Source organism: Mustelus asterias, chromosome 14 (genome assembly GCF_964213995.1).
Source record: "Mustelus asterias chromosome 14, sMusAst1.hap1.1, whole genome shotgun sequence".
In the NCBI taxonomy this organism is placed as follows: domain Eukaryota; kingdom Metazoa; phylum Chordata; class Chondrichthyes; order Carcharhiniformes; family Triakidae; genus Mustelus; species Mustelus asterias.
This window is the reverse complement of record NC_135814.1, coordinates 41,678,875-41,823,053: the sequence shown is the minus strand read 5'-3', so window position 1 is coordinate 41,823,053 and position 144,179 is coordinate 41,678,875. Positions and strand designations below refer to the sequence as shown.

Below are 144,179 nucleotides of genomic sequence, written 5' to 3'. Positions count from 1 at the left end.
GTCATGAATAGCCCATCTGGTTCACTAACGTCCCTTAGGGCAGGAAATCTGTCACCTTTACCTGGTCTGGTCTACATGTGACTCCAGACTGACAGCAGTGTGGTTGACTCTTAAAATGCCCACAAGGATGGGCAATAAATGCTGGTTCAGTCAGTGATGCCCATATCCCATGAATAAGTAATAAAAAAATGGCTAAAGGAGGGAGAGGTATGGGAGATGTTGCGCTGCAGATGATAGAAGATGTTATGCTGCTGGAGATGGGATTGAAGGGGTGTTCTGGGATTGAGATTCTTGAGCATTTTTGGAGCTGCAGTGATCCAGGTAAGTGAAGAGTGGTTCCACCATGCTCTTGATTGATGCCTTATAGGTGGGGGACCATTGCAGAGTTGGGTAAGCCACTTGCTGTTAGATCCCCATCCTTTGATCTAAATATTATGGCATTGATGTGGTTGGTCCAGTTGAATCTTTGGTTGATGATTTTCTCAGGATATTGATTATGGTAATTTAGAAGGGTAGTCACATTGAATGTCAAGGGATATTGTCTCTTTTTTGGTGCATTACCTGAAATATGTAATGTGAATATTACTTGCCACCTGGACATTGTTCAGATTCTGTTGCTTGTGCCCATGGACTGCTTGAATATCTGAGGTGTTGGAAAAAGACTGCAATCATCAGTGAACAATCCTACTTCTGACCTCATGATAGAGGAAAGGTCATTGATTAAGCAGCTAAAGTTAGGATCTTATCATGAAGACATCAGATCGAAACAGTTGGCCTTTAAATAACCACAACCATTTTCTATGTCATGGTGAATGTGGTATTTGTTAAGAGTGATCTAATCTCTTTACATTAGGGCCCAAAGCTATAATGCGCTTGAAGCTAAAGGATTCCAAAATTATTGGAGCGACTGTTGGTACAGTTTCACCATCTAAGCTTCTGATCAATGGTTATTCCCCATTCCCCCCCTCCCCTCCAACCCCACCTTTCCCCCATTCCACCAAATATCGGTAATCAGCTGGAGTGGGGGTTTGGCTTGGCAGGAGGTTGGGGGGAGGTAGTGTTTTTTCTTGCTGGAGATGGTTGTTATTTGGAATTTATGTGATGTGAATGTTGACTGGCACTTTTCAGTCCAAGCCTAGCTGTGAGTCAGTATCAAAGATGTGACGATTGTGGGATGGATAGGAAGCTCCTCTGATGAACCATGGAAGTGATCCATAGGTTTGGATGGATAGATGCATTTCATTTGGGAGTGTGAAGTTGTTAGAAAGACTGGACACGGGCCTAGGTGATGCCTAGCCTGTAAGAAAATGTGTAAATGAAAATATTAACTTTTTTGGCCCTCTGCTTCAATTACCTGTAGCTGATGACAGGAAAGGTCAGCAAGGATGTTCATTATGGGAAGGCTGAAACAAAACAAGGGAATGAAGGAAAAGGTTTAAAGGCACGCAAGTCACTGAAAGTCACTGAAAAAACTTCCATCTCAATTTCCTTGCTAATAAAGGGTATTGTAGTATTGTTGCTGCACTGCCAATACACTAAAAACATTGAGGAAATTCACTCTGTGCACTCAGGTGAGCTGACATTTTGAAAATAAAACTTGAGACACACTGCAGACAGTCTTCTGAGTGTTGTTGTAAACCATTACATGGTATCAGACCTGGGATGAAAATGGAAAGTTTAAAGTTCCCAGATCATTGGAGACAAGATGAAAAAAAAGTAATAAAAATGTGGAAAAAATGGAAGTGGGATTTTAAATTCAATGCAGCAGGGACAGTCCATGGAGACAAAACAGAGTAGCGCAGGCCAGTATTTTTACTGCATACAACATGAGGAAGCAAGAGCTGGTAAAGAAGATAAATAGAACCTAAAGGTATTTATGCACGTTTGAGGAGTATTTGTACTTTAGAAGAATATTACATATGAAACACATGTTTTACTTTTTAAAGGGAACAAACTTTAGGTATACAGACTCAAAAGTTAACTGTGTCTCCCTCTCCACAGATGCTGCCAGACCTGCTGAGTTTTTCCAGCACTTTCTGCTTTAATTTATGACTGATGACAAAGGTGATCATATAGCTGTGCCCTTGGAACCTATGTTCCGATGACTTAAACAAGTCCAGAGGAGATGATAGTGATTTCAGCTTCTGAGAGACACAGTGGGGTTTAAAGGGGGCGAGAGAGAGCATACAAGACATTGGAGACACAGCAGGGATTAAAGAAGTGGGAGAGAGTGGGAGAGATCTCAGAAACACAATGGAGTTCTGGAGACACAGCAGGCCTTTAAATCCACAGAGGGGCTTCAGACACACAGAGGGGCTTCAGATACACAGAGGGGGGCTTCAGATACACAGAGGGGGGGCTTCAGATACACAGCGGGACTTCAAACACACAGAGGGGCTTCAGACATCGAGGGGCTTCAGATACACAGAGGGGGGGCTTCAGATACACAGAGGGGGGGCTTCAGATACACAGAGGGGGGGCTTCAGATACACAGAGGGGCTTCAGAAACACAGAGAGGTTTCAGAAACACAGAGGGCCTTCAGAAACACAGGGGGTATCAGACACACAGAGGGGCTTCAGATACACAGGGGGGCTTCAGATACACAGAGGGGCTTCAGATACACAGAGGGGCTTCAGAAACACAGGGGGTATCAGACACACAGAGGGGCTTCAGATACACAGAGGGGCTTCAGATACACAGAGGGGCTTCAGAAACACAGGGGGTATCAGACACACAGAGGGGCTTCAGATACAGAGAGGGGCTTCAGATACACAGACGGTTTCAGATACGCAGAAGGTTTCAGATACGCAGAGGGGCTTCAGAAAAACAGAGGGGTTTCAGACATCAAGGGGCTTCAGATACACAGAGGGGTTTCAGATACAGAGGGGCTTCAGATACACAGGGGGGCTTCAGATACACAGCAAGGTTTCAGATACACAGAGGTGCTTCAGATCTTGCATTTATTTTTCAATCAGATGAGCGATATGAGCAGCAAAAACCATCCTTGGAGCTGACGGCTTCAATGCCATTTTTTCCTGCCTGCTGCAACACTCTGCATATAGGTCTATTCACCATGCTAAATTGGCCCTTAGTGTTTCCCTCGGTGTGTAAGTTAGAATAATTAGCCATGGTAAATGTTTGGGGTTATGGGGATAGGGCGGGGAGAGGGTAAGATACTCTGTTGGAGGGTTGGTGCAGACTCGATGGGCTGAATGGCCTCCTTCTGCACTGTCGGGATTCTATGATTCTATGAATATAGAAGGTTCAGAGAGGAGGTGAAACAGCAAGCAAGAGAAGAAAGAGTGTGAAAAAGACTAGTAGCTAACATAAAAGGGAATCCAAAAATCTCTATAAGCATGTAAATAGTAAAAGAGTGCTAAATAGGAGTGGGGTAGATTATGGACTAAAAAGGAGAATTAAACATGGAAGTAGAAGGCATAGCTGAGGTATTAAATGAATACTTTGTATCTGTCTTCACCAAGGAAGAAGCTGCCACCCAGGCCATGGTGAAGTTGAAGGTGATTCAGACACGAGAAGAGTTAAATATTGATAAGGAAGAGGTATTGGATAGGCTGTCAATTTAAAACTGATAAGGCAAGAGGCCTGGCTGAGATACCTGCAAGGATATTGAGGGAAATGAGAGCGTAAATTATGAAATCACTGGCCATAATGTTTTACTCCTCCTTCGACACACGAATGGTGTCAGAGAACTGAAGAGTTGCAAATGTTACATTCTTGTTCACAAAAAGAGTTTAAAGATAAGCCCAGAAACTACAAGCCAGTCAGCTTATCTTCAGTGGTAGGAAAACTTCTCGAAACAATATTTTGGGACAAAATTCAGAGTCACATGGGCAAATGTGGGTTAATTAAGAAAAAGCAGCGAGGGAAAATCATGTTTAATTGACTTTCTGGAGTTTTTTGAAGAAGTAGCAGAGAAGGTCAATAAAGGCAATGCACATGGACTTCCAAAAGGCATTTCATAAAGTGTTGTCGTCAGATTTAGGATTGGTGAGTCAAAGATAGGTGGTCAAAAACTCATAACTGACTTTCAGGTAGTTAAATTTATTAAGAAGTAATAGTTTAGATATGATGCATCAGTTAAATAAACTGGAAAGGTAGACAATCCATGACAGATAAGAGTGGTTCATTGATTTCAGAGAACAAACAGACAGTTGGCATTGATTGTGTTGATCTCAGTAACTTGTGATGGCAGCATTCTACTCTCCAACCAAAATGTTAGGGATCTCTACCACCCCCCACAGTCTTCCTCCATCTTCCCTCGTCCATCTTCTCTAGCCCATCTTCCGTCCAAAGAAAATGGCAGCCAGACAAGGGCTGCCCCCTCTCTCTGACCACTCATTAACATACTTTGTTTCTACCGGCTGGTAATTTAACCTATGTCAATCACTCGTTTGAACCTTTCTGACCAATGAATACCGGGCAAGTTTTCAAGATGTCAGGATCATCACCTCCCCCTGTCAATCACTTCACTTTTAGGCCACTTTTTAGTTTACCTCATGCTGAGGGCCATTTGCTTTTCCTTACTAGACACTTGTATAGATAAAAGGGTACACAAGGTGCTACCCTATAGACTTAGGAATGTCAACGTAGAAACCTGAACAAAGAGACCTTGACATTTCTAGGGATTGTTTATGTGTTTTTCCAGAGAGAGAAAGAAAACTGTTTTCTTGCTGAGGTGGCTTTATGCTCTGCCTACCAATTCCATAAGAATTCTATACTTTTTCTGAAAAGTATCACTAAGGTCCCATCTCATACACTGTACAACAGACTTGTGAGAAAAGTGATCATACATGGAAGAAAAGGGACAAGTGCAATGTGGATATGAAATTGACTGAGTGACAGGAAGCAGAGAGTAGTGGTTAATGGATGTTTTACAGGTTGGAGGAAGGTTTGTACTGCAGTTTCCTAGGGGTCCATATTGGGATCCTTTGTTTTTCCTGATATATATTATCTAGATCTAGACCTTGATGTACAGGGCATAATATCAAAGTTTGTGGATTATATGAAACTTGGAAGCATAGTGAACTGAGAGTGCAGAACTTCAAAGGGGCATTGACAAGTTGACGGAGTGGGCAGACCGGTGACAGATGAAGTTCAATGCAGAGAAATGCGAAGTGATGCATTTTGGTAGGAAGAACATGGGGGGACAATATAAAATAAAGGGTACAACTCTAAAGGGGACACAGGAGCAGAGGCCATGGGTATATACGTGCATAAGTCATTGAAAGTGGTAGGATAGGTTGAGAGCCCAGTTAATTAAGCGTACAGTATCCTGGGCTTTTGTTCATCGGGACATAGAACACAGGGCTAAAGAGGTTGTGTTGAACTTGTTAAGGCAGTAGTTCAGCCTGAGCTGGAGTACTGCATCCAATTCTGGTCGCTATACTTTCAGAAAGATGCAAAGATATGGAGAAAGTGCTGAAAAGATCCATGAGAAAGGTTCCAGAGATGAGAAGCTTCAGTAATGAAGACAGATTGGAGAAGTTAGGACATTTTTCCTGAGGAAAAAGAAGGTTGAGAGAAGATTCGATAGAGGTATTCAAAATTATGAGGGATCTGGACACAGTAGATAGGAAGAAATTGTTCCCACTAATGAAAAGATCGAGAATGAGAGGGCACAGATTTAAAATAATTGGCAAAAGAAACAAAAAGAGTTCTGAGGAAAAGCTTTTTTCACGCAGTGAGTGGTTGGGGTCTGGAATTCACTGCCTGAGAGAGTGGTGGAGGCATGTTTAATCAAAGCACACAAAAGGGAATTAGACTGGTTTCCGAAAAGGAAGAAGGTGCAGGGTTACGGGGAGAAGGCAGGAGAATGCCACTAAGCGAATTGCCCATTCAGCAAGATAGTGCAAACGTGAAGGATTGAATGGACTCCTTCTGCGCTGCAACAACTCTGTGATCCTGTGAAAAGGATTTTCGGGTTTAGAATTTGAAGTAGATATCGTGTTACAACAGTATTGGGACTTCTGAGGTGAATTGATTGTGGAAGAAAGATTTCCCTTCACAAATTATAAGGTTCTAAAGCTGATGAGGCTGAGGAAACAAAAAATGGGAATGTGTATCAAATATCCCTTCCTCACCACACCCGCCCCTGCCCTCACACCCCCCTCCCCTCTGCACCCCCATCCCACCAAACCTTTCAACTATGCCCATAGAATAGCAAAATCCAGCAAATTATGCAGAGATAGCCACAATCAACATCCTGGGGATTGCCATTAACCAAAAACTTGATTTAACTGAGCCACTTAAATGCATAAAATAAGCAAAATACTGTGAAGGCTGGAATGTTGTGAGTTGTTTGTGAACAGAATTCCCACTCACCTGAAGAAGGGGCTAAGAGCTCCGAAAGCTTGTGTGGCTTTTGCTACCAAATAAACCTGTTGGACTTTAACCTGGTGTTGTTAAACTTCTATCTGAAACAAGAACAGAGGATGCTGAAAAAACTCAGCAAATCTGTCAGCATCTATCAGGAGAGAAAGAGAGATAACATTTTGAGTCATGGACCTTTCATTGGAACTGAAAGAAAGGAGAATATAAGAGTAAAATAAACTGCAACAAAAAGTAGCAACTTTAAGAACAAATGACAGATTGCCTGTTGTGAGAGAGGGAGGGGTTTCATTGAGGCAATACATGTGTGGAATATTTTAAAAAGAAAGTGGGGTTTAAGATGGAAGAGAAAGGGTAAAATTTAATGTTGCTGAACTCAACGTTGAGTCCTGAGGGCTGCAACATGCCCAACCGGAAGATGAGATGCTGCTCCCCCAGCTTGTACTGCGGTTGCTGCACTGGATGGAGCATTGCAGCAGACAAAGGATGGACACATGGGCATGAGAGCAAAGTGCTGAATTAAAATGGCAAGTGACGGGAAGATTGGGGGCCATGCTTGCAGACTGAGCGAAGGTGTTCCACGAAGCGGTCACCCAGTCTGCGTTTAGTCTCCCCTATGTAGAGGAGACTGCAGCAGCAAATACAATCAACCAAATTGAAGGAAGTGCAAGTGAAATGCTGCTTTAACCTGAAAGAAGTATGTGGGGCCTCGAACAGTGAGGAGGGAGGAGGTAACAGGGCAGGTATTACACATTCTGTGATTGCAAAGAAAGGTGCCATGGGATAGGGTTGGGGTGTTGTGCATGATAGAGGAGTGGATCAGAGTGTCCTGGAGGGAGCGGTCCATGCGGATTGCTGACTTAAATGTACCTGAAAGTGTGGTCTTCTGCAGTAACTCACCCGGGCCCAAAGTCTCCCTGCCTCTTATAAAGTAGAAGTCAGGAGTTTGAGAGGGTATGCTTCACTTGTCCGGATGGATGCAGCTGCAACAGTACAGAAGAAGCTCATCAACTGAAAGGGCAAAACTGTCCAGCTAATCCACCACTACAAACTTCTAATCTCTTCACCAGTGGAGCACCATGGCTGTGGAGAGTAACAGCTATAAGATGCATTGCACCAACTCACCAAGACTTCTTTGACAGCACCTCACAAACCAGTGACCTCCACCACTAGAAGGATAAATGAAGCCAGTACACCACCACCATCTGCCAGTTCTCCTCTAAGTCACATGCTATCCAGACTTAATATACCTATCACTGTTCCTTCACTGATGTTGGGTTAAAATTCTGGAAGTCACTAGCTAGCAACATTCTGTGACTATCTTCACTACACTGACTGCAGCAGTTCAAGAATGTAGCTCAATACCTCCTTTGCAAGGGATACTAGGATTCAGGCAATAAATGCTGTTCTTGCCAGTTGTGTATCTATCCCAATTTTTTTTTCAGGAATTTTGACCCCAATAAATATTCCATGCTCTTTCTGGAGAGTTTTAAATGTAAAATTGGGTTTAAGTGGCTCTTTTGCATTCAGCTAGCACAATCTTTCTTTGTGAATATCCTTGAGTGGTTGGGGTGCCCACTTGATTAGACCCTTTTAATATGCCTGTGAAGTTCCTATGATGTTGTTTGGACCTCATTTGCCATTTTCAGAGGGCACAGGGAGGAGCTTGAACACTAACACTCTGACATGTCTGAGCGGATGGCTCAGCAAGCCAGCAGCTCGCAGATTAGTTTTAAGTTATTTAATGGGATTGGAAAGATTAGAAATGTTCCTCCAGGCTCCACAAAGCCATCAGGGATTGTTGGTCCTCAGGTTTCCCCTCCTCTCAAGACTGGACCCACCCCAAATCTATCCGATTCTGATCCCAGAAGCACAATTCCTGCCACATCAACAGGAATTTCCAAACTTAAGGGCAGCACGGTGATACAGTGGTTAGCACTGCTGCCTCATAGCGCCAGGAACCTGGGTTCAATTCCGGCCTTGGGTGACTGTCTGTGTGGAGTTTGCACATTCCCCCAGTGTCTATGTGGGTTTCCTCTGGGCGTTCCGGTTTCCTCCCACACTCCAAAGATGTGCAAGTTAGGTCGTTTGGCCATGCAAAAATTGACCCTTAGTGTCAGTGGAGCTAGCAGGGTAAATACATGGGGTTATGGGGACAGGGCCTGGGTGGGATTGTTGTCTGTGCAGGCTTGATGGGCCGAATAGCCTCCTTCTGCCCTGTAGGGACTCTCTGATTCTCTCTCTGATTCTAAGTTTTTTTTTATTCATTCAAGGGACATGGGTGTTGCTGGCTGGCCAGCATTTATTGCCCATCACCTAGTTGCCCGAGGGCAGTTGAGAGTCAACCACATGTAGAGTCACACGTAGACCAGACTAGGTAAGGACAGCAGATTTCCTTCCCTAAATTACATTAGTGAACCAGAAGTCTGAAGAATTTTGCAATCCTGTCAAGGAATAAAACACACTTTGCGTTATGATCCTCCACATAATGATGCATTGATTATACAGTGATGCAACGCAGAGGTCACATACTTCCATGCCGGAATGATCTGAGTAGCACTTGAAATCACATTTCTACACAGTGAAGACACAGTAGCAATGGCCATGATATGGGAGCAGGTTACCTGACTGTTTTCCTGGTCTGTGCAAAATTGTGCTGTAAAGCTCAGGGAGTTGTTAGCAAGCTTAAGTGTTAGAAAATAGCATAATTAGATTTGTCCTCCATTATTAAACTCATTTATCACTTCGGGATATGAGAGGTGAAGATGCAGGAACAGGAAAAGAAGTCATCTCTAGCGCTGCCCGAGCTACAACCTGACATGAATACATTAAAAGATAGTATCACTGAGCTGGGAAACAGAAGAGCGGCATTGGAGGACGATATTATGGTCAGTCATGGAGAGAGCACAAGGCAGGATAATGCACCATGGTCATAGTCAGAGAGGATGCCATTTCTGATGTTGATTCGAGCTATTTCAGTGTTATATCCGGACAGGAACCCTTGAAGATTGGAACATGGAGGTTGCAGAAAGAATTGGCATATGTTTGGTGAAGGCATGTTAAAGGACGTTGGAAAGGAAACGGATATTGCTTGTGGGATGGTTGAATGAAAAGACTGATGGATCAAGAGTAGAGTTTTAGAGGGAAGGATGGCAGCAGTTTTATACAATCCCTGAGAACTTACAATGTCAGCCAGCACGGTGCCTAGGAAGGGAGTTTGGTGGGAATGGGATAAATAAAGCAGAATGTGGGAACTATGAATAGGCTCACTGACCTCTATAGTAAAACACTTAAAGGCCGATAATTTCCTGGTCAACCTCTTTCCCTTTCTTGGCATTATCACTCAATTCCTTGGCACCATTCCCAGCTCATGAAAGTTTGGAAAAAATTGAATTAGTGCCTCTGCAACCTCCTCATGATCTCTTTCCATTTCTGGAATGTTTAGAACCCAGATTATTTTTCACTTCCCAGCTGGAATTCTCTGGTCTTGCATGCCTCACCACCGCTGCCAAAGAGATCGGAGGATTTGGCGCTCAGCCAAATCTCCATTCACAGCAGCGGGACCGGAGAATCCCAGCCACAGACGAGGTCGGAGAATCCTGTCCCCAGTCTTGTTTAGTTTTGAATACTGCGTGAGTGCCATAAATTCTGTCTAAATTGGTAGAATGAGTCTTGGGCCAGTAACATTAGGTCTTTGAGTTGGAATGCCATGGCTTGCTCCCCACTCCAGACAACTCCAGCATTTGCGGGCCTAAGTTTAGGGGTCTGTATTCTGGATTGGCATCCAATGAGATACTCGAAGACGGTGAAATACTGCCAACTCCACCAACCCTCATCATATCTAACCAGAGGTTGCAAAACAGATTAATGATCTGCCCACATGTTACGGAAACAACCTTGAGGCGATCTGAAAACAGAAAATGCTGGAAAAACTGAGCAGGTCTGGCAGCATCTAAAACAGACTTAACATTGTAACTCTTCTTCAGAGCTTTTCATGCTACCTCAGAGCATGGTCTATGCATGTAAAAGCTGCTTAGAACCATGGAATGGTTGCAACACAGAAGGAGCCCATTTGGCCCATCAGTCACATGCTAGCTCTTTGCAAGAATAATTTAGCTAGTCTCATTCTCCCAACTTTTCCCATAGCCCTGAAACTGTTTTCCCATTCAGGTGCTTATTCAACTAAATCTGCCCCCACTACTCATCATTCAAGTACATTCCAGATTGTAACCATTGCTGCATAGTTTTTTTTCCTCATGTTACCTTTTTTTTGCCATACACTGTAAATCTGTGTGCTCTTGTTCTCAGCCTTCCTGCCAATCTCTCTACTCACTCTATCTTGACCTTTCATGGTTTTGAACACATCTATCAAATCTCCTCACAATTTTTCCTCAGGAGAAAAACTACACCTTCTCCAAACTGTCCAAGTTATCATTACTAGAATGGTTCTCTTAAATCTTTACTGCACCAAAGCCTTCACAACATTTCGCAAGACCGGTGCCCAGAACTACTTCAGGGGAGGCTGAACCAATGTTTTATGCAGCTTCATCATGACTTCCTTGCTTTTGTACTCTATGGCTGTGATCTAACGGTCCTGTTCATCATGGGCGCAAATCCCATAATGGCTGCTCAATCTTGCAAGTGACCAAAAACGGGATTTGCGTGGGCGAGATCTCAGTTTTGAGATCTTCCCCGCCCTGTACTGGTGATATAATCAGGTTCACATCCAGAAAGGATGTAAACCTGATTTCTATATATTTTAATAAATTTATATGTGATTACCGGGCTTGACGCTGAAGCATCCACCCACGACACATCCTCCCCCCACACCCACACTCCCACAGAAGTGAAAATCAGTCATGAGGACCATGCTGGAGATGCTGAGGAGCTTGTAGGCCCCGAGAGTTGAGGGATAAGGCTGGGCATATGCCCCTTTGGCACTCTGGCTGTGTCAAGGGGACACATGAAGAGGGAAATGCCAAGGGGGCTCTGGCAGGTGGGTTACTCTTCTCCATTGGGAGGCTCCTTTTATGTCTAGTGGGTGGAAGGGGGGAGAACCCCGATGCCTGTGAGGGGGAGGGGAGAGAAGAGAGCCCCGTGCCGGTGAGTGGGGGAGGGGTAATCTCTGTTTGGGGGTGGTGGGGAGTTCCTGATCTCTCTGGAGGAGGGGGAGAGCTTAATTTTAAATTTGAGATTGGGGCACCCTTTAAAAATGGCATCCTGATCTCAGAATTCCGGTGTTACCGGCGTGTTTAGGCCCCGCCCCTCCAGCTGGCTGTGTGATTTCACCAACTGTATGATAAATCAAGGCATCTGTGAAGCCAGTAGTTTCACACAGCTTTTCTTGACTGATCCAACACTCTGCGCAATTCAGGGTAAATTAAACCCTATGGGCATGATTTTCCCATCCCGCTCACCACGGAAATCAGAATGGGCGGGAGTGCAAAGGTCTGTTAACTCAGGTGGGATTTGCTGGTTTTGGGGTGAGCGCGGCCGGAACATCCCACCCTTTATATCTATTTGTGCCACCTAGCGTCTCATATCCCTTGATAGATTTCATTTTGATCCATAATTAGCTGTGCCCCTCTTCTTAGTACTACTCTTTCATTAGTTATATACCGATAGAAGACTTTTCAATTCCCTTTTCTGTCAGTTGCCGGATGATGAGCCTCAGGAGTTGACAATCAGGCAGCAGATGCTGAATGTCCAGTGTGATGCACGGGAAGATCTGTTAGAGATCCCTCAGGGTTTGCATGCCATGGTCTCAGTGTTGGAGGAGTCCATGTGGAGCGTGAGCATTGTGTTGACCCACAGTTCCGAGCGCACAGCTTTCTCCATAGAGAAAGTGGCGACATTCATGGAGAGGTAGCTCCAAAAACAGAATCAGGGCTTTCTTGGGGTTGTGTTTGGATCTGCATGCCCACACGCTGGTAGTGACCTCTGTAGGTCGCTGCTGGTGTGAGAGATGGATGAGGCACTTAGTCGCCCTGCTAAGGGCTCATCCAACAGTGGTGAGCAGGGAGGTTCAAACCCACTTTACGCTGGTGGGCAAGCTACAGCTCACATCTGTAGGCACCTCTCAAGGCATCTCTTCTGCCAGTAATCATCACATCTAATGGAAACATAGTGACTGAAGAGTGCCAAGCCTTGGCACTTGGATAGTGTCTGCACAGCCTCCACCAGTTAGAGGCCACCAAGGCTGACAGTACGTCACAGCCAATAGGCTGCCTCTGAAGCTGCTGCCAGTGAGCTGGGGAGGGGGCACCAAGGTACAGCACCCACAAGCTGAAGTATAAGGCACTTTGAACACAAGAGATATAAGTTTCACTGAGATGTCTATTTTATATAATTTGTGTTTCCAGGACCAACATACAAATATTTCATTATGTATCATGGCCTGAATGTTCTTCATGTTTTTCAGAGGTGATAGGCAGTGAAGTAGTGTGTGACACAGGGGAAAGCTGCAAATTTTATTCCAGAGGTCATAACTTGACATAAGGGTGACAGGGTGGTCACACCAGGATGGATCAGAAAAGTGGTAGCACCCTTCCCCTCACTCTTCAGCCATGCCTTGGATGCCTAGCTGAAAGAGCAGAGAATCCGTGGTCCCATCCGGTTACTCATTTCAGTGTCCACCTCCTCACCCTGGGGCTATACCAGCTTCTCCTCAGAGCCAGCACTTGAGCCTTCCTCTGTGGCCTGCAAAGCAGCATCATCCTCCACTGGGTCTCCCCTTGACAGAGCCAGATTGTGCAGAGCGCAGAAGAGAGCAATATAAATGATATGTGCTCTGGACAATATTGAAGTTCTCCCCCAGATCAGTCCAGGCAGCAGAACCTCACTGAGCAGGCCAATGGTCCTCTCAATTGGAGAGACGTGACTTTGAAATGATCTCTCCTCCGCTTCTGTTCTTGGGTGTCTGAGTGGTGTTGTGAACCATCCTTTAAGGGATGGCTCCCCCAGGAGCCAACCATCCAACTAATCTGGAACAACAAATAGCCTTGGCACCACGGGGTGTTGGAGTATGTACCCATCATGGCAGCTGCCAGGGTATTTGGCACAACCCTGCAATATTTGAGTCCTGTGGTCACAAACAAGCTGGTTCATGGAGTGGAACCCCTTTCTGTTGACAAAGGCATCCGGCTCACCCACTGACTCCTTTATGATCACATTCATGCAGTCTATGGCTCACTTGCCCCGGTTACTGTGGATGTTCCCTCCTACCATCAGTACCCAAGGATCCCACCATCGACTTAACTGACCCCACCATCTAAGGCACTCTCTTCCTTCCCCGGACCACCCCTCCTTCCCCAGAAAAACCCTTCCTTCCCCAGACAATCCCTCAACCTTCCCCTGTAAGCCTGCCTTCCCTGTCAGACCTTGGGGCTGCCTGTGATACATGCATCCAAATTGCAACCCTCTTAAAGGTAGGCAAAAGCAACATCTGTATAAGTCAAAGTCATTGATGAAATGAAGCTCGCCAGGTGCACGCCAGTCATATCCAGACTTGAAACCGAATATTCTAATTATCCACTGATGAGGCACTTCATTTTGAAGGGAACATGATTCCAGCAAGTTGGCCTTTTAATGAACATTCATGAGATGCAGATTCCCGACATAAATCAGCGGGAAAGTCATGTTGCTTTTAGTCCGCCGTCAAAGTCGGGAGAACAGAATTCCAAATTTATTCCCCGATGGTGGGAAACAGACTTTTGCCATCCCGCTAGGTTTTGTGCCCCACCCACCATGATTCCCACTACTGGTGGGAATGGAAAATTCTGCCCTTTATGTGGACACTGAATTTCACAACCATGTGACCCATGAAACCAAAAAGCTTGGCAAACCACTTTAAAGTGCTACTTACCTAAGTAATGACTGAGACAGTGAATGTCCTATAATGTTGGGGGGGGGGGGGGGGGTGGGGGGAGGGGGGAGGTGGATATCGGCCTAGTCCCGTTCCCTTTTTTGTTGAAATATTTCAGATTCAAAATAAATCAGCATCGTTAACTAAGATAATGACTCAATAATTATTTTTACATTCGGACAAAGGAGCACCTTGTGAACAAGTTTACTCTGTACACAAACAATGAAATAGACAACATGCCAGTACAAATCCAATAGCTTCAAAGGTAACTGCAATCTAGCAAAGAGGAGACTCGGAACATCTGGATCAGAGCTTTAAAGGTCTTGAAATGGAGCTGTACTATAACCTCTGTGCTAATGGCATGAGTCTGGAATTCATACCCATCAGTCTGTGCTGGAAGCCTTACTTTTAAAATTGTGTCCTTCACATAACGAGTTACATGCAAATATATTCATTGCAAATCGTAACAGGATGTTTAATAATTTACTGATTCCAATACTGCATCACCTACAATGCTTATGCATTGTAATTAATGTAGTATTAACTCCTTCTGTGCTTAAGAGGCTAAATGTAACCGACATTTGCTATTTGAACAGTAGGAAAGAGCAGCTGAGTTGAATCAATCCATACTAGTTTCTTCCTCCATATCTTTGTGACCTCTGTGTCCTGCTTAACAGCCATTGAGTTTGATGTGCCAACTTCATGTCTCTGAGATTCTCTCTTGTCTTTGTGTTTTCAAGATCCCTTAGGGAGTTGGGAAGTTTAAAATAGGAAGTAGAAATATTTAGAACATAGAACATAGAAAGCCACAGCACAAACAGGCCCTTCGGCCCACAAGTTGCGCCGATCACATCCCCACCTCTAGGCCTATCTATAGCCCTCAATCCCATTAAATCCCATGTACTCATCCAGAAGTCTCTTAAAAGACCCCAACGAGTTTGCCTCCACCACCACCGACGTCAGCCGATTCCACTCACCCACCACCCTCTGAGTGAAAAACTGACCCCTGACATCTCCTCTGTACCTACCCCCCAGCACCTTAAACCTGTGTCCTCTCGTAGCAACCATTTCAGCCCTTGGAAATAGCCTCTGAGAGTCTACCCTATCCAGACCTCTCAACATCTTGTAAACCTCTATCAGGTCACCTCTCATCCTTCGTCTCTCCAGGGAGAAGAGACCAAGCTCCCTCAACCTATCCTCATAAGGCATGCCCCCCAATCCAGGCAACATCCTTGTAAATCTCCTCTGCACCCTTTCAATGGCTTCAACATCTTTCCTGTAATGAGGTGACCAGAACTGCGCGCAGTACTCCAAGTGGGGTCTAACCAGGGTCCTATAAAGCTGCAGCATTATCTCCCGACTCCTAAACTCAATCCCTCGATTAATGAAGGCCAGTACGCCGTACGCCTTCTTGACCGCATCCTCCACCTGCGAGGCCGATTTAAGAGTCCTATGGACCCGGACCCCAAGGTCCTTCTGATCCTCTACACTGCTAAGAATGGTACCCTTCATATTATACTGCTGCTTCATCCCATTGGATCTGCCAAAATGGATCACCACACACTTATCCGGGTTGAAGTCCATCTGCCACTTCTCCGCCCAGTCTTGCATTCTATCTATGTCTCGCTGCAACTTCTGACATCCCTCCAAACTATCCACAACACCACCTACCTTGGTGTCGTCAGCAAACTTACCAACCCATCCCTCCACTTCCTCATCCAGGTCATTTATGAAAATGACAAACAGCAAGGGTCCCAGAACAGATGAAATTATCGTTATTCAGTAATGTCTACTTGAGTCATTTCCAAAACTATTCTATATATGTGGCAAAATGTCTTAAATGTTTTATAAACTAGCCCACTGTTTGTCATCTTTTTCTATCTCTATTTTGTCTGTTTACCAGGGATCAGCTTCCATTTCTTTCCCATCCAGTGCTACAACTCTCCAACACTCATTTTATGACACAGATTTCTCTTTTGTCTCCCAAAGATGTGACACTTGCAGGGGATCGGAGAATGGCTACGCACAGAAGGAGGCCATTCAGCCCACTGTTTTCATGATGGTTCTGTTAGTTCCATTCCCCTACACTATCACGATAACGCTGCAAATCATTACTCTTGGGACAGCACGGTGGCACAGTGGTTAGCACTGCACCAGGGACTCGGGTTCAATTCTGGCCTTGGGTCACTGTCTGTATGGAGTTTGCACATTCTCTCCAGGTGCTCCAAATTCCTCCCACACTCCAAAGATGTGCAGGCTAGGTTGATTGGCCATGTTAAATTGACCTTTAGTGTCAAGTGACTCACCTGAAGAAGAGGCAACACTCCAAAAGCTCGTGTTACCAAATAAGCCTGTTGGACTTTAACCTGGTGTTGTGAGACTACTTAATGTATCTTTCCCAAAACCTTGATTCCAGGAACATTTAGTGTCCTTTCTTGAGCCAGGCATCCATTATTGCCTAAACATTATATACCTAGTTCTATAGATGTTGGCACCTTTAATATTTTTAAGTGGTCATCCTTCATGTGTAGACCTGGGCAGCAAAATATTGGAAGAGTGGCTGAAAATCAATGGATAGAAATGATATCAGCTGGCCTCAGTTTTTTCCGATGTGTATCAGCTGCGTGCCAGGCTGATGGCAGAGCCACGTAAAATTTGTCTATATAATCTAATTATAAGTAGGGCTGGGGCTGATAATAATGCATCACTAAGGTACATACTGTCCACACCTGATCACCATGCTTAGGTATTTGCAGCGTAGATCACTGGTAGTAGTTCAGAACGGTCAGGGGTTTGGGGGAGGGAGGGGGCAGAATGGCAGATTTTGTCTTACATTGCTGAGAACAATTTTATCATCTCTCTCCATCTCTGCCATTATCTTTGTTACTGAGATCAATTAATTTGGTACATTTCAGAGATCAATTTTAATGCCTCACCCGCCCCAGAAAGGAGGCAGGCAAGGTTCACAGAACGGCATTCTCCGTTGCCCTCAGGCGGGATCTTATGACCCTCAGGCAGGTGAGGCAATAAAATTCCAGCACAAGTGTGGACTGATCAAGGTCTATATGGCGACATGGTGCAACTCCCCATTGAGACCTCGACAGATCCCTTTTTCTTTAATAACAGCTATAAAAAACCTTGATGCAGTGACATAGTCTTTTTGGAATATGTTTGGTAGATACAATTAAAATATGTGTGTGAAATATTTTTACAATATATTGATTCTTTGGTTATTGCAATTTAAATGTGTAATCTTGCATGTCCATATATGGAACTAAAACTCACATTCAAATAATTTCTTGTGGATAGAACAGGACAGTTTATGATTAAAACAATAGAATGAAAGAATTTCTCTTCAATTTGTTTTTCTAAAAATTTTGACCAAAATAGAGTAACAGTCTAGTTAATCTGAGTGCAAAAACGTTGCTGCAATCTTGAAAGGGTCAAGTATTCTTATTTTAGTATGTATAATGCATTGCAATGGCAATACAGGACTTTGCTCTGTTAAGTTGCCACAGGCTTACCACCTGTACACCTATTTCAACAGAGCATCCTCCAGTGCATCATGAGATGTTCCATTCTTTTGAGTGTTGTGATAAGGCTTCTTTGGGCAAGGCAACCACATCAGGTGTTGAACTAAAGTTAGGCTCGTACTGAGGCCCCAGGTTCATTGGAGAATGCTCTAATGTGACTGGCTCTACTACAGCTATCAAAGACAACAAACTTGCAAAGGTACTCCCAAAGTGCAGTCAGTCGTGAAAGCATCATAAGTTCCAAAGTACATGTATTTCGATATAACGCCCATTCTAATTCTTAACCAAGTTATGTGACATTGCATTGGTACCAAATTATCCTGTTACATAAGTAATCCCCTTATACTTAAAGGATTTTGAAATACACCAATATATTTCTACCCCAGATTTTACAGCAAGTGACTGATATTAGTGTCTGTGCAAGTACAGTCCCATGTGTTTGCGCTGAAAATTACTTCTTTAGCTTCAAATGTGATACACACTCCACTCTATAACAGTTGACCTGAGTACAGTAAGATAAATATGATATTTGAACAGTATAAATCCTATTGTTTAAGCAAGGTGAACTGACCTTTCTATCTTTTATGACATATTTATACATTTTTACAATGTTACGTTTGAAATGAAATTCCCAGCTGATAACATTTTGAATTCTTTAAGAATGACCAGGAGCACACATTTTCTGTTTGTTCATACTTTATTGCACAAAAACCACTGAGAATTCCACAAAATGCTATTTGATCTCCAAAGGTTTGTTAAATGATTGCAGATGACTGCAGTACCTAAAAACCACTCACAAAGAATTGAATCATTATTACTGTTCGTGGTTACCCACTGATATAAATTTTCCAAATGAATGAATTATGTATTTCATGTTTTCTGTTATCAGGCTAGATGTTCTCATTTTTAAATTTGTCTAGATTCCTATAGCACGGCAATAACTAGGCCATTTAAGCACTAATTATGCCTCCACTCTTTCTTAAAATGACTAAATCAGCATCTGTTCTATAATTATCATTAGTGAATGTGTATAGGTGCCATGTACCATGTAAGAAATGACTAAGTAGGAATATTTTAAATATGAAGGTCAATAAAAGTGTACCAGTATAATGTTAATGTAATCTTTAAACATTCTTAAGCTCTGATTGAAACATAAATGAATTGAGTTTAAATGCAAGAGGCTATTTTTATGAAGGTATGTTAGATTTCTGTTTGTTCGGTATTTGATTTTTAAGACGTAATACATCAAACAACAATAACTAAATAATGAAACCGCAATTTGTGCTGTATTAATGTCATATGTATTACATGTTATTGCCTGCAATAAAAACACAAATGTTCAATTCTGATCATTCTTTTGATTCTTCAATTTCAGGCAAAAATGTGTAAAATGTCTGTAAGGTGCTGTGGCTTGATATCTGGGTTTATTTTTAGAATAATTTTAGCAACAATCATGCAATGTAATTAGTTAGAGTGCAAGTAACCGTATTGTGTAATGGCTATTTTTTCTTCACTAATAATGGGTTCTTGTTGAAAATTGATGCTCCGTTCTTGATAAAGAGTGAAGTTTAATGTGATCATAATATTTTAATAAAAGCTAGCACGGAGAAGATATTGCTACTGATTGATCGAAAGCTGATGTCTTTCTCACTTTCTTATAAAGATTACAAAATATGAATGAAATAGAATCTTTTTGCAATAAAGATATTGTAAGTTCCACCACAAAGAATAACCAAGAATTTAACATTAACCTTGTATTTTGAAATTGGGGAAAGATGTCCAAAAATCTGTATTTATTTATTTTTTATTCTTTCAAGAGATGTGAGTATTTATGGTTAGGGCTGCATTTATTGCCCTAATTGTCCTTGAGAAGGTGGTGATGAGGTGAGTCACCTACTTTGACCATTGCAGTTCATGCGGTGTAGGTACACCCCCAATACTGTTAGGGAGGGAGTTGCAGGGTTTGACCCAACGATAGTGAAGGAATAGTGATATAGTTTGCAGTCAACGTAGTGTGTCTTGGATGGGAACCTGCACGTGGTAGTGTTTCCCTTGCATCTGCCGTCCTCGTATCTCTTGGTGGTAGAAGTCGTAGGTTTGGAATGTGCTGTTTAGGGAGCCTTGGTGAGTTGCTGCAGTGCAATATACACTCATAATGATGAACATACAAAACAAAAGCCTGTAAATTGCTGAACAGGGATTGGGATAGAGTGCACTGCCATATACAAAGCAGTTGACATTGATTTTTTTTTGTGACAGTGATAACTATAACTCACTTGGTAGCCCTCCCGCCAGGTGCGAGTTCAAGTCCCAATCCAGGGCTTGAGCACAAAAGTCAAGGCTGACATTTCAATACAGTACCAAAGGAGTACCGCATTGTTGGAGATGCACTATCTTTCAGATGAGACATCTGCCTGCTTGGATGGATGTAAAAGCTCCCATGAAACTATTTTGAAAAAAAGTAGGGGAGTTATTCCCAGTGTCCAGGCCAATATTTATCCCTCAATCAACATCACAAATAAAGATAATCTGATCAGTGTTAGTTTGTGGGAATTTGCTGTGAGCAATTTGGCTGCTGTGTTTCTTACATTACAACAGTACTTCATCGGCTGTAAAGTACATTGAGTCATGGAAAGTGCTATCTAAATGCAAGTCTTTTTTTCTTTCATGCAATACCCGAGATATGTGGTTTTACTAACGTGATAACATTTTTGCTGAATTTACAAAGATCCATGTCAATATGCTAAAGCCACAGATCGTAGCCGAGGACTTTGTTAGGTGTCTGACTGCTAAAATACATTAACTGCCCACTGCTGAAGGTGTTATGGCTCTTTTTGCCACAGGTTTCCAGGACCATTGGTGAGTTAGCTCATCCAACAACTTGTGGAAATCTCAGAAAATAAGCTGCCATTCTAATGACACTACCAGTTAAAGTTTAATAAAGTATCATTTGATTGGGATGGGTGGGGGGGGGGGTGGGGGGGGGGGGGTGGCGGGGAGCAGTGGAAGAGTTCCATTTAAGCTGGCAACCAGACCACTTTTTTATTCAGGTGATCATGAAAGAAAGAATGAAGAAATAATTGCCAAAGATAGAAAACAGTGGGCAAAATTAAGAAATATAGGTAGAAGTTTAACAATAGAAAATAAACATCACACAAATGAGGTAAGAGATAATTTAAAAAATGATAAAACAAATGATGGAGAAAAATAAGAAAGGGCAAATTGAAGAGAGTAATTAAAAAGAACAGGAAAGCTCAGATGACATTTTATTTAGGATTATAAAAGTGTGTATTCTATTAATGTTCCATTAATATTTAAGTAATAAAACCACTCCTTACATTGTCGTAACATTTCTATAGTGGTATCATGTGATTCTTCAACCTGGTTTTGGAATGTGAAGAAAGCAGTTTTAAGTTTTTTTTCAAGTTTATTAAATAGTGTCACAAGTAGGCTTACATTAACACTGCAGTGAAGTTACTGTGAAAATCCCCTAGTTTCCACCCAGGCGCCTGTTCAGGTACACTGAAGGAGAATTTATCATGGCCAATGCTCCTAACCAGCACGTCTTTCAGACTGTGGGAGGAAACCAGGGCACCCAGAGGAAACCCATGCAGACATGGGGAGAAAGTGCAGACTCTGCGCAGGCAGTGACCCAAGCCTGGAATCGAACCCGGGTCCCTGGTGCTGTGAGGTAACAGTGCTAACCACTGTGCCGCCCTTAAAAGAAAGCAGAAAATGCTGGAAATATTTAGCAGGTTAACCAGCAGCTCTAATGAGAAAAGACAAACTGTGACCTTTCAGATGTGTATTGTTGAGAACATAAATAGAAGGAATCAGGGTAAGGAATGGGGGAGTGAATTGTGAGGAGTGGGGGAGACAACTGACAGATAGGCGAATATTAGAGAGGGAGTTAATGTGTTAAACGATTTGTAAATTGCTTTGTAGAAACCAGTTAAGTGATATAAAAGTAAGATAACGTAGACAACTTTAACTTTGAACACCCAGACGAATGGGACAATACTGAACTTAGATAACTATGTTCAGATTAGTGCACCAATTCACCTTGGCATCACATTGCCCAGGACGTTCTGCTGGGTGCTCAAAGCAACCACCTGAGTCAAGTGGGAGCATCATTAATACAAATTGGTATCCGATAATATGTATGGGACTTCTGTGCAATTTAACTATCCATTTGGTGGAATAGCTACCATGAATGTCAGTAAACCTTAGCAAAACAGCAGAAGAGGCCTTTCTGGATAAACAGCAAAATTATATTTTGTGGATCCAGGAGGAGTGGGAGTGACAACCCAGGAGGAGTGGGAGTGCTCTCTCAGCTCCACAATAATAATGTGGCTCACCCTGGCTGGACCCTATCCCTCCCCTAAAGATTACAATATTCCTCTGCACAAGCCTGCCAACCAATCCTTTACCCAGCCTGGTTGGTCGCTAAGATTGCCCAGAGATTATTACATATTATTAGAGCTGTTGAGGTGCAACAGGATGTCCATTTGCCCCATGTCTTGACCCTCAATATGGCTCAAATCTCTATCTAGGACTGTCAGGTAGCTAGCTGGCATCTTTTGCTTAAAACCTACCATGTAGAAAGAACATAAGAATGTGAAAATACCAGGGTGTGGGTGAATAAAAAGAGTTTTTTTTATTAATTCATGGGACATGGGTGTCACTGGCCAGCATTTATTGCCCATCCCTAGTTGCCCTTGTTCAGAGGGCAGCTGAGAGTCAACCACATTGCTGTGACTCTGGAGTCAAATCTAGCCAGACCAGGTAAGGACAGCAGATTTCCTTCCCTAAAGGACATTACTGAGCCAGGTGGGTCTTTCTGACAATGGTTTCCTGATCATCAGTAGATTCTCAACTCCAGATGTTTTTTATTGAATTCAAATTTCACCAGCTGCCATGGAGGGATTTGAACGCAGGTTCCCAGAACATTAGTTGAGTTTCTGGATTAATAGTCTAGTGATAATACCATTAGGCCATCACCTCCCTCCTAGTGCTAAAAGAATGCAGAGTGTTCAGCGACATATGAGATATTGGTTGTGAAGCTTTCCCATTCTCATTCTGACCTCCATCTTTAACCTTTATAATGAAGCTCATTGCAAAGTTCAAGAACAGTGCCTCATCTATCTCTGGACATTCTGTATTAACACTGTCTTTACTAACTTCAGATCTTCACTCCCTGCTTCATTTTCTTCACAACAGTGTGTGCTTGAATCTGGGAGGGTCTGTCATTATGGAGGAAAATGGAACACGTCCTCTGTCTGATACAGCGTTGTCGGCCCACATTTTTATTTTTATTTGCTTACAATTGGTGGATGCACCCATGTTTATTAAATGTGTTTAAATGTCACATCTACCACCATTAAGGGTTTCTTTTCCACTCTCTTTATTTCCTAGGTTTTTCTTCTATATGGATTTTTCATTTGTCTTTTTAACCTATTCCATTATTTGAACATTCTTTTGTCCAATCTCTCTCAATCTTCTGCCTCACTCACTTTGTATTTTCAAAAAATCCAAAATGGTTATTTATTCCTTGGTCTTCAGTCTGAGGCAAGGTACACACCAAAGGTGTTAAACTTACTTTTACTCTTTAACAGATGCTTTTTGAACTGCTGCAGGTTTTCTTTTTCAGATTTCCAGTTTTTGCAGTTTTCCTTTTCATTTTAAAGTGTCCTTGCCCTGGGAGTGCGAAAGTCGAGGACTTAAATGTTACATTTTAAATAAAACTTTGCTTACTACAGTGCAAATGCAAACATTTCTCTGCACTTTCATGGTATAAATAATGCATCCTGTGTGACACTCAACTCATGAACTCAACTTGATGAAATACACCTATGAATTTGATGTCTGTGTTACTCAATCTGGCCCCGTTGATTAATGTACAATATACTATGAACTAAAGGGTATCTTGTATGGAACAATTACAGTTGCAATTTCAATCTAGCTGGGCTTTAATTGCACAGTTGACAATGGGTTTGTATGTTTTGTTTTTGAATTATATGGGGCTTGCTTCATTTTTCCTACAAACGTCTTGGTAAATTTTATAGGCACATTGTTGTAATTTTAAAAAAACTTTAAAAAGCTATGATAATTTATAATCTTTTAAATAACTTGTTGACTATGAAAATGCTCGAAATATATTATTTTCAACAACATTTTCTGTTCTTATTTCTGATTTAAAATATTAACAATTTTCTGTTTAATCTCCATAGTTACGATTTAATGTGATATATTACTTGTATTACAAATATTATATGAACGGAACCACCGGAGAAAAACTGGGGAAAGTTCAATTTTCTGGGCTCAACGGGGATTAGTAACCGTATAGTGTCTGTAGAATGATATTTTTGGTATTCGCCTAAGTGTTTGACTCTCCAGTCTTCACCTTCATTGTGGCATTCTTCCGGCTTCAGTGTATACAGAACATGTTGGAAATAATCATCAGGTCAGGCAGCAACTGTGGAGAGAGAAATAGGGTTAATTAACCTTCCAGGACAATAACCTTTCACCAACTTTGACTATTTCCGCTTCCAGCATATCCAATTTTTATGTTAGATTTCCAGCATCCGCAGTGTTTTTCTTCTGTTTTCATTTCTCTTTTATCAAAGGACGGGGAGGACAAGCGGATATGTTTCACGATTGTTATTCAAAATAAGACTTAAAGATATCTGTCAATGAAAATCTCACTCGATTCGAAACCTGAGCCACGTTAACGTGCCGGCAAGATGCAAAGTTGCATTGACAGACAGTACATTGCTTCAGCGATGTATTTAAATAAGATCGGTGCTTGTTTGTGTTTGTGCAGAGAGGGGATGAGCACCAACATTAAACAATGCGTGTTCAACAAGGTGAAAAGGGGGAAAATCTCAGTCATCATTAGGACTGATGTTTTGGGTTCAAGACCCACTCCAGAACTTGGGGCTGATACCCCTCTCTAAAGAGAAAGAAAGAAAGAGTTGGCATGCGAGACGTTGCAACAAAGGGATCTTGTTAAGAGGCAGCGACTCTCCCGCAGTTGATCAGAGTAAAATGCTGAATGAATGAATGAATGAATACCCTGTTGTTTCACTGTGTTGTTTGAAATTGCCTCTCCCACTCTGACGCATGCGTGTGTCTCTCTCCTCGGCCCCAGGCAGCTGTTTTTTGGGTCCGAATTCCAACATGGCAGTCTTCCGAGCGGAATGGTTTGAAAACTTGGAATGATTTCAAATCCTTGTCCAACCTCACTTCAGCCGAGCTCCCCCCGTTCACCGGTAAAAGAGCGGGCGATGCTTGCAACTTCCGCGGCCGCCCTCTGAGCAATCCCCCAGGTAAGGATCTGGTAATTCTAACAAACCGCCCCCCCCCCTCCACCCCCCTTCCCCTCCCCTCCCCTCCTCCCCCGGTTGGGGCAGCAACATTTCCATCTGTAATCCCGTAAAATCGAAGCGATCGCAGGGAGATTAGGGCATGGGAGAGATAGAGAGAGAGAGCGAGAGCTAACCCCAGCGCCTGACTCCCTCCCCCCTCTCCCCTCTCTCTCCTCCTCAATAGATCACTCTGCACACTGGGCAAAAACAAAGGGCAGGCAGACACTTTTTTCCCCCTTAAAAGTAAGCGGGTTAATTGCAGTAGTGAGAATTCAAGAGTTCACCACATCACTATAACCTCCCCCACCTCCCCCTCCTCTCTCTCCCCTCCCATGTGCATGTTCTGTTCCCCATTGGAGCTGAGTGGAGTTATTCTGCTGTCGAGCTTGGGCAGCATTGAGAGAGAGAGAGGGAAAAGCGCTTTGCTGCCTGCTTCGCTAAGGGCAACAACTTCTGAGCAGAGCAGGAGTAGTGTAAATAAGAAAAAAAGGGGGCAGACCTCCCCCTTTTTTTAAAACTTGGCGGCGGTGATTTTATTGTTTTTGTTGTTGGTGTTGTTGTGTCTTGTTAACATTTTCAAAAAAAGAGAGAAAAGGCAACCCCTCCCCCCCCCCCCCCCCCCCAAAGAAAAGAAAGAAGTGTCAGAGCCGAGGCTGAAGCAGCACTGCTGGGAGCTTGGAGGGATAAAGCCAGCACATCATCCTCTTCTGAGGCTCTGGAAGGAAGCATGGTGGGCGGATTGTGCTGTGGAACAGTGGAGCGAGAGAGCGAGATGTATAATCTAATGGTATATACAGTACAGTGATCCTATTACAGTCCTCCCCGGAGCTTCTTGTTAGTTTCCATGGAAGTGAGTGAAATTGACAGCGACTTGAATTCGTGATCATGTGTTTGTATTTTATGTTGTGTGTGTGTGGTGTGTGCGCTCTCTGTCTCTCCGCTCCTCTCTCATCCCTTTTTTTGTTGTTGATGTCTCTCTCTTCACCCCCAACCCCCCCCCCCCCCCCTTCCTAATTATATGCATGTAGGTTAAATGAATACCTGAGAAAGAGCCCACGTTTTGAGCTGTGAAATGTGATAGCTAAGAGCGGGTGGTGTGTGTGTGTGTGTGTTGGGGGGTGGGGGGGTAAGTGGCACATGAAAACCCAACCGTCGGAATTCTGAATGTGAATCCAATTGTGCGATTGCGAGAAATGATCAGTAGCGCGAGTGTTTATGGTATGTTTCTGTTGTTGTTACATTTTACAAAGCATCCCAGAGCCTATCTCCTCTCTTTCCACCCTCTCCTCCCCACCTCTTTTTAAAAAAATATATGTTGAATGTGGCACGGTTGATAATTTGGAGCTTCAAAGATTCTTTCCCAGCTCATTCCAGAGCTCTGTAATATATATTCATAGCGGATTTGGCAGCGCTGTGCCCAGGATGCGGTGGGGAGAGGCTATCGCGGTTTATAAATTTTAAATCGGGGGCACTTACAACTGATGAGAAAGCTGGTATTTGACGGGAATGCGATTTTTGTGTGTGTGTGTTGCGATTGGTATTCATTAGCAGGAAATTCACAGCGAGCGGCCGGCAGCGAACAGCAGGTTCGGGTTAGCCAGCGCTTGCTTGTACTTAACAATCATATGATTTAGGATTTATTTTAATACCGTCTGCGCCATTGATTTAAAAAAAAGCTATTGCCAACAAAAAATAACTTGAAGGCGTCAATCAGTGGCAGTTTATGAAACGGCGTGTGAGCTGAGTAGGGGCGACTACTTATTTTCCAAGGATTTTATGTGAATTTGGGATGTCATTTAATTTGTGGTGTGTGGATACAGATGTGTACACAGCCAGAGTGCTTTGAGTTAGACAGGGGACATAAAAATGTTCCGCCAGTTAATTGCTGGAAAGTCAGAAATGGAAGATGTGTTAGATGTGTGTAGTGAGATCTAATTTTTACGCTGAGTTTGTTTTAACGAGGCATTTAGAGAAATCCTTCTAATCAATAGCAATGTTGGTCGAAATGAGACGGTAAGAAAACTTCCCAATTTCGCTTGCTCCACCAATCTGTGTAAGGGTCATTTTGCTTTTTGTCTGGAGGTGGTCAGTGAATGGTAGTCCTCTAGTTACATCACGTAAACACCAGTGAAGTGCATTTCCACATATTGATGATGACAGTTGCCCACCCCACCCACCCGAGCCCCTTCCACATCCACATCCAGGACAGGGAGTCCTGGTAGCCACATGCAAAACGTGGCATTTAAATCAGTGGTGCTGGGAACTTTGCTAAAGTCTTTTGCGTGTCACTGCCGCGGTGCAAACACTCAGGAGTGTAGATGGACCAGCTGCAGACATGGCAGAATTATTCAAGCTCCCATATGTTTTAGACAACTAAATAAAACGCCGAATTAACACACAATTCATTTCAGAATAGGGACTAAAACTGAGCACAAGTATGTAGAAATTCCTAGTTAGCAAAGTTTGAATTTATGGAAATGTCAGTATCAGTAAGGATATTGCACCTTCTGGAACACTGACCACATTGTTTGTGCATCTCTGTGTGGAACAGGATAAATGAGCTTGCATCTAGACAGAAATATAAACAGTTGGCCACCCTTGTAACTGTCACCGCATCTTTGAATTTAATTATTTTGAACTTTGTTAAGAAATTGATTTTTTTAGGTGTGTGTGTATTTGATTATTTATTAGTTAAGTAGTAAAGATAATGAATATTTAAGTAGGTACGTTCCTATGCACTTGTTCTGTACTAGTTACAAGCCATAATGCATTTTACAGTATCTGTAAGTAAGACTGCTGGAGTAAAATACCATCAACCTCAGCTTGTCAGCTGTAAGCAAATATGTTAAGTGTTGTGTTTGTGCTTTAGATTAGAAAGAAGAGACCCAGGGGAGCTAGCATCATGCAAATATAACAAATCCCATTTCTAATATGCATTATGTTCACCCTTCCAGCAGCTGGATATGTTTTCTTTGTGTTGTTTCTGTGAGTGCTGACAATTTTTGCACAGATCTAGGTTGGGCTACATTATAAAGTGAAACCAGCTGTCTGTCGCTGCTCTGAGGGATGTGTTTGCTCTGCTGCAAAGATGAAGGACCACAAATCCTTGACACACTTCCCTGACATGATCAACATTCAGCTGCTGAGATTGTCTGCTTGGTCAATTTTTTTTTTGTTCTGACTGACAGCATGCAGCACAAACAAATTAAAGGAAAAAGTTTGAGCGCAAATACAGTGCTTTCCCTTTTTTTTCCTTCTGCAGAATCTCTGCGATTCTGTTTGAAGCATCAGCTCCGGCTGCTCAAAGTACATTTCACTAGTGAAGTATTCACTCTAGTGAGGGAGGAGGAAGCAGAAAGAAATTTCTTGCCAAATAATTAAGGCACCAGCATTGTGAAATAACATGGGAGATGGAAGCAGAATTTTGTATGTTGCCTATTAGTTGCTTACTTTACAGTTTTTTAAAAAAATGATCAATTCATGGCAGAGAGTGGGGTCTGGGTTGTTTGTGTGCAAATTGGGAATTGGCTAGAACAGCCAGTCCCCAATGGGGAAAAAAGGGAGGTTTAGTGGTAATGCTTTTAATCTGGACTTGTAGAGGATTCATGAGCATCCATAGATTTACACTAGTAATTATCATATCCCAAGTGGCACAGGAAGGCATTTGCCTAAAAACTGATGTCTTCATTACAGTGTTTACATTTTAATTGAACAGATTACAGTTTCTGGCAGAGTTACAGTGCGGATGAGGTGTAACTTGGTAAAATAATCAAGATAAAGTTCTCGGCAAAATAAAAACCTCAACTTCAGTTCTAACTTTATAACATAAATATTTAGTGGGAATAAGGGGGTATGAACTTTGGAAACACTTGCAAGTTCTTGTACCCAAGCAGTGTGATTTTCAGATTGTGTTGTTTATATTCCAACATTCTGCACAGTTCCATCTTTTTGCTGTCCACTGAATGCTTTATACATCCAGGCCCTGAAGCATTGTGTGGTTACGTACTTGGCAGTGTGCCAGACATTGACTGCAGGAGCCTTGGTACCTGAGAGCTTATCAGTTCTCTGGTCTGTAAAAATGTGATGAAAATGTTGGTAAACTGCCATGAAGGTTTAGGGGATGTCGGAAAAAGGTCCATGTAATCAGATTCTAACTCCAGCCTGAGACACCCTGCACTGGAAATAGCTGCCTATTGACCAGAAGTGTGCTTGTAGAAAGTCTGCTTGCTGACCAGTGCATTAGTACATCAATGATTTGTGGCGGTGACCACAGATTGCTTTGGTAACGCAGTCAGTATTTATGCGAATACTGTATACAATACTAACTTTTTTGAGATTTGGAAAGGTACGTGAAAGAATTGCAAAATAACGCTGATGCCACAGTGAAATAATGGGGCAATTACTTCAATAGCCAAATGCTAAGCCAGAACTGTTTTTGGCCACAACGATTCACTTCGGTATCAATCAACAAAGTGTGAATTCATTTGGTCCAAAAACATCAAAGTGGCAAATTCCTGTCTATTTAAATTAATTGCACTTCTTCTAGGATCCTTTACTTTCCTTAAATCCTGACAGTGATCCACAGATAAAGTTCAAAGTATGTTCAAATTCTGGACCCTGTATTTTATTTCCAGCTGAAGTGATTTTAGTTCAAGGTTACACTGTTATTGCATGATCATTTTTTTTTCTCTTCCAGTTCCTTTGCCATGTTCGATAACAAAAGCATTTAGGAATTTTATTGTCCGTCTGTTTTTAGAAACAAATTTGTCACTCCAGTATTTCATTACAAAAATTTGTTCTCTTTTAAAATTCATTGTTTTGCTGTCTGTGACAATAATGGGTGTTTAATTACTCAATAAGAGATTCCATTTTTACTGCAGGCTAGACAAACGGTATTGATTTTTTACTTTGCTGCAATATGAAACTGAAAAACACAATTACAATTCTTTGCCTTGTGAAGTGCATTAGTCCTGGTGAAAATCAGGTCGTCTAATTACAGAAATCTACCAGCTGAGACTGTAAAAACATTTATTTGCAGTACTTTCCTTGTGTGCATATTCACAAATGTTTTATGAAAATATTTGGCAATGATGGTTTTCCAACACTTGCATTTACTGATGAGAACCTTATCAAAATTGGTTTTAAATTCCGCCGTTCTGCATTGCAAATTCTTAAAAAATTTAATAGCTTTTATATTTTAATGATACCTCAACCGTTATTATACGAAGCACCCTTTCACTACATTTAGTTTGTGATTATGTTCCCACTGATTTCTCACTAATTTTCTCCATTACACACCTTTCCGGAAAGCATTGACTTTTGGTTGGAGTGTGTATGCACAGGCATCAGTTACCCTCCAGTACCCTACCAAGGTAGTGTTTATTAACATATGAGCCTTGACCGTATGTGTTGGTAGGCTTTTCGACATCCATATATGCACCCACTTTCAACAGGAGTCATTGGATCAAAAGATTGAACCATGGCTGCTTTATTCCCTCCCTAACCCTGAGGTGCTGTAGCCAATATAATGCTTTAGCACCTTTGGTGGGGAATTAATTTAGCATAGACTAGTATTGAACCCTGGATCATCCAGGTTGGCTTGGTTATTGCTCACTGGATTGGCTTATTAAATAATCAGGGAGGTCCGTTAACCTTTATCTTTTGTTTTGCTTAATTTTAGTAACAATTGATAGAACAATTTTTACTCTTAAAATTTGAGGATGCAGAATATAAAATAAAATTAGAGGAACAATGTGGTACACAGAGAAAGAACATGAGCAAAATTGGGTTAACATATAAACCTAATTTAAGTGAAATAAGTGCCTTGGATCATGCAAAGCTAAGTAGGGCAGAGCTTTATGATTTTAAATTGTGTTCAAATTTTAGATTTGAAATAGAAAAAATGCACAGGCAGTTTTAGCCATGAATAATTTCATTGAGTCACATTTGGATGGTGTAAAATTTTGATCACAGTTTTAATTTTTCTTCATTAGATTGGTAGTATAAAGTGGGATGCTTTACTCTGGATAAATGCAAGTAATAATAAGTGTGATGTGTTGCCAAATTCTATTTAATCACTGATAGAATTGAGCCATTTTATGTTTTTGTAACATGGTTTTATTACAATTGTAAATGGAAAATGTTCTGGTGGCCAATGTACAGCACATAAAAGCAATATGATTGTGGGTAAAGAGCTTAATGGCAGTACATCCTTTCATGAAAGTGTGTCCTATCACCGCTACTTTTTAGTAACTTTAATACTGTTTGCCTCCAGATTGTCTATGTTCTTCTTGGTCATAGCATTCATTAGTTGCCTCGTTCACCTTTGTTCACAGCAGACTTGTGAAATGACCTCTTATTTGAGTGACTGTCGATAACAAATTGCAGCATCTTCGCCATTCAGACGAAGAGTACTGTGGCTGCTAAAGACTTCTTCAGACCAATAAATGGCTGTAACATCCACTTAATTTTTTAATTAAACTTTAAAGCTTGGAAACTTAATTACTATTTAATACTAGGCAATTAAAGTGTGTGGTCAGGGCTGTCTATATAAAACGCATCAATTTGAACCTGCCATTTGATTAATAGCCTTGCCGATGTAGAAAGTGCACCACAAAAGAGAGCTGCAATAGGGTCATATCTTTAATAGCTGTATAAAGTGCATTTTAGCTGTTATTCTCTGCAACAATTGACTCAAAAATAATATATTACATAGGTTCCATTATCTGCTTTATAAGCGCATGCAGTTTTGTTTTGAATTCAGATTAATTTTAACACTAATTTATTTTATGGTTAATATATGCAGAGAGGTGTAGAATTTTTATACTACAAAAGCTTTAAGACATTCAAGGTAGTTATAAAAATCATTCGTTGATAACTCTGCACCGATTGGTTTCTTTGGACTGTTTATGTTTAAATAGCATCCTATTTGCATCAATTCTACATGTATTTGCTTGTAATAATCATTGTTTTTACAAGATCAAAGCAAACTTACACATCTGAAACCCGATCTATCTCAAATTCACAAACACAAAAATTAAACATTTTTATGTAAACAAGAAAGAAAGCATGAATGAACAATTTACAAACACAAAATCTGATAGGTTTTGCGTTAGTGCAATTGGTATTTTGAAGGATTAAAAGTTTGAGCTTATTTCACAACTGAAATATTTTTTCTACTTTTTAACATTTATTTGCATTTTATTCGTTTATTTATGTGACCATTATTACTAATGAGTGAGAAAAACTAAAATATTCTGCATATTTACCATTATGATATTCATTAACATACTGCATACTACTGTGATTGGTAGGTGTTATATGCATTTTCCAAAGAGAGCACTACAAAGTCACCAGTAGTCACGACTAGAAGATAAAACTTGGCTGGTATGTTTTACCATTGCAGTAGACCTAGAATGATTTAGTTCACACTATTTCATTAGCCACTGTTTACAGTGTATCAGGCCCATATTCACAAAGACAGCTGCTTGGATTTCCACTGCTCAACTGTCTTATGGTGGCAGTGGGAAACTCGATATACACACACTGTCATGAATAAGGGAATCCGATTCTTAAATATTGTAATATTGAAGCATGGATTAAACTGCAGAATTGTAAAGCAAATTTTATTTGCTCAACTACAGGAATAATTGGTTATTTTGGGATGTTATGACTTGTCATTTATTCAAGTGCAAATGTCGAGTTGTGACCCATCTGCTTTCCTCTTTACCATGGTGAGTTTAGGATTAGGGGACGACCCTCTTCTGTGTCGTTGTAAGCAGTGCTATTAATCACATCCAGTTTCTATACAGAAGATGCAGTCAAATCCTGTTACTCCTCTACTTCAGCAGCAGAAACCTTGATTCAGGTTTCAACAGAGTGTATGTTAGCCAGTATTGACCTGTGTTTCTGTTTAAACCAGGGTGTTATGATATGATCTTTTTATTGCTACAATAATCACTTAAAACCAACCAACATATACAGGATTGTGATTTGGTGGCATTCCATTAGTCCTGCCATTTAGAGAAAATGGGACTGTTTATGCATGGGTGAAATGGCCTTGTCACAGGTGTCATAACCACTTTTGCTGCCAGTTTATCCTGATTAGCAGAATTATTAAGGTTTAATATTTTCACAATAAGGAACATAGATTGCAGTGAACATGTGAGGTTTATATAATCTAATTCAGTGTATGGGGGTTGGGTAATGTGGTTGCATCCCCAGTTTGATTTATCTTTATTTTTTTTTTGTTCCGTCAGTGAAAGGTCACATCTGTATAAAATTAAGTTCAAAATATTCACCAGATGCAATTAATTGAGAATTTTAAACAGCAACATAAAATAGTTATCAGTAATTAATGAATGTACTTAGCAGTCAACATAATCCAATGACCAGTACTGAAATGTAAGCTTCTACTTTATCAAAAATGTTTGTGAAAGGGTTAACAGTGCTTAATTTAAACCATATGTGGCATTGAGGTGTGAAGCAAATTTTGAAACAAAAATTGCCCAACTTTCATTGAAACTGCAATATGGAATGCTGATTTGCATAGTTATTGAACACAAGAGTATTTTGTAATCAGAAGTTCAATTTTAAACTAGTGTTTGTAATCGCAGCTAGAATTTTAATGTGCTGAAATGAATAGCCACATAACAACCTAATAGTTGTATGGCAGAGGTGATATGACTGTGTAGTGTACCAATGTGATGTGCCATGGATGGCAAGGTTATGGTTCATGTCTGCTGTTCATTACAGGGCCAGTCCTGATCTTGACTGGATTACTGGGAAAAGCATTGGGTTGAGGCCAAAGGGTTTCATCTGGGTGATAAAGGGAAAGCTGGGGTGTGAGTCCCCTTGATCATTCCTGCACACAGTCCAATGGCCAGTTATGAAGCAAGATTAACAGATGTATTTAAATGGGTGACCTCCTTATTGGCTCAGTTGTGGATTCATGTGCATTGTATGAGGGGGGGAAGAAAACTAAAAAGTGACTGAGTTAAGGAAATGGAGCAAAACAGCTAACAATTGCTCCTTCTTATATTACATAGCTTTTCCTAAACTGTGCATCCTGTTTTGGCCCAAGGATAATCTGTTCACGTAGAATGTTGTGTTCCAAGGTAAATTTTACTCCATGTGGCATTTATCTTTTTATGTTTTTTCAAATGCCACAGAATAGCAGAAGGTATTATAGAAGAAAAGAATGATGCACATAGCTCTGCAGTTGGAAACCTAAGTCATTTTAGTTTTGATTCAGCTTTTAATATTGGCTGCCATTGGACTTCAACAAAAGTGAACACTGCAAGGACAAGTGTTGCAGAGCATGGCTGTGATAGGATTTCTTTTGAGGGTTGGAAAGGTAAGAAGCTCACAGAAAATGCATTACAGATCTGCCTGACATTGTAGATGTTGCATTTTTATATATGGTAGATCTGATTTATTTTCAGTGGCTTATGTTTCTGCCTCGACTGCATTCTAACATTTTCACTGTACCAAGGTCACCAGTTGCAGCTTTGATTCTTTCCTTATTGTTCAAGTTTCTGAACAGATCGAGGGAGATGACTAGCCTTACCTTTTTTTTTGACATAACTTTATCTCGCTTTATTTTCAAATCCCTGGACTTGGAATTTTCATCCCTACCCTTTTTCTTGCATTAGATTTACTGCTCTTTTTATTGCCTTTAAGTCAGAGTTAAGTTCACTCGTCAGTTTACCTAAAATATAAACAGCTGTAGGAGTCAGAACACATGAATGATATTTTCTTGTGGACTGGGAATTTATAAGATGTACTTGTCATTTGCAGTTTATTTATTTTAATCCACAGAACCCGTTGGGTATTTTGATTTAATCATTACTTTAAACTTATGTTCTAGTGGGACTCAAAGTAACCATAGCTTATAAGTTAGCACATTAAACATTTGTGTAATAAAACACATTTTTATTAGTTTCTGAATTCTGCTTATATCACCACCAGTAGAGCCATGTAATCTTCCACCGCTCTGATAAAAGCACTGTTCCACGAATTGACTGCCAATTTGCTTCCACGTTGCCTCTGCGTTGTTAATACTTGCAATCATGAGAAAAAAAACCCACGATAATCTTTCGATATACTGTTGTTAAATATATCCCATATTAAATCAGGTTGAAGGAATGAGTGCAGGACATAAGCAATCAGCAATTTCCTTGTGGGAAAATTTTAATTCTGTATTTTCCTGTTAGGTGTGACTTGAATTTTGCTGCAAACAACTTAACATTTAAGATCCTTTAAGTCCCACAGGCTGGACTTTAATCAGTGATCAGCTGCTTTAAGTTGGCGTATCTCATTCAGTTTCAAAGGGCTGTGCCAACTGAAGACAGCTGAACACTGATTAGAATTGAGCCTCTAGGACTTAACTTTGAAAATCCTAACAGGAACCTGAGCATGCCCACCTAATATATTAGAAGCATTCAGTTCAGGGCAATGTTCAGAGTCATTCCTTCTCAATTTTTTAAAAAAGAACTTCTTAAGGAAAACCTGATTCCACATTTAGACCTTTTTTTTGTTTAGAATGGCAGCGTTTGCCTTTTTGCACCACGCAGCAGTATGGGAAACCATTTCTTGCAATTCTGCCGATTTTAACCAAATATCGCAACATTATGTTGAAACTGGAAATTTAAAACATTGAAAGTACATTTGGATTTATCTCCGTAATTCAAGTTGAAAGGTGCACCATAGACAATGTATTTCTTAAATGATGTCGCTGGACGATATGGCTTCTAAAGTGCCTTATTTAAATTTATGACATAAATATTTGCTTTATCTTTAGCATACAATTGTATATCTAGTCCCCCACCAATTACTGATATTTTTCATTAAAATTTAAGTAAAATTCACTGATGAATGGCAGCAGATGAATGATCTTCTGCTCTTTGACATGTCGTTTAGTATTTACTCCAGTTGAGCTTTTGATAAAGCTTTGCTCTGTTTTCAGTTCTTATGCTTTATGGTTTTCTTTGTAAACATGCACATTTTAATTAAAAAAAGAACTCAATATTGAACTCCATGGTGTACATTTGAGTTGCTGAAATGAATAATACTTGTCCCAAGAAATATTAACAACAGCAAAAAAAATCTCTAAGCTATTTTGCTTTTGTGAAACTATTTAATTTCTGAAAATCATGATGCACCCAAAATATGGTCAAAATTTTCCTGTAAATCAACTTTTTATTTTCTTTTTCCAATCCCAGTATGTTTAATTTTTATTTCTTCTGGTACAAACAAATGAAAATTCATTTCCATATCTCTGTTGTGTGTGCGCACAGGAAAAATACCAATCAAAGATTAAAGGCAACATTTAAACTTCCAATTGTTACTCTGTCTTTTTCTCAGTCTCAATGAGTGAAATTGGTCTACACCAGTAGCATGTAATGAACTCATACTGAATTGGCAGCCTGTTTTGCATTGAAAAGGAAATCGGGCACAGAGTAAAACAGGTTGTCAATTTGCTATGAGTCTGTACCATGCTACGAGTGTGGACTGATTTCAATCCATTGTCTCTCTTCCATTTCACCCTGTAGCTAGTTTGCCTTCATTCTCTTCTCTTTATTTTCTCCTTATGCTCATTAATCATATTTATCCCTATCTTTAATCCTTTTTACTGTTTCTTCCTTTTTATCCTTCCCTTGCTTTCAGACACTGACTCATCAACTTTGAGAAATCATCAGCTATCCTTTTTAAACATTTCAGAATAACTCATGTTATGGTCGATAATAGTTCTGCTTAATTGCGCAATTTTCAAAAGGAATTCTGATGCAAGGGCAGGCTCTTTAAATTTAATTCAGCAAACTTTCATTTTTAAAGTCATAGCTTTCATTTCGGTCTGCTCATAGTCTAACCTGTCAAGCAAACCATCATTGCAGTGACACTGGGGGATTGGAACTACTATCTATTGTTTACTTTAAACTGAGTACAAGTCATGCATTTTAGATGTTGTCTTTGATTTCTGTGCAGTGGAGAGAGGAGAACGAAGGGTAATGTTGCATCCCTGCTCACCCCTTCTCCCCCCCCCCCCCCCCCCCCCCCCCCCCCCGCCATCCCATACAATTTAAATGTTTTCACATTTCTTTATTTTGTTTCTCTGGGACTATGGCTGTGACTTGGGGCGGCACAGTGGCATGGTAGCACAGTGCTGGGGACCCGGGTTCAATCCGACCTCGGTCGCTTTCTGTGTGGAGTTTGCACGTTCTCCCCGTGTCTGCGTGCGTTTCCTCTGGGTGCTTCAGTTTCCTCCCACAATCCAAAGATGTGCAGGTTAGGTGGATTGGCCATGCTAAATTGCCACTTAGTGTCAGGGGGATTAGCAGGATAAATGTGTGGGGTTATGGGAATAGGGCCTGGGTGGGATTGTTGTAGGTACAGACTCGATGAGCCGAACAGCCTCCTTCTGTGGTATAGGGATTCTATGATTTTAAAAAGAAGGAAGGCAGGTAAGCTGCTCCCATGTCCCTAATTTTCTTATGCCCTCTAATTTTCCATCATTCCTTTGTGGGGAAACACCTTTCTGGTCTACACCTCTCCTGGCAGCAATCCAGGATTGGAAACTCTCTTCTTGGGATCAATTGTCCAAACTCTTGTCCACTCTTCCCACACAGCCCATTAGAGCACTGATAGACAATGCAGCTATGACGGATAGTGATTGGACAGCTTTGATTCAAAGATATATATATAAAAAAAACTTGTGCTAACAATCTTACAGCAAAACTCTTGTCTTTCTGAAATACGTCTGTTTTTTCCAGCACCTTTGTTTAACATATAGGTGGAACTGTGTTTCAGGAAATTGTGAAGTATTAAATAAAATGAAGTTTGTATTTTGTGGGTTTGTTAGTGAAACAAATTTTACATAACTGTTGAATTTACTAAATCCTACAACATTCAGAATGCCTGTGTATGTGATATACTTGTTAACAGGCACCCACAGAGGCAAGTAAAATATCCCATATGGAAAATATATATATTAGCAAATCTTTTAACATTCATAAACAGCAATTCTAAATAGAATTTCATGTATTTATTTTAGTCCATATGAAATATGGATTCTTATGGATTTTTAAATTAGTTGACGATTCCGTCAGCAGTGCAGGCAAAGATGTTAATCAAGTCACTGTGTTAATATTGGCATATTGTTAATGTCTAAAATACTAAAACAGAGTCTTATAATTAAAAAATGGGATATTTATTTGTTGAGTATATTGCTTTGAAAGCTTATTTCTGTTGGCTTTATAGTGTAATTATCAAAAAGTGTGTTGGCAACAGACGTTTCTGAATGTCATGTTTCTAAGTTGCCAGTAGATGGACTGTATTAGATTAAAGATTACTAATGAATTTTCAGCTAATTTGCTATTGTTCTTGAAAAAGAAATGATCTTTATATATCTGTATAGTAGTCTATTGTACATTCCTGACAGATACCTACATAGCATTTCCCTGAGGTTTAATTTAAAATCTTTTTAGTCTTGCTGATCTGGTCAACAGCAATATGCGAATAAAGCAAATGTACTCCATGATGTAAATTATTATTCATAAATGGACGTTTTAGGCCAGTCTTGCCAAGTAATTATGGTTTTCTTTACATGAAAATGTCTACACTCCTGAAAGGGAACAGGCTAGAAATCTTTCAGTCACAGAAAGGAATTGCAGTAGAAATTTTTACTAATGCCGTTTCTCTGTCAAACAGCAATAGATGTGTCTTTGAGAATGACAAGGAGCACAGAAACAAGATACTAGTCATCTTTTGGATGCTCTGTTTTATAGAATAAGGAACACATTCATTTTCCCTCTCATAGTTAGGCCTGCGTAATTGCTTAGCATAGGAGAACACACATGTAGTGAACAGATCCTTTCGAAAAAAAAATACCCAGCTTTGTGGAATTTTCTGTTTAACAATAGATGAATTATGAGTACAGTACATTAAACAGGGGAGTGAATTATTCATAAATAAATTTCGATGTGTTTTCCCCATTTCAATTGTGATGTGTGTGTGCTGTGCTGTGACTTAACTGGAATAATGAGTTGCTTGATCTTAAATTTAAGTTATTGGCTTCAAAACCAAATTCCTCTGAAAACTGTTGGTTCAAAATAAAACAAAATCACTGATTTTCCCCTCTGTTTCAAACGCCCATTATATTCTGTAATCTCAAACTGTATCATGCTGACTGGATCTCGATGGAACATGACTTGAGAACAGGGGTATGTGGAAAATATACTAATTGGAGTCTGGACTTCATGCTCATGTGTGCCTACAAAGCATGTGAGTCATTCAATCTAGTGTCATTCATTAGTTGTCCATTTCCTAAAAAAAACCTCCCTGCTCTTTGTCATGTTTACTCTGAAGTATAAATCAATTTTTTAGTGGATAGCATAATTGCAGACTTGTTACATGCTCATACATTAATGTGGCCCACAATTTCCCAGTAGATATTACAGTTTGGCGTGTTTGATGCATGTTGAAAGGAAAGATAGTTCATGGCATTACCAATTTATATATTTCTCACTGTTAAATGACTTTTGTACAGTTTCATCTCCCATCAATTCATGATGCTTTCCTTTCAGAATCATTTTAGAAATCTTCACCTATCCAACACAAATGAACACACATTAAGTGTTTGTTAAATATCAGATTTGCTGCAGGAGTTCTTCAGTTTTAATTCTTGACATTTAATCTTTCTTGGACTGTCGGCCCTGTTTTCTTGTGGTATTCAAACCCTAATGGACTTTCAGTGATGTAATTGAAATTAGTGTTATTTTATAAAAACACTACGTTTATTTTGAAGTTTTGAATTTGATCCCATCCTGGGAAGAGATTGCAATGCCAAAAAGTACTTTGAATGCACGATTACATATCCCCTCAATTTTGGTGGTGGAAAGAATCTGACACAAAATAGCCCACATAAGGTCTGAACTATATCCATTTTACTGGAGCATTAAGCATCTGCAGCTTTCGAATGTGCCAGATCTATTTGTCACTCGCTGTGAAATGATTAAAATGGTAGTACTGATCAATTCAAAGCTCTGACATTTAAAGCAATATATGAGATCGAGAACAAACATTCAATTGTTTACCGTTAGCTGGTGCTAATTCCAATAGTGAATAGAAAATTGGATTGCATATTCATTTTTTTCAGACATAATTTTTTTTACATGTTTTGTACAACAATTCCAAAGTAATTCTGTTCCTGAATTATAAAGTAGCATTGATTTACAAACATCTCTGCAATATTTTGTTAAAGAAACATGTTATTTCCTGGTAGCTGCTGTTTATAAAAAAAGATCTGCGATTATTCCAGTTTAGCCATTGACAGCATATCCTGAGCGACAAAGTTTCATAATGTGTTCTCACATACTTGCCTTTTACCATTAGTTTTAATAACTGTATTCTAGTGCTATCAATTTAAATGATCTGCATTTGACATGAAAATTGCAGAAAGTTCCAAAAGGTGAAGTCTTATCATTGTGTGCAATCTCTGGAGAACTAGAACATTGACCAGATGACTTGCCTGCTATTTCCCCATCATCCTATTTACAGCACTGGAATGCACATGAACAAATCAGCTCATTGCAACAAGTTCCTCTTGTTGATGTGCTTCCAGTTCAACACTAAGGAAGAGTCAGGAACGCTTGCAGATGTTTGTGGAAATTCTTTTGGACTCTGGTGCTGTTTAGAGTTTTTGTGTGTGCATCACATCAGCTGTGAAAAGTTGCAGGGAAAATCTCAGCAAATGAAGAATAAGCTTCAGATCTGATTTTGAACTGAGCATGTTATAATCAATCACTGACAGAGCATTATTATTAAAGATGCTGGCATTCCATTTTGCTAAATTGTTTTGGCTACAGGTCAAAACTATAAAAAGTCCAACAGTGGCTTCTGTGTTTCTCTTACAAATGTCTTGTAAATTCGTGCGCAATTTTCCAGTAACCCGTTGCTGTTCATAATAAATCTAAATACAGGGGGTAGTACATTTTTATAGATTTTTAATGAATCTGCTTAGAATTTATGACAAGGCCTATGAAAACAATTAAAGATGTTGAATAGACCGACCGCTTAAAGGCACTTTAAAAAATATAATGCCGTATTGTCTTCTGTGATATTCCAAAGTTGTACCAAATAAGTGCAATTATGCAGTCCGCAGTATTATCTGGTCAATCAAAATATTTTAATTATTTAATATTTACAGTAATACTGTCAGTTTAGTTGCCATTTGCAGAGTGCCAGATGTGTGTTGTTAACGCTGAAGAACTGGGTAGGTGGGAAGTGTTGCAAGTTAACAAAGCTGAGTATTACATGCTGAATAGCTTGCTGATAGATGTAAGTTTGCAAATTTGTTCCAGCTTTCATTTCTTTGTCTCCCCTCCTCTTTTTTCTGAAGTGTGAAACTCATTCAATGTCAGTGATGAAATTACTTTCTATTGTGGTGCGGCTTTATTAAGTAACTGCTTTTTTTGCATATTGTTATTAATATATTTCATACGCGCCAAGGTATTTCGATACAGCAAACAGATGCAGATGAATTGGAATTACAAAATTTTATTGTACAACCTGCCCTTATAGCATAGTTTGATATTGATCATAATCCTGTGTTTGATCTGTTTAAAGTTCATACCAAGTTTCAGGTGCAAATAAAATCCCATTCTTATACACTAAAATGTGCGACCCATATTTGAATGAATTTAAGCTTCATTGAACATAGAATCTGTACAGTGCAGAAGCAGGCCATTCGGCCCATCGAGTCTGCACCGACTCATCTTCCCAGAGCCTATCCCCTTAACCCCACTTATTTATCCTGCTAATCCCCACATTTCTTGGGACATTAATGAGCAATTTTGGCATGGCCAATCAACCTACCCTGCCCATGTTTGGAGTGTAGGAGGAAACCAGAGCACCCAGAGGAAACCCACGCAGACACTGGAAGAAAGTGCAAATTCCACGCGGACAGTGACCCAAGGCTGAAATTGAACACAGGTCCCTGGTGCTGAGGCAACCGTGCTAACCGCTGTGCCACCATGCCACACACTTTTTCTATGGCAGACTCACAGTAGAATGGAATTAACATTGTTTTTGGCAGTCAACTTCTAATTCATAAGTGGGATATGTGTTCCTTTGTGATTTAAAAACCTTTTGAATGCTGGACAAAACCTCTATCGCCAAAGTTACAAAAATAAATACAAACTGAATTAAAAGTGAGTCAGTATTTATGTTAAAAGTAGAAATGGAAAGGAAATTATTTGCTTACACAACAACTTAACATACTTCTAGGAAACATTCCAAACAATCCCATTAAAGTACAATGACTGTTGCTACATAGGCAGTCACTTTGCACACAGAAAGATTCCACAACATAGATCATAGAATCATACACTCCCTATGGTGCAAAAGGACGTTATTCGGCTCATCGAGTCTGCACCAACTCTCTGACAGAGCATCCCATGCAGGCCCATCCTCTTGCCCTATCCCCATGACCCCACGTATTTACCTCACTAATCCCTGGAATCCACATATCTTTGGACACTAAGGGTCAATTTAGCACCTAACCCGCACAGCTTTGGACTGTGGGTGGAAACTGGAGCAACCAGAGGAAACCCATGTAGAGACAGGAAGAACGTGCAAACTCTCTACAATCATCCATGGCTGGAATCGAACCTGGGTCCCTGGCGCTGTGAGGCAGCAGTGCTAACCACTGTGCCACTATGCCACGTGAATGAGTAGTTCATCTGTTGTTTTGGTGCTGCTGGCTGAGGAACTAATGCTCTGACAGAACTCCTGAGGAATCATTTTAAATATTGGTGGATTGTCATCCATTGATTTGAATGGATAGGAAGATGATGCAGACTGTGAAACAGGTGGCTGAGCCCATTGTGTTCTATTGTCTGAAGTTAATATTGCTAAAACTGACAGCAGCAAGTAACAGCAGTCAAAGGTGAAGCCAGAACAGGCCAAAATGTGTACTTAAATTTTCCTTCTCTCCATTTACACTGCAAGGAATTCTTGGGCCTAGTATCTCCCTCTGAGCACTGGCATGGGCAGGTTCCCACTCCAGACAAACTTCTACATCCCCAGGGGTTCCACTTACTCCTTTGAGGTAGCAATTTAAAGGGTCTGGTGTTAAAATGTCCCAGGCCTCACACTAAAGTCTCCATGGGGGTTACTCCAGTCTGCACCCACCCTCTCCCAACATTCTCCAAGTTAAAATCGACCTTCATAGGTTGATTTTATCGAACTATTAGAGAATCACAGAATCCTGACAGTGCAGAAGGAGCCATTCGACCCATCAAACCTGTACCAACAACAATCTCCCACCCAGGCACTATCTCCGTAACCTGACATACTTACGCTGCTAATCCCCCTGACACTAAGGGTCAATTTAGCATGGCCAATCAACCGAAATGGCACATCTTTGAACTGTGGGAGGAAACCGGAGCTCCCGGAAGAAACCCACACAGACACGGGGAGAATGTGCAAACTCCACACAGACAGTGACCTAAGCCGGGAATCTAACCCGGGTCCCTGGCCCTGCGAGGCAGCAGTGTTGACCACTGTGCCGAAGATAGAAACATTGGAATCCGGTAATGAAGGGATTCCTATATGTCTGTAAAATACCTGAGATGAAACAGAGTAGTTGCATTTTACTTTATTAAAATATAAAGGGGTGCAGCAACAGACCAAATTTCCCCTAGTTTAAATGAAGCCAGTAACTTACTAACAAAGCTCCAACATTGTTGGTAAATGCTTTTAAGCTTCTGTAGAACATATTTTGTGCAGAGCTATGTGATGTATTTATGAAGCATTAACTTTTGCATAGACCTGCCGCAATCATTGTGACACTGATCTTTGCAGTTCAGAATCTGTAATCAGGAACAGAGCTGAGAAGCTCTTTAGCAAGGGAACTGTCTTTATCCAGGGAAGAAGCTTGGTATGACCTGCTGCGCAAACATTTGCCAATTACAGGGTTTTTGAAGCCACATGATATAGTAATTGACAGGCAGAGAAACAAATCATAAGTATATCAAAAGCATTGATGATTCCTAATTTTACGAAGCTAGCAATGAGCGCAGTGCAGTACGTGGAAAGATGAGGCTTGCTAAAGCCTGAAACAGTAATGCTGTTAGACTTTTGTCTCCATTCAACAGCTTGTGCAGTAACACAAATACAGTATATGTTTATACCATTAGCAGATTATGCCTTGTCACAATGTAATTCTGATTGATTGACAACACGACTAAACTAACCACAATTGCATACTGTTCTATATATTTTAATACATAGGCACTTTTCTTTGTTACTGATGCAGTCAGCCTCTTCAAAAAGATTTTGATTGACAATTTTTTTTGTAGAAAAAATAAGACCGATTAGGTGTAATCTAATCACAATAAAGGTATGAATTATCGCAGATTTGAGCACTTTTGGAAAGCTATTTAACCCTTTGTAGATTCTCGCATTCTGCAAGATATTTCATGCCTCTTCAGTTTATTGTATGGGGATGGATTTGCTTGGCATTGAAACAAATAAATCCTAACATGCACAATTTAATCAAATAGCCTGTATTGACTTTATGAAATGGCTATGGTTGAATGGGGAGGGGGTTGCTGGGGGTTAAAACACCATCCCCAATTATACCATTGTTCCTTCATTATCCTGCAAATAAAATTAGCACATAGTGTGTGGCCTCTATATCGCGTATAAGAACAGAATTGCTGGAAATGCTCAGCAGATCTGGCAGCATCTGTAGAGGAAGAAACATTGTTAGCCAACTGAGCTTCCATTCCAAGGTTCTGATCTGGGTTGAGAAGCCTAATGTAACTGTGGCGAGACACCAGCGGAGGTTTCTGAGGAGGTGGCCAAATAAAAGATTACCTCTGGAAATTCTGGGATTCCGATTATAGATGGCGGGCAGGTTGGGGGAGGGGGGCAGTGGGAGCCCTTGGGTGGCAGGCCCCCTCAGTGGATTAGTTGGGTGCTGCCACTGGAGACGGGGAACCTCAAGGTGGAAGTATCCTCTGAAGATTTGTAAATGATAAAAATTATATTATGCCCATTGTTGCCAGGCCATCATAGCAGGGAAGGCACCCCCTCCTCAGAAAGGCTTGCGGCCATGGCTTTGGTGTTCCCAGGCCTGCAGATCCATGCAGGGTGGCTTTCCAGATTGCGCCTCTGGCCCCTCGCCAACTCCGGCCTGCCATCAGGAGGCCATCACAATTCTATCTGCTAGTTTAGCCACACTGTTCGGGATGGGCCACCTGCCAGAAAATAGCTGGAGGTGGAGACATGTCAGCAAGCTGGTATACTGGCTAGTAGTGAGAAATTGTCAGCACATCTACCTCTAAACCTGCCTTCACCCCGGAATGAAAATTCTGTCCAACGATTCAGGACAATATTTGATTTGATTTAATTTATTATTGTCACATGTATTAACATACAGTGAAAAGTATTGTTTCTTGCGCACCATACAGACAAAACATACTGTTCATAGAGAAGGAAACGAGAAAGTGCAGAATGTAGTGTTACAGTCATAGCACGGGTGTAGAGAAAGATCAACTTAATGAAAGGTAAGTCCATTCAAAAATCTGACAGCAGCAGGGAAGAAGCTGTTCTTGAGTCGGTTGGTATGTGACCTCAGACTTTTGTATCTTTTTCCCGATGGAAGAAGGGGGAAGAGAGAATGTCCGGGGTGCGTGGGGTCCTTAATTATGCTGGCTGCTTTGCCAAGGTAGCAAGAAGTGTAGATAAGCTTTTATCCCATATATTGACTGTGCCCATATATTGGATACCCTTGTAAAAGCACATGCTCGCAGCCATTTTCATATCTCCCGCCTTAATTTTCTGTTGAAATAATTTTAAATGACATGTATGGGAAATGAAAATGGAATAACTTGTCAACATTTAGGAAGAGCAAAGGTTTTTCTATGGGAACACACAGTGCCAAAATTAGTTCTGTCTGTCTTGTCAAGGAGCAAATGCCAGCTGTCTTTGGCTGAAATTACAACAGCAAAAGTAGCTGTGAGTACATTTTGATGATGGATCCAGGCGTGGGGAAAAACAATCTCTCGTAGTCCAGCAGCGGTGGTTGAGGAAATGTACTGTTTTGAGTTGCTGACCTAATTGTTTCTGGGGAAGAGTGCGACGTCTATGTTCAGGACTTAATGGTAAGATACTGTCTGCATACAGTCCCTGGTAAATGTGAGTATGCATCTGTATTTCCTAGAGATTGACTAGAAATTTGGAGGGTATCTTATCTTCTCAAATGATTCGGGTAGTCGCATCTGTCAGCCTGTGGAATTCAGGTTAGTCTTCACAAACAAATGCTTGAATTTTACATACACTGCCCTGCCATAGAAAAGAAGGTTTCAACTTGAAGAAGGTGTTTCAACTTGAAGAAGGTTTCAACTTGAAGAAGGCCTTCATCAGTCAAGAGCATTGAGTATGGGAGCTGGGATGTTATGTCACAACTGTACAAGACATTGGTAAGGCCGCATTTGGAGCACTGCGTACAATTCTGGTTGCCCTGCTATAGGAAGGATGTGATTAAACTGGAAAGGGTGCAAAAAAGATTTACAAGAATATTACTGGGACTGGAAGGTTTAAATTATAGGAAGAGGCTGGATAGGCTGGAACTATTTTCCCTCAAGTGTAGGAAGATGAGGAATGACTTTATAGAGGTGAATAAAATCATGAGGGGCATAGATAAGGTGAATAACTTTTCCCCAGGGTAGGGGAGTCTAAAACTCGACATCAGTTGAAGGTGAGAGGAGAAAGATTCAAAAGGGACCCGAGGAACAATTTTTTCACACAGAGGGTGGTGCGTATATGGAATGAGCTGCCAGAGGAGGTGGTAGAGGTGGGTACAATTACAGTTAAAATACATTCGGACAGGTACACGGATGGGAAAGGTTTAGTGGGACATGAGCTAAACGCAGGCAAATGGGACTCGTTCAGTTTAAGAAACCTGGTCAGCGTGAGTGAGTTGGGCCGAAGGGCCTGCTTCCTTGCTGTATATCTCTCTCTCTTTCTCTCTCTCTAAACTTGGTCAGTAAGACTTTGGACAATATATTGCACAGGTGCACAGTATGACCAAAGAAAAAGTGATGAAAAATCATTGGCATCTCCCATTGCTCAGAACTCATGTTAAGCTACTGTTTTTATAGCCAGTTCTGGTTCATGACTCACTTCCAAATCAAACTGCATCCAGGGGAGATGAGTTTTATTGAATCCTGTTACGACTCTGGTAGCATTTACACAAGATTATTTACTCAGAAGCTAAATCCAGTCTGCAGCAAAACCCCTCTGGGAATATACCATTTAATAAAACAGAGCAGCGCTTTAAGAGTAACCTGTGTGCCAGTCCTTGACAGGTAGATTTCAGATTGAGACAGGTAATGTTCTCATTATACCTGTCCAAACAAATGGGTGATTTTCATTTAGAAATAGCCCGCCAATAGTTAATGGACAGATACATTTCAGAAAAAGCACCCAATCCTCAGCTGGTACCTGTCCAAACAGATATTAATCTCTACATTCTTTTAGCCGAGTAATATCTGTGGGATGTGGGGCTTTTGTCTTAGTTCTTTCATCTTGTGTTCTAGGTTGAATTTATTAATATTGAAAAGAGAGTCTGTTGCAGATCTAGATTGCATTTTGGGAATCCCATCTCATTTATTCATCTGTTTTCACTTAGTCACCTTCAATGTTTCCTAGATTTTGTGCTGGCAAGCTCAGAAGTGAACCAAGCAGAGATTGAAGGATAGATACAGATGCCAAAACAAAATCATGGAACAGGAAATAGGATAGTATTTATTCTTTGTTGCATGTCAAAATTTCAAGGTCAGCTGAATCGGAGGAGGATCATGCATGGACACTGTACAACCACTTAGTTTTTATAGTATATTTTCTGGAATTATATCATTATGTTTTTGATTTGATTTATTATTGTCACATTTATTAGTATACAGTGAAAAGTATTGTTTCTTGGGCACTATACAGACAAAGCATACCTTTCATAGAGAAGGAAAGAGAGAGTGCAGAGTGTAGTGTTACAGTCACAGCTAGGGTATAGAGAAAGATCAACTTAATGAGAGGTAGGTTCATTCAAAAGTCTGATGGCAGCAGGGAAGAAGCTGTTTTTGAGTCGGTTGGGACGTGATCTCAGACTTTTGTATCTTTTTGCTGACGGAAGAAGGTGGAAGAGAGTATGACCGGGGTCCTTGATTATGCTGGCTGCTTTGCCGAGGCAGCGGAAAGTGTAGACAGTGTCAATGGATGGGAGGCTGGTTTGAGTGATGGACTGGGCTTCATTCATGACCCTTTGTAGTTTCTTGCGGTCTTGGACAGAGCCAAAGCCATACCAAGCTGTGATAGCTTTAAAGCTTTATATTTCTCTGAACATTTCACCAAGCATTGGCCTAAGATTGCATGTCAGAATAAGTATTTTATTGATCCTACCCTTTCTCCACTTTTACAGTTGCCCTAAATCTTTATTTTTTAAATTGATTCATGGGATGTGGGTGTCGCTGGTTAGGCCAGCATTTAGTACCCATCGCTGGTTGCCCTTCAGACTGTTGTGGTGAGCTGCTGCCTTGAATTGCTGTAGTCGCTGACCTGTAGGTATAACCACAGTGCTGCTAGGGAGGGAATTCCAGGATTTCGAGTCAGGGTGGTGAATAAACTGGAGGGGAAGCACCAAGTGGTGGCATTCCTGGATATCTGCTGCTTTTGTCTTTCTAGATGGTTGTGGTCGTGGGTTTTGAAGGTGCTGCCCAAAAAACCTTGGTGAGTTCCTGCAGTTCATCTTGGAGATGGTACACATGGCTGCTACTGTTATTTCAGTGGTGAAGGGAGTGAATGTTTGTGGAAAGGGTAGCAATCAGGCAGGCTGCTTTGTCCTGAATGGTGTCAGGAATTTTGTGTGGTGTTGGTGCTGCACTCATGCAAGTGGAGAATATTGTGGACAGGCTTTGGGGAGTCAGGAGGTGAGTTACTTGCCGCGGAATTCCTAGCTTTTGACCTGCTCTGGTAGCCACAGTATTTATATGGCTAGTCCAGTTACGTTTCTGGTCAGTGGAAGTTGATAGTGGGGGATTCAGTGTGGTAATGCCATTGAATGTCAAGGGACAATGGTCTTTTGCTGGAGATGTTCATTGCCTGGCAGTTGTGTGATGTGAAGGTTACTTGCGATTTATCAGCCGATGTCTGGATATTGTCCAGGTTTGCTGTGTTTGAACACAGACAGCTTCAGTACCTGGGGAGCCGCGAATGTTACTGAACCTTGTGCAGTTATCAGCAAACATTCTCACTTTTGATCTTACAATAGAAGGAAGATAATTGATGAAGCAGCTCAAGATGGTCGGACCTAGGGCATTACCCTCAAGAACTCCTGCAGTGATATCCTGGAGCTGAGATGATTGTCCTCCAATCACCAAAGCCATCTTCCTTTGTGCCAAGCATGACTCCAACCAGCAGAGTGTTTTCCCCCGATTCCCATTGACTCTAGTTTTGTTAGGGCTCCTTGTCACACGGGACATACCCAGGAAAGGTGGTGGTAGTGTCTGGGACATTATCTGTAAGGTATGATTGCGTGAGTATGATTATGTCAGGCTTGATGTTGCTTCACTAGTCTGTGGCACAGCTCTCCCAATTTTAACATTAGCCTCCACACGTTAGTAAGGAGGGCTCTGCTGGGTTGACAGGGCTGGGTTTGGCATTGTCATTTCCGGTGCCTAGGTCGATGCCAGTTGGTCCGTTCTGATTTCATTCCTTTTTGTTCAGTTTGTAGCTGTTGAGTACAACTGACTGGTTTTCTAGGACATTTAAAAGTCAACCACATTGCTGTGAGTCTGGAGTTGTATGTAGGTTCCACCCCCAGATTAAGATGGCAGATGGGTTTAATGACAGTTGACAATGATTAGACTTTTAATTCCCAGTATTTTAGAGTTATGAAATTGCACCATCTGCTGTGGTGGAATTCAAACCCAGGTCCCCAGAGCATTACCCTGGGTTTCTGGATTACTAGTCAAGTGACAATACCACTGTGCCACTGTCTCCCCTATTTGAGGCGGGAATTGTTAGTAGGCCACTTGTTCTCACACCTCAGTCAGTGCTGCTCTGTATTTTGCTGTTGGAAGGTGTGTATAAACTCTCCTGTTGAGTTGTCCTCTTATTTTCACTCTCATCCAATAAGGAAGTACTTAATCTTCTCCATGAATCCCCCAAGACATAGACTAAGAATAAAGGCTGTACTTTTAACCCTGCTGGGGCTAGGAACAAAGCTGAATGGGCACAGAATTTTGCACTGTTGGCTGCATGCCAGTTCCCCGGCTCCATTGCGTCCCTTGCCACTGCTTGTGAATGGGTAGCCAATTGTCTCAGTGGAAGAGCCAGTAAGGCTTGTTGAAGAAAGGCTGACTGGGATTTTGCAGCTGGCCTCCAGGTCCCCGCAGGCAATGGGCAACAATATAGCTGCCTCGAGGTGGTCTCGCAGAAGCAGACTGGCGGTTCTTCAGGGAGGCTTAGAGGCCCTCCCTGCCTGCCTTGGTGTAGCAGAAGCCCCAGGCTGCCCTGCGGAGGGACTCTGCATCTCCATCTCTCCAGCTCCTGGCCACAATATTAACCTGGCTGCAAAGACCAATTGTTTTTCATTTTAAATGTTAAATTTTAAAAAGTTGAGGAGAAGGCTCCACCCTGAAGTGCCCCCCCTCTCTCTCTCTCTCTCTCTTTCTCACTTACCTGCTGCTTTCAAACTGGAGGACCTTTGATTGACCCTCTGGCTTCCAGAGCCTGCCCACCATCGTAACTGGATAACCAGCCCACTCTCTCTACGTCAGTTTGCTGTGCAGGGAAAAATCACAGTGACTGTTCCCCACATAGTGTGGGCTTCTGATTTTCAGCCTGACATGCAAGTTCAGAGCTGGTATGGAAAAGCCTGCCCCAGAACTCATTGTTGATGGAATGACCTGATTGGACATTTTATTTAAACAAATGAAACTCACAAATATTTTCTTACCTCATTTTCAGATTATTTTTACTGACTTGACTTATCGTTCTTAATAACAAAATTTGCCATGGTGTTTACAGTAAGATTTCTGATTTCCATGGTATTTTTTCTAAAATTCAGTTGTCCACCTCTTTAATTTCAGTAATTGACTTTATTATGTTTGATTTAATTCTGAAAACGTAAATTACTCTGATGCTAAATTTAATCGAATCTAATAACAAGTAATTCAAAACAGATTTGTGTCACAAATACAAGACTGAACTTTTTATCTTATTTATTGCCTCATATTTACAAAGTAACAGACTTGTTCCCATGACTCCTTCCTTCACCCCAAGTTATTTTAAGGCTTCACTAAAAAGCCATTTGCATTGTTGGTTCTTCGTTTTATAAAGTGATATGCTATTGGAAAGAAGGAAATGATGTGCATTTTTAAAATTACATGTTAACATTTTAACAAAATTGCAGCATTACAACAAAATTCTCAACTTGTGTTCAGATGATGCTTTGTTCAAAACATTATGAATCAATCCAACATCATGAAGCTCTGGTTAATTGCAGTACGGAATCTTCACAACTGGGGCCGGCTACGTTTGTACAATCGTAATTACCTGCATTGGAAGCAACAGTTTCACCAGAAGGAACATGTAGCCTCCATGGCAGCAGCTGCGTGTTCTGTGTGGCTTGTTACCTACAGCCGCAGTCTCAGCCTCACTGGAGGAGGCCCTCTACTTGTCCGCATATTTCTTTTGAGAAGGAGGATGGGGATTTAAAATGAAACCTAAATTGAGCTCCAGTGAGCTGTTTGAGATCCGTTATCTAGCACGGCCCTAAACCAGTGTCCAGCAATATATTTCGGTGAAACCAGTGAGACGAATCTGGCCTCCAGTTAAGGCAGGATCATACATTTTTAAGGGCTAAGTTCGGGATGTCAGGATGCCCTGAACACAATGAGGAAGTGTAGAATTTATTTTTTTTATTATTTGTGTCTTCATCATTTGGAGATGATTTGCTCAGTTTTCAGATAGCGAGAGCTGTTTAGCTGATGCTTGCTGATTTTCTCAACAGAAGAGAATCAGTCTCAAGACTGATCCACAATCCAAGAGGCTGCTATCCAACAGAGGTTATAAATTTAAAGTTTATTTATTAGTGTCACAAGTAGGCTTACATAAACACTGCAATGACGTTACAGTGAAAATCTCCTAGTTGCCACACTCTGGCGCCTGTTCGGGTACACTGAGGGAGAATTTAGCATAGCCAATGCACCTAACCAGCATGTCCTTTGGACTGTGGGAGGAAATTGGAGCACCCGGAGGAAATTCACGCAGACACAGGGAGAACGTGCAGACTCCGCACAGACAGTGACCCAAGCCGGGAATCGAACCCAGGTCCCTGGCACTGTGAGGCAGTACTGCTAACCGTGCCGCTCTTTACATCTTCAATTTATATTTTACATTGTATGAGTAAAGTCACAGGGTTGAATATTTCAAGTGTTGTGGAGGCTGGACCAGATGTGGACAGGCCTGCAATTTCCCAGCTCTGAACAGCTTGTTATTTTGCTGAAATGTCCCCCCCCACACTTCACCCCCTTCCAGGTTATTTTAGAAATGGATGTTTGGAGAGGTAGAGTGCGTAGTGACATTTACCCACCCACAAGCACTGGGTAGCCAGTTAGGAACAAAGTTGTCCCAATTCCACCACCGCCACTATGGGGCTGAACCCCAGATGATGATTGGAGGCAACATCTTGGGCCAACGCTCCACATAGCATTTTTAACCACCCCACCCTCACAGTATCATGCCTATGAGGTGGCCACCATTGCAGCCAGTTTTCTTTCTAAAGTAGTGATCTGGTAGCTGTGGCCAGTGTTGGTTTTTCCCTGTTCAAACAGCCTGAGAGGGCACCTCTATCATGAGGTGTGCTGTCTCACTTACCTATATCAGAAGCTCCCACATCTGGCTGCCACTGCTGGAAGGCTCAAGGGCCCATTCACTGTACTTAATTAGATGCCGGGCAAGTACCCTCACCACTGGCCAGTTGGTCAAAACACTCACTGGCCAAGAAAAGGAATAATTGAACTTGAAGTCTTATACTGCAAGGTAGAAGATTGTTCTTAGCAATTTTACATTTTTAATGACTTTCCTTGACTTCTCCTCTGTCTTTTTCCCTACTCTTAAATCAAATCTTTCTTTGCCTCTTCCTCAGTCCTTAAACTTGCGGCACAATGGCACCAGTGATTAGCACTGCTGTTTCACAGCACCAGGACCCGGGTTCGATTCTAGCCTTGGGTGACTGTGCAGAGTTTGCACATTTTCCCCATATCTGCGTGGGTTTCCTCTGGGTGCTCTGGATTCCTCCCACAACCCAAAGATGTGCAGGTTAGGTTGATTGGCCATGTTTAATTACTTCTTAGTGTCTGAGAGATTAGCAGGGTAAATACGTGGGGTTACGGGGATAGGGCTTGGGATTGTTGTTGGTGCAGACTCGATGGGCCAAATGCCTCCTTCTATACTGTAGGGATACTATGATTGATTAAGGAGATATTTGGTTCTGTTGTTCTTCACGAAGGTTCCAGATGTCCCATTGATCTCGCCACATTATCACACTTACAGCAATTCACGTGCAAAGAACCTTTTTGCCCTGAAAGATGAAGGAAGTCTTAACCACTGGGACAGCTGTGAGATGCTCCCCCACAGTGTACCATGAAGTACAATCCAGTTGTATGTAATAATGATAGTGATAATACCTGGACTGTTAGAAAATCAAATCTCCTAATCTGACCCTCAAGGCCAGTGTCCGATTCAGCTCATTGCTCTGGAATAACCTGGATGTTCTTCCACTGACTGGGGTCACAGATACACCTGACCACTCAGCTGCTAAAAAAGATGGTTTCATGCTCACTTCTACTTCAATAAAAATATTTCAAGGCAAATCAAAAGGACAATTTTCAAATGTGAGTCGTGAGAGAGAGATATTACTGTCTTCTGATTACACAACATAGGGGCAGGTATAGATCATTCAGCCCTTGAGCTAAGCCTGTTCCACCATTCAATAAGATTATCGGGTATATTTTATGAGGAGTGGGTGCGAATTACATGCCTCTGCCCCCCCTTCCACCGCCCCCATCTAAACGTTGGTCAGCATTTCACTGACGTAAAATCCAGCTGCCCCACAGTGATGTTATATTAGGAGTGGCCTTAAGAGTGGGAGCTCCCCCCCCCCCCCCCGCCCCCCGCCCCCCCCCCCAAAATCAGGAAAGAGGTCCCACCCTGGAGAGCTGCTGGCCAATCTGATTGGCCAGAAGCTCTGTAGTCCCAGCAGTGCCAGAAGAGAGCCGTGGCCACAGCTGGGAGAGTAACCAATCCCCACAAAAAAGTAAAGATGGATATGGGATTTAAGGTAAGTCTGGGGATTTTTGAGCATGATGTAGAGATGCCGGCGTTGGACTGGGGTGAACACAGTAAGAAGTCTCACAACACCAGGTTAAAGTCCAACAGGTTTATTTGGTAGCAAATTTTTGAGCATGCATGGCTGCAGACCCCAGCTGACAGCAACTCTCGGGGGAGTGCGGGGGAGGCGTGGATGAGGTGATTGGTGGGTAGTGCTATTAGGGATCATGCTAGATAGGACAAGGGAGATATGGGAGGGAGGGGGAGAAGGTGGTGTGTGGATGGTGCTATTAGGGATCATGTTAGATAGGACAAGGGGGGAGGTTTAAAGGTGGGGTACCATCTTGAGGTCAGGGGACCCCCCTTGAAGGAGGGAACCCCCTTCATGCCCGCCAGCCGACTGTGCAAACAAAGCTGCTGGGTTGCTCACTTGCCACCGCAGGCCAACAACATTGAGGAGGAGGCAGAAGCGGCAGCTAATTGACCACTTAAGGACCTCAAATAGGCCTAAGGGCAAGCTGGCTGCCTGATGCCTTACCTGCCCTTCCTTAATTCAGGGAACAGGTTGGGGGTGAGAGTGAATGCAGTGGGCTGGTCACCTACTTTATTCTATGTGCCACACCTGCCCCTACCTTCAACTATGCTGGTGGGGGTCCATAAACCTCAGCCACATGACTGATTGTGGCCTACTGTCATGCAACTATGGTAGCCTTTGTGTTTATAAACAAAAGTGAAAAAGATGAGTGAGATAGGAACTGGCGTCAGAGAAAGAAAGTCTCTATTAATTTAATGTTGCTTCAATCTTCAAAGCATTCAGAAGTTAAATATATGTCCTACCTGTATTTTATTGGCAATAAGGTCAATGTTAATTATGCACACCTTTTGAAACAGAGATTTGAATCTAATACCTGTGAGATCAAGATGAAGAGATGGAGAAAAGGGCATGAATAAAGTGGATGATAGTCCAGCAGCTTCTTTCCTCATTCTAAATGGATTTTTTTTAGTGTGTATGTGTAGCATGACAAGTTTACATCAGCACTTTCCATTTAAGATATGGAGAAAATGATTTATAATGGAAGTATAAAAATTGCGACGGAATGTATGACTTTTAAAATAGAGACTGGATTACAGCTGTGAGCCCTGGTACAGTTATGCCCCGACCTCTTAACCCGCTTCACCTGAAAACTGTACTTGGTTTTGACTTTCTATGTGCAATACCATGGGAGATCGCCCAGTGCATATAAAATACTTCTGTCAGTGTGGCTCTATCCACCCATTCACAATGACATTGCGAAGCTAACAGCAGGATTTTTTTTTTTAAATGGTAGAGGGGCTATATGGAAGGTTTGGTGTATCTGGATATTGCCATTTTTAAAGCAACATGTCAACATGAATACAAATAACCCAAATGGAGCAAAATGTGACTATTACTGTGCTCTGTTGAAATCGACCAATTTTGCACACTTATAACTCAGACTTCACACCAACTACCTAGAGTATGGATGTGCTTTTGCAGAAAAGTATTGCAAAGGAATAAGTATTTTTAATGGTTAAAAGATGTAGGAGGAAGAGATTAGAAGTTATGCGTATTTGATGACTATAAAACATTTTGGATTGTTTAGAGGTTTTTCGTGAGTTGGAATTTGAAGGATTTTAAAATTTTAAATTATTCCATTGCCATTTTTTGCTTTGTGAAATAACTGACTCATCCCCATTGACTGAAATATAAAATTGACAGGAAAATGTCAATCTTTCTGAAATAGGCAGTGCCCAAACTATTTATAATCCACTTTTGTGTTAATATCTGTAATTTCATCCTCTGAAGAAGGATCGAGAAACTATTGCACAGTAAAAAGCTATAATAGAATTTGTTTTATCAAAACTTGAAATATGTTGTTCAATTCGGGAGGGAGTTGCCCTGGGAGTCCTCGACATTGACTCCAGACCACAGGAAGTCTCTTGGCATCAGGTCAAACATGGGCAAGGAAACCTCCTGCTGATTACCATGTATCCTTCCCCCAGCAACTGAAGGATCAGTGCTCTTCCATGTTGAACACGACCTGGAAGAAGCACTGAGGCTGGCAAGGGCAAAGAATGTACTCGGGGTGGGAAAATTAATGTCCATCACTAAGAGTGACACAGTGGCACCACAACAGATCGACCTGGCCGAGTCCAAAAGGACATTGTTGCTGGACTGGGTCTAGGGCAGGTAGTGAAAGAACCAACAAGATGGAAAAGCTGGACCTCAAACTCACCAACCTGCCTGCTGCAGATGCATCTGTCCATGGTAGTATCAGTAGGAGTGACCACTGCACAGATCTTGTGGAGATGGAGTCCCATCTTCACATTGATACCCTCTATCGTGTTGTGTGGCTTTACCACTGCGCTAAATGGGATAGATTTTGAACAGATTAAGTAATTCAGGACTGGGCATCTCGGAGGCTCTGTGGGCCAGCAGCAGAATTGTACAATGTGTAACCTCATGGTCTGGCATATCCTCCACTTTTTCTCATTACCACCAAGCTAGGCGATCAACTGTGATTCAATGAGGACAGCAGGAGGGCAAGCCAGGAGCACCAGGTATATCTATAAATGAGGTGTCAACCTGGTGAAGCCACCTGATGAAGGACTATTTGCATGCCAAGCAACATAAGCAACAAGTAATAAACAGAGCTAAATGATTCCACAACCAATGGATCAGAACTCGGCTCTGCAGTCCTGCCACATCCAGTTATGAATGTTGGTGGACAATTAAACAACTCACTGGAGGAGGAGGCTCCACAAATATCCGCGTCCTCAATGATGGCAGAGCCCAGCACATCGGAGTGAAAGATAAGGCAGAGGCATTTGCGACTATCTATAGCCAGAAGTGCCAAGTGGATGATCCATCTCGGCCTCCTCCAGAGGGCCCCAGCATCACAGATGCTAGCCATCAGCCAATTTGATTCACTCCACAAGGGATATTAAGAAAGGGCTGAAGGTACTGGGTCACTACAAAGGTATGGGCTCTGACAATATTCTGGCTATAGTACTAAATAATTGTGCTCCAGAACTTGCTGTGCCAAGCTGTTCCTTCCAACTACAACACTGTTATCTACCAGCAATGTGGAAAATTGTCTAGCTATGTCCTGTAGATGTTTCCTGAAAAATACAACCTGCCCAATTACTGCCCCAGTTTACGGTCGATCATAAGTAAAGTGATAATACTGGAAGGGTTTATCGGTGGTGCTGTCAAGTGACACTTCTCAGCAATAACCTGCTCACGGATGCTCAGTTTGGGCTGCATGAGGACTGCTCAGTTCCTGACCTCACTATAACTTTAGTTCAAATATGGACAAAATATGCCAGAGGTGAGGTGAGAATGACTGCCCTTGACATGAAGACAGCATTTGACTCTCCACTGGTTGCATCATACCTAGCACAAAGGAAGATGGCTGTGGTTGTTGGAAGTCAATCATCTCAGTTCCAAGACATCACTACAAGAGTTCCTCGGGGTAGTGTCCAAATCCCAACCATCTTCAGCTGCTTCATCAAAGACCTTCCTTCCATCAGAAGGTCAGAAGTTCCTTCACTGTTGCTGGGTCAAACCCTGGAATTCCCTTCATGACAGCACTGTGGGTGTACCTACACCACATGGACTGCAGCAGCTCAAGGAGGCAGCTCACCATCACTTTCTCGAGGGCAATGAGGGATGGACAATAAATGCTGGCCCTGCCAGTGATGCTACATCTAGTGAATGAATGAAAAATTATTAACAAAACTTTCTGGGTCTAATTTCATACAGTGCCATTGTTCCATTTATTTCCATTTGTAACTGGTTGCCCATGTAATTGTTGACATATAACAAAGTTTGAAAATGGACTGACAACAATATTTTTCAGGTAAACTTAGTGAAATTAAATCAGTCAATTAATTTGCACAGAGATCATCTGGAAAGATCATAGGCAATAACTTATTAGAATCTAGACTAGAATGTCTCAGAAAACGTCATCAAAATGGACACCAGTTACTCTGTCACTTGATGGTGACATGAAACCAACTTAGTGCAAACAGCTTTGAATCAGGGCTGTTTCCAAATATGTTTTCCTGCCATTGCTTTCATTCGTAAGAATTCAACTGTCACTTCCAAAGGTCCATCAGTATTTGTAATTTCAGTTGGTTTCCATGTGAATACAGAATTGTTTTTTTTATTTCTGTCTGAGCTCTTCATTAATATAATGAAATGTGATGAAAGGTTGTGGAAAGGTAAAGCGGCAGCCATTCCTACAGGAAACATCTGTGATTATTGAAATGGATTCATTTCAGCTGCTATAAGATGTAGGTGTCCATGTACAATAAAAGTCAAGTTTGAGGACTTATGGGTTTCTTCATCTAGGTGGACAATACCTGTTTCGACACCTCTGCTTCCACATTCCCTATTCACATCTCACCATATTTCCCAGCTCACCAAATTTCCCTCCAATTCTTATTTAACCTGCACCTGAATCCCCTCTCTCATTATTTACTCCCCGAACCCCCCATACTCTTAGAAGTCTCTCTAGCCCGTGAGATCTACCTCTTTCTCCCTTGACGCCATTCCCACTAAACCCATGACCTTTGAGCTTCTCTTTCTGGTCCACATGCTGGAGGACTTTGTAAATTGTACCCTCTCTTTCGATACAATTCCCCTCTATTTCAAAACTGCTGTCGACATTCCTCAACTCAAATTCAACCTTGACCCCTCTGTCCCTGCAAACTATCACCTCCTGTCCAACCGCGCACGGTAGCTTGGTGATTATGGTACTGGAATAGTAATCCAGAGGTCCTGATTCTGAATCCCACCATGGCAAGTTGTGAACTTGAGTCCAATAAACCTAGGTATTTCCAGAATAGCAGCAGGGAAAAAAAATATGAAAGCTGCCTGATTGTAATGAAGCCCAAGTGATTAATTAATGACCTTCGTGAAAGAAAACCAGTCCAACACACAGATTAGTCCAATGCCAATAAATACCGAATTGCCAATGTTACCCATATCCCAAAAGCAAATAAAATAATACACTGCCTTTCCGATTCAAAATCCGTGAATGTGTTGTTGGCTCTCACACCTGTATTCAACTCTTCAACAACTCCTTTAGCAACCTGTAGTCAGGTAGGTATCTGCCTTTTTCACAACGTGAAAATGGCCCGAATCAATGTCGCAAATATCATTCTCTGTGACTGTGACCATGGTGTAGTATTCCTTCTTGTCCTCCTCGGCCTCTCTGCAGCCTTTGACAGAATTGTCTACACCTCCAAAATCTTTCTCAAGAACAAATAAAAGTACAGCACGAGAACAGGCCCTTTGGCCCTCCAAGCTTGTGCCGATCATGATGGCCTCACTAAACTAAAAAATAACCTGCCCTTACTCGGTCCATATCCCTCTATTCCCTCCCTACTCATGTACTCATCCAGATGCCCCTTAAATGTTGCTAATGTGCCTGCTTCCACATTGTCCAATCTGTAGCAATTGGTTTGACAGAATACATGTATCACTGTTCCTCAATGATCCATTCTTCTCTCACACACACACACAATTCTTTCTCACTTATTTGGTGCTCTCTGGGAACATTGTTCATCCAGACACATGGAATCGGCTTCTATGTGTATGCAGATGATGTTCAGCCGTGCCTCTCCATTGCCAGGCTGCTCATCTGATCTGCTATTAGGGATGAGTTGTAATTTCTTCCAGCTAAACAGTAGAATCATAGAATCCCTACAGTGCAGAAGGAGGCCATTTGGCCCATCAAGTCTGCACCGACCACAATCCTACCCACGCCCTAACCCCGTAACCCTACATATTTACCCTGCTAATCCGCCCCCCCCTCCCCCCCCAAGACACTAGGATTAATTTAGCATGGCCAATCAACCTAACCCATACATCTTTGGACTGTGGGGGGAAACCGGAGCACCTGGGGGAAACCCACGGAGACATGGGGAGAGTGTGCAAACTCCACACAGACAGTGACCGGAGGCTGGAATCGAACCAGGGTTCCTGGCATTGTGAGGCAGCAGTGCTAACCGCTGTGCCACCGTGCCGCCCTTGGATGTGTTGTGTTTGGGCCCAGCCCAAACCCTTTTCACTTGCTCATACCTCCAACCATTCCCTGGCCACTGACTGAGCTTGTATCAGACTGCTTGTAATCTCAGGGCGGGATTCTCCAGCCCTTCCCGCTGGTGGGATCTTCCAATCTCGCCGAAGTTGACCCCAAACAGCGAGGAATGTAAATCCCCGAGATCCCACTAGTGGTGATGGTGAGCCACCTTCATGACAGGAAAACCCGCCACGGGGCATGGCCAGGGGGATGGAAAATTTTGTCCTCAGTCTCTGGGGTTGTGACCTTATATTCTCTTCATCATTAAGATCGCCCACTTGCTCGAACTGCCATCATCTCCACCCTTAATTCAATCCACTTGCTGCTGAAATCTTCATTCGTAACCTGGTACCATTCACTGCTCACTTGGCAGATCTCCCTTCCGATATCCTTCAGATCTTTTCTGCTCTTATCCCACCCTGTACCAAATCCCACTCACCCATCACCCTTGTCCTCAGTGGTCTACTCTGGTTCTGAGCCACCCTGACCCTTTCCATCCTTCTGTTGAAATCCTTCAGTGATTTTACTCTTGCCTCCAACTCAAAAATCGCCTCCAACTTGCACTCCTGTGACTCTCCAATCTTGTACATGACCCCTCCATTTGCCCTAGTGTTCAGTCATGCCTTCAAATGGCTAGCCCTTTCTCTCTAGATTTCCTTCCCTTAACATTACAACGTTTCTATATCACAGCAGTGACTACACTTCCAAAGTACTCCATTGGCTGTAAAATGTATTGAGACGTCCAACAGTCAGGAGAAGCGGTATACAAGAACAAGTCTGACCTTCTATCTTTCTTTAGCTCCTCTTGTCTCTCCAAATGGGAGAAAAATGCTACAGATACTGGAAATCTTAAATTTGAAAAAAAAAGCTTAAAAACACAGCTGGTGTGGAGAGAGAAGGTCGCTGACCTTTCACCAGAACAGGAAAGAGTTGAAGATTGGAAGGGAGGTCAGACCGGTGAGCAGTGGAAGTTCCAATTTTAAGGGTGAAGGTATCAGCAGCAAATAAGTGAGTTAAGGGTGGAGACAAGGGCAGGACAAAGAAGGAGGGAATCTTTACTCATGAAGAAAATAGACAGTCAGAGATTAGCCCCAGAGAGTCCGAGGATGGGATTTTCCGACTGTCCCCAAAGGCATGTTTACCAGCTGCGGAGGCGGCTTGCCATTGGTAGAATCTTCCAGCCATGCCAATGGCTACGATGTTTTGTGCGGCCTTGGGCAGGACCGGAAGATCCCACCGGCAGGAAGGGCCGGAAAATCCCACCCTGAGATGATAAACGGTCTGATACATCCTCAGTCAGTGACCAGGGAATGGATGGAGTCATGAACGAATGAAAGGAGGAGTTTGTGATGGTCAAAGACAACAGGTCCAATCTTTTGACTGTTTAGCTGGAGGAAATTGCCACTCATCCACAATGGCAGGTCAGGCCAGCCCAGAAGCTGCAGAGAGAGCTGGCTGAATGTCACCAGCATACCTGTGAAGCTTTTCCCACGTGGATGGACAATGTTCTCCAGGAGCAGCACCTAAGTGCGAAAGGGGAGGGAATGTCAAGGATGGATCGTTGGGCAGCACTGATACATATAGTCTGTCTGCAACTGGAGGTATGAAGCAGGTAGCAGGTAAAGTGGGGTGGGTTGGAAAGAACAAGAGGGAAGGTTCATGATGGGGTGAAAGGCAGGAGAGTTTTATCTATAAAAGGAATTATCATGTACGGCGATGGGAATGGGACAAGAAACAAAATGTCATCGAGAGGAGGCGCAAATGAGAAAAACAGAATCATTCCCAATGATTGCCATCCAATAAAAAGACAAAGAAACTATAAATTGCTGAACGGAGTCCGGAATGTTGTAAAGTGCCTCATCTAAAGATGAGGATCTGTTTCTTGAGCTTGCTTTGAGCTTCACTGGAGGCTGTGCACAGAGAGGTGAGATTGGAAGTGGTGTTGAGAATTAAAAGGACAGGCAGCTGGAAGCTAAGGGTCAGGCATGTGGACTGAATGAATATATTCCATAAAGTGATCGCCAAATCTGTCTTTAGTCCAGTGTAGAGGAGACTGCATTGTGAATTTTGTGTACGGCATACTAAATTGAAAGAAGTACAAATAAATCACAACTTCACCTGGAATGAGTGTTTAGGATCTTGGACAAAGGGAAGTAAGGAGATAAACGTAATTGGGAGATGATGGCATAATGGTAAGGTCACTGGACTAGTAATCCAGAGGTCATGCTAATGCTTTGGGTACAGGGGTTCAAATCCCACCATAGCAACTGGGGGAATTTGAATTCTGTTAATAAATCTGGAATATAAAGCTAGTCTCAGTAATGGTGACCATGTAACTATCATTGATTGTGGTAAAAGCCCATCAGGTTCACTAAAGCCCTTTAGGGAAGGAAATTTTACCCTGTCTGTCCGGCCTTTATGTGACTCCAGACCCAACACAACAATATGGTTGACTTTTAATTGACCTATGAAGAGGCCGAGCAAGCTGCTCAGTTCAAGGGCAATTGGCGGAGGGGCAACAAGGGCTGGCCCTGCTGGCAACACCCACATCCCGTGAAAAAAATCATTAAAAGTAAAAGGGTAGATGTGGCCTTCCCTGCACTGGTATGGAAAGGAAGGGGAGGGATGTTTAAGGATGACTGAATGGTCCTTTCAGAATGTTGAAGGCAAGGGGAAGATATATTTGCTAGTGGCATCACATTGGATGTGGCAGAGGATCCCTTTCATTACCTGAGAGGTTGGTGGCATGGGAGGTGAGGGCAAGAGAAATCGTAATATAGTTTTAAGATGGGTTGGGTGTAGACGTACAGAAGATAGAATGAACACTGACGAGGACCCTGTCAACCACAGTGGTGAGAAGACATACCTTAAGTACAGGTGTAGAGGTGGCATTGTCAAATCAGATTACAACATAGAAACTGGGAGGATGGAATAGAATTAGAAGTGAGTTGGAAGTTAGTGAGCTTATAGTGAAGAAATATTGATCATCAAGACCCTCTTCACCACCTGTCTCTTTGAACAAACTTTGGTCATCCTTTCTCATGTCTCCTGGTATATGCTAAGTTAGCTGATCTCAGCAGGGATGACATTAAGGTGCTGCAATTGGATTCAATATCCTTGGGCTAGAGAAGGAAAAATCAGCCAGTGTTCCTGATTGCTACTCAGGGATCCGTGCTGAAAAAATGTGCATGTGAGGACAGGATTAGGTTTAGCTGTGGGGCCTTTATGGTTGAATAGTTTGTGACATTTGCTGTTCACGCTCGCACATCAAGAATAACTGCTTGGGCAAAGCAGTAGATGTTGCTGACATCTATAAAACTGTATCCCAGTAGGAGTTACAATTTCCTGAGATAACGAATAAACATTCTTTAAGGCTCGTTATGCTGCGCCTCCTTGGATTATTATCACGTTCTTTCCTTTTCCTAATTCTGCTCAAACTATTGCCCTCCATCCACCATATTCATTCCTGTATTATTTTAATAATTGCAGATTTCACACTGCAGTGTAACTTGCGGTTTCAACACATCACAACATAATCTTTCTTTGATCTATGCTGCATGTCTCAAGGCAGCATGGGATGCCAGTGTGGTAACGTGAGGTCATCACACTGCTGTCTTCCCGAGTGCCTGTGACGGTGGATTTATTAGCAGGATCTAGCATGAGCCGTACCTACCAGAGTATCCAGTAGAAATATGATTCTATCTGTCTGTGCAATAAATACAGCGGCAATGTGCCAATGTTTTGTGAGAGTAAGTGATTATTTTGTTTCTTTTCATTTCTTCTTTTGTTCTAAGGGTTTGTCTGTTTTCTCTGCTTGCCTACTGGGCTCATTTGGATGTATTCAAAGTCTTACTGTACAAGAAGGCTACACATTTTGGGCCATTCCAGTTCCATCCAACAATGCACACAACAGAAATGCTTGTGAATCTGGACCTTGACCGAGTTTACATCTGACACAAAATCTCACAAAGTACAGTGAATTTGTGAATGTTTCTTTTTGGCAAAAGAGTGCTTAAGGATGGATGCAGGCTGTTCCCTCGTTAAGCTTGGATTAATCAGTCATTTTGATATTTTACCATGCTCAACGCACATTATTGAGACTGTGCTCAAAGTGGACAACTTGTGTTCAAGTAAATGAAGTGGAAGATGTCGAGCAAAATGCAGTGTTGTGTGGTTTTGATATTAATTGTGCCAGATTGACCAATAACTTCAATTTAATTGCTGCATTGGAGCCACTGTCATTTCTACCTCCACTCGTGAGAGACTCCACTTACAAGCCCCACAATCTAAAATACAAACTTCCCAACTGGTGGGAAAATGTGGCTGGAATATGACCGATGTCTGTCCTAGCTCGGTCAGATTGCACCTATTTATCTGCGCACTATCAATACTTGTGCAGAGAGTATAATTATTACTGTCTGCTTATAATATTTCCAGGATGGTGGTCACTTGGGGTGCTTATGCAGGCGGTGGCTAAGTTGGATATTGGTTTCAAACAGCAATATTGTATTTTCCTGTACGTACACAGTACATGTTATTTTAAATTTATCTATGCTGTAGTATATTTTAACTTGTTTGTAGTATTCTCAATTATCTCCACTTTTTAACTAACTGTGCTGATTCCATAATAAGTGTGGTTTAGCATTTAAAAGGTAAACCCAGAGAACGAAACTCCAGTTTTGTGACAGCATTGTTTTGTAATCTGTTGGTTACATAGCAGCTTAACATTTATAATCGTGGAGCAAATTGGTTGTTAAGAACTTGTTACATTTTTTTTTAGCATGGTGGTTTATTGGACATAGTTACTTAATAAGCATCTTTAGTATTGTAAATCGATGAGAACAGTAATGAGTCTGATGAGAATGAATTTCAATTACAGTGCTCCCCTAGCATAAAATTCTTTTTTGATGTGGTGGAATCCAGCTACAAGGCATCACGAGAACAGCCACCTCTGTGTTTCCTTTCAGCTGTTCCATAATGAATAGCGAATTGTGCAAACGGCAGTCCAATTTACGTGGTGGGAAATTGGATGGACATACTGGAGGCACAGTCATGTTTGCTTAAAAACAGCAAAGAATACAGAGATTAATAGTACTAAATAAGGTCAGCTTTGTGTTGTTTGCTCTCTGAGCCAGGGTGGTGAAAATATTACTCTCAGTTTGCAAGAAAGAGGCTTGTTAATCCTAGAAAATAATTCTAAACATTGCTTACTCAAATTCAGAAAATTCTTATCGTCCATCACAGTGAAAGGGCTAAAAAAAAAAGCTAACTTTACGTGGCTAATTTTTTTGCATGCTTTGCTGGAGATTGGCATATGCAAAGCATAAAGAATGTGCTGTAAAATGTTGTAGGTTTTTATCATTGTGCAGTAGGCTCGACCACCAAGCGCTGTTAAATTATACAAAAGTGCATTCTTTGTGACTCTTTTGAGGTGCTAATCAGTGGAATGTGAGCCGAGGCCCTCGAGCCAGTCAGAAACTATTTCATTATTGGGATGTTGCGTAATAAAACTGTGGCAAAAATGTTGCTGCAGACTTTCAGCACAGTTCTCTTGCAAACTAACAACTGAAATGTGATTTTTTTTGTTGTTGTTGTGTGCGCTCGTGTGTTTGATATTGCTGGTAATATGCTGTGAAAGGGACCTCAGTGGTTTTAGGCAGTAAGGACAAACAGCCTGCTTACTGTTGACTGGTGCACATGGAGGTGACAGTTTCTTTTTCAATGCAAGATCAGATGTTTCACTTGGACCTCCACTCACCCCCCCCCCCCCAATCTACCAATAACTAGGGTTCCCTTTCTGATAACGAACCTCAGATTTTTTTTCTCTGCTGCAGAATGAACTTTGCTCCTCCTGTGCAGAAGGCAGCACAACATGAGTAGTTAGTTTCTGGATTCTTTTACATGAGTTGAGAGGCTGCTCTAATGCTGCCAGAAGCTCAGAAATCAATTCTAACAGTTGACTGTCTTGGGATGATTTGGGAGTATGCACGCGACAAGAATAGAGTCTGACACTAAATTAATAATCCACCAGTGCCTCCACCACAGACCACTTGGCTACCCCTTTATTTGTTTAAATGTTTATAGTCACACTGATGTGGAGGAGAGAATTTTTGCACATGGGTAATACTTGTGTCCATAACTTGAAATGTTTGCCATGAAGCCAGACTTGCAAACAGTTGTGCTTTGTCCATATCCGCAGAGAATGGGCAAAGCCTGTCAGCCACGGTTCAAGCTCTGGTTGAATAGTTTCAAGTCAGTCATTGTGCTTCATTTTAATTTTCTGTTTCCATTTCATTTAGCATTTGATGTTGTGGGATTGCAACTGTACCTGCTATAAACACGCATTTTACAGGGAAAGTGATTTCAGTGATTGTTGGAGGTGCCTCTTTATGCAAATGAAACGGAATTGAAATTAACTAATTTGCTCCAAGATGCAATGTAATCTGCAAATGCAAGGTGTGACTGTGTGATTTTAAAAAGAATGCTCTTCTGCCTGAATTTAAATTAGAATCTATTAGCCTAGGAACGCACGCTCCAGTTACGTTATCCTTCGTTAAAGTTGAGGTATAGGTGGGCTTGGGGGCCTGTTAGCTCAGTTGGTTACATGGCTAGTGTGTAAATCAGATTAGTGCCAGCAGCACAGGGTTTGATCCCCACTCTGGGTGAGGTGGGTTTGGGGCCTGCCTGCTCACCCTAGCCACAGTAGAAATGTTGACACTTTGATGTGGTTTGGTGCCAAGCACTCTCCTTCAGGAAATTGATCTTGTTTCAGCCCTGCTTCTCTGAAATGCTGGTCTGTTATTTCCTCCCTATTAATACGTGCATTTTTGTACATTTCTTCAGTCTGATTATGGCAAAGGTGTCAACTACACTGAGATTTTCAGCGCAAGAAGAAGAGCGGAGGTGTCTCCACGTTTAATTTTGATCAGTTATTAGCAAACATACTTTACCCAAATCCTGCAGCCCCCACTTATATAAAAAAAATCAAGACACCCAACCAAGTGGGTATTTACTAAACATTCAGAATTAAACTTAAAGAAGCTTGTCAGTCCACAAGATAAAATGACAATCTATTCAAGAGATGTAGCCCACAGGAATCACAAAGTAAATTTTGTCAGGCAACGTGGCTAATAGTGAACTGTGACTGTTTCTAATTATCTAATTACAAGTACTAATTGCAGAGAAAGTGCAAGAGATTTTGACAAAATTGAAATTGAAGCTTTATATATACATTTGTTTCAGGAAAGGTCCCCCCCCCCTTCCCGCCTTGGCCGTCGCACGTTAAAGTCCAAGGAACATTGCTGACAAATTATTTTATATCAAATTTGCTGACGAGCTGATTAGTAAATAATTTTTGGTTAATTTTCGAGCCTCAACATGAGAATAAAATGAAATTGGTTATGCTGAAAATGTTAAATGCCTTATTTTTGGGATGTTTCTTTCTGTAACTTTAATGGGCGGCTTTGATATTGTTTCGACCCTGCTTCCCTGAATTGCTGGTCTTTTATTTCCTCCCGACTGCTCCATGCATTTTCAGCCGGAGAGCATATTCAGTCTTTGCATTTTCATACATTTCTTCAGTGCGGAGTTGGAACCATGACAAAAGGTGCCAACTATATTGTGATTTTCTTTGAATTAAACCCTGTAAATTAACACAATTAGTAAAGCATCATCCTGTTAATTAGCTCCCAGTGTCTGGTGCAATGGTTTGCTAATACCGAAGAGGGTGTCAGATGGGAATCGACATGCTGTTCTGTTACCAGGCAAACAGTATGTTGCATTTGTTTAGTAGAGCAAGGCTACAGCAGCCGCATCTGATGCCTCATCCAGGCTGTGAACAGCTAAAGAGGGGGAGGAGATGAGGAAGGGGGTGGGAGCTGTAAAAAAAAAGACAGTAATAATTCAGAGTGGAGCAGTGCCACAGATGCTTCAATTCAACTGGGCCTCCCCCTTATCACAGAATCTATGCCAGAGGGCACTGGAGTGTTTGTGAAAAATCACTTTTTGTAATATGATCGAGATTAAGGGAGCCTGTTGATACAGCTGCACCGAAACACTAATGTGTACCATGCTCAGGTAAGACTTGGACAGAGTTAGCTGATGCTTTTGGTAGTCTCTGTCTATGCATTTGAGGATTTGGGAGAATGAGGTATACACCATGCTGCAGATTGCCACAGATATAATGTAACTTTAAATATCTCTGCTCAGCTTGATAAATAGTGTTTGAATTTGTGTGAGAACGGCAGGATTAGGCTGCCCAGTGCCTTTTGTACCCTGAAGGCTGCTAAAGAAAGAGGACTGGCAGACAAGTGACGCTTGTTTTTTCAGAGCTTCGACAACAGGACTAAGAAGCAAAAGGGCCAGTTGTAATTCATGCCGAGTTGTAGGCTTTGTGTGATGAAAGCGATGGAGCGCTGCCTGGGAGATTGCTTTGCTGCACTCTGTGAAGCAGATTTGAAACTGTCTCAGACCACTCAGATGAGAGTTGGATTATAGAATGACCTGAAATGTCTGTGTCATATTGTTCTGCACAGGGTGCATTATACCACGCTAACTAGGTGTTCAGTATAAAATCAGAAAGGTATCCTAGAAGTAATATGTCAGCTGTGTCTCATATTTTATATTAAAAAGAAAACGGAAACTGTATTGAGAAGCAAGCAGCAAATGCAGCATCTCTGATTGCTGTTCAGTAACAGAGACTGTTGTAGGATGGAGTAATGTGCTTTTTAAAATATAAATTAAAAAGACAAATGTAACGTTAGCCTTGCATTGCAGCCTGCCACAAAGGGTTATGTGTTTTTATTAGAATGATCACGATAAACTTGGACAACACAAGAATCATTGGCTAATGATACCTGTAGTGCCGTCATTTAAATGTATCACAAAAAATAGACGAAGAAGGTTTGTGCAGGCACAAAATAATCTAAAGCGAGGTGAAATTAAAAGGTGCACTAGTCCCCACCCAGTTCCGTCATATAATTCCTTCCCATCTAGGCAGAAGTTGATGAAGGTTACCATAAAAATATTTTATTCCTTTGTTAAATCCCTCCTGAAGAGATGTAACTTTTTTTTCAATTGAGATTTGGTTTCAGTCACGCAGTTCGTGTACTTGTACTGCTGACCTTCATCTCCAAGTACCTGCCAATCATCGAGCCTGTGGTGAAGGATGGAAGCCGGTGGCATGACTGGACGTTCTTGATTTTTAGTCTTCGTTGCAAGGTGGATGGTGCTTAGAAAGAAGTTTCTCCCAGTTAGACCTCTTCTGTGGTTTTGCCGTGCATGCAGAAATGTGATTATTAAGCTTTAGCTTAAGTAAATAAGATTTAAGATAAATAAAAATTCAAATACTTAGCGAGGCATTATTGTTGACGAAATCCGCTCCATTAAGTCGCAGTGTGAAATTCATGTAAAACATTCAGTGCCATGATAGGTTATCCAGTGTTCAAAGTGTCGGTTTTTAATGGATTACAATATTATCTTTTGCAGGCTTGAAGATGCAGTGGACGCCGGAGCATGCCCAGCCTCTGAGCCAGTGGCCGGAACAGCACTTTGACATCTCCTCCACCACGCGTTCACCAGCCCACAAAGCCGACGTGTTCAGAGGCCATCTGCAACGCACCTATCAGTACGCCTGGGCCAACGATGATATCTCTGCACTGACTGCCTCAAACCTGCTGAAAAAGTATGCAGAGAAATACTCTGGAATTTTGGAAGGTCCCAGTGAGCGATCCATCTTAAGCAGCTACTCAGAGGGGCCGCCAGGACTGGTGAATGGACGGAAAAATGAAGGCGAGCCTTGGCAATCGTCAGTGAACTCTGAAGGTGTGTACGCTATGAGCTGCGTTCCGGATGTCATTACTGCAAGCAAATCAGGGGTGACCACGACCCTTCCACCGACAGATGCTTCTGGAAACATAGGGAGCTCTCCTGGGGTAGCCAGCAACCTGCCAGAACCAAGTTATTCCAGCAGTACCTGTGGTAGTCTCCATTCTGGGCTCCCACCGGTCGGTGCATCTCAGGAATATGCCACAGCTTACAATGGCTCTTATCTGCATTCAAGTTACAGCAGCCAGCCAGCTCCAGCACTTCCATCACCTCATCCATCACCTTTGCACAGTTCTGGCCTTCTGCAGCCCCCACCTCCTCCTCCTCCACCTCCCCCTCCTCCTTCCTTAGTCCCAGGCTATAGTACCGGCTCCTCCAACATTACTGGCACTGTGTATAATTATCCTTCGGCCGGCTACCCCCCCCAGACTCCCGTCGGCCCCGGGTACAGTCCTGGTGCAGCCCCACCTCCCTCTGCTTATCTGCCGTCAGGCATTGCTGCTCCAACTCCTCTCCCTCCGACCACCGTAGCAGGTTACAGTTATCAGACCCATGGCTTGCCACCAATCGCCCCATCGCCACTTAGTAACAGTTCAGCCAATTCCCTGAAAAGAAAAGCTTTCTACATGGCCGGGCAGGGTGAAATGGACCCTAGCTATGGAAATTACAGTTATGGACAACAGCGGACTGCGCAGAGCCCTATGTACAGAATGCCAGATAATAGCATTTCAAACTCAAACAGAGGAAATGGCTTTGACAGGAGTGCTGAGTCGGCATCTCTAGCATTTAAACCAACAAAGCAGCTGATAGTCACTGACCAGCAAAGAAAATTCAGCAGCCAGTCAAACAGGGCCCTCACACCTCCTTCATACAGTGCTAGTAAAAATTCCTTGGGACCATCAAGATCCACCGAATCCTTTGGCAAATTCACCTCGCCGGTAATGAATGAACGTAGTGATGAGCATCGACAGCTCCTCCCACATCCAATCCAAGGCCCAGGCATTCGTGCAGCTACCTCGTCTAACCGGCCGGCTGATGAACAGCTAAAGAACACTGACTCACACCTCATAGAACTTGTTACCAATGAAATTATCAACCAAGGGCCTCCAATAGACTGGAGTGACATAGCGGGCCTTGAAATGGCCAAGGCAGCTATAAAGGAGGAGGTTTTATGGCCCATACTGAGGCCTGACGTTTTCACCGGACTCAGTGCTCTACCTAGAAGCATCCTTTTCTTTGGTCCTCAAGGAACAGGGAAAACGCTACTGGGCAGGTGCATAGCTAGTCAACTGGGCGCCACCTTCTTCAGAATCAATGGCTCAGCACTTATTTCAAAGTGGCTGGGGGAAGGGGACAAAATCATTCAGGCTTCTTTCCTTGTGGCACGCTGTCGTCAGCCCTCGGTCATTTTCATCAGCGAAGTTGATTTGCTTCTTTCGTCACAAGTGAATGAAGAGCCCAGTCCCATCAGTCGTATTAAAACAGAGCTCCTCATGCAGCTGGACACTTCGGTGACCTCTGTGGAGGATCAGGTTGTGGTAATTTGCGCCACCAGTAAACCAGAAGAAATAGATGAAGCTGGCCGCAGATACTTTATGAAACGACTTTTAATCCCATTACCTGACAGTACAGCAAGGCACCAGATGGTAATACACTTGCTCTCACAGCACAACTACTGCCTCAGTGACAAGGAGATTGCACTGATTGTGCAGCGTACTGAGAGCTTCTCTGGCTTGGATGTGGTTCGACTGTGTCAGGAAGCAGTGGTAGGCCCTCTCCATGCCATGCAGGGCACAGACCTTTCAGCCATCATGCCTAATCAGTTAAGGCCAATCACTTACCAGGACTTCGATAATGCTTTTTGCAAGATCCAGCCGAGCATTTCCCAGAAAGAGCTGGACGTGTATGTTGAATGGAACAAAATGTTTGGCTGCAGCCAATGATAAACCTGTGAATACGCAGTGATCATTGGCCACAGTAATGTGCTACATAGGGATTAGAAACCCCTTTTTCAGTAGTATTACAGTTGAAAAAGGTACTAAGGAGACAACAGTGACCTTGGCATATGACTGAGAGTCAGGGTAAACTTGAAGGAAGAGCGCAAAATGTCAGAGCTACTCAAACGTAAGCTGTATATGGAAAAGCTTATGTTGATGCTTAGTTCTGCTCAAACAAGACGACGCTCACCAAGGTGCAGAGAAAAGTGGGTTGTTTTCAAAGGACAGGAACCCTCTGTGTTGATTCCATTCTGCTGTTCTTGAGATTCAGTTGCTGTCAAGTGCCTGAAGTGGTGCTTTATTTTTTTGTTTGCCTCACAATTCAGTAGGTGGCATGTGCTAATACAAGAGCTTTAACTTTAAACAGTTTTGAACTAAATGTTTATTGAGAAATGAACGGTTGTAATAGGAGGTGGCTAGCCAGCTTTTGCCATTCTTAGGACAACAGTATTCCTCAACCCTGTCTGTTCTGCAGTATCACCTGGGAACAGTTAAAGCAGGGTATTGATAATCTGGACCTTAATTTTAGCAGTTCAGTTCTTTTAATGTTCTGTCCGCAAATACTCAGGAAAGTGATTGTGATTTGTACCTCAAAGGAATGTGTTGAAAGCACTATGTACTGCTGAGAGTCATAGGCTGGGTTTCTCATTACTAATATTACTGTATGTTTACCTCAAAAAAATAATAGCGAGGAGATGACTTTGAATGTATCCAGGTTTATTCTGAAGTGGTCCGTCAGAACCTTTTACACTGTTTAGCTGTTTCAGGCTTAAACAGAAGGATGAATCCTTATTGTGAAAGTGTTTGCTTTCCAACTTGGGGGTAAATTCAGCCCAAGCTCCTCTTTATCGTAGTGAACTTTAGCAACTGACAATAATGTTTGTGATCTTACAGTAGCTGCAGTACCCAGTCAGGAGGTGCACATGTCAATTGAAAGCCACTTTAATAATTAAGTATTTGGGGAAATAATTTTTCATATTCTTTATTTGGTGGTTCACTACTATCTGAAAGGCACACTTAGCTGTGAACTATGACTGTTGACCTTCAAGCCACTGCCGACTGGTTACAGTTGTAGCTTCTAGGTTATTGAGATGGGGGTGGGGAAGGGTTCATTATATGTCAAAGTTGGAAGGTCATGGGTCACAGAGCTACTACATGTGGCAGGCAGTTGGCTAGCTGCTGGATAAGCAGTAGCTAAGCATGGAAATGAGTGCAAGATTTTCAGTACACTGAAAAAAAACTTTTTTTTTGTGTTCAGTCTCAGATTAATTTAACTACCATTCCTCATAGATGTGCCCAAGGAGGAAGTGTGTCCTGCTTTCTGTTCTACCTCAGTTTTGTTATATTCTCTCTGAAAGCAGATTATTAGAGGGTTTTTTGAAGTCAGATTACACTTTGGTATGCTAACCTGCAGAACAAGTTTCTGTGAGCTGCTAATTTTCCCTCAAGTGAGCTTCACGTTTTTTCCCTCCTTCAGCCATACATTCTGTGGAGTGTTCTTTCTGGAACAACTATTAGCTGGCATGTGTGGCATTTTTATCACCCCTCCTGTGTTGTCTTTCTTTTTATCCTTTAATGCTTTATGTGCAACTTTTTGTTTTTGACAGCTGATTGATGTTGGGTAATGTCTCTGAACAGGAGTAGCTTAGGCTGCAGCTGCCCCAAAGCTTGTGACTGCATGAGCAAAACAGTCTCGCTCGCTGCTGAATGTATTGTTTTTTTCCAATTCTTTATTTTATACAGTTAAAGAACTGTTGCAAAGCACTGGTACTTTGTGTTGCCATTAAATAATGTAAGTTTAAAAGCATTTTTTAAAAAAATAATCTGCACTGAAAACGCCAAACGAGAAGATAAAGAAGTTAGGTTTTGCCCCATGTATTATTTTTGTGGAGAAAGCTCATTTTAATTAGAATTTTGGAGTATCCTTCTCACAGTTTTTTTTTAACAAGCTACAGTCTAAAATCAATATTTCTCTTAAAGTTTGCCAATGCACTGTGCTGACCCTTTTTGTTGTCTTTAGGTTAGCCATTAATTTTGGTGTCTGCTTTCAAACTGGATTTTTATTTCAATCTTGATGCATTTATTGGAAATGATGAAGTGAAACTTAATTCAATAATTCCAGCTAACCCCATCAATTGGAAGACCAATAATGGGTTGTAATATTTTCTTTAACTTGGATTATTTTGGAGTGAAGTGTAATTACAGACATCAGCGCTGTGGGTCATTCCACCCTAATGTGCCACCTAAATGTGACATTGTGCATCCATGTTGTGTCAAAATAGGCTTTAAAAATTAAACATTTCACAGCATTTCAACCAATGCATGCCATCAGACTGCAGCTATTAAAAAGATAAAATTACCATTTGGGTTTTCCACATCTGTACTTATCATTTGTTGTGAATGCAACATGGAAACCAAAGTTTGTGGCTCGTTGGTGGAAAATATAATTTGTTTTGCCCCAAAATAAATTTCATATTTTATCTCGTTTCAAACATTCTTTTTTTTGATTTGTGAGCAATAAAGGGCCAGCTTACGTGGGTAGAATTTATTTGTTTCCAGAATTTTCTTAACAGCCCAGTATTTCTAACAGTAATTTAAATTCTGACCGTCTAAACTAATTAACAGAAAGCGAAATTAGTTTTATTTGTGAAAGCTCTTTAGTCAGCACTCATGCTCTTGAAGTGTAAATAGGTTTAATGTTGTGCTGGAGGTCATTCAGCCAGAGATGCTGGAGTGTGTCAGGCAACGAAAGTCTGTATTATGTTTTTTGAGTCATTGTTAAATTTTACACAAACACCTTATAGCACAGAGATAGGCAGCATTTAATTACAATGGCACATTCTACCTCCTTCCCCAATCCTAATCAGCTGTTTCTGTTACAGCACACAGTTATTGCCTGTCATTCTAAATTCTTCCCCGTTCTTAAATGTAACACTAGTAGTGTAGCACAATACACAGCATTGTTAAAGGCAGTTCAATTTAAAATGGAAGGATGGCACATCTGAGTCCTTATGATAGCTACAATGTAGGCAGTTTGGGTCAGCCATGCTGCGGGACTGAGAAAAATGAAATGATAGAACAGAATGTTCAGCATTTAAAATGGTCCTACTCAAGTGTTTTGAGCACAATCATTCCTGTTTTAACATCATAAAGCTACTATTGTGAAAGAGCTTAAAAAAATTATTTGCAGTTTTAGCCACTCAGAATTTTCTTTTATCCTACATCTGTTGTAAATTCAAACATTGTTGCATTCTTTGTAACCATTTCTACCTCATTGCTACATATTGTACATGTAGTATTTATTATTTTATGTCCTTTTTGAATGTCATGCATTTGTAAAATAAAAAGACTTGTCCTTGAACTTGGAACAGTCTACCTCAGAAAGACTGTCATTACACTGAACAGTATTATCAACTTAAATGATAGAAGCATTAGGAAAGTGTGGCCGTGTAGATAATGCACACCTACTGGTGATATTGTTGGACTGGAAAATGTTACTCATGACCAGACCATTTCTGTAGGTTGTTTGTTACTGTATACGCCTTTTTATGTAGCAATAAATGCTACAAATAATTAGTGTCATATTTAATTCTGGCCCATCAAATGAACAATAATTAAGGATTGTACTAAAATTTAATGAGAACTTGATCCACAGATTAACATTTTTAAAAAAAACTTGTATTGACATAAAAGTCCTATACAGTATCATAAAATATAAATATTTTCAGCAGGTTTTTAAATATATGCATATATTATTTTCTGTCTGCTGAAACCAAATTTGTCTTTACTACACTGTAAAGACGTTCCCATCTTTTAGGCTGCACAATATCATTAATTAAGAAGAAAAGATCAATGATAAATTCACATCGTTTGTGAACATTATTTGTGTAAATGAAACATTTCTGGTTTAAACTGTTTTTTCAGTTGCTGATGTGATGGGATCATTATATGGTTGAATGTATGTGCATTGGAAACTCCTTTACAATTACATTGGAGGTCTTGACTGAGTTCCTGAAATTGTTGCAATGCATTTTGTCCTCATTGGTGCAGTATCATTGTAAACCTCTGCATCTCAGTCCTAGGAAGTAGTAAGGCACTGTAGTCTGGAAATTCAGTGCTGAATCCTATTATATTATCTAGCCACATAGAATCTTTCTTTTCATAATTACTTGCTACCACAGGGAAATTATTGGAGTAAATTTTCATATAGAATAACTAGTTTAAGTAGTTACCATTAAAAGAAAATTTGTGGTTCAAGGCAGATATTTTTATGAAAAGTTTTCTCTATTGTACAATTTGTTGTATATGGCTATGCTACTAAATATGGAAACAGAAAAGAACAAGCATACCTCAAATAAAATTCTGACTATGAAAGGTTGTGGAATTCTATTTACTTTGCACACACACAAAAGACAGCGTGATGCAATGAAAATGAGAAGAGTTAGCCCTTTGGAGGACTGAACAACTTTCTCCACCTTTTCTAAATATAACTAAAGGTTTGCATTTCCTCAGGTCAATTTTGTGTCGCCTCTTGTCACCTCACTTCACATTTATTTCTAAAGGAAGAGTGTTCACTTGTTTGTGTACTTACCACATCCACGGATTGCTATTGGCAGACAGTACAGTAGCTCTCGAACCCTGTTTCATGTGATCTGAAACTTACTTTAACATGGATGAGGGGTGAACCAAATTCAAACCCTGAAATGACCCATCTGCTCAGCTCATTTGGGTTTAGTTGGCCTGTCCCTTTAATAAATGGTATGGCACATGTACAGATGGACATCCTTCTGTGTGTCCAACCATTAGATTCCCACTTAGTAGGACAAATGATGGATGAGCAGCTGCTGTTTCATGTCCAGATCCAAATGCAGCAAAGTTCGCTCTTATTATTTTAGTTTATAAACAAATGTTTATTTCCATTAATAGTGCCTTTTTGTTTTAGCCCAGTGAGATAATAGTTTCAGGCTTTCAATCTAAAGCATAAATCTCTTTCAAGGGCAATGGGTGTCCAGGAGAGTATTTAATTCTTGAAAATCCAGTGACAAAAATACATAAGTTTTCCCAGGACATGTTGTGTGCATTCAGTCCCTGGAAATCTAGTGGCAAGCATGCATCCATGTTCCCTGGTGACATTGGAATGCTGATCAGCCTGGGGGAGGGGGGAATGTGTCTGCATCTGATCCCTGCCAGTGTAGAGGTGAGTGTGTGTCTGTATTCCCTGGTGAGGCAGGGAGACTGCTCTGTTGGCCGGTGGAATCAGCATTTGATTTTTTTTAGATTTGGCTTTACAAATACCTTCATTTTTATGACCCCTGTTTCTTCCCAAGTCAAATCCTCTGGAATTCTGAATTTACGCCCCAGAATACTTATTACGTTATGTAAGAAACAGAATCACACTCTTCCAAGCATCATTCAATCTGAAGTGCCGTGAGAGAACAGCATCGCTGCTGGAAAATGAAAAGTCTTCCAGTCGTCAGAAGACATTTAAAACAAAAATTAAAATCTGATTCACAATAAACCAGAAATACATGATTAGATCTAGATTCGGTTGTATAATAGGGTGATAATTTTCTGGTGTGAGGGCACGCATCAGCATGTGACATTACTAAGACACAATTGAGTCTTTAGCTTGTGCTCAGGCCATTAACATGCACTTCATTTTTGATAAACTTCTGAAGGTTCTTTCAGTGGCTGTTTCAGGTTCATTAAATTGTAATTAATTAATGATTTGCTGCTGGGTTTTTTTTTAAAAGCTGCCCAACAGCGTGTCTCGCACTCAACAAAAAAAACCCCCACGCCAAAAACTGTTTGCATACTCCAGTATTTATTGGCGCATTTCTTAATCGGCAAACAATTTTACGCAAAGTCTAGTTAGTCATTTTGCAGTTCGGAAAGGCGCATTATTGGCCTCGCAATGTTGACTGCTGTGTTATCATCAAAATCAGGGACATCTGTATTTCTTTTCCTGTCCTGCTGATGAGAAGCCACGTATTTTTCCTCTGCTCCCTTTCTGGAACCTCTACACTTCCTGCTCCTTTAGTCCGAGCTGAAAGCAGGGCTGCTCGCAGCTTCAGAGGCCTGGAATTCCTGGCCTTCAGGCCATGCTCACAAGCAGCATACTCAGCTGTAAGGAATTCTCGTAAAATGTATACACACACACAGTATTACTTTCAGGCAACCACAGTATTCACGGGAAGGTGCAATCTAAAAAAAATTAAAGCACCTATGGGCGTCCACGGAGCTGAGATAACAGAATCTGTGCTTGTGTCAGGCAAATTACATTCCGGTTATTAGTGGCTAGTTTGTAAATATCAAAGATCCACTTGTTACACTCCTTCAAGCTGTATTTGCATGCTGATGAAATGCATGTGGATGTCTGTGAACTGCAGGGTTATCTGTAGTGGAACAGCGCTGAGCTCAGAAATCAGACAGCCGTTCATCTGACCGACTCAAAGTCCATGCCGCAGACCTTTCTATTCACTTTCTTCTCAACAATTAAAATATGCAAAGTGATAATTTTACTTAAGTAGCCTTAAATGTGCGATCTATTTAAATGTGAGGAAAATTGCCCGAAGCTTGCTGCTGCAAAAAAGAATAAATTATGCAAATTACAAAAGGACTCTACCACTTGAAAGCCTAATTTTTCTGTAATAAGCATACTGTTTCATTTAATTTTTTGCCTCTTATTAAAAGTGACAGTTCCTTTGCACTGTCTGATGGCTATATCTGACACTGGGTAGAAATGACTGCAAGACTAAATGCTAAAGCATTTTGGTAGCTTTTAGATGATGGTTACATTCACAAAGTAATTATGCACTGGAGAGTAGAGAAATAAGGTTTAATTACACAGTAATCGCTTATGATGGACACAACAGAAGTGTGAACACCGCCAGACTGCAATCCATCAATGACAAACCCCTGGCCACTTTTAATTCTTCCTCATTTGCATCATAACCTCCGCACAGAGTTGCACAAATGCTGTTAAATGTTAATAGGAGCTGTCTCTCCACTCAAAATGAATGCTTAAGCTGTTTCATTTTCTCAGACCTTCATAACTAGCTTCTCTCTGAGAGCAGGCATTAAGCACAGGCACTGTACATGGTCACTGTTGTGCTAATTGGGAGCACACTTAAAGTTTTATCTCTAAAGCACTAATAATGCACGCTGCTGACAAACCTCTGCATAAGTAATGTAACTGGAGAAAGCATGCTAGGAATAAAAAATGCAGCCTCGGCTGTTGTTTGGTGGCTAGCTATTTGATTAAGCCCTGTAGTCATATTTAATTCAGATCCTCTGGGAACTGGGACAAAATTACATCTTCATCTCTTCAAACACTCGGCCATCTTTAACCATTCAGCTGATCATTTTTATTGCTGCCTTTGGATCTGCTTCTGGCGCACAGGGACAATGATGTCCACTGTTCCTCATTCCATAACCCTGTTGAGACCAGCACTCGGAGCGCCCTGTTGTCTTGGCCACTTTTTTTCCCCCTCTCTCCTTCAGGAAGAGATGCAAACTCCTTCATTTCACATTCCAACATGCAAGTCTACTTCATGTGGTCGTTATTAGCTGTGAGACACCAGAAGAGTCATTCCTTTCTTTCCTGTCAATTCTTAGATTTTTCCATTTTTCAGGACAGAAGTCGTGACACTGTAAGTGGCCCTTATTCTGTTAGGCACCAGGCAATAATTCTTGTCATGACAAGAGGCCCCCGCCTGCCTACTTCTCTATATTGCCTGTAGCTGTCCACTTCATAGAACAGAGGCTGGCATAGTAATTGCGAGCAGTCTTGCTTAGTTTAACCATGTATTCTGAATGGTGGTAAAAAAGCTCTCTCCCTATATCGAGATTGAGAATTATCAACATCTTTCAGCACATAATGGTGAGGCCTTTATCACTTCAGGCGCTGCTGATAAGGTTAAGAACACTAGACAAACCACTCATTAGTGCAAAGGTTCTTCTACATTAAAGACTGCTGCAAACCAGGGCCTTTCTCACTGCACTCGATAGAAAAACCACAAGCGCTGAAGCAGCCAATGTGTGACAGCAAATTGGCGAAGTAACCCCTTCATACGGTTTGATGGAAAAGATATTCTGCAGAATAAGAATCTTCGTATGCTGTTTACTGCAGGTCAAATGCCTATGCGGTCAAGATAAACAGGAATTAAAATTGCTCCCAAAATCTAATTACTAATAAACATAACCTCAATTAACATGTGTTAATTATGATAACTTAGCTTTCTTTAGACAGTACAGTAGGAATAACAATAACAACAGACAATACTTTTTTTATTCGTTTGGCAGTCACCGAACGGTCACTGTTGCTATCAGTTTTGGCTATAGGGTTTCAGTCCAAAACGGAGGGAAGTAATTTTAATATGTTGTTTTAAATAAATCCAAGCATTTTTGTCACCGGTTGCCCTTTGTTGTGTATTCACAGAGCAGTAGTAAAGCATTCATGCTTTTTTTGATGAATCATGTCATTGTTAAAGACAAGGCATGCCACTACACTGATCTTTTAGTGGGCAGTAGGTTTCATTCATTCGTGGAAAATGAACAGATGAATTTAAAATCCTACTATATATCTTGGCAGGACCAAATGCTAACCATTATATCACATTAAAGGGAATTTATTTTAGCAATCATGTAGCTAAAAGGAAAAAAAAATACATCTATTAGAAACCGCAAAGAAAATATAAATTATTCCGTTAATTCTGCGGCAATAAATGTAAGAAATATATTTTGTGGAATCTTTATTTAAAGTTCTCTGGATCTAAATGTGCTGGGTGTAACTGTCAGAAAAGTAGTTCAGGAATTTATGTAGTTCTGATGAGAATTACTATCCTACAGTTGGGTTTTTTAGTATACATATATATACTGCCATTATAAAAAAATGACAATTTAACTATTAACAATTATTCCAGGGATAAACAACTGTAGCTATGAGGATAAATTGGGTCTGTTTTCCTTACAGCAAAGAAGGCTGAGAGGAGACTCCATAGAGGTATTCAAGATGCTGAGGGGTATGACCAGGGTAAATAGTAAGAAACTGTTCCGACTCAAGAGAGCACCAAGAACTAGAGGGCACAGATTCAATGTAATGGGCAAAAGGAGTAAAAGTGATGTGAAGGATATTTTTTCACCCAGAAGGTGGAAAGAGTCTGGAACAAATTTCCTTGAGAGGGTGGTGGAGGCAGGTTTGATCGAGGTATTCAAAAGGGAATTGGATTTCTATCTGAAAAGAAATAATGTGCAATGTTATGGGGATAAGGCAGTGGGGTGGGATTAGGTAGAATGTTCTTTCAGAGAGTCAGTGCAGGCTCTGCACTGTAAGGATTCTGTGATTCTGTAATTTACGGGGAATAAAATAGTGACCAATTACACTTTCAAGTGGAAAACATTTTGCTGCCTTGCAAATATTGGGATTTATCACATCACATGAAGCTGGTTCTTAAAAATATCAGGAACAGTTTTCTGCTCCTGCCAATGCTGGGAATCGTGGTGGGCGGGGGCACTTAATTTGGCACGATTAAAAAAGTCCATTTCCCACCAGTGGAAAATTAGTTTGGAATTCTGTTCTCCCAACTTTGATGGCAGGTTAAAGGTGGGTCAAGTTACCCGATGAACAATTTTAGGAATTCCATCGGCATTCATTAGCATCTCCTGCATGCTAATTGAAAGGCCATTCAGTCTGAATCCCAAATAAAGTTTCCCTCCGGCGAGAATTTAAAATGTTCAGTTTTAGGACTGTGTGTTAGTGCCTTGCCCCTGGTGACCATCACTTCTTCCACAGTCTTGAGGTCAGTGGATGTTGCTTTCGCCTTCTTGGGGCCTTCAACTAACTTCAACTGGCTGCCGGTAGCAAACACTGTGCCAAGGCTGGCGGGTCAGATAGTAAGAGTTTTAACAACACCAGGTTAAAGTCCAACGGGTTTATTTGGTAGCAAATACCATCAGCTTTCGGAGCGCTGCTCCTTCGTCAGATGGAGTGGAAAGGGTCAGATAGGGCAGAAAGGTGGAGTGAAAACTGGACAGCCAGAAGAAGGCAGACTTACCATTGGAGGGGAGTGGGGGTGGGGGAGGGGGGTGCTATCTTAGAGGATGGTGTCAATAATTGGTCCTGGGGAATTAAATCAGGGCCCTGGTGTTAGGAAGGAATAGTTGCAGTCAGAGGAGGGTGTTGGATGGCAGGTCCAGGGCAAGGGTCTGGTAGATGAGGGTCTCAGCAGCATATGGGGTTACTGAGTGGAACAAGACAAGTGGCTCGGGTAACATGAAGGAGCAGGATCTGGACGGGGTTGGTAATGGGTGTTGGCTCTAAGGAGAGGGAAGACATGAGGAGGTGGGTTGTGATAGGGTCCAGGGTTATAGGGGAGGTTTAAACATGACAGAGGGGAGAGGAATGGTGATACTGACTGGGCCTACTATGATAGGACGAAATCAGTGGGTGACAGGGAGGCAGGAAGAAAGTGAGCGTGAAAATTGACATGTAGCATTTTTCCAAACTGGCCTTGAGTACAGAGTTAGTCAGTCAGTGAGACCCCTCAAGGTGGGAGGAGGCTGTTTTCAAGTGGATGGAGTTCAAGCTCAGCACAAGTGGCCAACTAAAAGGACACCCTAATAATTATAAGACAGCTGGATATGACCATGCTCCTTTTTGTTCTCCTCTCTCTGGTGAAGCCCACACTGCAGCAGGTTAGTTCCTGACTCATGAATCTTATAACTTTGAGATTCCAGAAAGATGTGGAGTTGCTGTTCATACTGTGACATTTTCCATTGACTGCTGTCAGAGGCAGGGTGGGGAGGAGGATGCCTCAAGGACATGGTTGCTGGTCATAGCCAACTCATGAGTCCAAACCTCCATTCTCCTGGGTGAATGGTCATGGATGATTAATCTTTCTATGCTGCCATGGCAATGGTCTCTCTATAGAGTCTCAAGAGTAGAGGAGGCAAGAGGAATACTGTCAGAGGCAGGCTTCTTGCACATAGCACTCATCACCTTAGTCGAAGAGCAATGTCTCCATACACAGTCATGCAAGAAGGGGAGGAACAACCATCTCTCGTACTCCAGGATGCCCTTTACCTGGGAAAGATGAGGTGGGAATGCCATTTCTAGATAGTGGCCAGGCAAAGGCTGGCCGCTGGCCTGCTGACTGTGAGATAGAAGGAAATCTGTAAAGGGCACGCTTACTTCAATTGGTTCACTTGTTCACTGACGTGTTGCTGATGCAGGCTGCAGGCAACCCTGCCTTGGTAATGGTTCTCACCCAGGAGAAGGAGGGCTGATTGCCAATTGGCACAGAGCCAGAAGGAGCAAGGGCCTGAGCAGCAAGAGATAGAGGAGCCTCCAAAAGGTCAAGATGCTGACAAATGGACCCCTGCAATGGCAAGTATTGGGTGTATCGCCAGCACTCTTATCTAGTGATGAGTGAAAGGCAATGCCAGGGACAACCCCATATGTCCCAGCATGTGGTTATTCACATCTGCCAGCTTATCCAGTATGAGCTACAGCTGCAAGGACTCTGGTGGAGCAACGCAGAGCCCTTGGCCTACACTGAGTGAATATCTGTCCACGTGCCTTTTCAATATGGTAGCAGGACCTTCGACCCCTTGAGGTGACAGCGGGTGGGGGAGGGGATGGGGAGCAACTTCCTGCCCGCTCTGCCATAAGATTTGCTGAGCTCCTCGCAAATGCATAATTAATTAGTCGACCAGCAAAAGATCAGGTCATCCCACTGCCCAGCAGTAATGACACTGACTTACCCGCCCAACAGCACTCTTCGTTTCCAGGGACTCAAATTAATAGTCCAAAATATTTTTGATATGGAAAATAATTCCAATTACATACAATATGGACAAGTTATTAAATTAGCTTTGTAAAAGAGATCCAATTCAAGGAAAATATTTCATAGTATAATTTTAGTCGATGGTCATTTAAGATCAAATTATCTGCCTGCCTTCTCACACCATAACTACAGTGCTATGCAAATTACTCTGTTAATGTGAGTAAAGTCTTCACAGATGCAGATCAAATATTTAGCACTTCTAATCAGTTAGCGGTAATTAACTGTGAGGAAGGCTTCTGTGCTCCTCTGAGTTTTGGTCACATGGAGAAGCCTTTAGGACCCCGTGAAGACTTAACTGCAGCAGTGACATTAGAGATGAGCAAAGAGAATATTTGGGTGTAAAGGTCAGCATCGTAGAGCCTGGGCTCCAAGCAGGGAGGAAGGACATGTGTGAAGCTGGGAGGTCTCATAGAGGGAGTGTGGCTCGTGGTCGGAAACACAAGAAAGTGCAGAGCAACTGTAAAACAACAGTTAAAGGAGAGGCTGGAAAACAGAAACCGAGAGTCAAATCAGAAAAGGGGACTGGCAATGGAGAAGAAAGGGAAGATGTTTGTGATGGAGAGGGGTAGGCTTAAAAAGGAATGTGCAAAGAAATACAATTTACAAGACTGGGAAGAAAAGGGGACTTAAGGTGAGAGGGGGAAAGTTCGAAGGAGATGTGAGGGGCAAGTTTTTTACACAGAGAGTGGGTAGGTGTCTGAAACGCGCTGCCAGTTGTGGTGGTGCAGGCAGATACAATAGGGGCGTTTAAGGGGCTTTTAGATCAGCACATGAATATGCAAGGGATAGTGGGATATGGCCCAAGGGCAGGCAGAAGGGATTAGTTTAATTTGGCGTCATGTCGGCACAACATCGTGGGCCGAAGGGCCTGTTCCTGTGTTGTACTGTTTTATGTCCTAGAAGGAAAAGGGATGCAGCTGCAGACCATCAGGTAAGCGAGTTTATGTAATCCCAAAGCTGCTAAAGTAAAAGTTCTGAATTTTATAACATCCAATACCAGATTTCCTTCAAGATGTTATTCTGACCAATTTCAGAGTGCACATTTGCCAAGGGGCTGCACAATCTGCTTTTACACAAACAAAACAAGATTTATTAACTAGGATTTGGCATTAAGGGAAAACAAACTTTTAAATGCTGAATACGGAGAGTTTTAATCAGAAATAGCCTCGTAAACTTGTGTAGATTGATTCCAATTTACGATTCCCCTCATATGGGGTACCTGGCCATAGGCAGGCTGTCAGAGAAACACTGAGAAGAGGGTAAGGTCCCGACAAATCTCCTACACTCATTCTCATACACCTCCTGGTGGACTCTTACGGATAACACTGGTAGAACCATGGCAGCTGGTTGTCTGCCCTCTCCTTCAGCAAGAGAATGGTAGGTGATGTCATGGGATCAAAAATAAGGAAATAGATACTGCAAAATGTTGGTATACATTTTACACCAAAGAACATTCCGGAATTTTACCCATCAGGTTGGCAAGATGTGTGTGTCACTGGCACACAGGGAAGCTGGCAAGCTTTCCCTCCGGATTTCATAGGCATTTCTTTTAATGCAAAACCAATAAGCTAAATCAATCAAACTCAGGGACAAAGCAAGAAGGGCAGCCCGCAAAAAGAACGGAAACGCCCAAATCAAAAGGCAAAGTGTAAAGGAAACTTAAGGCATCAAACCAAAACGTGATTAAAAGGGTAAAAAAAAACCCCAGCCCCTGTAGGGCCCAATGGGCACAGAAGGCCTCAATGGTGCCCGTGGAGGGATTGCACAGGTAGCTACCTTGAGCCGCCGGGTATTGTCCGATTCAAAATGGCCACCCATCCGCAGAAGGCCAGCAAATGAATTGTAAGAGTAAACTAGCTCAGAGTATAAAAACAGATAGCAAAAGTTTCTTCAAATATATAAAATGAAAAATAGTGGCTAAAGTAAACATTGGTCTTTTAGAGGATGAGAAGGGGGATGTAATAACTGGAAATGAGTAAATGGCGGGTAACAACAGGTATTTTGTGTCAGCATTCACAGTGGAAGACACAAATAATATGCCAAAAATTGATGACAAGAAGACTATGACAGGTGAGCACCTAGAAACTATCATTATCACAAAAGAGGTAGTGTTGGGCAAGCTAATGGGGCTAAAGATAGACAAGTCTCCTGGCCCTGATGGAATGCATCCCAGGGTACTAAAAGAGATGGCGGGGGAAATAGCAAATGCACTAGTGGTAATTTACTAAAACTCGCTGGACTCTGGGGTGGTTCCCGCAGATTGGAAAACAGCAAATGTGACGCCATTGTTTGAAAAAGGAGGAGAAAAAAGACGGGTAACAATAGGCCAGTTAGCTTAACTTCTGTAAGAGGGAAATTGCTTGAATCTATCATCAAGGAAGAAATAGCAAGACATGTGCATATAAGTTGTCCCATTGGAAAGACACAGCATGGGTTCATGAAGGGCAGGTCATATTTGACTAATTTGGTGGAATTCTTTGAGAACATCACATGCACAGTGGACAATGAGGAACCTGTGGATGTGGTGTACCTGGTTTTGACAACATGCCACACCAAAGGCTGCTGCATAAGATAAAAGTGCACGGTGTTACGGGTAATGTATTAGCATGGATAGAGGATTGGTTAATGAACAGAAAGCAAGGAGTGAGGGTAAATGGGTGTTTTCCTAGTTGACGATTAGTGACTAGTGGTGTGCCTCAGGGATCAGTGTTGGGACCGCAATTGTTTACGATTTACATCGATGATTTGGAGTTGGGACCAAGTGTAGTGTGTCAAAATTTGCAGATGACATTAAGATGAGTGGCAGAGCAAAGTGTGCAGAGGATGCTGAAAGCCTGCAAAGGGATATAGATAGTCTAAGTGAGTAGGCAAGGATGTGGCAGATGGAGTACAATATTGGTAAATGTGAGGTCATCCATTTTGGTAGGAATAACAGCAAAATGGACTCTTATTTAAATGGTAAAAAATTGCAGCATGCTGCTATGCAGAGGGACCTGGGTGTCCTTGTGCATGAATCACAAAAAGTTGGTTTGCAGGTGCAGCAGGTAATTAAGAAGACAAATGGAATTTTGTCCTTCGTTTAAGGACAGATGGAGTTTAAAAACAGCGAGGTTATGCTGCAGCTGTATAAGGTGCTGGTGAGGCCACACCTGGAGTACTGTGTACAGTTTTGGTCTCCTTACTTGAGAAAGGATATACTGGCACTGGAGGGGGTGCAGAGGAGATTCACTAGGTTGATTCCGGAGTTGAGAGGGTTGGCTTATGACGAAAGACTGAATAGACTAGGGCTATACTCATTGGAATTCAGAAGAATGAGGGGAGATCTGATAGAAACATATAAGATTATGAAGGGAATAGATAAGATAGAAGCAGGGAAGTTGTTTCCACTGACTGGTGAAACTAGAACTAGGGGCATAGCCTCAAAATAAGGGGAAGCAGATTTAGGACTGAGTTGAGGAGGAACTTCTTTACACAAAGGGTTGTGAATCTGTGGAATTCCCTGCCCAGTGAAGCAGTTGAGGCTACCTCATTGAATGCTTTTAAGGCAAGGATAGATACATTTTTGAACAGGAAAGGAATTAAGGGTTATGGTGAGCGGTCGGGTAAGTGGAGCTGAGTCCACAAAAAAATCAGCCATGATCTTATTGAATGGCAGAGCAGGCTCGAGGGGCCAAATGGCCTACTCCTGCTCCTAGTTCTTATGTTCTTATGTTCACTGCAGTGTCAGCAGCAGCGTCAGGAATGGTGGCCATCACTGAAGCTGGTGGGGACCCTTCAACCTACAGAAGGTCGGCAAGGAAGATTTGTTTTCCAATTCCGGGGCCACCTTGGTGCCTTCCTTGCCTGCAGCCCCCTATTTGCTTTAAAATTCTTCCCCCCCCCTCCCCCCATACACACAAAGACCACCACTGGGAGTCCATCTACATTTAGCTGGTAGCATTTTAGTCCAGCAGACCAGCCGATGGCATGATAAGATGGCCTATAATTGGGTCTTTATATATTTAAATTGGGAGCTTGTCCTCTTGGGGCAGGTGGGTTATCCCATGCTGGTCCGCCCTTGGTAAAATTCCCCAATGGCAGGACTAGTGGAATTTCACAGTAACTTCATGGCAGTGTTAATGTAAGCCTTACTTGTGACTAACAAATAAACTTTACTTTAATATATGGTTTGGGAGCCGATCCAACATGGTTCCCCAAGATTTTATCAGCCACGCTCACCTCCCAGTAAAATGCTACACATAGCACTTTGAGATTATGCTTGTAATTAATGTTGCCTTTGTGGTAACAACTGCAGTGGAAAACATGTTATATTAATATTTACATATTTAGATATACTTGCCAGTTAAGGATCTGGAATTGCTTTTCACATTTACGCCGAAGTATGCAGGAAATCTGGGCACAACTCAACTGTGTGGGAGAGAAGATGACAGAATTCTGTTTGTAAGTGAGTTACAGGGCAAAAATTTCCTGGATTTTTTAGATCTGTCCATCAAACTTCCCAACCAACCAGTTTCTGTTACACAAAATTCCGTACACTCTTGAGTGTGAATTTCCTCTTATTAATGTTTGCTCAGAGCTGAGGTGGAGGTCGCCCGACATTACATCTGGAATTTCAGGCATGCCAGGTAAGTCTCCCTCTGCCTGCTTTATTTAATACAATGATTACAAGAGACCTTCTCTTGTATCTTCCATTGAATGAATGTTTTTGGTAAGGTAAGTCATATAAAAATTTGAAAAGCTTCATTCATGCTCCTCCCTGATCCAATGAAAATCTTTTTGAAATGTTATTACTGGTGATTTTGGAAGCTAGAGGCCTCCATAAATTCCTTCAAGGCCACAGCAGGCATGGTACCAAAGGGCAGAGTGTGTGCAACACATGTTCTACTTGTGGGCTCTGAAAATTGTGTTGGGAATCCCACATTTATCAGAGGACCCTGGTTTGCATGTCTTAATGTGTCATGCCTGAAACAGGTAGGTGCTCTGGCCGCCCATTTCAAGGACCGACTGAAGATGTTGGCTATCATAACATTTTTTATTCATTCGTGGGACATGGCGCCGCTGGCTGGCCAGCATTTATTGCCCATCCCTAGTTGCCTGAGGGCAGCTGAGAGACAATCACATTGCTGTGGCTCTGGAGTCCCATGTAGGCCAGACTAGGCAGATTTCCTTCCCTAAAGGACATTAGTGAACCAAATGGGTTTTTCCGACAATCAACAATGGTTTCATGGTCATCAGTAGATTCTTAATTCCAGATATTTTTCATTGAATTCAAATTCCACCATCTGCTGTGGCGGGATTCAAACCCGGGTCCACGGAACATTAGTTGAGTTTCTGGATTAATAGTCTAGCGATGAAAGTAAGGTGATAAATTGAGCACCATGATTTCAGGAACACAGAGATTGAGAACATTGTTCCCGTCTTTTATTTAATTTTCAAGTGATTTCATTTGCATTATCTGCAATTCTCATCACATTTTATTCTCATTACTGATGAGAAACAACACCTAATGGATCTACAAATTATCTGTGGAAACTTTAATGAAATTAATTTGTTAGCCTTTTCCCAAAGAACTAACATAATTAAAGGGGCATGCGAGAATAAAGTTATTTGTGTTATATTTTGGACACATATGACAGAAAATGCTTTTGCTCAATGGAATGCTTGGAAACTCCACAGAATTCCAGGAGACAGGCCATTAATTTGTTCCAGGATTTGAAATTAACCCCATACACCCCAGGGTTCTGTTGTTTTACTGGGATTACTTTGGCAGTCAGAAGGTCCCATACACCTAGGCAGACTCGGAGCTGAGAGGCCTGCAGTAAGTCCTAATAGCTAATATCCCTGCTAATCTCTGCCAGGGAAATTTGTTTTTTGGTACCTTTCGGTACTTTAATTCTAATCAAAAAAAGCCAATCCGAATTAAGTCCAATCATGGTCCCCACATGAGGGACAAAGAAGATCCAAGCTGACAAGACATCACATCTCATCTTGGGCTTGATCAAACAAGATCCAAGCTGACAGGATGAGGCATTGCACCCGCTCCTGGGCTTGATCAATGCTTCATCTTAGCCGAAAGGTCGAGATAGCTTTGAAAAAGTGCATCAGGTAAAGGCTCAGTTTTACCTCACTGGCTGCCCTGATCCTTTACCCTAGCCTGGGCAAACCACCATCACAGGCATCAGCACACCCCAAGAGCAATGGGCTAGCTTTATCCCCTGCCTGATCATGGAAACCCTGGTCATGTAAATCACCTGGAGCAAGTAATTTCAGCAATCTTGTGATGGTGGCAGTGCACTCGGGCTATGATGATCTTGTCTGTCACCTGGGCAAAGAAGAACAGCCCAGATAAAGTAGGCATTTCAAACCCATGAAGTAAAGCAGTATTCAGTTCTACTTACTGAATAGACTGAAAACACCAATGGGAGAAGATAAATTCTACTCCAATTTTTCCTGCTCCTGTTTCATTTCCTTATTGCAGTATAGCAACGGAATTGAAAACCACAATGAAAACTACAGTTGAGTGGAATCAATCCCAATCTACTTCAAGGTTAATTTTCAGTGAGGACTATTGAAACACCAAAATAAAGCATCTTGATCAAATATGTTTGCAATCATTCAGCTAGTTTCATAATGCATATTTCTTTTTCTCTTCCATGCTTCGGGAACCTGAAAGGTCTGACAATTGCTGTCTGATAATCTCCTTTGGCAAACAAGAGTGAGAGGGCTATTCGATCAGTTCAGATAAACACAAGCCTTGGCAACCATTGTTTCTTTAAGAAAACCAATGTTACAGACCTAGTTTTGTAACTGATTGCTAAAGTATAATCAATTTTTGATTAACCAGTAAAGTACATCACTGCTCTTACTCATTTGCCACCTTTGGAAGTTAATAAACTCCAATATCTAAAGAAAATCTGTGTAACAATGAATGTTGTATTCAATAGTGTGGTCTAAACTAAATCTTCGATACAGATTAGTTATTGTACTGAACAAGTTAGTCAGCAGTTATATAAAGAAATCTATCCATCTCAACATTTGAAGGGTATGCCCTAACATTGTAATTTCCAGCTGTCAAACTCTTATTGACAGTCACTAACTTCTTCTTTACTGTCTCTTCCCATATGTTGTTAAAAAACAAAGTAAAGCACCCCAAAGATTTTAGATGCAGTCAAGTTACATTGAACAAAAGAAAATCATTTTAATGGACTTCTCAAAAAAAATTTCCTCCTTTCTGCTCTCAGGAGCCAATCAAACTGTACAATCATTCAGTATGAAGAATAAAGGTTTCAATTTGAATATCATATCTAGTTTGGATTTTAATATTAAAGCTCCAAAATTACAGTAACATTGGCCGTGATTTAACAGCCCCATTGGCCCCAGCACAAATCCTGTAATAGTTGCTAAATCTCGCGAGGCCAAAAACTAGATTTGTGCTGGCAAGATCCTAGAATGAGATCTTCCTGAACCCTTGCCAGTGATGTAATCAGGTTCATGCCTAGGAAGGATGTGAGCCTGATTTGCATGAATTAACATTACAATAGCAGGCCTGACATCACTATTTCCGCCCTCATCCTAACTTCCAACCTGGCCGGTGTGGTGTCACGCCGACACGAATCACTGCTGGTTTTTAAAAACAAAAACCAATTGAGGTGACCACGCTGGGGTGTCAAGGTAAGTATGACCCCCCCCCCCACAAGTCGTAAGGAACATGCCCAGGTATTGCCCCCCTAGCTCTCTGGCAGTGTTCCCTGATATTGGCAAGGGGCCATCTGGAGAATTCTATAATAGGGGTTCCCCTTATTCATTGGGAGGGGAAGCTACCCTTCTGTATGTCAGGGGGGCTGGGGAGGTTCCCCTTATCCATGGGAGGGTGGGAAGGGGGTCGGCCTTCTCCCTGGGGGGGGGGGGGTCTCAATGTCTGTGGGGGGATTCCCCATGCCCTTGGGGGTTTCAGTGTCCATGGAGGGGGTGGGCTTTTATTTAAATCAGAGTTTGATCTCAGGATTCCCGGTGTTGGCCTTCCTAGGCCCCACCCCTGCAGCTGATGGTGTGAATATCACTTCTCTTTTGAAAATGCACATGCTTCTTGTTCAATATGGCAAGAAAAGCCAGCTGTCGAGTCTGTTAGCTTCATATTGGCTTTCTCAGTTGAGCCAACACTCTGTGCACCTTTGTGAAGATTCTGGCCATTGTATTGATTGGATGTGCCAATAAACTTCCATGGAAAATTTGGTTGCATGTTCATGCCCAAAGTTCTCCATGTCTCGAATTGACAACCTGATTGAGATCATCAATCAGCGAACAGTGAGTAATGGGAAGCATTTTGTGATAGTGAGGGATGAAGAGGAAGAACTAAAGCTGATTATTGGAAGCCAGTTATCGAGCAATATTTGCAGGAACATGGGAAAATATCTTTTCAGCTGGGAATGGCTGCAAAAATTTTGAAAAATAAGTATAGCTAATAACTAAAATATTAAAGAAGAATGACATATATCCCACTAAATGAGCCATGTTTTAGACATGGCTGATTGGGTAACATTCTCACCCCAGCATCAAAAGACTGTAGGTTTAAGTGCTACTCCAGAGATTTGGCCACAGAAATTTAGGCTGACACTCCAGTGTAACACTGAAGGAATACCAGACTGACAGAGGGACCATCTTTTGGTGGTTATGTTAAACCTAGGTCCAGTATGCTCCCTCAGGTGGGCACAAGAGATTCCATGCCCCTATTCCAAAGAAGGGCAGGGGAGTTATCCTGGTATCCTGGACAATATTTATTTCTTAATCACCTTCAGTAAAAATCTCTGATCATTAGTGCAGTGTTTGAGAGTTCGCTATGCATAAATTGGCTGCTACATTTCCAATTTACAAAATTGACTACAGTTCAAAAATACTTCATCGGCTGTAAAGCACTTTGGAATTCCTTGAGATCATGAAAGGCAGTGTATAAAAAGCTATCTCCTTTTTCTGTGTGTGGCAAATCATTAAAATGGCTGAAAGAAAACACAAGCATTCAATTTTTTGAACAGAATTGTATTCTTTTAAAATTGCGCCGTGATAAATGTGCTATAGAAATGGTTTAACTGCTGTTAATAAAAATGTGGAGATGCCGGCGTTGGACTGGGGTAAACACAGTAAGAAGTAACCTGGTGTTGTTAAACTTCTTACTGTTAATAAAAATCACATTGTTTTAGTACTTAAGGTGATACAGCAGCTACATGAAGAGGTGGGAGTTGCTAAATGACTTGTTTACATTGTAAGCCTGTTATATTTTGTGTAAAATCAGCATTAGATGGGATTCAACCAAACACTGGTGATAAGACCACTTTGATGTCACACTTTAAAAGATTGCTCAGGAAAAGACTCCAGTCAAATGTCTGCCTGAGCAAAGGCCTTAGCGCTGCTGTGAGTGGCCATTTCTGGAATGCTCAACACAACACTGGTGTGTAACTACTCTACAAATCACTGAGTGCAACACTGCTCTCTTGTCTCAGCGAAGCAGTTAGAGGTAGGTTCCCTTCTTTGTTTGTTAATTTAAAAATTAAGAACTTATCAAATCAATGGAATTTGAAGAACTTTGTCTTAGAACCTTGTCAAATTTTTAAAAAGGCTATCTTTCATATCTTTCATTGTCCACAATCATATTAATGTAATGCAAGTAGCCAGAGTTTATATAGCTAGTTCTATGGATGATTGATGACATACAAAAAAAATAAGAAATTCACTTGTTATGTAAGGCTTTTAGTGTTGAGTCTAAGTAATAGATTTTTGAAATATGTCTCATAGCAACATACAAACGATCTAAATTACATTTCAAATGTTTGATTCTTTTTCTCACACCCTTATACATTTTTGTGCTTTCAAATACTTGTCATATTAACCCCTTCTCATTGTTGTTTTAAATGCCCCATAGGAGGGTTAATGCCTAACAGCTGTATCCTGCTTGCTAGGAAACACAACATGTGTAAATTATTAATCTCTCTTGGCAACTCCCAGTCTTTCAGGCACCTATTACCATTACCCAACCCATACTAGTAACATTCCTGTGTAAACATATTCATTTTACTGCTTGCAAAGTTGTGTTCCTGAGCAGCTCGTGATACATTTGCAGTCTCTCTTTTCCATATTAAGAAAAACCTACGAGTGTGTGTTTCTGTCACTTATGAGATTTTAAATATATGCATACATCCAGATTAACTAGTTGATTGAACAAAGTGAACTGAGAAATCCTCCCACCCTTGCAATTCTCTGCACAATGATACAATTCATACTACCTGATATCTCTTCCGAAAATCTTTAATTTTTCTACCCCTTTTAGACCTTCAAGTAAAGCTTCTGGAGACAGTAACAATGGCTATTTGTACTACCTACCAGTTCACCACACTGTTTAAAGTGTATCACTAAGAGAATCCCGGTGACATGCAGATGACAAATATCAACATCTATTTCATTTAAACTTCTCATTTGCATTTTAGTCGTGAAAGCTAAAATGTTTTTATTCAATTGTCGTCATTTGAAATGAAATAATTTGAAGTTCTTCGGAACTCTGCAGCAAACTCCATCATCGACCATTAGAAGACTGGGATTTTAATGAAAAATTAAATAAAATAATTCCAAACAAGTTGTGTCCTTCTCATGCTATCTTCCAATACAATGTCAGAATGTCTTTATCTGAATTAGAGACTTTTAACCAGGAATAGGAACGCTGTGCTTAATTATGAAGTGGCTTGTCAGAGACTTCCCAAATATATGTAGATATGACCATGTTCTGATCATCTTACTTCATGTTGTTTAATTAATTGTCAATAGTCAACTTTATTTGCAGGATTATTTCCCGGTTCTTTAATGCATTGGGAGAAATTGAGAGGTTATATTATAAACACTGTAAATGTCTTTGACTAATGTTGCAAATTATCATTACCAAAATGTTTAAAATGGTGGTTCCTGAATAAAATTGTCTGCCTTTTCTGAAAATTGTTACAGCCAACAGTGCATATCATCCATTTTCATACAATAAGGTTTCTCTTTCAAAGGATCGTGAATGACTTTCTGATTTATATCACCCCATATCTAAAGTGGTGAAAAGTATCAACGTGGTCACCAAAGAGTTATTTCCTAAAGCTTTATTGGCAACAGGCGCTGGATTCAGTCTACGACATCACTTTACTCCAAGCTGTAGGTCAATTAGAATCCGAGAACACCTTTTCAACCAATTACAATTCAGTCACTGGATCAAGTATTATTGAATTCACAATGTTACAAAGGAAGTGTTCAAAAAAAGAACATACAGAATATTTCTATAAAGTACTCTCTAAGTAAACTGCAAATGTCACGCTTGACATATTTAGCTCCTGGACACTGAAATTCTACTTCGTGAGAGTCTGCTCTAGATTTCAATGTTTGTTGCAGTCAAAATCAATGGTCATTGTACAATGATACCTTTTTAAATAGAAATTAAAAGTTCCATAATTTAATCTATTAAGCTGAACAATGCTTACATACTTGTTTTATGATTGCGATAATGCAAGTAATAATGTCAAGAAAACATCCGCCTTAAATGTTTACGTATCACCAGACCGAGGATATCATTATTAAAATGTATTAAATTCTAATTGTTTTGTGAATTATCAGTCTTAAGAAATGTTTGGCCATTTTAAAATAAGGAAAGTACATGTAGCTATTAATTTAAAAGATTAAATATCTAGCAGACAAAGCAACATTGATAGTTTTTTGCAGCCACTGATATCAACAGAACATTGCAAAAATATTTATAGATTTCAGCAGGGGTTGGGCTGGGTACCTCAGTAGGTTAAATGGCTGGCATGTGGTTCAGAATAATGCCAACAGTGTGGGGTTTGACTCGATTCCAGCTGAGATAGACTTGGGGGCTGCATCTACACCCTGCCCCATAGTAAAAAAATCACAGCATGAGCTGTAGTTTGGCAACCCGTGAATTATCAAAGATACTAAGCTGCAGAAGACAATTTTCATAATCTATGGACAATAAGGGCAAGAATGTATATTGAGATACATACGGATAATTGTTTGTGTGCCATTGAGTGGAAAGTTTGCATGTTAATAATGTCATTCCCACGTCTGTTTGTTGTAAATGCCATTAGCTGTGGTTCCAATTTGCAGCTGATGCTGGAAGTATGCTGAGCTTAAAGCTATAGTTTAACAAAAAGAAGCAGATGGCTGCCGCCAAGGTCAAATCAGATGGAGAAGTTTGTCAAAATGGGATGACAAAGGCAATCTGTAAACTGTTATTGCGCCTACCTTGAGGTGCTGAAAACATTTTGAAATTACAAAAACACTGGAGTCGTCAGTATGCTGGTAGAAAAGGTTGCCTCGAGTGCTTCGGCCGAATGGATGAATGCCAGATGTGGAATCCGACATATCTGGAATTAATGATATTAAGCATGCTTCCCTATATGCCCAATAATAACTCTATTATGATTGATATAAACCACAGACACTTTATCTAGCGTAAATATAATCATCTGTCATGCACTATATTAAATCATCAATTTCTGCATTATGAGAGCCGTTTAAGGTAACTAATCATCTGTCTAGTTCTGGTGTCTTTGAGGCTGATCTGATAACACAGAATACTGCTACCACAACCATGACAATCTAACCCCGGCATGAAAGCACTGCGAAAGACCCATTACCACTAGAAACCCTGTGGCAGTATCAAAGCTCTTTTTCTACATAATCCACAGCTGTAAATAAACCACCCTCTGCCGCTAAGTTTATTGATCACAGACAGTTCCACACTTGTGTCAAGCAAATTCTCAACAGAATAAAATGTTGCTTTATGTTTTGCCTTGTCAAAATATTAAATTGTTCTGTCATGTAGAGTCAGGCTTTCAGAGACTGCAGTGACAGTGTAATCTTGCATTAGTTCTCTCTGTTGCCAAGTTCATCTCACAGGATCATTCCAATAGTGTCCAATTATACTCTTTAAGGTTCAGACCTGGCTCCCCATTATGCAACACAGGAACCTGGCTACACTAATCATGATGGATATATCATTATTATTGCTCTACCCACTTGTTTTAAGTTATGTGCTTAGTTAAATCAAGCAGCCGCAACTTGGTAAAAAATATAAAAAGGCTTTTGGAATTTGAATTTTCTAATTATGATGCTGGTCTTATTCCGTAGGGTTTAATTTCTGCTCTGCGCTGCTTTAGTGTGTTAGTTAACATATTGATATTAAATTCTAATCTTCACTATTTTAATATAACCATTAATCTATTTATGTTCAACAGGTTAATAACTGTATTTTGCCTAAATATTTCGCCTGCACTGAAGAGAAGAGGCCAAAGATTTGACAATTTTATTTTTTAATGGTATATCCAGACCTTCCTTTCATAAATTCAGTCAATCATTATGTGTTGCGTCAATCATGTTAATTATTTTACCATTAACTTAAAGAAATTCTATGAAAATGATATATTGGCAATGAACTGCTTTCTCTCTTGTTAATGTACTTATAGTAGTACAGAAAGAATGGCTAATATCCACATCATTTATAATGACCAGTTTGAACTTGGAACAAGCCCTGAATATTACAATAACAATATAACTTTCTAGTTTGCTGCTTCACAAATTCTGAAACACAGCAATAAACCTTAGCAACAGAGCTGAGAAGTTCCTGCCTGCAGGTACAATTAACAACCTGAACCCTGTGGCATTCCTCTTAAGCGGTTCAAGCTGCTGACAGCCGTCAGGAGTTTGGACAGGAACTCTTCTATTATCGTAATGATAGTTTATTTTCAGTCATAGGATGTACATGAAGATAATAAAATTACATCTTAAATTTAGCATGTAAAACAAGAGAACGCCAAGACACCTTTCTGTTTAAAGGGCTGATGCCATTCAGCAGCTCTTACATGGCCGCGGGCTATTGAGCATGTCTGAATCCAGATACTTTTGAAGAGTTCACTTTATATCTTTATCATGTCATCAGTATTTTGTCCAGTAACATGGTGGCACAGTGGTTAGCACTGCTGCCTCACAGTTTCAGGGACCTGGGTTCAATTCTGGCCTAGGGTGACTTTCTGTGTGAAATTTGCACATTCTCCCCGTGTCTGCATGGGATTCCTCTGGGTGCTCTGGATTCCTCCCACAGTCCAAAGATGTGCAAGTTAGATGGATTGGCCATGCTAATTTGCCCCTTAGTGTCCCAAGATGCATAAATTAGATGGATTAGCCTGGAAAATGTGTGGCTTAGACAGATAGGGCGGGGAGAAGGTCTGGGTAAGATACTCTGTCAGAGAGTTGGTGCAGACTCAATGGGTCGAATGGCCTCTTCTGCACTGTAGGGATTCTGTGATGAATTTGTCCTCAAACGAAAGCAAATTTTAACTGAGCAAAACCAAGTTTGATTTTTTAAAAAACTCCTGACACTTTTATGGCCGGATATTCCCCTTCCACCAGCAAGGGGTTCATGGCGGCCACAGGTAGACAATATGCCGGGATGAAAAACATCCGTTTCCCAAAGGTGGGAAATGAAGATGGAAACTTGCTCTCCCCACTGTCATGGCAACTTAATAGATTGTTTTTCCTGCTGAACCTCGTCAGAAACCGAATTAGCATCTCATGCATGCTAATTAAAATCCCAACTGACCAGAATCGTTCCCCGCTGGCATACCTTCCACCCTGCCAGCGGGAATTGATGCCAGTCCGACTCACGACTGCATAAACCTGGTGTGCACATGGCAAGAGAATTAAGAGCACTTACCAGAGAAGCCATGGCCTGGAGTACCAGAGAACCACACTACCCGAGGTATGGTGCATGCCAAGGAGACAACAGGGGAGGCAGGGTGGAGCTACAAGACATGAAAGCAGGGTTTGGAACAGAGGGTGGGAGGGGAGCTAGGAGACACAGGGGTGGTTGGTGACCAGGAAGAATTAAAAGGTGGGGGAAAATGACCAGGAAGGATTGTGGAGGGGGTCGGGAGGTGATGCCGACCAGGAAGGATTCAAGAGGGATGTTGCGCAAAGTAAAGGTAGGGGTTTGGGGTTAGAGGGAAGAGTCAGTACTATTCATGCTGGGATCATGGGGGGAGGGGGGGTGAACCAAGGGTGACAGAAGGAGACTGTGAATGTGGGAGGGGACAGTGGGATGCGATAGCGTGGGACGCTGAGGGTTTGCGTATGGTGGAAGTAGTTTTCAGCGGGGGAGACATTCACAGGGATACAAATTGACTTGTGGATCTTGTGGAGTGGGCAGGATCAGGTTTAGCTTTGGGACTGCGGCAGGTGCAGGCTCAGTGGGGAGAGAAGGCATGAAAAGAATGATAGTGATGGACTTGAGAGTGATGGGGGAGGTTCAGGGGTAACTGCTGGGAAGTTGAAGGTAACATTGCCGGGGGGAGGACAGGGTAATGGTGAAGGGGGTAATAGATGGGTGACAGGAGCAGGGTCAAAGGCATTGGACACTGAAAGGAGACACATACCAGCTGAGGCACAGGCAGATAAGGATATCGATGTCCTTCCTTCTAGGTGGGAGGAGGATCATTGGGTGGATGGAGCTGAAGGTCAACTCAACTGGACAACTGAAGAAGAATCCTGATAATCTATCCTGACAAGGTCTAGAGGGCAGTGGAGGGGAAGTGAATAATTTGATTGGGAGGCTTCCCACACATGGCTCACGTAGTCTTGGCAAAGAGCAATTCCTTAATGTTCCTCAGGGATCATTCCAGGGGACATAGACACAGCCTTGGTCCCCCTGGAAGTGGGGGGTTGGTGGGGGGAGTGCACACAGACACAGACAACAACACTGACAGCAGAAAGAAAAAAACTCAGAGACTGCCATGAGCAGTCCCTGAGGCTGCAGCCAGAGGGGAGCCAGAATGCATGGAGACCCTTGGAGAGTCCTGAGTGGAAGCCCCAGCATTGTCTACCTGATGCTCCTCCTCCCTTTGTGTGCCCAAAAGCCCCTCCCTGACTCCTTGAGGAGTAGTGGCACCTCGAGACACTCCACCCCCTTCTTGTCTAGCCATGGCACAAGCTTACCTATGGCTAGAGCAACGGAGTTCAGGTCTGAGCGCATAGAGGGCAGAAACCCCAGGTGCTGCTGGACCAGGGTCTCTATAATGTCTGCCGGAGTTATAACATCAGAGAGCATGTGGACACATCCCTCCATTTCCCATGCTGTCACTCTGTTGAGGGACTCTGACACGTCTGTCTGATGTTCTCCTGTGTCTTTTTGATACTCCAGCATGACCGCTTCCAGAGGCTCATCATCTGACTCTGATTGAGCAGGAACCTCTTCCCTAGTAGTCTTCTGAGTGCCAGGGACCTTGTCTCTCACAGTCTCCGCCTGCTGTGGGCACAAGTCTTTGAGATGACCACCAGAATGTGAGCCTAACCTAGATATATTTGCAGGAGAAGCGGTAGTGTAGTGGTATTGTCAAGCTGGTATATTGTGAGATCAGGTGTGGGTCTGTCATCCCCCACTTCCCATTGGTATCTGGAATGGAGAGAATAGAGAATGAGTGACAGCCCGGACCATTTACCCAGGAGGATGAAGGTTTGGAGTTGCAAGTTGGCTGTCCTTTACCAGCTGTGTCTTTGGGGGGCATCGATCTCACCTCCCTTCATCCCTGCCTCTGACAGCAGCCAATGGAAAATGGCACAGAATGAACGGCAGCTCCACACCTTGCTGGGATCTCGATGTTATGAGATCCGTGAGTCTGGATCAAACCCGCTGCAATGTGGAATTTAACAGATTAGGAAGCGCACAACTGAGCATGGTTGACATCAAGTTCCTCATAATTATTAAGCTGTCTCTTTAATTAGCCACTTGTGCTGACCTTGATCTCCACCCACCCGAAAAGATGCTTCTCCCACCTTGAGATATCTCACTGAGTGTCAAAGTGGGTGGTCAAGGTCAGTTTGGAACAATGGTGCATGTCACCTTTCAACTCATCCCACCACCCTCTATCCTCCCCCTGTCACCACCAATCTTCCCCCTTAATCATAGACCCATCCAATATTTCCATTCCTTTGCACTCTGTCACCGTAAAATTCCCTCCAGTGCCCTGGACCTATCATGATCCGTCTCTACATGCCCTTCCACCCCTCCAGAGCCAGCACCCATTACTGTCCCAATGCCTCCCTGATCCTGTCCCCTCCCATTATCTGGGCCACCTGTCTTGTCCCCCTCCATGACCCACCTGATGAAATCCTCACTACTGTGCTATCCCTCTGGACCTGGCACCCTACCACATCCTAGTTGCCCCTCTGACTATGACTATTGCCCTATCACCTGTACTCTGAATTACACCTACCCCCCTTCCCAGGTCCCCACCTGCAAAACCACCAATCTTCCCCTCAAAGACATTCCCCCTTTCCTGTTCATTTTTCCCCCCACCCTGCCAACTTTTCCCAGACATTCCCCCTCCCACTTTCCTGGACTTTCCCTTCCCCCACTTCCCCGGACAGTCTCTCCACTCTTCCCTCATAAGCCCGCTCCTCTGTCTAGCCTTTGCTCTACCCCTTCATTCTTCCCCCCCAGCAACCTTCCAGCCTTTTCCAGCCTCCATTATCCAGTCCTGGCACACGTGATACAGGGTGGGCACGGTGGCACAGTGGTTAGCACTGCTGCCTCACAGCGCCAGTGACCCGGGTTCGATTCCCGGCTTGGGTCACTGTCTGTGTGGAGTTTGCACGTTCTCCCCATGTCTGCGTGGATTTCCTCCACGTGGTCCAGTTTCCTCCCACAGTCCAAAAATATGTGGGTTAGGTAGATTGGCCATGCTAAATTGCCCCTTAGTGACTGGAGGACAACATGGGTAACTGCAAGGGGTTATGAGGATATGGCCTGGCTGGGATTGTCGTCGGTGCAGATGCAATGGGCCGAATGGCCTCCTTCTGCACTGTAGGATTCTATGATTTTCTAACGGCACTCAAGTGAAGTTTTGCGTGGTCCACAAGGAGGAGGAAGCAACATCTACAGACCTCAAGCTGGCGAAAGTGATGCAACTTGCCAGGTGCACAGTACTAACACATAAATGAACCTCTAAATTCTGGCTGGTGAGGAACTCCATTTGGAGGGTGAATTTAATTTTGGCAAGGTGGCCTTTTAATGAACATGAACACGCTTAAGATGCTAATACTTGCAAATAGGGTTCCCAACATTGTTCATCGGCATGCTCAATCCACTCTTAAGACGCCCTGAAAGTCGGGAGAACAAAATTCCAACCACCAAATTAAGCGCACCTGCCCACCACAATTCCCACTGTTGATGGAACTGGAAAATTCTGTCCTTTAATTATTTGACGAAGGTTAAAATAATGTAAGTGACAGAGAATGGGAGAGATTTGCACAATACACACCCAGACTGCTTTCTAGATCTGTATATTTTGTTCCACATGGAATGTGGCAGCACTATATTTAGTTCTCGGATACAAAGTGTGAAAAATAGATAATATAAAAATGGAAACGCATTTTGTAAAAATACATACCAATACTAAGATAATTGTAAATATAAAGAATTGAGAAGATCAAATAGTTAAAAGTAAAGGCAGTTGACCAGAACAATAATCTCCAAGCACAGGTGAATTTAAAAGAAGGTTTGACAGCTAAAATCATAATTGAACAATTGGAAATTTTGAACAAGACATTATTAGGATCCAAATTGTACATACTCTCAAAAGAGTGAAGGGGATGCAGCAAAAAACTGGAATTTCTCAGGTATGTAGAGAAATTGAAATACAATTTATAAAAGAGAAATCTAGGACTACTGAAAAAATGAAAATGATCAGAATATAGAAAATGGATGGGAAACAAAATGATTGAAACTAATAAACACACAACAGTAATTGAAGAAAGGTTAGGAGGAATTGGAGATGAAAAGATAAATTTTCTTGTGAAGAATGAAGAAATGTCTAAACTACAGAAAGAGTAAGTGGCCTATTTTTTTTTACAGCCGAATCTGGCAGTGGTAGGAAGAGGATGAAGACATGGAGCAATTAAAAAGAGCAACTAGCTATAGATAAGTACATCAAGCCCAAAAGGTTGATACAACTCAAGATGTAAGATACAATGGATACTAATGGAATGTGTCCTAGAATGCAGAGGGAGGAAGGAGAGAATTAATGGGGAATCTGGCCAGAGTCTTTCAAGTATCCTTGGAATTGAAAATTCTGCCAGAAGATTGGAGGATTGCCAATGTGACAGCTATGTTCGAAAAGAGTGACAGGATAAAGAGGTAACTATACACCAGACAGTTTAATATCAGTAACAGACACTTCTAGAATTCATAATATAGTATTAAATTAGTGCTTAGAAAATTGTGGCTTAATTAAGGAGATACAACATAGATTTATAAAAGGCTCGTCACACCTAACAAATCTATTGGAGTTTCTTGAAGAAATAATGGAATGCTTTGATAAAGGGAATGCAGCAGATGTTGTGTATCTAGATTTAAAAAAATATTCAATAAGGTTTTGTACAGGAGACTTGTCAATAAAATTAAAGGGCATGTTGGAAAATTGGCCAAAGGTCAAAACTCAGAGATGGGTGGGAATGGATTTTTTTAGATCAGGGAAATGTAAGCAAAGGTGTCATCCAAGGCGTAAGTGTTGTGACCATTGCTTGTCACAAAATGTATGTACATACAAGGTCTGGACTTGTGTAGAGGGGAAGATAAAACTTAATATCAACATTTAAGACAGCAGAAAAATCAGGACTATGGCCAGTTGGAAGAGTAAGCAACTCAGGGGAACATGGTTAGTTTCGTAGATTGGGCATCAGATGAAATTAAATTTTATTCATTCATGGTATTAGGGGCTATTACAATGGCTTTCTTGCTGCATTTAAAAAACTATTGTTCCCCTCAAGTAGCCAAACAAAGTAACAGAGTGGTTTCAGGATGATTGATTTAATAAACTATAGCTAGTTACAAGACCCTGAATGTCTATTCAGGGCATTCAGAGTGAAAAATTCAAAAATACAAAGGCAATTAAAGACTCAGCTTTGATTACAAGTAATTAGCGTATACCAATAACAGAATAGGAGTTATCTCTATCCAATCATAGTTATGGTTACATCATGCATATGTAAGGGTATAATGTCCAATTAAAACTTGTGCATTATATTGTCAAGAAATGATAGCTATATCTCTGACCAATGGAATCTCAACCCCCCTTTCCATTGTTCCTTGTTCTAATGGGCAGACATGAACTGCAGCTGCACATCATTCAATTAGATAGTCCTTAAGCCTTAGCTGAGCTTATTTTAATCAAAACCTGTCATCTGCACATAGCTTTCCCTATGTGACTGAGGTTCACCTTGCAGCTTATGTGATTTTTTGTGATTTTTAAACTTGTGTGATTTTTAACGCTTTCAATGGGATTTTGGCAGAGCTTGCAAGGCAATATACTTTCAAGTCAAGATGATGTGTGGCTTGCAGGGGAACTTGCAGATGCTTCTGCTCCCATGTTTCTGCTGCCATTCAGTAATGATAATCTCATTGAATGTCAAAAGGAGAAGGTTAGGTTTTCTCTTGCGGCTGATGGCCATTTCCTCGCACTTGTGTGATGTGAATGTTACTTGCCACTTACCAGCCCAAGCTTAGATGGTGTCCAGATCTTGTTGCATATTGGCATGTACTGCTTCAGTAACTCAGGAGTTGTGAATGGTACTGAACATTATGCAATCATCAGCTAACATCCCCACTTCTGACCTTCTAATGGAAGGAAGGTGAAGCAGCTGAGATGGTTGAACCGAGGACACTCCCCTGAGGAACTCCTGCAGTGATGTCCAGGAACTCAGATGATTGACCTCCAACAACTACAACCATCATTCTTTAAGCTAAATTTTATTCCAACCAGTTTTTACCCTGATTCCCATTGACTTCAATTTTGCTTGGGCCCCTTGATGCCACGCTCAGTCAAATACTGCACTGGTGCTTCAGGTTGTCACTGTGTATTGTAATGGCTCTGAAGAAGCAATACAAGTCTAAAACAATCCCAGGCCCGCCCAGTATTAGATCTCAGCCTTCATTTACATGAGGCTGGAAAGCTCTGAAAATATATTGCGTGTCCCCTGACAGCTGGCCAATGAAGAAGATTGCAATGTCACATCACTGGGTTGCAGACAGAAGCCCTCAAGTTGTTTCATGGGAAATGAGGAAAAGTAGTCAGATGGGAGGGATGATTGGGAAAGGAGTAGGCATGAATGGGAGAAGTGGTGGAGTAACCAAGTGTGGAAAAGTTGGCGAGAGTGAGGCAGCAAGAATTGAGATAAAAAGTGAGACAGCCGGAAGAAAATGAGTGATTGGGCACCAGCAATGGTTTTCAGGGCTGCAGTGGAGGCAGGAGAAACACGCCTGTTCCTCCCAGTTGCACAGTCAGTTACATGTATTTTACAAACTTTTTGGTGACAGCTGCCAGTGGTCCCTTTCAGGGTCACTTGTTAGACTGCATATAGACTTAGTTTTATTGAATGCAGCCAGCCCAGCACTAGTTGTGTTTCGCTCAAGTTATTTTGGGAATGGGGACATCAAACAGGTAATGCTCCCCTTGTTTTCATTCACTTTCACCCTGAGAATAACATTGTATAGGCAGGGTAAAGGTCTGTTTCACTCTGGCAGGAGGCTGTCACTAAAAAACCCTGAGAGTTCCACTGCGGGAGGAGCAACCATAAATGGATGCAAAACCCATCTCTCGAAATGCTCTTAAAAATTGTCTTCCTTCCATATGATCCTTTTGTATGCAATCATCAGGACAAGTGGCAACACCTCTTTTCTAACATGAAAAGAAAGTATTTGTCTCTCTCAAGCAGTCACGCCAAGTTTTGTAAGGAGGAATCTAATTCCAGACTCTGAGGTTATCTCGTGTAGTATTACCACTCTTTAATTTAACCTGGGAAGCTGGGCCCTCACAAAAAAGTCATTGCCACCAGCCTTTATAGCTTTGGTGGAACTTCAAATGATTGCTATGCAGACTCTGGTCTTAAGCTTGCACTCCTCCATGAAGGGATAGGCAATCATCTTGGAGAGATAGGTGCAGAACATGGCTAAAAGATTTCAAACAGTAGCTCTTTCGCAGTCTGTTCTTTTAGAGGTTACTGGCTATGACAAGCCGTATAGGAATGGCCCAAGAGGACCACCTTGTCAGGGCGCCAGTATGTCGTCAGTTCCTTTGCCAGAAAGTCAACTGTGTCAGACCAGGCTGTCCTGCAGCACTTGAGATGAACTATTCTGAGCATGAGTGCCAGAAGCCATTGGCCACAAGCAACTCAAGTGGCTCAATAAGAGGAACAGCAAGCTTCCAATAGCTTTGCTGAGGCCACTAGGGACACACCTTATAGGAGTGGAAGAGTTAGGCAACATTATTATAAGAATGATCCATAGATTGACAAATTGTTGAGAAATGAATGGAAAGCAATTAAGTTTGGCATTAAATTAATCATCTTAATCATATTTGGCACTTGGGTCTGCTGTGTTGATTTCTCACAGCTTCTGAGTGAGTATTGTCAGTATGTCACTGATATAGAAGTTAACTTAATATGTTGCATGTTCCTTAATGCAGACTGAAAGGAGTAATAGAGAGGCTCTGTGTAAATTTTCAGAGCAAAGAAATAAGCTGGTCACCAGAACGACTGAGCAATTAACTCATCCTTCACATCTCTTAAAGTTAAAGTTAACATTTATTTATTAGTGTTAGGAGTAGGTTTACATTGACAATGTAATGAAGTTACTGTAAAAATCCCCTTGTCGCCACATTCTGGCGCCTGTTCGGGTACACTAAGGGACATCTTTTGGACGGTGGGAGGAAACCGGAGCACCCGGAGGAAACCCATGCAGACATGGGGAGAACATGCAGACACAGCACAGTGACCCAAACCAGGAATCGAACTCGGGTCCCTGGCGCTATGAGGCAGCATTGCTAACCACTGTGCCACCGAGCCATCCCACAGTTTCTGAAGCATAGTCAGGTCTTGGAGGCAGTGGTACAGGACATTTGGCGCTGTGAGACGTGCAGGTTAGGTGGACTGGCCATGCTAAATTGCACCCTAGTGTCACAAGTTGTGTATTGGTGTAGGTAAAGTGGATTAGGGGTTACGGAGATCGCGTGGGCAGTGTTGCAGACTCGATAGGCTGAATATCCTCCTCCTGCACTGTAGGGATTCTATGATTTGAGCAAAAATGTGGATCGTAGTTTTGATGCAAGGTTTTTAGGGGGCCCTCCTTTGCTGCTTTCTCTTCCTCATCCAACGAGGACTGCTGCTGAGCCCGTCCCCACAATTCCGGTTTCTTTGTCTGTCAAAGTTGTGCAATATATAGCACAGAATGTGATTCAGGGGAACATTTGTGGGGCATAGTGTGTGTGAGCTACAAAAGTGTTTTCATGAGCTTTCACTAGCCTTCTGCTGCCAGTTTGCCTCAAATTGCACCACCTCTTACAGGCTGTCCTGTATACCTGCCCAGAATTTGGAGGGTTTAATTTCCTCTGGAGGCTTCCATCATAGTAGTGTGTAGACCAATCTTTCCTTCAGAAGGAGAGAAGACATGGGATGGCAAGGTGGCACAGTTGTCAGCACTGCTGCCTCGCAGCACCAGGGACCCAAGCTCAATTCCAGCCTTGGCTGGCTGCGTGGAGTTTGCACGTTCTCCCCATGTCTGCGTGGGTTTCCTCTGGGTGTTCCGGTTTCCTGCCATAGGCCAAAAATGTGCAGGTTGGGTGGATTGGCCATGGTAAATGTCCTCTCAGTGTGGATAGGATGGATAGGATGAAGGGGTGGGCCTGGGTGGGATGCTCTTTCAGAGAGTTGGTGCAGACTCGATGGGCCAAATGGCTTCCTTCTGCACTGTAGAGATTCTATTCTATGACAGTCAGGATGATTTACAGGTGTAGAATGCAGCAAACATCGCCTCGCCAATGGCACAAGCCAGGGAGCCCGAACCTGTTTCATGATCAGAGTCATCTGCAAACTGCCAGTACTCAACAGGAGGTGGATATCCGACATTGATACAGAGCTGGACATGGCAGGATTTTATGGCCTCACTCAGGTGAGATCGTAAAATCGCACCCGAGGCAATGGAGATTTCCATTCTGGGAACCTCGCCTGCCCTAATTCCTGGGCGAGCGAGGTGGTAGGTTTTTGGCCACCATCTGAATGGAGAGGGAAATCCATGGTGGGTCATTGGAAACTCTTGCTCCTTCCTGCTACACAAATATCAGCAGCACCACTTGCTTCAGTTGTTTTCAGAGCTGCCTGCACTGATTCCTTTAAGAAATGTAAGTTAGACTTTTTATACGTACGGTACCACTGGGAATTGCTCAGGATCCTACAACTGGTGTTGGACTCTGATGTAAATATTTCATTAAGATTTATACTTATTTTGTGCAAGATCCTTGGTTGTTTATTTTGAGATTCATTTGAAAATTGAGTGGTGCAGCCTTGGGTAACCAGTGGGCAACATTTTAAATTAAAAATTGTTTGTTTATTGCTCCATTTTTCAGTACGAATTGGATGGTAGACAGAAAAAGATCGTCCCGACTGTTACAGATGGGCAACGAACATGGACTTTTTTCCTAATGAGAGTTCCTGTTTCCCATGATGAAGACATTGGGAGAGTTCTGTCCCTTTAAGTGAAGTGTCCTTGAGAACTAGCAGTTGCCCTTCAGGAAGGCAAAGTGAGTTCAGAGAGTGGCTTGTAAGTTTTGATGGTGGATAAGCGGTTGGAGAGGTTGCCCTTTGCATTAGTAAGTTCCCTTGACACCCAGGTGTGGAAAGAAAAAGAACAACAGAGGTCAGGAGGTGAGTAAAGGCTCAATTAGTGGTGACATGAGTGTCTTGACTTAGTTTGGCCACCATTGTGGGGTCATTGAAGCTTTGTTGACACTCTGTGGCCACTTCTGAAGTGGTGCAAGTTCCACTTACTGCTATTGCTACCTCCCTGCAGACTGTACTACTGCCTTAAAGCCTTATTGTCCATGAGACTGTCTCTCCTTGCCCTGACTTTTGCCAGCTGATCTTTCTGCAAACCTTGTTGCCGCGGCTGTGCCAAAGATTGCTGTTCCCTTCGCCATCTTGCAGCTGCAAATGCAAGATTCTCCTTTAATCGGTCACAGTTCTTTAAAAACTGAAACACAACTGTTTCCTCTCAGAAGCTTTAAGCCAATGAAGAGGTGTTTTCTAAGGGAATTAGTAAGGTTAAGAAAGGCACTAATGATGAGGTTAAGGCAGTTTCACATTGGGGGGGACATAGTGAGCATCACATCGGCAGTATACCAATGAGTGGAGAATTCAGGTTGTTTTCTTTCAGTACTTCACTGTATGGCCATATGAATGAAAGATCATGGGACAGCACTTGCAATTTCATTTAACCACTTCTCAATTTTGGCTGTGCAAATAAAGGAAAGAAAGAACTTGCATTTAAATACATCCCTTGATGACCTCGTGACATCTTTAAGTGCTTTGTTATTTCCTTTTTTAACCTCTCTCAAACTGTGTCAACCTGGGTTAAAAGTTGTGTCTTTGCAGTGGGGCCTCAACCCATGAACCTCGGGCTCAGAGATAAGAATGTAACCACTAAAGGAGGCTAACGGAGGTACTTGCGGATAAAGGGATCGTTGACCTAGATTTTCTCCTGTGTTGGTATCCCACAGTCAATGGGGCCTGTCAATGTGACCCAATTGCAACTCCATTCTTTTTATGCTTTAGGGTTACTCTTACTTTCAGCTCAAACTCCGCAAGGCCCTTCACATCCCCTTCCATCCGCTAGAATTGTTCTTTAACTCATAGCATCACATGAAAGGAAGCAATGAAGTATTCATATTATATATATATTTGCTCTTCTGGATTTATTAGAACGCTTTTGGCATATGGGTAACGTTCCCAGTAGAAGGCATTCAAAACATTCTTCCTCATGAAGATAATGCTATAGAATAGCTATGGCGGTGTGCATGGAGAGTGGGGTGGTACCCCGGTCAGCCCTAGGTTTCTCAAGCCTTATGAGAAAGAGGCTGTGAGATCTCTGGGTAAGAATGTCGGAGAAGGAATGGGAGACAGGGAATAAAAGGGGAGATGTCAGTTGCAGGTGGTCCTAATTGCCATCACTTAGCTCCAACAAAATGCTGATATTTGCGATTATAATACAATGTAAACGCTATGGTTGTACCACTCCAAAGGTGTGCAGGTTAGATTGATTGGCTTCTCTAAATTGCCCCTTAGTGTCAGGGAGATTAGTAGGGTAAATATGTGGGGTGACAGGGATAGGGCCTGCGTAAGATGCTCTGTTGGAGAGTTGGTGCAGGCTTGATGGGCTGAATGGCCTCCCTCAGCACTATGGGGATTCTATGTACAGAAAATACTGCTGCCATTATGTTATTCATCCACTCCTGGCATTCTCTCTTTTTGTTTTATCCTCTCCTAGGTATACCTGGCACAACAGTGGAAGAGCAGCAAAAAAAGAGCACATACTCCTCTGTTTCAGGGCCACTGAGCCTCTCTTTATCAACTCTGCCATTCACTTTCCGCATCCTAGAGACCAAGGGCAAGTAGTTCGTGTGCCAGAGTGAAGTGTTCAAGGTGACATGTCATTCAGTCTCTCAAACCTGTTTCACTATTCAGTCAGGTTATGGCTGAACTCTATTTACCCGCCTCTGATCCAAATCCTTTCATATCTATATGTAACAAAAAAAAACTATTAGCCTTGAAAAAATTCAACTGATCCAGTACCTACCATTGTTTGGTCGATAGAATTACAGCTTTCTTTGTGGAGAAAAAGTGTTGAATGATTTCACTCCTAAACTTCTTAGCTCTAATTTTAAAACAATATCCTCTTGTACTGGATCCCTCAACAGAAGAAATAGCTTATTTGTATCTCCCTTTTCAAATTCATTGATTATTTTAAACATATAGATCAGGTCACCCTCAACCTTTTAAAGCCAAGGGAATACAAGCCAACTTTATGTAATTTATACTCATAATTTAACACTTTAAGGCCTGGCATCATTGTGGTGAATCGGGAACAGCTGGAGGTGGAACATGAGGAGGTAATCACTGTTGACCGGAGGGTCAGGAGGCAGCTGGCCTTGGCTGAGGAGCATAGGGACCCAAATTTCAAGAGTTCTGTATTTAAAATGAAGATATCGTAAATCAGCAAACATATGCATCGACACTGGGGACGGTGTCCTTGAATGTTCTGCAGATGGTGGCTGAGTTGGAAATGGTCATCTAATGGCATCTGTGGTACGCTGATGGATATGTGTTGAGCACTACCTGAACAACTCTGAGGTAAGTGACAACTACAGAATGAGCTCCAGTGTCCCTGCTGCCCAACAGAGGACCTAGTAGCAGTCATACCTTGTGAAGCCGAGGCTGCTGGCATGAATACTGTGAGTGTCACAGAGGACTGCCTCTTCTGACCTTCAAGAGGCTAGAGCTGAAATACAGGAAAAAAAAACAATCTCTCAGGGTTTCAGTGATAAGATTGAAATCATTCAGGCAGCTTTCCCAGATTTAATGACCTGGCAACGATGTGTTCCCATGATGACGCTGCCTCTCAAGGCAGTATTCTCCTCTTGCCAATATCCCTAGATGCATACATATGTGACAGAAGTAGCCAGGGCCAGGCTGCCCTTGTAACCAGCAAATGAGTCTCGGGTTGAAAAGCAACAACATGACGTTATATAGATTCCTAAGCCGCCAGAATGTGGGAAAGAAGTGCATGCTTATTACAAACTGTCGATCCATATTGGTCAAAATAATTGGCAAGCAGTGCCCGCCTCCTCAGATGCAAACACAGGACCAAACGCCCATGTAAAATATTTCATTGCTCAAAGTAGATGACATTGGTGTTAGAATCAGCTGCCCTCAGAAAAAAAAATGTCTCCTGTTAGGCCGCATCCAACAAAGCAAGATTGTAAAATGTACTTTAAAATGTGTCCTCACCCCGATCATTGTTGCGACCATCTTCCACCAGCGCCCCTCTCCCATCCTCTCACCCCGGCCACTTCTACCTCTCTCTGCCTGCCCAACTGTTCCCACCCTAACCTCCTATACCATATCCTTCCCAACCACTATTAACCAACTACCTGAGGGGTGAAGTAGACATCACAGTGAGCCATCTTCCATTCTGCTTCGCTGCTGAGCTGCATGTTAGTGATCGTGGCTTGTCTGTTCAATGGGAAAGAGGCCCAATGCCCAATACTGAGGATGACTTTGGTCTCACCATTTAAGTGTAGGGATTTGTTCTTAAATGTTCCCTCCCACCATGCCCCCCTATCCAGTAATGTGTGTGCCCAACTTTCTAGAACAACACACTCATCAAGAGAAGGTGCAGTGGTTAAAATAACATTAGGGGGGCCTGTAGGAATCTGCATAGGGAAGTTTTGTTTAAAAGATGTTGCCATTGATACAATGGGCTGAATGTAGTGGTACTGTGGTGGCCTTCTGTGGGGTGCATGATGCCCAATCAAGAGAGTCTGCTTCTTAAGCTGCCAACGAATACCAGGTAGGTTCTTCATTTGTCCCATCAGTGACAGTGAAACAAGGCGCTTATATGATCCTTAATCAGCCACTTAAGGGCCTCAATTGCCCTCAAGGAAGGAAGGCTGACCTAGTACATTGATGCCCTGACTTAATCGGGGAGGGGGTTTATGGTTGGGAAGATTACAAACTCTCCATCACACACCTTCCCAATTCACCTGTCTGCCTCTCAGCGCATTCTCAGAGTGGGGGGAAGGACATTAAATTCTGTGCAATATATGCAGATTATTCTGGTGCAAGGATGGAGAATGCCTTGGGTAATAAGTAGACAAATGTTTATAGAACAAGAGTTGTGGTTCTTGTGAATGGGATGGAAATGCCTGGATGTGGTGTATTTGATGTTTGGTAAAAAAGTGGAAATGTGACTGTGGCCTCAAGTAACGCTCATTGGCGTTTGGCCCTTTTGGGATATGTGAACAGGTGCTGACTATAGGTTGTTCTGTGAAGCTTCTTCATGGAAGGACTGGAGCAGAAGTCTTCAGTGCCATTGCCAGGCTGTGGTTCGGGTACCTAAGCTTTGCATCATCCAGTGCCTTCCGCCATTCTTGATACCATGTGGAGTGAATCAAATTGGCTGAGGACTGGCATTTGTGATGCTGGGGACCTCAGGAGGCGACTTGCGGATTTGCATGATGACACCTTCAAAAGCATTCCAAGGATATTGTATTCTGTGATTTCTTCTGTTAATGAAACACCTTGGCTTGCAAGAAGACAAGCAGAATTGAGCAGTCAGGATGACATGCAGACAGTGAAATTCATGTTATTACTTTGCATCATTCATGAAAGTGATTTCATGCACATGCAGCACACAGCAAGACTCAGATGTGCAGATCTTTAGAGTGAAATCTTTTTTCGGAACTTCGGGTCAGAACGGTTACAAGTGTAAATTGTTACTGGAAAGTGTGGTCGGTTGCAAGCTAATTATGCATTGAAGCATTTAATAGAGTTTAAGATCAAGTGAACGCGAGGAAGCATTTTGCAGTGTGCAAATTTTACCCAGATACTCAGTTTAAGATGGGAGTGAGGACCTTATTGTGGTTAATCTGATGAGATCTGTCTTTCTTCTTGCAGTTGCAGCTACATCGTTGGGGTGGTTGAGACAGTATGAATGGACAGTGTCATGACCTTCACCTCTGTACAGCACATCAGTGGTGGAGATATCTTCGGGTACCAGATGGTACCACACTTCTATGCCATACCTCTTTCAGCAGAGCCCCTAGATGCATCAACAAACTGGTGCTCTATTAGTCCCCTTCTCTATAATCCTGATCACCCGCGAACAAATGCCTCCAGAAATATCCTCGCTTTTAAATTGCCTTTAAGCCCCGGCTACCAGACTAGAATGTTCACTTTCTACACAATGAGCTCCCAATGATGGGTTCTAACCATTCCCAGGAGCTCACGAGAAATATATCAAATTCTCATCCCAGAAGATACTACAGGACTAGGCATCTTCCATTCCAATGGCCACAAAGTTTTGGAAAATTTCTTTCTATCTCATGCAGCTAGTATAGAATTCTCTCTTGTGTACATATAGATTAGATTTAGATCTGCAAAGACAAAGGGGACGATTCTCCCAGCCCACTGTGCTGATTAGTAGTGCAGGGGCCATTTCACGGGCTTCCCGCTGGGCACCCCAGCCTCCGCGCGTCTCCACAACCAAGATTTTCAGCTTCATGCTGGAAATCGGTGCGGAGCTGATTTCAATATTGAAATCGGCATTTGCATTTGATTAGCGGAACTGAAGTCTCCAGGCCCGCTAGCATCTCCCCCCGCCAACCCCACCAGGAGTGGTTCCCTCCAGCGGGGTTTATTCTTGGTCCCCACGAACAGAGAACAGGTGGCCCTCCCGCTGGAGGGAAGAGAGGCCATTGAGGCCCCCACAGGAGGACTGGGGTAAGGGCCTGGCACCCTGGCACTGCTGAAAGGGCAAATTGGTACTATCCCAAGGGGCACCTTGGCAATGCTCACTGGGCGTCAGACAGTGCCAAAGGGGGCGAGGCCAGAGGGGGGTGGACCTATTGGGGGTGATCGGTGAGGGTGCGGGGGTCCCACTGCCACTCTGCATTGGGATCGCTGGCAGAGGGAGGGAAGAGGGCGTTTGGGGCTGGCCATCGGGTGGGGGTTCGGAGCTGTTGGGGGGATTGGTTGGGGCTGGTCATTGGGGGGTTGGGACTTTTGAGGGGGAGATCGGGACTGTCTGGGGGGCAGATAGAACACACTGGGGCTGGCCCAGGGAGGTCCGGGAGGCCAGCGATTGAGAGGAGGGGATACCGGAAGGCCAACAATGGTGGCTTGGGGGTTGGCCAGCGATCTGGAGGCCGGCAACGGAGGGGCGGGGCGGGGTGGGAGGGAGGTCACTGTATATGTGTCGATCTCAGCACTGACAGACCTGCGCATGTGCAGTGGCCCGCTCAGCGCTATGCAGGAATAGGCCCCGCCCACAGATTTCCAGAGGGGATAACGCTGAGGCACTGTGTGATGCACAGTGTTGGTGATTCATTCCGGAAATCACACTAAAAAAAAACAGTGGGATTTACTCCAATTTTCCCACACGTTGGGAACTTAGAAATTTTTTGTGAGAACCTGTGAAATCATCATTGTGAATTCTCTTGACCTTGTGCTCTTTTGAGTACATCAAATTGACAAATAAAGGGGGACAAATGAAAGAAGATCAAATGAACAAACTATACCCTTTTGAATAAAACAATCATCAATAAATTAAAACAGAAATGAAAGGGGTTTCTGCTCCTGGCGGGGCACTGTAAAACATAACGTCAAATAGAAACTTATAAAGTCAAACCAAACTGTAATTCCCAGGGCTGACGATGCACCCAAGTACCTGCAGAGCCAACTGATCACAGAAGGTATTGACCTTAAATGTTTGCAATTCGATTGCAGTGTTTGAATGACATCATAAACTGCAAGAGCAAACTTGTGCAGTTTACAGATGCAGACTATTTCTGATAATTCAATCATAATTGCATTAAAGTATTGTAATTAACAAGTAATTAAAATAAAACATCATTTCAATATATGGGATAATTAGAAATATATTGCTAAAATTTGAATTATCAGATAACAATTAGCAGATAATTCAATTTAAGCAAAATTACATTATGAGTAGACTGTATCAGCAGATGGCCAAAAATGAATCGAGAATGTTTAACTCTTTCCATCAAATCTGCTATTTCGTTTAATGGATACTTGTATTATGGGATGAACCTTGGCTTAGTGGTAGTATTTCAATCTCTAAGGTTATGGGTTCACAGCATACTCCAGGCTGTTCTGATGATCGCAGACTCTGGACCTAGAAATGTGGTTATGCTACAGCCATAAAGCAAGGATTGCAGTATGGCAGAGAATGCGTGCATGCTTATTCATCATCGGAAATGTTCTATCTGTAATAGCTGTATTGCTGGGATAAGAGACTGGTACTGCCACCAGAAATCTCATTGGGCAGATTATTGCCATGTTCAAGTAACATTTCTACTGTCTGACCTATTTAAAGTTTTTATTTATTAGTCACAAGTAGGCTTATATTAACACTGCAATGAAGTTACTGTGAAAATCCCCTAGTCGCCACACTCTGGCGCCTGTTCGGGTATACTGAGGCAGAATCTAGCATGGCCAATGCACCTAACCAGCACGTCTTTCGGACTGTGGGAGGAAACAGGAGCACCTGGAGGAAATCCATGCAGACACAGGGAGAACGTGCAGACTCTGCACAGACAATGACCCAAGCATGGGAATCGAACCCAGGTCCCTGGTGCTGAGAGGCAGCAGTGCTAATCACTGTGCCACCATGCTGGGAGCTTTGCAGTGCAGCCCTGAGCAGCTATCCAAGTTTGTCTGCTTGCTACATAATTTGGCAATAATGAGAGACCAGCCTGTAACTGCACCTGGACAGTATGAAGTGTAGAAGCATAAAAAGAGGATAAGTGTAAAGAAACCCTCAGCAACATTTCCTTTAGCTTTATCACTCATCACGGTGATGACTCTTTCTTTATCCATAATGGGCAACATGTTTCCTTCCACTTGGTAGAGGATGTGAAGACAGGTTTGGCTTCCACAGATGATAGAATCTGGTTCCATGTTGTGCGTGACCTTCTCCTGCAAGAAAGAAAGTCTGTTTGTCATATCCATGTGAGCTGTTTAGAGAACGTGCCTGTCATAATTGAATAGTTCATATGTCGCGTCTAAAATGTGAGATGTGGGGAAGTGGATTTTGCAACAGTGGTGAGAGTAGGAAGTACAAAATGTGTGACTAGGAGGAGGAATTGGGGTGAAAGGAGACAGTGAATGTAGAAGCCTGAAGGAACATGAGGAGGGAAATGTTGTAAGTCATGAGGCTGTATGGGATGCAGGTATGATCAGAGAGTGAGAAAACAGAATTCTTACCTTGACAACTCTTGTTAGATCATTGAATATTTTTCTACAGTACAACCATATCTTGGCACCTAAACTCTAGGCAATAACCTTCTACACCACTTCTTCTGAGGAGCATCAGAAGTAATTTCGGGAAGGCTTTATTCTCCTCCTTCATTCTGTCCACTAGGATGGTGCCTACAAAATTCTTTCAAACAACTCAGATGCCTGATATGGATCTCTTGAAGCCAATTTTCCACTGGTGAAACTTCCCTGCTGCCTACGGATCGAGTTCACTTTCCTCGATGTCCAATCATTCTACATCTGCAGCCCACCCCAGAACAGTCTAAGAGCTATGGGCTCTTCCTTGAATGGAGGCCCAGCCAATCCCCATCCACTGCAACCCTCCTCCACCTGACTGAATCTGTTCTCACATTGAACAGCACCTTTACTCACTTCCTCCAAGTAAAAGGTGTTGCTATGGGAACCTGTATGGGTTCTAGCAATGCCTGCCTTTTATGGGATATGTGGAACATTCTGTGTTTCAGTCCTACTCAGGGGCCCCTCCCTCACCTCATTTTTTGATACATTGACAACTGAATGAGAGGAATTTCCTGTTCTTGACTCAAACTGGAAAATTTCATGAACTTTGCTTCCACCCTCTCCCACTTTTCCACATGGTCCATCACATCGCCCATCTCCAACTCCTTCCTTCCCTTTCTTGACATTTCTATCTCCATTTCTGGGAATAGTTATAAACCAACATTAAATATTGGACTTCCATAGCTAACTCAAATGCACTTTTTCGTACCCTGCTTTGTCTCAGAACCTATTTATTCTTCCAACATTTCTGTCTCCATCACATCTATTCAAACCTCTGCTCTTCTGTGTTAACATTTCTGGTAAATCCCCCGCCTGCACCATGGTTGACAAGGCCCGTAACTATCTTCATTCTGTTTCAAACACTTCTGCTCTTATCCCTTCCACTCCCTCGCAAAAGGAGATAGGGGCCATGATTTTCTCAAAATTAATGGCGAGAAAACCGGAGCAATTGTCCCACACTTCATCATTTTTTGGGAGAGCGATGAGTTGTGTATTGGTTCTGGGAGGAATGGGGCCCAAACACACTGGTGAGCTTGGCTGCAAAGTGATTAGGTGCCGTTTTGCACCTCCCCTAGCATTAAGACCCAAGCCAGGAACTCCAAGATGTTTTGTGAAGTGAGCTGAGACCTTAAGTTTTACATTTGAATTTGGGTGAGCATAAGTTGTTTCACTCACAGATCTGATTCAAGTGACCCACTAGGGAACTTTTATCAAACAAAGTTTATTTAAGAACACAGTTAGAACATAACAAAAATAATTAGCATAACTTTTAACAATTACAAGACTAAAACATGACACAGTATAATCCTTAACAGCTAGCTATCTCGGCTGTTCCAAGTTAAACACCATCCCACACATCCCTTCTTCAGACTTAGCACAAAAAGCAAGTATGTTCATGTGATGCTGGATTTGCAGCTTTTAACACCTATGTGAATTGGTCCTTTGAATGTTGGATCAAATTTCTGGAGCTTCCCAGTCTTGGAATTTTCAGAAAGCTTCCAGGGCGAGACAAAAACCGAGAGACACTGCCTTCTTCCACCAGCTTCGAGCAGCAACTGAGAAATGAAACTAAAACTTGAATGCTCAATGGAAAAAACTGCCCTCAGTCACATGACATAATCTGTCAATCAACCTCAATCAAGATCCAATCAGCAATCCCATGGGAATATTAAAACCACAGAACACTGCATTGGTCCAGATTAAAATCAACATGATATCAATTATACTGCCTCAGCAACAATAAAGGACACAGGTCACAGACAATATGGTGCCAATAAATTGCCAAGTACTGCAGAAACATTCTGCAGAGAAACATGATTAAAATATATTTCTTAAAGGCACGGTACTGTCACACCAGACATACTTTTGTTTCTTTACTTGTCCTATTGCCACTTCTACTGGCTTTACCACATGAATCCTTTCATTATTTAATTGCTCCTATGCTCTACCCTATCGCAGGCTTTCCATTTTGTTCTTCTTCCCATCCTCCCTCCACATGCTCAAAATCTGTTACATTTCTAACATGACAGGTTATAGAAATGATCTTTCCCCACAGATGCTACATGACCTGTTATTTCCTGTATTTACTGTTTTATCCTTGTTGAGGGATGTTAGCTGCTTTAACTTTGAGCAGCTGTTCCACCCAACCCCACTAGCCAAGTATATAGCCAATGATTAGTGTATAGAATACTGACTGATAATACCTGATCTGGTTGACTCCTGTGGCAGTGAAGTGGTGATTTAGAAGGTGTGGGTCAGGCTGAAGTCCTGTTTTAAAAAAAAAAATTCATGGGATGAGGACATCCCTAATTGCAATTGAGAGTCTGGAGTCACATATAGGCCAGATTTTCTTACCTAAAGGGCATTAATGAACAAAATGGGTTTTTAGGACAATGGTTTCATTAGACTTTTAATTCTAGGTTTTTATTGAACTCACATTTTGCCATCTGCTGTGGTGGGATTCAAACTTGGGTCATCAGAGTAGTACCCTGAGTCTCTGGATTACTAATCCAGTGCCAATACCAATACACCACCACCTCCCTTCATGTAAAAATCAACCCAGAGTATGAATGCTGAATGTAGACTAGTGAAATAATTGATTGCTGAGGCATGGAAGATAAGTAGAGAGATTTGCTTGCATTTGTTTTCAAATCCATTTTTTATAAATCATATATTGAGTGTGAATAGGTAGTCAATGGTTTAATTATATTACTGATTATTAACTTGTTTGATTTTATTAAGAGTAGTCTTTTACTATAATCCTATCATCAAGCACTTGATGGAAGACTAAGGTTCACTATCAGTGTGCTTTCAAACTGTAGATGCGCCAATTTGTAAATTGACATATCAGCTGGAATTCTCCATCTCGTATGCCCTGCCCTGACTGCCAATGAGAACGGAGAATTTGGCACACAGCCAAATCTCCATTCACAGCAGCGGGACCGGAGAATCTCAGCCACGGGCGAGGTCGGAGAATCCAGCCATCGTACAGTAACTCTTTAAATGCATCACTTTGCCCATGGCTTGAACTGGCCCTCATAATGGTCCTTTCATTGTAACATGATTTTTTTAATAAATGCTTTAGGGAACTGAAGAGGTATTCCAGAAATTTTCCTGCATTCTTCAACTTTGCATTTATTCTTTCAAGAATATAAAAATAAGCTAATCTTTATATTCAAGTTATATATACCATTCCATCGTGTGGGGTGCCATTAATGTGAAAGAAGGATCTTTGTATGCATATTATTCCAAGCGTAGGCTGGGATCTTCCAGACCCATCTGCTTGCAGGAGCGTCCAGTCCTGCTGAAAGTCAATGGACTTTTGGCTGGCCCACCACATCCATTGTGGCGGGTTCCGTCAAGGTAGGGACAGAAAATCCTGGCCAAAAAAAGGCATCTGGAGAAGAGTGTGGAAATAACACCAATTTTATTTTGGCCAAATTGATCCATTAAAACATTCTCCATAAAATCTAATAGACACCAGGTAGAGTTGCATCCATGGGTATTTGAAAATTTATCCCAAATAAGCTGATGTACAATGTCTACTCAACTGTCTAATTCATTTGAAAATTTGTCTTGCATAACTCATTGTTACAGGCAGGAGAGAGACAGGCAAACTGTACTTATTTCCTCTCACCACCTGTCCATAAGCAGAAGGTATTTTGAATTATTTTTGAAGTACATAGTGTTTTCCCTTGGTGCGGGAGATCCAATTTACCAATAGATTGCAACAAACCCGCATTATGATTAACTCAGAAGGTTAGCTTATCCCACATTCAAAATCCAGGGGAGGAGGGTTCATAATTTTCCAATCTATTACACACACACACACACACACACACACACAGTTAAAGGGGGTTAAAAACAGAGTTTTACAACTAAGGATAGTAATGGTAAAAGAACCATAAAAATAGATATTAGTTCACATGATGTGGGGCAGCACGGTGGCTCAGTGGTTAGCACTGCTGCCTCACAGCGCCAGGGACTGGGTTCGATTCTGGCCTTGGGTGACTACCTGTGTGGAGTTTGCACATTCTCCCCATGTCATCAAGGGTTTCCTCTTGGTGTTCTTGTTTGCCCCCACACTCCAAAGATGTGCAGGTTAGGTTGATTGGCCATGCTAAATTGCCCCTTAATGTTAAGTGGATTAGCAGGGTAACTACATGGGGTTACGGGGGGACTAGGGCCTGGGTGGGATTGTTGTCGGTGCAGTCTCAATGGGCCGAATGGGCTCCGTCTGCACTGTAGGATTCTATGATTGCCAGAGTCCAGAGTTTGAGTCCAATGAGGAATTATTTCACGTAGGGGCTTGAGTTCAGCTGGAGTTGCAGTGCTTGAAGAACACAAATATAATGGGAGAAAATAATTCTATGGAACCTGGATCTAGATCTGGATCTCTTATTTAAAAATAAATCTTTAAAGTATGTGTGCATGCCCAATTCCTGTAGTTCTGTAAATTAGTACAATCTGCTACTAAAGAGAAAAAGACTTATGTTCATAAAGAACCTTTCACAAACAGCAACGCGATGATAAGGTGACATTCTTTTATTTAAGTGATGTTGATTGTGGGATAAATATTCCCAGGATGTCAGGGTAACTCCGCCGCTTTTCTTCAAAATAGTGCCAAGGGGGAATTTTTTAGATCTGGCTGAGAAAGCAGTCAAGGCCTCAGTTTAATACTTCATCCGAAGATGGCACCTCCGGCAGTGCAGCACTCCCTGAGTACGGCAATAGAGTATCACTCCAGATTTTTGTGCTCACAATTCTGAACAAGGACCAAACAAATTCCATTACAGAAAGCATTTCAAGCACATGAGAGCAATTTGGCTTACATATTTTCTCATGCAGGTATTTGACATCAATAAAATCACTGCATGGAAAGTGGAAATAGAAAGTGAATCCAAATGTCTAGAGAAGATATTATATTAATTTTTATTTAATTTAAAATCCCCCTTCTCAGAAACCGTTTTGAAAACTAAAATGATTTCTTAAAATGCCACATGCAAAGTTTCTAAAACCATTTTAAATGTATCTACTAATGGTTGTAATAATGTCCCACAGTGTTTAATGCTAGCATAAGCACCTTTAGCTAATTACATTTTAATCAGTTCTCTGCCCCCATTCCAGAGTGAAAGAAGATGCAACATCCTTTATGTCTATAATAATATACCTTTATCACATTACTTATTATTTATGCAAACTGGCACTGTTTTAAGAAATAATACTATATGTTAAAGCACAAATCTGGTCATCTCATATGTACATGATTATAATATTATCATTACGGTGCAGAACCCAGAAATTGTATGATCCTTCACATCAGTAGGACATTTTAAAATATCGATAACACTGACTGAGACACTTCTGCTAGATAAATGCAGACATCAATATATGTATTAATATTTCCACTTCTTGCAATTTCCATGCACATAAATACATCAGTAAATATAACAACAATGGAAATCTTCTTGTCAAAAGGATCAATAATTGACAAAGAAAAATCTTACATTGTGCTTTGGATGCTATGCAGATTTAATACATACATATATATATATAAAATGAATCTGTGTTCTTTGAATCAAACTGTTAATTTGTTTGCTAAAATTAGATCAATGGATTTCTGTAGATTAAGTACATTTCTGCTTCAGATATCTACACATAGTTAGAATTCAAATACCCTGCAATAGTCTGTGAAAATCTTCAACACACGTCATTTAATAAATCAGTTTCTTTTTATTTTTTACAAATGTAAGTCATTACGATTAATCACTTAAATAAAATCGGACATCAAAAGTCTATCACAAGAAACCTGTATCTGATGATTTGTGCTAATAGGATGCCCTTCTACTTGCAGAATTTACAGAATATTCTCAATACATTCCGAGCACATTCAAAGGCAGGGGACCAAGTGCTATCTTCACAGCTTCATTATCATTCGTAGGTTATTCCATGCCAAATGAATCAGGAACGCAAATGAATTAGTGAGAATTAAGGAGCCTCTGTGGTCTGAACCCTTTCCAAATCTCAGAAAAGATGAAAGGAGCAGAGTGATGCTTTGTGTCCCTCTGTGCCCAGAAATGGAGCCCTCATGCCAACACAGCTTCTCAAGAGTCCTGCAGAAATGCACATATAGTTAATGTTGCCGAACGTCTTATGACCGCAGGTTCAGTCATGTGGGAGAGGTTTTACAAGGCTACAGAATCAAATCCCCCTCACTCACAATTAATTGCAAGTGAATAGCTTTTACACCTCGCTGTCAATGATCCTAGTCTAAGCATACTTCCCTCTTATCTCTACCACTTACAAATAATCAAAGGCATTTCTATTCTTTTAGAATCTAAACTGCTAAAAAGGCAGAATACTAAATGTGTAATAAAATAAGGCGGCTGAACGCTTGAATTACATTTCCAGGAACTTTAAAAAAAATTATGTTCCCCAGAATATATTAATGAACCATTCTATGAATCTCAGCCTACAATAACAAGGATTTATTCTGTTTTGTGCAGTTGTAGTAACTCATGCAGCGGTACGGTGTCTCTTCTTGCCCTTGTGCTGTCCAAAACTGACCACTGAATTCCCAAGGGTCCTCTCTGGTTTCTGCATTCTCATTTCATCAGCTGCAAAATATCTGTCACTCATGTCCCAGGCTGAACAAAGTGGCATCTGTCAGTTTTGGAGCAAGGATAAATGAATGCTTCATGACACACTGCAACCTCAAACCTTCCTCCTTGCTGCCACCCAACTTGGCTGTTTGATCACGCTAAATTAGACTGCATAATTAGCATCATAATTTATAAAATTCATTATCTTTTAAAAACAAAAACGTTATTGTTACATAATTATATTTCATATTTCTTTGTTAAAATCCTCATTGGCTATTTTTACAAGAGAAACATGAGAATCTAAAAAAGGCCTATGCTGCAGGAGCATAGGAATTCACAAAAGTATTTTCAAACTATTGTCTGCTGAATTATTGGCAAAAGAAAGGGTTAAATGCAAATATAAACCTGCAAGAGGAGTATATATGGAGAAAGAACAGAGCTAACGTTTCAGATCTGCATGACTCTTCGTCAGAGCGAAGGGAACAATCTACTCTTCATCCAGATTTGAAATGTTGGCTAGAATTTTCCAACCTCATCTGCAGCTGGGATTCTCCAGTCCCGCTGCATGGAATGGAGATTTGGCTGAGCGCAAAATTCTCCATTCTCGTTGGCGGCGGTGGCATACAACAATCGTAGAATCAAATAATCCATACAATGCAGAAGGGCCATTCGGCCCATCAAATCTGCACCAACTCTCTGCACCTTACCCAGGCCTAATCCCCTGCCCTATTCCTGTATCCCCCACATTTACCCTTCCAATTCCCCTAACCTACACATCTTGGGACACTAAGGGGGAATTCAGCGTGACCAATCCACGTAACCTGCACATCTTTGAACTGTGGGAGGAAACCGGAATACTTGGAGGAAACCCACGCAGATACGGGGAGAATGTGTAAACTTCACACAGACAGTCACCCAAGGCTGGAATCGAACTCGGGTCCCTGGCGCTGTGAGGCAGCAGTGCTAATTACTGTGCCACCGTCCGACAATGGAGAGTTCCAGCTGTTAGCTCTATTCTCTCTCCACAGTCGTTGTCAGACCTGCTGAGATTTTCCAGCATTTTCTGTTTTTGTTTCAGATTCCAGCATCTGCAGTAATTTGCTTTTACTATAGATGAGCACCTTTGTCTGGCCCCATGGCACATTGTTCATGACAGAAGTGAATCTGATTTATTTTTGTAAAAAAAGGTGAATTATCAAATCTTTATAGCTAGACGTCTTAAAGGAGGAATAGTCAAAGGCACAGGTTAGCTGAAGAACGCACCTAAACTGCTAACGGTAGCTTTCTAAAAAACATACATGAACATTCTTGACAAGGGAAGGGAAGAATTTAATATTCAATGAAGTTTACTCATTCTAAGTGGTTCAGAACAGTCAGTAATTATGGGAGAATTATTTGAATATAACCACATCAAAGACTGAAGCTAGTCAAGAAAAATCACTACCCAGAGGACAACGTCCAAACCAGCTGGAGGATTCACCAGATGGCAGTAGATCTTTTTGTTCTTTTCCTGAGTTTTTCTGGCTAGGTTGATGAGGCTGTCTGAAATATCACATCTTTCCTCCTGCCATTGACAAAACAAAGAAACATCAAAGCAAAAGACCCCGATCAGATTTTTTTTTAAAAAAGCAACAATATCTGATGGAATCATCTGAGGAGCTGGGTAGAAATAATCATTCACCTTTATATTCAAGGTAAAATATTTGGAGAACAGAAACGAATTTACAATTTGAATTTCTATTACAATGTAATAGTTTTAAACAATACTCCATCTGATTCTAACTTAATGTGAAAAAGAGAGAAATCTTTTCAGGGCCAGTAAATAATCTGCCTATTTTCAGTTGGCTGTTAATTTGTACGAGGGAGAAATTTGGATTTTTTTTTTGCTGGATTTGTACGATTCCAATTGTTCACCTCATGTTAAACTGGGTGGAGACATTTTCTGCACAGTTGTAAAATCTGTCAACATCATTGATTAATGGGCAAATGTTATCTACTTACTTTAGATCCAATCCAATCACCCACAACTATAACAACCTACACGTGCAGAATTCAGACCAAATGAAAATCAGACTGATTGTAACCCTGAAGAGACAATTGTTCAGGCGAATTTCATGTGAAATATATAAAGTAAATGTATTGGAAATGGTTTATCCTGTTGTCAATGCAAACCAGTAACTATGCCGACCATTTCTCGCAGCTTGACTTATGAAATATAAAATCTGTATTTTGCAAATAACAAACTTACAAAATATACTTGAGCAAAATCTTCCCGAAAAGTAGCCAACCATTTAGTAACCAACTGAAAATGGGCTTGGATGTGGTGGAAGAGCAGGTGGGAAGCTGGTTATATATAGTTATATGCTTTTACATACAAATCTGTGATCCTGCACCGTATGTAGGACCCCAAATGCGATTTATAGGCACAGCTAGATGATTGTACCACATACTTGTACCAAGTGATGGGATCAGCCAAACAACCAATCCTTAAATGGACCATTGGATTAGTTCATAAGCAGTCCACCTAGCCCCCTAAAAAATTACCACCTGCTGTCAGCCCGTGTGAGCTCCCCCACCATCTGGGAGTGTCTCCCTGCACCCAAATGGATTGCCTTCCCAGCATTGGCAAGCTGCAGCAGGTTTCTCTCTTGCTACCTGCTGTTCTCCTGTGGCATACTAATGACACTGGGGACTCAAAAACTGCTGAGGTTTCATGTCATGATGTGGAGATGCCGGCGTTTCACAAGAATGGACGGGTAGAGAGGATGGTTGGACCACTGGGTGCCTATTAATGTCCTTGAAGTGGGTATCCTACTGAGGGTGGGCAGTCTTCATCGACAAGACTGCCCATCCCCAGCTCCATAACATTGCCTATCTTTATTTCTGCCTCAGCTCAGCTGCTGTTGAAACTCCCATGCAGCCTTTGTTACTGCGAGACTCGGACAGTCCACTGCCCTCCTAGCTGCCTCCCGCCTTGCACCCTCAGTAAATTTGAGGTCATTGAACATTCTGCTTCCCTTATTCTTACATGCCCAAGCCCTGATCCTGCATCATCTTGTGCTTGCTAACCTACACTGATGTCTGTTTTAATAACATTTCAATTTTAAAATTCTCATTTTCAAATCTCTCCATCGCCTTGCCCCTCCCTCTGTTCCCTCTTTCAGCTCTACAACCCTCTGAAATCTCTCTTCTCTTCCTATTCTGGATTTTTGCTCTTTCCCAATTTTTATTTCTCCACACCTGGAGGTTGAGGCTTCAGCTACCTACGTCATAATCTCTGGAGTTTCCGCTCTAAATCTTTCCGCCACTTTGGACGGGATTCTCCCATCCTACTGCAGTGAACGGAGATTTAGCTGAGCGTCCTCTGAGCAACGGCGGGGCAGGAACAGCCGGAGAATTCCGGCCTCTATGGCTTCTCTTTCTCTTTCTGTCTCTAAGACATATCCTTTGACCAAGCATTTAGTCAGATGTCATAGTCTCCAATGTGGCTCAGTGTAATAAAGCCCCTGTGAAATGTCTGGAGATGTTTTACTGCAAAAAGGCAATTTTTTTCTGTTTTGGCCTCAACTTAAAAAATTGATATTCAATACAAAATCTCTATGGTAAACAGTATAAACTGTTCACATGTTAAAAACAGCAGCTGGATATAACACTTGGGGTGAATGGGATCAAAGGTTACGGGGAAAAAGCAGGATTAGGCAATTGAGTTGGCCATGACTGTAATGAATGGCGGAGCAGGCTCAAAGGGCCAATGGCCTCCTCCTGCTCCTGTCTTCTATGTTTCTATGTTTAACTAACTTTGCACTGATTAAAATTAATATAAATATTCATTTGAAATGCTATAATTGGAAGCTGGAAGGAAAAATTGGGGATGAAGGGCAAAAAGTTAAAAATCCAAATGGGTTGAAGCAATTGTGCTGTTGCACATTTGTGTTATAGTTACGATGAAGTACACTTTAGTCTTAATATATCTGCCTGGAATTTGCTTGAAAGAAGTTGAAAATCCTATTATCCAGTGCTGTACGTGCGTTTTAACAATTGGTGCTTGAACAAAAATATCTCCAGCTGACTGCGAGTTAGAGAGCTGAGCTGTTTTCTGCCAACAAGCCAGGTCTGACTCTGTGACCCTTTGACTCAGGAGGAGAATCAGAGTGAAAACTGTATTCCCAGTCGGGATCTAAAAGTTGAACAAGGAAGGTGATAATATTCTTTTCAGGTGTCGAGCGCACGATTTATATGAAACACAGTTTAACAAGTATTTTTAAAGCGTAATAGCTCAATGCAAAACTATGCTTTGTGAAAGAAATGTTCAGATTGTTAAAACTTTCCAGATCAATGTCATACGCATTTCCAATGAAGTGAAGAATTTTTTGGGCACAGTTGTCCAAATCCCTCCTCCTACCCCCCACCCCCACTTAGTCATTTTTTTTAGAGGGATGGGGAGGGGGAGGGTGTGATTCACACTGTGAATGAGAGGGGAGGGACCTAAAGGTGCCAGCAAGGCTTGTTCATCAGAGACCTGGGCACCATTTAAAGGGCACTCTGATCTCAGATTAACTTTATCGGGTCTGCTATCTGCCATGTGATGTTGCCTGTGATGACCCTGGCAAGTGTCCTCTGGAGGGCCAAGACCCTTGGGGGGCCTCAGCTTTCTTTCAGAGTCTTGCTGTGTGGTAGTGCCACCCTCCTTAACCTGTGGAGATGGAGCTGAAACAGCCACAGGAAGAGGAGATTTGGATGGGCTGGACGATCCGGCAGTCACCTAAGTGGATGGCCCCATGCTGTGCACAGGCTGATCCTCCAACCTATGGGTGTACAAGGGCCCCCAGTTTCCTCCTTGGGATAGAGGGACAGTTGGAATGAGCTCAAGAAGCCCACCATCTTCTGACATTGGCATTCATGAATGCAAATGGAATGCATGTCCTGCAGCAGTGCAGGACAAAAGTGTTGCACCAAGGTCTCCACTGTGGCCACCACCTTTATTGTGTTGACCTGGTTGCCTTGGAGTCAGCACTATCTTCTTGGATGGAAGGTGGTTGGACTCCTCCCTTATTCTTTTCAATTGAGCAGTGTAGCTGATGTCCCTTCCTGATGCTCCCAGCTTTGCCTTTGAAGCTCCAGCAACTGAGACGTGACTGAGTCCAGAAGCTCGTCATCTGGCTGGGATTCAGCAGATTCCTGGCCTTCAGCAATCCTCCCAGTGCCAACTTCCTGGGATATATGTTCCGCCTGCTATGGATCAGAGAGAGTGAGGTGCTCACCAGTTTGTGACCCAGAGGCCTCTCTAGAGCTAGGTCTCACTGAAGTGTCTGTCCCTGTGTTGGTGGAGGGTGTGGCTGGAAAGCTGTGACATCTCTTCAATTTCCACGTCAGAGAAGTCACCTTCGCTGGTGTCAGAGTTGTCTTGGATCTGCCTGGTGGATTCCCTGCTCCTTGATTTGCCTACCAGAAAAGGGAGATTTCCCAGAGGCCTTCACATATAGGAGGCAAGACTCATGTCAGTTTGGTGTAATGGATGATGGTGCCCTGGATCCTCACTTGGTTTATTGGCACCCACCTCACCATCAGCACAGGAGTGGTTGCGTTTCTCTTTGACCAGCTGGAGGGCTCGTTCCTCAAATTCGGAAAGGACTTTGAACCCTTTGCCCATCTGGGATCTTTCCGTCATATTGTGAACCCACTTGTCCTGTATGAAAGCAGATGGAGAATGTAAGCAGCACATGTGCCAGCACAGATTCTAAGGACGCCAGGAATGTGTGGATGGTGAATGGGAGTAGTGAGGTGATACGGAGACAAGCTGCTGGCGAGATGAAGATGTGTGAGGGAGGATGAGTGTTGGTGTCCTTTAGGCTGTCAGTGAATGAGCTCCCTGTGGATGTTTGATGGGTGTGTGATTTGAGAGTGATGGGAGGAATGACTTACCCTGGCAGAACAGAAGCGATCATTCATCCTTTTATAGCACAGGATGTCTGTTCTCCAACTTCACAGGGAGTTGGTGCTGGCAAGCGTTGCTACTGCCTCCCATGCTGGGTTGGTGCCCCAGCTATCTGGACTCCTCCCTGTGAGGACGCATCTCCACTGTATCTAGCATTCTGATGATGGAGGCTTCTGAGAACCCTGGGTCTTTGTAGCCATGAGTATCAGTGTACCAGGAGGAAATGGCTGGTAAGCGCTGAAGCAGCCGTTAAATGGAGCGTCCTGATGATTAATGCGTTCAGCTGATGGTGGTGTGGCTGAATCAGAGGCTGCCCACCATGAGACAATGTGAACACCATGAAGAATTTTTTTTCCCCCAAGTCACTAAAAATATCAAAACCCACCATCACCGTCAGCAAGCTAAATACCACTTTTCCCGCCACCATTACACTCTGCCAAATACAAAGAAAATTCCACCAATGATGTTCAACCCATTGCATACAGTTCATGATGCATTTAAATCTTATTTTATTACTATCCTTTGTATAAAAGTTCATAGATATTTCATTATTACTCATTTTTCTGTGAAGTTAGTGATTGATAATGGATGTCATTTGTTCTGAGGAGGGGTTTGGAACATTACAGACAAAATATGTAAACTCATGGCATCATAATCTGAAAGCTTTTGAGGAAGAAATCAAGGTCGAGAAATCAAAATGGTCCCTCGGGGAATGTGGTGTGCAGTGAGCAATAGAAATATAATTACATCTCCATTTGAATGGTAAAAATATTAAAAATCACGAGTGTTTTTAGAGAGAATTAGAGCCATATTCAAAGATGCTAGTCTCCAATATAAAGGAAGCGACTGGGATTGCTAGGAAACAAACCTTGTTTAACCTTGATTTCATGATATACGATTCTATGGGTGTAGATGTACTCCAATCTGTAAAAGATTATGAATTCACTTAGCATAAAGATTCTGAATGTTTTATTTACTATAGAACTTAATTTCAATTGAAATAATAATGTCTTGTGTACATTTACTATTGTTCTGTTGCATTCACATTTGCTTCTGTGTGAACTTCTTTCTTGTAACAAATCTGAATGGCAATTTAGCCTGAATTACATGATCGAATGATGTGGGCTGGAATTCTCCAGCCATTCATGCTGATGGGATTCTCCGATCCTGCCGGCAGTGCATTCCTGCCAACGGGTTTCCCATCAGCGTGGGGGTGACGTCAATGGGAATTCCCATTGACAGCGACAGGGCCAGAGAATCCCACCACTAGCAAACAACGCACCACCTCCTGCTGGTGGGAAACACGTGGCTGGGAGGCTGAAGAATCTCGCCCATGATATTTGTTTAGAAAAGATGTAGGAAATCTCAGAACAGCACAGGTGAAAGTAGATAGATTGTATGGATTTACAACATTGGCAACTTAAATAACCAATAAGATGCTGTTTATAGAATCTAAGCTTTTCCTTTGGAATCCATAGTTTTACAAGGCTTATCTTTGTTTTCTCCCCATCTTACAGTATTTTCATAATCATTTTAATCAGGCTCATTGATATTGGACAGGCCATGAATCAATTCTAAATTTCTAACTAATTTGTATCTTGATATCCATTCTGCACCAACTGTATAAAATATGCATTTCTATTCATATCATAGTTAGGTCGGTTTACAAGAAGATCCCAAAATACTAGTTACCAGCGTTTGCCCTACTGAACCCAGTTGACTCCCAAAGTATGTAGTAGCTTTGCTGGACTATCAGAGTTGGAACTACACCAGTTAGTTCTGTAGGTCCAGGACATGGGCCGTGGCTTTAATCCTTTTCATTTCATTTTTAGTAATATTTAGCAAGTACTGAATTTATTTATTTTTTAATTCTTTAATGGGATGTGGACTTCTAGTGTTTGTTGCCCATCCCTAATTGTCCTTTAACTGAGCGCCTGCTCGGTCATTCCAGAGGACATTTAAGAGTCACTGTGTTACTGTTGGAGTTGCATATGGGCTAGACAGGGTTGGGATGAAATTAGTACAGCATTAAAATTGCCATTTACTTCTTATTCATTGAAGTATAACTTATTTTAAAGGATTTTTACAGTAAGACTGATAGCGTTAGAGTTGAGGTTCTCCCCAATTTAATTGATTTGCATTGATTGCAGTCAGAGGTGGTGGGACACTCTATGGAGAAAAGTAGAATTACTGACAGCAACTTCAGGATTTCCATGTTATTCTGCACATGTGTGGATTCCAGAAGTTGCTGTTAGTTTCAGCAGAGCAATGACAGTGAATACTCAGTTTCAGCATCATTATCATCAGGAGATCCGAGTCATCATCTTTTGCTTTGACCATTGTTGAAGGCAAGTTTAAGGGCAACAGTATCATGTCTGTTGATTAATACAAGAATCCTTTGAGTAAAGGCAAGCATTCAGGATAGATGTGGTCACAGATGATATTTGAATCAAGCAATATGATCTTCCTTAGCTACACTCAGCATGGAACAGTTTACTATGTGAAAGCAATAGATTTGCAACCAATGCCTGGATGGCAGTATGGGACAATCAGAATTACTGCAATATGGATGTTTCCTATCATCTGGCTAGAGATATTCAAATCAAAAGAAATTTAATAACAATTTGCAAACAGCCTCTGGAAAATGAGCATTTTATAGATACGTTTCAGATTCACGGTTTAATGAACAAGCACAGTGGTTTCAAAAGCTTTGTAACATTTTAAGAGAGGAAGGAATATTGTAGGTCACTGGTAGCAAATACTATTTCAATTCAAATAAAAAATCATTCTGAAATCTGTGGATCTAAGGATATGAAGGAATGTGAGTGCTCAAGTTCACCTTGTCCTGAAAGGTACCCATGAGTCCAGTGATCTTCATATTCTTGTTGATATCTTCTGAAGTGAATTCAGAAGAATTATCTACCAGATGACTAAAGAATGAATAAACTATTGCACCAGACCATCAATATCTTACTTTCCAAGGAGGTCACAAAGTTTTTTTTCTAAATTAATCACCCACAGGTTATAAGACTAAATAGGTCTCATTATTTCATTGCAGGAAATTGCCAGAAATTATCTACAGCAACAAACTTTGGCCTTCAATTACCAGAGCTCCATTTTAAGGGCATAGTGCTGAGGAAAGATTGCAGTCTTTCATCCGAGGTTAAACATTCAATTTCTGATAAACAATTTTGTAATTGTATTCAGTGAAGGAAAGAAGCCCAGTGATGTAGATAAACGGCCATACAACCACATAGCTACTTTAGTCAAAATCGCTGCTCTCATCTGAACTTGTCACTGAGTCAAGACCCTGGAGGAACTCCCTTCCTACCAGCGTAGTGAGTGTACCTACACCATATGAGGGGCGGCACAGTGGTTAGCATTGCTGCCTCACAGCGCTAGGGACCTAGGTTCGATTCCCAGCTTGGATCACTGTCTGTGGGGAGTTTGCACATTCTCCCCGTGTCTGTGTGGCTTTCCTCTGGGTGCTCCACTTTCCTCCCAAAGATATGCAGGTTAGGTGGATTGGCCATGCTAAATTGCCCCTTAGTGTCGGGGGACCAGTTGGGTAAATACATAGGGCTATGGGGCTAGGGCCTGGGTGGGATTGTGGTCAGTGCACACTTGATGGGCCAAATGGCCTCAGTCTGCATTGTAGGGTTCTATGATATGGAATGCAGAGACTCAAGATGCCGGCTCATCACCTCCTTCTCAATGACAATTAGGGATGGGCAATAAATGTTTGGAAAGTGGAAAGCAATGGCAGAATCGTCTTTTATACATTTCACTTTCATCTCACTGTCTCTTATTGAAACATGTGAACATACCTGTGTGTGCTATCAAGGAGAATATTTAACTTTGCATATATTTTTATAACGGTCATTTCTTCTATTGCATTCTAGGATATGTGCTGTTGCTGAAAAAAACAGAGGGATTTGAATCCCCAAGTTGGGATCAAGTAAGGAGTGACAATTTTTGACTTTCAGAGTAGGATTGCAACCCGCTCCAACTTGCTAATAGCCAGGTTTAACGGGAGATGAATTTGGATGTTGGTGGGAAACCTAATAGCTGAAGACGGGATCAGGATATTGAATTTGATGATCAGCCATGATCAAAATGAATGGCCTACTCCTGCTTCTAGTTTCTATGTTTCTATAAAGTGCGGATTTCCTAATTGAACGTGGATGGGTACTGGCTGGTGCAGTTAATGTTCTTAGGAGATGCCACTGAAGTATTTTTAAATTGTTCTTAACTCGGGTCCAAATTTTTCTTTGGATATGACAGGTTTCCTGGAGAACAGGAAACTGAGCAGGGGAATGGAAGCAAGTCGGATCAATAAACATACTATTGTCCCATCTGAATAAAACCTCACTTAATACAGCTGCTGTATCACTTCCATCAGACAATAATCTGGCAGAGGATTTCCGATTGACAATATGAGGATGGGAGGCTCCTTAGATGTGTCTGACAGAGGAACAGAAGAGGAAGATCATCACCATTCATTGTAGTGAAGACATAATGAGATGGAATGAGCAGGAGAAAGAAGGGGCTTATCATTCATCTTTAGATTAGGAGAATATGGAGGGTGAGAAGCAGGAGGAGGAGAAGGAAGATGAAGATGGGGCATTCATCATTGCAGCAGCTTCTTATATTGCTGTCCCGGGTGCTTCGTATGCCCTAATATCACAAAGGTTTACCGAATGGGAAACATAACAAATGAAATCCTGTGAGCCGCTCCTATCCCCAGTACCAACATCTTTTCATCTCACTTTGCACTAAACAGTCCTTCAGTGATTCATCTACCCAGTGCACATCTGCCTAAAGGGTTCCAGCATGTATTCACATTCATCATAAAACAAGTGAAAGTACAAGTTGGCCCTCAGGATGCAACAATGGGCCAGATCTTAGCAAAGTTATAAATGATATCCTATGTGACTGTGACAAAGGTAAATGTTCCTTCCTCATCCCTCTCAGCCTGTGTTGATCCTTTGACACTGTATTCTCCAATGTTTCTACACTGTTGTGTAACTGATGGACTGTACTCGCCTTGTTCAATCCTTATCGATCAGATCCTAGCCATAGTATCACTGGCAATGACTAGCCTTACCATTCCCATCGGGCTACCTTTGTTCTTCCCCAAGGACCTATCGTTGCCCTTTTCCATTTATCATGTACATGTTGCCCCTTGGGATATCATCTAAAAAGACTGTCATACTGAACAGAACGGATTACTGCAAAGAAGTGTACCGACAATTGAACAACCAGGAATATTACAGACAGTTATCCGCAGATCCGACCAAAGAACACATCCGCCAACTCCACAGACTGATCAGACATTTTATTCGGAACTTCAGGGCATCCTCTGTGCTCTCATCCCATGTACTCCCCGCGTTGAAGATCTCTACTGCCTCCCGAAGACACACAAGGCCAACACACCCAGCCGTCCCATCTTATCAGGCAATGGGACCTGTGTGAGAACCTCTCTGGCTACGTCGAGGGCATCCTGAAATCCATCGTACAAGGAACTCCCAGTTTCTGTCGGGACACTACGGACTTCTTACAGAAACTCAGCACCCATGGACCAGTTGAACAAGGAACTCTCCTCGTCACAATGAATGTCTTGGCACTCTACACCAGCATCCCTCACGACGACGGCATTGCTGCAACTGCCTCAGTACTCAATGCCGACAACTGCCAACCTCCAGATGCAATTCTACAACTCATCCACTTCATCCTGGACCACAGCGTCTTCACCTTCAACAACCAATTCTTCATCCAGTTACATGGAACAGCCATGGGGACCAAATTCACACTTCAATATGCTAACATCTTCATGCACAAGTTCTTCACTGCATAGGACCTTCAACCGGCACTATACACTAGATGCATCGATGACATTTTCTTCCTTTGGACTCATGGCAAAGAATCACTGAAACAACTACATGATGACATCAACAAGTTCCATCCCACCATCAGACTCACTATGGACTATTCTCCAGAATCAGTTGCATTCTTGGACACACGCATCTCTGTCAAGGACGCTCACCTCAGCACTTCACTCTCCCGCAAGCCCATGGATAACCTCACGATGCTCCATTTCCCCAGCTTCCACCCAAAACACATTACAGAAGCCATCCCCGATGGACAAGCCTTCCATATACAGGATCTGCTTAGATGAGGAGGATTGCAACAGACACCTCCAGACACTGAAAGATGCCCTCATAAGAACAGGATATGGTGCTCAACTCATCGATCAACAAGTTCCGATGCGCCACAGCAAAAAACCACACCGACCTCCTCAGAAGACAAACATGGGACATGGCGAACAGAGTACCCTTCATCATCCAGCACTTCCCTGGAGTGGAGAAACTACAACATCTTCTTCGGAGCCTTCATCATGTCATCGATGAAGACGAACATCTCATCAAGGCCATACCCACATCCCCACTACTTGCCTTCAAATAACCGCACAACCTCAAAACAGACCATTGTTCGCAGCAAACTACCCAGTCTTCAGGAGAACAGCGACCTCAGCACCACACAACCCTGCCATGGCAACCTCTGAAGACATACCGAATCATTGACATGGAAACCACCATCACACATGAGAACACCACCCACCAGGTACATACTCATGTGACTCGACCAACGTTGTCTACCTGATACACTGCAGGAAAGAATGTCCCAGGGCGTGGTACCTCGGTGAGACCATGCAGACGCTACGACTATGGATGAGCGAACACTGCACGACAATCACCAGGCAGGAATGTTCCCTTCCTGTTAGGGAACACTTCTGCAGTCAAGGGAATTCAGCCTCCGATCTTCGGTTAAGCATTCTCCAAGGCGGCCTTCAAGACACATGCCAATCAGAATCGCTGAGCAGAAACTGACAGCCACGTTCCGCACGCAGGAGGGTGGCCTCAACCGGGATCTTGGGTTCATGTCACACTACATGTAACCCCCACCATTTGGCCTGGGCTTGCAAAATCCTACTAATTCTTGAGACAATTCACACCTCTTTAGCCTGTGATTATCCCTCTCTCCACTCACATTGTCTGTACCCGTAAAGATTAATTAACAGTAAAGTCTCACATTCCAACCATTATCTTGCAATTGTGTCTCGGTCTATTTATGCCGTGTTCGTGATCCCACCTCTCCACTCGCCTGAGGAAGGAGCAACGCTCCAAAAGCTCGTGTTTCCAAATAAACCTGTTGGACTTTAACCTGGTATTGTGAGACTTTTTACTGTGCCCACCCCAGTCCAATGCCAGCGTCTCCACATCATCTAAAAAGACAGCATTAGATTTCACATATATGCTGACACCCAGCTCTCCCTCACCACCACCTCTCCTGGATCTTCCAGTGTAGTTAAATTACGAGACTCTTTATCTGACATCTGGTACTAGATGAGGATAGATTTCATAGAAACATAAAAAATAGGAGAAGGAATAGGCCATTTGGCCTGTCGAGTCTGTTCCGCCATTCATTATGATCACGGCTGATCATCCAACTCAGTTACCTTTTCCTGCTTCCCCTCCCCCCCATAACCTTTGACCTCTTCAGCCCCAAAAGCTATATCTAACTCCTTCATGAAAACAATATTTTGGCTTCAACAGCTTTCTGTAGTAGTCTTTAATATTCTCAATGTTTAATTTCCTCAAATTAAATATTGAGAACACGAAAGACACTGGCCGGAAGCCTCCCAGAAAAATTCTAAGTGCTGAATTTGCATAAAAACTGGAATAAATTCTGCTGGTTTTTCCAATGAATCTCCCACACTCTGTGCACTGCAGAGTACCTCAGCATGAATCACGATAATAATCAGTGGGCGGGGCCTATTCCCACTGAAGAGGCTGGCAGCATAGTGCTGAGCGGGCCACTGCCCTGCGCTGCTGGCCTCCAGATCGCTGGGCAGTTCAATCATTGGCCAGTGCAGCAACCCTGGATTGCTGCCCCTCCAACATCACCCATTTTCCAATCGCTAGCCTCCCGGACATCTCTGGGACAGTCCCGACTTCCCACCTCCCCCCCGCTCCCCCGGCCTACCTCAGTCTGCTGCCCCCCTCCCCCCCCCCACCCCCGGCAGTCCCAATTTCCCGATCACCCCCTCTCCCTCCCCCACCAGCAGCCCAAGATATCCCCCCTCCCCCCCCCCCACTGTCCGCCCCAAGGCCCCCCCCACAGTCCGGACCCCCCTATCTCCCCACCCCCCCCCCTTTCTCCGATGGCCAGTCCCGATCAGCCCTTCACTCCCTCTGCCAAGGATCCCTATGCAGCATGGCAGTGGGAGTCTGACAGCATCTATGGAGAGAGAGTAGAGCCAACGTTTCGAGTCTAGATGGACCCATGTCCATATCGGTGAATTAAATTTCTACAACTTATATTTTCTACTGTTTCTATATGATTCATCCCGTGTGGATTTGGCAAAGGTAAACATAGGCTGCTCAGTTTACTGCATGCTAAGACACTTTTGGTCAGTGAGCTTTCGGTTTAAAAGCACCTGAAGGCTACACCTGTGCAAGACAAGACTATACATCAGGAGTCAAGGCAACATGTCAAGTGCTTGCTGGGGTTGGATGGGGTGGAGTGGGGAAGGGCGGTGGTGGTGAGAAATTGAAGCATATCCCCTTTCACCATCAGCATTCCAGGACCAGGACCACATCATTCCTGCCATCTGGCTGCAGACCAGATTGACAAAGAATCGGGTGTCAGACAAGTTGGCACACAGGGATTGCACGGCTGTGTTCTCGACTGCATGCACCCATTTGAGCACCTTGTTTGAAGCTCCTTAGAGATGGATTCTCTCTCTATGGCAGATGTTTTCATACTCACTGTACCACCAACTTACTACGGATCAATTATAGCCCCTCTGATTGAGACCCACATGGCATTTTACCAGTATCTGATAAAGTTGCGGATGCACCTGTAGCATTTTCTGTCTCAGTGGTAGTTCCCGGGACTCAGTACATATGTCCAGCTGAGCACAGCTTGCATTTTGCCCACTTGATAAGCACTCATAACAGCTACCTCTGTTTTCCATGTCTGCTCCTGCTCACTTAGGAGATGTAATCACCAGGTGAAAACACAACTAACTCTCTGACCTAATCCGTGCGGCTACATGGCTATATATCCTGAAATAGTGACCCTAATAAGGAATAAGGTTCTTCAAGATCTTTGCAAGAACACAAGAAATAGGAGCAGGAGTAGTCCATTCAACCTCCCAAGCCTACTCTACCATTCGATAAGTTCATGGGTGATCTGATTGCGGTTTCAACTCCACTTTCCTGTCCGTCCCCCATAATCCTTTACTCCCTTGATTAAAAATCTATCTAACTCGGCTATGAATATATTCAGTGACACAGGCCCCACTAATGTCTAGGGAACAGAATACCACAGACTAATGTCCCTCTGTGAGAAAGGATTTCTCATCATCTCAGTCTTAAATGGGATATCCCTAATTTTTAAACTGTGTCCCCTAGTTCTAGGCTCCCCAAAAGGGGAAACATCCTCTCTGCATCCACCCTGTCAAGCCCACTCAAAATCGATAAAGTCACCTCTAATTCTTCTAAACTCCAATGTGTACAAGCCCAGCCTGCCCAACCTTTCCTCAGAAGATAACTCCTTCATCCTCGGAATCAGTCAAGTGAGCCTTTTCTGAACTGCTTCTAATGCAATTATATCTTTTCTGTGAAAAGTGAATGATATAGCATCAGATTTCAACATGCCAACCTCTGTGAAGGAAGCGACTCACTTGATGAAGGGGCAATGCTCCAAAAGCTCGTGCTACCAAATAAACCTATTGGACTTTAACTTGGTGTAGTGAGACTACTTACTGTGCGTACCCCAGTCCAACGCCAGTAACTCCACATAAGGAATGTCTCATTAGACTTTAATTCTGGACCCATATGAAAAAATAATTCTTTTCTCTGTTGTTTTTTTTCCTGTAAATCTTACTTTTCTCTATTTGTTTTGCTGTATGAGCGCAAAAGAGGCAAAATTGTGAACCCCCTCACACTGGAGTGGAGGTACGTGTTGTAAATAGTCATTTTCAGTCCAAAGTTTCAGTGATTCAGCAGTACGGTCAGAACTGAGGCAGTGCTGTACTTACACTGCATCGAGTTCATGGCACTAACCTTGCCAGAAATTCTGGGGTCAACTAATTTAAATAGATGCAGGCATGCCTGCGTCTGAAGTACAGTCAGCAGTGTCGCAATTATGCTGGCGGGGGGAGGGGGGCAGGTCAGAACACTACAGACAGGCTCAGAAAATCATTAGAAGGGACAGAAGGTGAATGGAATGTGGGGTGTGGAGAGAGAGAGGGGTAAGGGAAGAGGTGTGGTGACAGCGATGGGGACTGAGTGGGGGTGCTGCAAGCCAAAAATACCCTAAAAGAGACCTGATGCAGCAGTAGTCTGAAGGCTAAAGATGTAAGGGACAACTGTCTCCACCAGAGCAAGGAAGCATATATACTGGCAGGCACTTGAAACGGCAGGCAGATTCCAAACTGGCCAGGAAACATCATCACGCACCGGTCATACTTATAACATATGAAGACATTACACTTTTTAAAGAAGGCTTCTCTTTATTTAATAAATTATTTACAGTTGCACTAATGATATAATTTGCAAAGCAAGCAAACCAAATCTTTGAGAGTATGCACACTTGGCCAAATAACAATTCTTTCTTTAATTTTACTTTTAAACAATATCTATAAATCAAGTTTAGCAACTGGTTCGAGTCTTGGTTCAAGTCTTCTTGGTCTTTGCGCAGGTTTAGGCAGAGTCATGTTTTGGACCATCTGATTTCAGTTTGGGACTCGCAGACGATCCTGGGTGGAAACTTGCAGAACTCCTGAAAGCTAGAAATGAGATAGGCGGGAGAACTGAGTGCAAGGCAAAGTATCAGCTTCCCAACGGCGGGACGAAAGTTGGGTAATCAGTTGGAGGATTGAGGGTGCGCCATGTTTCCTGATGACAAACAGCCAGAACTTCTTTTAAAAGGAACTTCTCTTTAATGAGCATGTCACGCATGCTCATTAAAATACAACTTCATCAGATTAAATGTTAGAATTAAGCATGCAACAAAGAAGAAACTCATGCCTTCAGAATTATGACTGGTTAAAGGTGATGTGTGGTAGGCAAGGTGCTCTTCCTGGTGGATTTGGACTGAGTAGGAGCTGCTTTTTTTTGCCTGGGGATCTTTATTGAAGCAGAGGAGAGGAGGCATTGATGCATTGCGATTGGATGGCGACAGTGAGAGGAAAGTAGGGCATTGTTGACTGAGAGAAGAAGGTAGCCCTACAAGGTTCCTTGATGACAGAATTTTCACAGTAACTTCATTGCAGTGTTAATGTAAGCGTACTTGTGACACTAATAAATAAACTTTAAAGAATATCAATCAAGGAATCATAGAATTTGTACAGTGCAGAAGGAGGCTATCTGGCCCATTGTATCTCCCCATAATCCTGCACTCTCTTTCTCTTCAGATAAGAATCCAATTTCCTTTTGAATGATTCAGTTGAACCTGCCTCCGCCAAACTCTCAGGCAGAGCATTCCAGACGCTAACCATTGCTGCATGAAAAGCTTTTTCAGAAGACTTGGCTTATGACACCCATGCAGAACCTACAAAGACCAGCAAAGCAGCAGTAAAACCTGGGCAAACCCAAAGACCAGCCATGCAGCAATAAAATGCTTCCCATGCCTCAACAAGGGCAACAACAGAACGGACCATTGGACTGCTGCAGATAAGGTTCCTAGACCATTCAGCTGATGCATTGTAATATGCATCACAGAGGGTCTTCTGGATCATTGTGGCCGACAGTGTCCCAAAATTTTGTGAAGGAAAGAGGTGAGGAATTTGTAAATGAGGAGATGAAAAAGCCAGATGTTATGAGTTGTATACTTCTTCTGTCTAATTAGTTGCTGCATCATTTATAAAGTATTGTTTATTAATAAACTTAATAAACCATCTTAAAATTATGTATGATTATTTGACTATCTATTTAGATATCTGTCACCACTGAGCCCCAGAAGATCTTACTCCTTCCATCTAATTCTTTCACAGAGGTCAGCAGGTTGAAAACTGATGCTGGATGATTCACTTTCCCAGTAGCGATGACTTCTACAATGAGATAAGCACGCAGAGATTAACTAGTTTTGTAGGTGATGGTACAGAGGTTCTAGTAGAAACAGTGTAGATGGGGACCAGGCATTCAAACCTGGACAGAGCTCCGTCTCTGTGCTGCTGCTCGGCAGATAGAAAAATGGCAGAATGAATTTTCCAGCTCAGATTCGCCCAGATAGGGGTTCATGTCACATGACTCCCACCTCCCCACTTTTGCTTTGACAAAGGGTGTGTGTCCCTTTGTGTGGGTCCTTGACATTGTTAATGTCCCAGCCATTAAGTTTAAAGGGAGGTTTTGGGATCCTTTGTCCTAGTAGACAAGTTAGCTGGTTGGCAAGGCCTCGCTTATGAAATGTAAATGTTTTTGTATAGTTCCCTTTGAATTTGATCTCTGCAGCCTACAGGGGCTCATTAGGCTCCCTTCACAGATAATGAGGTATCAGTTTCTCCAAAACTGCTACCTTGCTTGATATTGTTTGTGGATCACAGACAGACTTGGCTTCAGCCCTTTCACAAGGATCTTTGTCCCATTTTTAACATATTAGAAATTACCCATTTATATATATATTTTATAAAAACAATGTAGAGAGTGAGGTCTTAGCACCTACGCTACATTCTTCTTTGTTTGTTGCATGCTGACTTTTCAGATGGAACTGTTTTTGTTGGTCAAATTTGGTAGAATTAAACTTTTAAAAGTTTTTAATCATCAATTCATTAAGAGCTCAGGCAGTGTATTCCCTACAGTGGAGCATTGGGGTGTTCTATATTTAAGCAGACATTATCTAATTTCTGCTTTATGCTTGAATTTGAACACTCATGTAGCACCTGCTTCTTTAGAGGTGTCTTGACTATTCTCACAGATCTTTCTGCTGCTCCATGTGATGCTGGATGATGTTGAAAGAATGAGGAGATGTTTGATTCCATTGAGCTTCATGAAGTTCTGAAATGGAGCAGAATCAAACAGGAGGAGTTTTTCCGAGACAAACTCCTCAGGTAAACCATGACACACAAAAATGGATTGTAACTCATCTATTGTCAGCTCAGCACTGGTGGTTTGACCCATTTACTTTGCTTTCATTCATTTAGAGCCACTATCAATAAGCACTGAGAAATTGTCATTTTCGTTTTTCCAAAATTCCATATACACGCTTTGAAATCATTGAGTCAACCATGAACAAGTTTGGAAAGGAGTTTTTGGTGGGTTAGTTCTGCAATTTTGAAAAATGATACATTTCAGAACCTGTGATCCTAGGTCAGTGTCTAGACCTGGCCAGTAAACAAGACTCCTGACTATGGACTATTTAATAACTATTCTGGTCGCCTCATTACAGGAAGGATGTGGAAAAGATTGAAAGGGTGCAGAGGAGATTTACAAGGATGTTGCCTGGATTGAGTGGCATGCCTTATGAGGATAGGCTGAGGGAGCTCGGTCTTTTCTCCTTGGAGAGACGTAGGATGAGAGAAGACTTAATAGAGGTATATAAGATATTGAGAGGCATAGATCGGGTGGACTCTCAGAGGCTTTTTCCCAGGGTGGAAATGGCTGCTACGAGAGGACACAGGTTTAAGGTGCTGGGGGGTAGGTACAGGGGAAATGTTAGGGGGAAGTTTTTCACACAGAGGGTGGTGGGTGAGTGGAATCGGCTGCCATCAGTGGTGGTGGAGGCAAACTCAATAGGGTCTTTTAAGAGACTCCTGGATGAGTACATGGGACTTAATAGGATGGAGGGTTATAGGTAGGCCTAAAAGGTAGGGATATGTTCAGCACAACTTGTGGGGCCGAAGGGCCTGTTTTGTGCTGTAGTTTTCTATGTTTCTATACCCATATGTTCAGCATGTAGTTCTGTCAGAATCTTGTCTCTGAAAGAAGAATGTTACACAACTCCACTTAACATATCGCTTGATTCAATGGGCGGGATTTTATGACCTCACTCATCCTGAAACTGTAAAATCCTGCCCGAGGTCAATGGACCTTTCCATGGTCCGCTCTGATTCCCGTGGCGGGCGGGACAGTAAAATTCCAGCCATTGTGTCAATTGTGGAACAGTTTCAGCCTCTCACCTGTACACCTCTCAAACCTGTTCAACCAATCATAGTCAGACTCTGACTCACTTTGAAACTAGAGTTTCAGGGGCAATTTTTGTTGCAATAATTGGAAAATCTTCTTCCACTGTTTCTATTGTGAAGATAGTCAACTTTGAATCTTCTTGCAGTAAATGTGAATGTAGATCACCTATATCATTCTCCT

General features: G+C 42.1%; 1 protein-coding gene across 1 annotated transcript; it reads left to right on the top strand.

Moving 5' to 3' along the window:
- The first annotated feature begins 25,815 nt into the window (after window positions 1–25,815).
- fign (fidgetin) lies at window positions 25,816–72,385 on the top strand. The gene is made up of 2 exons (XM_078229181.1): window positions 25,816–25,900; window positions 70,104–72,385. Exon 2 carries the CDS (start codon window positions 70,112–70,114, stop codon window positions 72,383–72,385), a length of 2,274 nt encoding a protein of 757 aa, XP_078085307.1. The 5' UTR covers window positions 25,816–25,900; window positions 70,104–70,111.
- Window positions 72,386–144,179: the final 71,794 nt, after the last annotated feature.

Excerpts from the sequence above, each read along its gene's own strand:
- fign (XM_078229181.1), top strand. The coding sequence starts at position 70,112 with ATGCAGTGGACGCCGGAGCATGCCCAGCCTCTGAGCCAGTGGCCGGAA.